The sequence below is a fragment of the Coloeus monedula genome (assembly GCF_965178545.1).
Source record: "Coloeus monedula genome assembly, chromosome: 15".
Classification (NCBI taxonomy): Eukaryota; Metazoa; Chordata; class Aves; order Passeriformes; family Corvidae; genus Coloeus; species Coloeus monedula.
The window spans coordinates 9,735,212-9,859,541 of NC_138795.1; the positions used below are offsets into that span (position 1 = coordinate 9,735,212).

Here is a 124,330-nt window from a genome sequence, read left to right on the forward strand (position 1 = left end):
TGGGAATAGAAATTAAGATTTTGCTTGAAAATGGAAGAAAAGAAGTTTTAAACAGGTAGTTCTTGTCAAATTATCAAAATCAGGAAAAATGTGTGCTCAGTACATGGTCTATGAGTGAATTTGGGTTTTTTCAGATGGGTAAAGTTAGTAATAATTCTGTCTCATTTTTGCTCAACTTCTGTTCATGGTTGTATGGAAAAAAATCCTCTATCTGGAAAACTCTTTGAACATGGAGAAAATTGTATTTCCTTTGTTGCAATTCTAAAATAAGATGGAAGAATGTGATCTTACAGGTGACTGATGCGTCCTTAGAATCCAGCTATGCTCTAGGATTGGCCCTGTTGGTGGGACTATGGAGTGAAGATTGCCACTGAGTTCAAACTTATCAAACTGAGTGCAGCCCACAGGGAAGTGTGTTAACCTACTGTTAGAGAATTTTTTTCCAACCCTAAGCATACGTTCCCCTTGGTTTACATTTTTCAATTTATTTTTTACTTGTCTGCTTTTGAATTAGAATTTAAAATTTGGTGAGCAGATATGGTAAAATAAGAATTAAAAAAAGATACCCCTTGTTTTTCTTATGACCCTGTTTCTTACAGCACATGTTGCATCATAGTAAGAAATCTTACAGTAGTATTTTGGAGCCTTTGATGCCTTTCATTTCAGGGCCTCAGAGCTTTCAATCTGCTAATGCTGCCTCAACATCCTTGTGAGTTGAAGGGCTCTTGTCCTTGTTTTACCTCTGATGATGGTAAGGGCTGGAGAGATTAGGTCATGCTTGGTCTCTGCCTGAACAAGAAGAGCTCTCAGAGAAGCCTCGAAGAAAGTGGTGCCTCTTTAATGTGGGCACCGTTTGCCCATGTCCTTAGCAGGATGACAGAAGCCTCTCTCACATAGAAGCTGCTGGAGATGCTTCACAAACCTTGTGAAAATTAGTGGCATTTTGGGTCCTGTCCTCGGCAATCACAGCACAACAGCCACTCTGTGTGCTGTTCCCTGTGTTGCACCCAACAAGATTCAGTGGATAACAGGGTTAAAGAATGTCAGAAAAACTTGCAATGTGTACACTACAAAGCTTGGATTTACTTAAAATGTCTGATTCTCCTTCCTGAATCTAAATAAGTTCTCATAAAAGGAGAACATAAAGGCATACTTTCACTATTGGGTACAATGCCTGGGTTTGGCACAGGCAAGTAAGAGTTTATATTGTTTGGTTAGGTATTTCCCCCACAAAGTGGTACTTTACTGTCAGAGCAGTTTGATGAACTCCCAGGAGCAGCACTTGCTGGAACAAACCCTTGGCAGTAGCTTGGGGCAGGGATGAGCTGTTGGAGACCTGATCTTGGCCACTTGGTGATACTTGAGTACCCGACCCAGGGGCGGTACAGCGGCTTTGGGGACAAGGGCTGAGGTGTGACAAGCGGCTGGGCTGGGCTGGGCTGGGACTGGTGCTGCAGCAGCCTCTGGTGAAGCTGAGCTGAGGAGACCTAGAGCTTACCCTGGCGAGAGGCTCTGGAGTAGCTCAGCTTTTGTAGCACATGGGGATTCTGAGCAAAAGGATTTGGTTTTCAATGTCAATGTGGCTCTTGAGAGGAAGGGCAGAACTTAAGTTCGAGTTTGTTCAAATTGTGGTGAAAGCTGAAAGCTTTGCTAGTGGGCATTGAGCAGGCTGGAGGAGGGGTCAGTGAAGGGGGCGTGGGGCAGGGGCTGGTCGTGTGAGCATCTCTAGGAAATACTTGACCAAGTTCCCCCTGTGCAATGGAGGAAGGGAAGAATTAGTTGGGTTGAAAAATGTCCTTTTGCCAGTGAGGTTAGAGGGAGAGCAATTATGGACAGGGCTCCTAATGCTACCCTGCCACAGCTCATGTGTGGGCTGACCACAGGGCGGGTGTTTGGAAACGCTGGTGCTTGTGAAAGCAAAAGGGAGAGAGAACTTAGGGGAGTGACAGGAGCTGTATTTCAGTCAGTCTGTGCATGCTGTGGTGACAGCATTTGTCAGGTTATTTCAAAATCTATCCAGTATCCTACAAGTAAGCTGGGGTTTACTAAGTCACTGAAAACTGCTGCTTCTTGGGCCACTGTTCCCCAAAAATAAAGCTGAGGTTTAACTTGTTTAACGCACTGAACTTGTGACCAGATAAAAGCACAAGCTGCAAATCAAACCCTCTCATGGCCCATTGGCACTCAGAGAGGATTTTGAGTTCAGCCCAGGCTCTGGGTTCCAGCCCCAGTACCCAAAGGCCATGTCCTCTCTGATCTCTTAGAGCAGGACTTTGGTTTAGGGTCAAGTAAATTGAAACTGTAAAAGGAAGACCCCTGCACATGCCACTTAACTCCTTGCTTTGTATGTATTATATCTATAATAAGTATGTATATATGTATACATATATATACACACACAAGAGATTTAATACAAACCTGTGCAAAATATTTTTTACTGAGATGCATTAGCATGAAGTTGCAGAGGACATTTACTACAAGTTTGCACTTATAGTAGGTTTTAATGGGTAAAAGAAAATCAGGAGTCTGCAGGAGAGAAAATTAAGAGCTTTTGCTTTACTGGCAAATAAATAATTACAGGAGGTAGTGTGGGAGAAATTGAGATGGGCAGCTATGGTAGGGAGAGCAGCTGGAGCTCTGAGTGCTGCCAGGAGAAACAGTGGTTAGACAGAGCTACAATGTAGTTTTCCCATTTTCAGAGCTTATGTTTTGTTGCTGACATCAGAGAAGCTTCTAGCATTGGTATAAAGAAGTATGGGTGTTCCTTCAAAATGAGAGGTTTACTCGAGCATGTTTTTAGGAAGTGTGTCCTATCCACTTGCTCTAACTCACTGCCCTGTCGGTGACAGCTGTCTCTGGGGAGCTCTGATGAACATCCCCAAAAGAAGGTTATGATGATTTGACACTTGGACCTGAAGATTTGTTTGCAAAGAGAACTTCTTTTTGATTTATAGTATTTTTTGAGTTCCCCTCTAGTCCTCCTATCTGCTATTACCACTTCTGTAATAGCCTTTTGTTTCCTGATCTGTAATTTAAATTGCCTCCCAACTTAAAAAAACCAGCATGATTCTTTTTCTCCCAGGCTGTTTTGGGGGGGAGCTTTTTTCCAACACTTGAATGCTTAAAAATCCTGGGAAAGAAATTTGTGAAGAGACCTCTATCAAAGAAGAAATTGTGTTTTCAGAGTCATTGTCAGGCAGAATGCAAGAGAGAATCAGCATGATGTTTATACGTGTTGTTTGCCATTATTATTTTGTGAGAAATGAGGAAAACCCAAAAAGTTGCAGTCTCTGTGGTTAGTTGAAGTTAACAGAGCTGCTGCGAGTCTGACTGCAGTGGAGAATGTGTAACAGATCCTCACACGTGACTGTGGGATGAGTCTATTTATGTCTCTGTAAACATGAAATTATGAAATGCACACCGTGGAGATGGGGCTGGTGAAGTCCTTGGCTGACCTGGTCAACTCTCATTCCGCTTGCACCTCTCTGGGGGTACAAAGCAAATTTAAACTTCCTGCAGAACATTGTTCTGCTGGAAGATACTTAGTGAAAGGGAAGTAGGTTCATGCAATAAAGCAAAGAAACCACCATGTGTGTTACCAGATAAGAGGGAAAGCAATGTGAGTTTCTGTAATAATATCTTAGACACCTTGTGGGCATAAGAGCACTTCACAAAGACAGCATCTAGAAAAAAATCACCAAAAAATTTTTTTTCTTTTGTACATTCCACATCTGAAATAAACAGATGTGTGGCTGAGACTTGGATCCTTTCTGCAAAATATAAAAAACGTGCAAATCTCAAGATTGCAAAAGAAGGAAAAAAAGACGTGAGAGAAATGGGCCATGGAGACTTTGCTTTTTACACTCATTAGATGGTACCGATGGTGACCTGCACAGTACAAGGCTGTGGTGGGGAAGGAGCTGGTCCTACCTTGAATCCTTGTCTGGAGCCTTCTGGGATCCAGCCCATTGCCAGGGGTGTGAGTGGGAGGGTGGCACTGGGCAGGAGCTTGCTGGGACAAGCAGCAGCCTGCCTGTGCAGGCACAGGAGTCCTGGCAGGTGGGAGGAGACCCAAAGCCTGCCCTGGGAACTGGGTGAAAAAGTCATGCAAGGAGGGAGAGCAAAACCCCATCCAACCTGGCCTTGAACAGGGCAGCCAGAGCTTCTCTGGGCAACCTGTGCCAGGGCTTCCCCACCCTCACAGGGAAGAATTTCTCCCTAATACCTGCCCTCTGTCAGTGTGAAGCCGTTCCCCCTTATCCTGTCACTCCTTGTCCAAAGCCCCTCTCCAGCTCTCTTGGAACCCCTTTAGGCACTGGAAGTGGCTGTAAGTTCTCCCTGGAGCCTTCTTCGCTCCAGAATGAACAACCCCAGCTCTCAGCCTGTCTCCAGAGCAGAGATGCTCTAGCTCTCAGAGCATCTTTGTGGCCTCCCCTGGACTTGCTCCAAAAAATCTGTGTCCTTTTTATTTACTTAAATTCTGATTTTTCTCACTCTGCAGAAGAGGCAATCGAACTCCCACCTCATTTTCAGCAAATGCTTGAGCACAGTCCTTTTAGAAACAGATGGTGCCCCTCCATTCACACACAACATCCCCCAAACTCCTGGAGCAGCATGTGCCTTCATCTCCCTTCTGTGTAATGCAGCCTATAAGGCATGTGTTGCAACCCTGCATCTGACCTCAGCAGCCTATGCTTCTGAATCCCCCTGGGGAATAATCTGTTCCCAGCCCTGACCTTTAGAAAGTTTGTGGGTTTTTTGAGCTAAGAGTGAAAAATCAGGTGGAGTGCAAAGAGCAAGCCTTCTAGCCCACAAGCCTTCTACAGTACTGGAAAGGTCCTCAGTGGAAAGCTGATGGGGAGGATTCAGTGAGGAGCCCAGTTTGGCATGTTACTGCTTTACAAGAGCCAAAGAAAACCCTAAATCCCCAAAATTCAGCTCATTCCCCCCTGCAAATGCAGTTATACCCCATATTGCCTGGCTGGGCAGCTCTGCCAGCAGTGAAGTGTTGGTGATTACTGCAGAAATTTTGAGTAGAAATTACTTTTAAATGGTCTTCCTATGAGCTTTCTAAATGTGTACAAAGGACAGCATAGAAAAGTAGGAAGGCAAGAAAAATACTGTGTTAAAATTTCACGTCAGCTGGCTACTTGCTGTTAGGGAAAACCAGAAATTTATGCTCCAGTTTAAGCTTATCACGGTGTGCAACCCTCTTTTGGGGTACTTAGCAGAAATCATCCTAGTCGTAGTTGGGACATTCATTTTATTCCCACTGGCTTTCAAGTTAGTTCTTGTACTTTTCTTTGCCTTGGACACACAGAGTCACAGAACTGTTTAGGCTGGAAAAGCCCTCTAAAGGTCAAGTCCAGCTATTCACACAAGTATTAATGTAAAGGCTGCTCTGTGCCCTGTGCATTCCTCCTGCCCTTGAGATGAATCCCAGCCCAACTGGACCATGGCAAGAGTTTGCTGGAGCACTCAACACTACAGCTGCAGGAGGTGTGAGCCATGATTTGATTTATGTCCCACTGGGAAGTGCAGCATCAGATATTTAGGATAAGGTGCTGAATATAATTGGATCTTGACAACTATGGGGTTAGAAGGACAAATGCTGCCAAAAGGCTTAGTTTCTTTTCTTTATTGGTACTTATTCAGTCACAGAAGGACAGGAGGAGAATGATTCAGGTCTTGGTGCATAGGAAAAGCAGGATCTAGCCTTTCATTTTGCACCTTTAAACTCTCAAGGCTTGGTTTTGCTCATGCAGAATTTGTTCATCCCTTGCATGCTGCTCGTGCTGCATTTGCTGGTCAGGGGTGATGTATCTCTGAGTGACAGAGGGAATTCTAGCTTCAAAAGAGCTCCTTTGACTCAGATTTCAAGAAGATATAGTCAGGATCTGTGTAAGAGCTTCCATGAAGTGGATAATTTGGATGGCGGCCTCCTTTCCCCCATGAATTCTTGTAATTAGAGGTGTCTCATTAACCAACAGTTGTGTTTTCCACCTCATGGCAGTTTCTGGAAACTTGATATTTCCAGGTATTTCAGCTCTATCGTTTAGATACGTGTCTCTCCTTGCAGGGATTTGTATTTGAACAGTAGACAGCTTGTCAGTGAGATGTGGTTCACGTGAATGCTCCTCATAAAAACGATTACAAAAGCAAACAGAACGATCACTCCGGGTTCACCGAGGAATAGGAACAAACGAAGGCTTAACCAGCAATGAGTCAATGCAGAAATGAAGTGCCTATTTATTGGTAAATAAAGGCTGACTGCCATTCCCTGCTTTGAAGCCCACATGCCCCTGAGGGGTTTGGAAAGTGGTGATGCAAACTGATGAGTCACAGTTTAGAACAATAGTTTCTTCATGTCAAATGACTCAGGATAAAAGAAAACCGGGTTTTTCAAGAAGCTGATGAAATTACAAAAAAATTAAAAATAGTAAAACAATAGGACATCTTTAACCCTGTGCTGAAAATATTGTATCTGTTTCTAAAGGGTAAGGTGGTAGGTGCCTGAGATCAGGTGATCAGGTTGTACCTTCTTTCAGCTCATTTTCTACTTCCAGAGCATGCATGGGGATAACCAGAGCAAAGAACAATGAATACCATGTGTATGAGCATCATGTGTATAACAACATCTCACACAGCACTGAACTGTGGTCGTTTGTCTGCACCACACTTCCTACCCTCTCCTCTTTGCCTAGTGTGAGGTAAAGGTTTGTCCTGCTGGGCAGAGGGCAGCATTGACTCCCTGTGAGGTCTGGCGGGATTCTCTGGAAGATGGGAGGTATCCCCTGCCATGGACAAAAGAGCCTCTTCATGAACTAAGGGCTCTGCTAGGGACAGTGCTATAAAAATAACATCTATATTATAGATGTGTTGTTATCTACAGCATTATCTATATTAGATATATCCCTGTTTCCTCCAGTGAAGATGGAATATGCTGCTCTGTAGTTTTCATGGCCCCACAAATAATCCATTTCAGGTGTTTTGTAGAGTATTATTGCAGAAATTATCACCTTAGAAATCTGAATGCAAATATGTACATTTTTTTAATGATTTAATTACAACAGAAAAAATAGGTAAAGGGGAAGGCAAGCTACAATCTGTCAATGAAAACACCATCATCAGATTATCCAGCAAACCAAAAACCAGGCTTATTGCCCCTCCATATTACACGTATCACATGATGGGTAGCAAATTTCCCAATACTTTTCCTCAGTCCTTTGTGTCATGCACCTTGTTGGGTTTGTCTGAAGAAGGAGAAAGCTCGTGTCTTTCTGGGCCGCTGGCATCTCCCCACTGCCAAGGGTTTCATCCACAGCTCAGCTCTCCTTCCAGTCAGGCGTGCTCCCGGGAGGATTCCTGCTGTCACTGCTCTCCTTCCATCCATAGGTGGCAGCAGGCTTTAAAATCTTTAACCTCTCAACACTGATGTTTTTAAAGAGCTCAGGGAGTTGTGCAACGATCTCCAGAGCTACTGTGCACAGAGCTGGTGTAAGAGGAACGGATTATTTTCAAGGAATGAAACATCCTTTGCAGCTGTTTGCTGAATTGCTGAATTGTGAAAACAAACAGCACAAAGTCAAACTCGGGAGCAAGACGGGGCAAACAGGCACCTATTTGGGGCCAGCATACCCTTGCAAAGGGCAGCAATTTCATCAGATCAGCAGCTCAGGAAGAATAATGTGGTTAACAGCTTTCCCCTGCAAAAGTACGTGGATGCAAAAAGCTGTGATGTGGATTTTAGCAGCTCTGCTCTAATTTGCTTCTGTGTGCCTCTGCCTGCAGCTGGGGATCTCTCCTCTCTGCTGTGGTGCTGCCTGACTGCTGTTTGGGTCGGCTGCAGGTGGCAGGGCCAGCTCTGCGTGCTGGGGACACGGGGACAGCAAGGGGCAGACTGGCTGCTCCTGCTCCAGCAGCACATGGAGTACGATCAGCTCCATGGTGATGTTAACTCCAGCTCCAAAGGCTGCTCAGGATCTCCAGGGCCTGGGGTCTCCACTCTGATGCCTCCACCTGCCACAGCATCTCACTGGCTGCCCTGGGCTGGGCAGTGCTGTGAGCCAGCCCTCCTCCAGCCTCTGCACCCCAGCCGCCTCTGAGGATGGAGCAGATGGAGGAAGAAGGTCAGCATCACTGTCTCTACTCACATTAATTTTAGGTTGTGGGTCCCTGTGCTCAGCACACCCTGGGGACCGTGGTGCCACGTGCCAAGCACACTCCAGTAGCTGACTGTGGTTTGCCTTTTATTTCCATGCGTGTCGTGCCAGGCTCACACAAACACATCAGCTCATGTTGACAAGGACCAGCCAAAAGCCATGTGGGCTGGAGGCAGGGCTGGGAGGTCAGAGGGCTCCTTGGGAGGCAGAATGAGGCACAACTTGCTTGGAGGAGGCAATGAGTCACGGCCGCCTCCCAGGGTGATTAATTGGGAAGTTGTTAAAACATGGAGGAAGAAAAGCTCATCAGCAGGTGCACTGGCCAAGGGTGAGGGAAACCCTCCACAGAAGTCTTCTGCAAAAGACTACTTCTGCAAAAATTAATCACTGCTTTAATTGAAGGAGATACTCTTTTCCACCTGCCCAGTAGCTGATGGGGTGTTGCTGGAACAGTGGTAATGACTCACTTGGAAACCACAAAGGTGACAGGAATTTTGACAGACAATCCTAAATAAAACCTTGCAAGCTTTACGTGGTGCTTGTAAGATTAAATAATAATAAAATGGTAGTTACTGTAGTGCCTTTATGCACAGGGAGCTCTGTGACTTGGCCTGGAGGGGAGGCATCCGAAAGGGAAGAAGAAAGCCTGGGTTTGTGGGTGGATGTCTTGGGACTGTGAGGGAGTAGGATCAGGCCTGGTGAGCAGAGGGGCTGGGAGGGGACATGGTTCCCTTGCTGCCTCCTCCAGCAGAGACAGGGCCCATCCAGCTCTCTGCTTGTGCTGGAGTGGGTACTCTGCTCAGCTGAACCTCAGGGAAAGGCATCTTCCCCACATTTCTATCCTCAGCCTCATTTTCTGATCCTGTAGGGAAAAGTACATGCCGACTTAGGCTTAACTTTTCCCAATAACATGATTAAATACATGTTTTACACAGCTGGCTCACACAAGGCAAGGAGGTGATTTCATGTGGGGGTGCAATGCTGATACCAGTGCTGGGATGTGGGGACTGAGGCTGCCACATTCCCTGGACAATCATTACCCCACACCACTGGCAAGGGGATGCCCACAGCCCCTGCTCCACTGCAGAGCTCTGAAGAGAAGCACGACCGCTTGTTTACAGCCACGAGCTGGCTCTGCAGGCAAAATTACCCCTATTTTGACACCTCTCAGAAGCACTGAGTGATGGCTCTTGGAGAGGAACAGCAGCTCTGCTCAGGCTGCCATTGACAGTTCCAGATGACAGGAATATGAAGGCTTAATTATGATATAATTAAGTTGAAGTGATCATCTCATGTCTGTTTAGTGTCTAACATAAAATGATCTGGTGATCTCGGTCTAGTTTGCAGTGGCCTTTGGTTAGAAACCAGTAGCGTGGGGGGTGGGAGTGGGTGCTGAAATCCTGGGGGGAAAAGGGGGTCAGGGAGAAGGGTCCTGCCTGGGCAGTGGAGGCTGCTCAGGAAACTGGGCTTCTGCAGTGTTCTGCCTGTATTTGGGTGGCTTTTTATTTTCCCTGCTTCAGGAACTTCCCAAAGAATGATTTCTGTGTCAGACAGCTGTGAGAACAGCAGTTCTTCATCTGCGGTAGTATAAAATGCACATTTGTGCATAACACAGGCAGTGGCTGTCCTGTGCCTGACCTGGGGTGGGAAAGGGGCAAGCCCTCAGCCTGTATCACCCTTGCTGGTCCTGAGCACCCATCTGCCATGCTCCCAGTACCCAGGAACACCAGAAAAAAGAAAAATATTTTCAAGAAAACTACTATTCAAACCACCAATGTATACAACAGCTTCTTGGTAGCTGCAAATATCATATTTCCTTGGAAGCAAAGTTCAGAGGATGGATCCTATCTAGGATGAGCACCTGCCACAGGACTGCAGGGAACCCCCTGTGCTGTGAGCACCCCAGGACTGAGCCTTGGTGGTGGCTGGTGCCACACAGAATAACACAGGATCAGAGAATATTCTGAGTTGGAAGAGACCCACACATATCATCAAGTACAGCTCAGGACATGAGTAAACACTTCTCTCTCTTCCCATGTGGAATTGGATTTTTCAACCTTAAATTCTAGGAATATAGTTTTTCATCTATAGATATTCAAGGTACCTTGACTATGTGTAGAAGAAAAACTATATTTATAGAGCTATCTATCTATATAGATTTTTGTATATAGGTATCTCAACATATTCATTATAGATGTGCCTGTAATATACTTTTATAAGACTAAAAGCCTTTTTAATTCCAGGCGAATGTGGATGATGGCATTGGTGGATTGCTCAGCTGTAATGCCTGAGTAGCTTCTGAGCCCCAGGGTGGGGGCTGAGTAAGGAGATGCTCCTTAAAACCCAACAGCTTCAGCACAGATTTGCTCTTTGGTGGTTGCTGGTGCCATTCAGCCTGGTTTGGTTGTTCTTCTCTCAGCACAAACAGGGTACGAAATATTAGGACAGGTGTTAGGCCATGTTTGTGTTTTAAAGGCATTTCATGCTGGGGTTCACCTCTGCCTTGGGAAAACCCAGAGAGAAATTGCAGATGTGTGGGGAACATTTACAGTTTAAACATCACACTCAATAGGAGCCCGTCCTGCTCAGGCTAGGCTCTGATCTAATATTCCCAGCCTCCATCTGTCCTGTTGCTCTGACACACCAAGGGCCTGCAATTCCAGAAGAAGTCCAGCCATTTCCCTCTGGCTCAAATGGTCCATGCCTTTATCCAAAAAGGATCTCCAAGTGCTTTTTGATTCTGAGCTGGGGATGCAGCAGCTTCTGGGCAGCTGAAAGGGGGGGCTCTGTCTCCATTAGGTGGATTCGGGTCCATCACTAAAAGCAAATGTAGCTTTTATTTATTTTCACAATTTCTTTGCATTAACCACATGTGTACAGCCAAGCAGTATTTGTACCTGACAAGAGCCCACGAATTTCAGCTTCTCTCCACCCTTCCCCTGTGGCTTTGCTGCAATGTTTGCTGCACTAGTGGTTCATGGGGAGCTCACTGAAAGTGCCAAAGCTGGGAGCCGTGGCAGAGTTGTCCTTCCATGGGCACAGCAAGTGCCACTGCAGGCAGTAGGACGGTTTCCTCAGCTGCTCCTAGGCTATCCCAGGGGATGAAATCACTCTGCAGGCACTCAGTGTGATCCACGTGGCAGTTCAAACCAGCCCAGTGGCACTGCACTCCCAAAAGTGCTTTCCCCAGCACTGGGATGCCTGCCCGCAGTCAGCAGTGTCCAGACTGGAGCATGCACAACTGGGGTGTTCATCATCAGGATTTTGGCAGTGGCCTTGTTGGGGCCTCATATTCCTGCAGAAAAGAGCATTTCCCACATGCTGCTACCACAAAAGCTGCTCCTCTGTGCACAGCCCTGTGTAACTCTGGGTCCCTGTTCCAGAGGCTGCTCTGGGAGAGTTGGAGCGGGCTGGGGAAAACCCTGTCTGCAGCAGGCTGAGTGTTGCTCCTTTATGAAGTTTTCATTTATTTATGGATTTATTTTGCCAGGTCCAGCCTAGCTCCCACCCACCAGCTTGCTGGGTGGTGAGCCACCAGGACAGGCACACGGGGACAGCTCAGTGTCATTTGAAGGAGCAGTGATGGCTCTGGTGTGTTCTGCAGCATAGTCACCTGCCCATGGGGCTGGAGTGCCAATTTGCCATCAAAATAGACTTGAAAAGTCATAAAATTATTGTGGTTACATCTTCTCACTGTTTACATCACTAAGTGCACACAGTGCATAAGGAAGCTGGTGATCCTCAGGCTGCAGTAGTGCTGAACATCCTGGCATGCCTCGGGGTCCATGTCCTTATCCCTGTCCCTGTTCCCCTCCCTGTCCCTGTCCCCGCTGCTGGGGTGGGAAGGTGCTCAGCAGGGCTGTGCTGCCAGTGCAGCAGTGAGGGGAAGCTCTCCTGGAGCAAAGCCCCTCTCCACTGCAGCAGACCCAACACAAACTGCTTGGAGAGCTGCGTCAGGGAGGGGGACATCAGCCCTGGTTTGTCTTCCTGAAGCCAGCTGGCCCAGATCGACCGCAAAAAACCCCCAGCGTTCCGAAAAGCAGCATCGTCTCGAGCAGAGCTGGTGGCTGTGAGGCGGCGGCGGGGGGAGGAAGGAAGGAAGAAGGGGCCGGGCGCTGCCGGGAAGCCAAATGCGCTGGGTTTGGCCGGCTCTCCCCGGCAGCCTGTGGGATCCTGCGGCTCAGGCTGACACCGGCTGCTGCTGCGGAGATGACTCATGTGTTTCGCAGCGAAGATGATGCTCTCGGTGCTGCCGAGTGATGCCTTCGCTTTCCTTCCCTCCCCAGGTGAAGGTGCCAAAAACCTTCCAGTACCTAAAGGGGCTGCAAGAATTCTGGAGAGGGACTTTTTACAAGGGCAGGGAGTGACAGGAGAAATGGGAATGGCTTTAAGCTGAAGAAGGGTAGATTTATATTAGATATTAAAAGGAAATTCTTCCCTGTGAGGGTGGTGGGGCACTGGCACAGTTTTCCCATAGAAGCTTTATCTTCCCCATCCCTGGAAGTGTTCAAGGCCAGTTTGGATGGGGCTTGGAGCAACCTGGGGTAGTGAAAGGTGTCCCTGCCCATGGCAGGAGGTTGTAAATGAACTTTAAGGTTCCTTCCAACCCAGTCCAAACTGGACTGAGGGCAGACGATGGCTATGGGGGATGGCAAAGCAGGGGTTGAGCCCTGCATGGGACCAGCAGCGCCACAGCTCCTCTTCTTCTTAGTCAGGAGAAATTAGGAAATTAGGAGGGAGGTATGTTCCCTGCTTTGATAATTTGGGGACATAATTACACATGCTGGAGTGGGAACTGGGCATCCCCCAGTGCTGCTGAGCTGCACTGAGCTGCGCCAGTGCTCAGCTGTGTGGGGCACTCGGGGAGTGGGATCAAAGCCAGCATATGAGCTGGGGCCAGTGACGAGAGGAACAGAGCTGGGGCTGGGTCGGGGGCAGAGGTGTTTCAGTCCAGGCTTTTCTTTCAGTTTATGTTTGATCGTGAAACAAATTCGTCTGTGGAGGATCTGAGCCTGTCAGTCCTCTTGCTCCTATCGGGGCTAAGAGCACCCTAAAAGGGGCTGCAGCACCCATGGGAGGCCAGGCTTGGAAGCCGAGGTCTGACGGTCAGAGGTGCCAGGCAGCGAACCAGTGTCAGCCTGCCCACTGCCTTTGGCTCCCGGTGCGGGTACAAGCCTCCCCGGCTTTCGGTGTTTCGCGTGTCGTTCGTTCCCCCACACCAAGAGTTCAGGGTTCTGGCTTTCAGTCTGGGGTGAGTCAAACTCTCAGAGCAAAATGTAACTGAAATTGCTGCCTGTGGCTGGCTTTCCACTTGGACCAGATCGCGGGAGCATCCTCAGGGGGGACAGCCCTGCTCTGTCATGTCCTACAAGGGGACACAGTCACAGCCCCACCCTCTGGGAAAGACAAAGAGGCACAAAATGAAGAGAAGGGAACGGGGATATTTTGTCAACAAAACCCCTGCTCCTGCTGCTTCCCTTCTGAGGGCTGCAGATGCTCATTCCAGCTGGGTTTAGCCTACGGCTGAGTCTGAAAGATGTTTCAGTTGCTGCAGCAAACAGACTCCTGGTTCTTTCCAGTCATTCAGCACTGAGCCAATTCCTTCCTTATTTGCCCCATCAGTACAGCCCTTCAGGTCCACAAACCTTTCCCCCAAATACCTCCTTTCCAACAAACTTCTTTCATTGATACATTCACAGAAACCAAAAGGCAAAATGAGTTTGTATATGCATGACAATTTCAATTCTGCCAGCCCCCAGCATCACAGCTCTCCAGCAGCCAGCAAACACCACCCTCAGACTGGAAAATCAGCTGAAATGTGATTTTTGTGAGGGCCCCAGTGTGGTTCCTCTCGCTATCAGGCAGCACTGCCCTCAGCTTGGCCATCCCTGCCTTAGTGTAAGGTGATTCTGTTTGCTGAAGCAGCTGTTGTCCACTTAATTGTCAGGAGGTGGGAACCCTTAGCCAAAGACTTTATGAAACTATAAAAAAAAAAACCAGTGAGCAGTCTCAGAAGCCAGTAATGGCATCCTATGTTCCCCCATTAGGAAGCAGAGAGTTATACTGAGTTTCAAATCTCAGGTCATGTTTTCCAACAGGCAGCTGAGAGCCAGGAGCAGCAGTGACATCTCCCTTGGTGCCAGGTGGGGCTGTTACTTCATCATCACTGAATATCCTCTAATGCTTGGGATGGAAAACACTGCAGATCCCTCTCAGGGGGGCTAGTGGGATGGTGGGAGGGAGCTGTGGTTGCTGGTGGAGTGAGGTCTGCACGGCAACTCTCAGCATACTCTCAGCTCTGGTTGTGTCAGCGCCACACCATGCCCTCGCCGCTCTCAGCCTGTGCCCCTGGAGCTCAGCTATTTATACTCCTTTATTTATACTCCTCCTTCCTCCTTGTGTGTTTGTATGAGCCAGTTTTGGACCTGTTGTGCACCACACACAGAGGACTGGGGAGATGCTCACAGGCTTCAGATCAGAGCAGTGACCTATGTCCTCACAGCTCAGCAGACATCTGGCTCTTGCTCTGCCAATAAATGTGCCTTGTGGCTGACTGTGCCTTGGCATCCTTGTGATTCAGCCTAAAATATCAGCCATGGGTCCTTTTGCTACTAGAGGAGAGCTGGTGCCAAGCAGGTGATGCTGGTGACACAGGGATGTGTGTCCCTAACTTGCCTCTGGCCATACAGTGACACTGCTTGGCCCTGTGCTGCTCTGGAGCTGCTCCCTGTGTGGTGGATTTAAAAACCTGATTGGAACCAGCTCATTCCCGATGGCTCTCCAAAACATCCCTTCAGAGGGAGGCTGGACTGTGCCAGGTCTGTGTGCTGGTCTCTCTGTGTGTCAAGGACTCCTGTGTCCCCCAGCATGGCACCTGGCTCAAGCTGGCTTTGGGAATGCATGGCACAAGGGCTTGCATCCCTGCTGCTGTGCTTTATCCCCCAAACTTACTCATTTTAAAGCTGGAGCTTCAAAAATTGCTGATTTCCCTCTTTTAGAAATGCTTTATTTATCCTGCTTTCTTATTAAGGGCAGGAATTCATCCCCCGCCTGCCGGTCGCTCCGTGGAGTGTCAGTGTTATTTGTGGTATCCCATACAACAAACACCTATTTATAGCTGAGCATTCTTGGAAGGGGTTTTGGTACCTTGTTTTCTGCAGGGAATTTTCTCTCTTGCAGGGTACTGCATTCCAGCCTGCACAGGGAGATGTCTGGATGAAGGCAGAGCACGTGGCAGGTCCATTCCCACATGGATGGCTGGTGTCCTCAGCATATCTCTCCTGAGAATAATCTTCCCAGGAATTATGGCTGCAGATGTATTATTTTGCTTTCTTGACCTGCTGTTTTTTTCCCTGGAAAGATTCCATTTCATTGATCCGACCATTTGGAGCTCATTGCAGGGCTGCTAATGACCAGGTGTAACAGCAGTATTTTAACCTCTGCATTTTCTCTTCATGCTCAGTGTCAGCATTATAAAGTACCACTAAAAATATAAGCACAGGCAGTCAATTACATTAATCTTTATTACATCTGAATGTACAGCAGCTACTCCTGAAGAAAAACACTGTGTCTGGTACTCAGCAGAGTGGGTTTAGCTGGGAAACACCATCCCAGCAGTTCAGGAAATGCCAAAATCCCACCACCTTGGGAAACTGCATCCCACCACTGCACAGACCAGCGGAGCTCAGACTCCCCAGGGCTCGTTTCTCAGGGCACCCACAGCACAAACAACACCTCCAGCACCTGACTTCTGATTTTGGAAAGGAGTTGCATTCCTCTCACCTCCTATTTCCCCTATAACCTCTGCTGTTTGAATGATTTCTACCCGATGGCAGACAAGGTCCAGGATCTGTACCCAGAGCACCCTCCCATGGATGAGGGATGATATGGGCAAAGCTGTGGGCTCACCCTGTCCCCCCAAAACTTGGCCAGGGACTAAACACCTCTCCACCATGACTTAATGGTGGATCTCCAGTATATTTGGCCATCTCAGGAGAAGGAAGAGCTGCCTGCAACCAATACCAGTCCCAACTTATCCCCAAGCTAAGTTGCCATGGGAAAACGTACCTGATTAAACCCTCCATGAAAAAATGCCTGGTTAGACCCTCCACAAGTCTATTTTTCACTTGTGCATTAAATGAACAGGGAATGAGTTTGTCAGATAGAGTTTGGGATGGGCAAGATGGCAGAGGCAGCACTTGTGAAACCCTCTGAATCAGCCAGGGTCGACACTGGCTGCCGTGGGACTTTTCCCTTGTTTTGTGGGTTAGTCATAGGTTTGTTTATTTCTTTAGAGATTTTTTTTCTTATTCATCTGTTGCAATCACAGCAGACACATCATTTCACAGCCCTACATGGAAATCTGAGACCAAGGAACTATTTTTAGAGCACAAAATGTCTCCCCTAAATGTATTAACTTTGGAAGAGTAAATATTAAATATGGCCTCATCACATTAGAGGCATTTATGCAGAAGTACAGCACCAGCAGTTTTAATGGTTAGGGGAAATTATGTTATACCACCAGCACTTAATCAAACACAATAAAACAAGGTCTTACTGCAATTCTTTCAGGATAAGCTGAAGGAAAATTAATTCCTTTCCACATCCATTGCTAATGATTTACTGACACTGGGGCATATTTGACCCATTAGTATTTATGGTGGCACTTGCAATACTTATGCAAAACATACAGGGACTAGCCTAACATTTATTTTGCAATTAAATTGAAATGATTCTTTGGCTACTCACTCCAAACCGAGGCATTCAGCACCATCTGTGATGAGGATACTATAAGCAAACCCTGAGTGAGCACCCTAGGGAAGCCCTATGTGCTCTAACTGCCTACGAATAGATATTTTTAATAATAGCTTTTTAGTAAGTTTATTGGGGAATAATTTCTCAGGATGGGCTCTAGGACAGTGTGGAGCTGCTGGTGGAGCCCCAGTACCCCAGGTCTGTCTGTCCCTGCTCTGTTGAGTGCCTGGAAAACCAGCAGTGCCCTTGTGGCTGGTGGCTCCCCCCTGGTGATGGTGATGGGCAGCGGAGTGGCTGCCTGGGTTCGGTACCCAGGGTTTGGGTCCTGGCCTTGTGGAACTCCCTCCTGCACCTCTCTCCTTCAAAAGCCAGCTTGGGGTTTAGAAGGTGTCTGTCTAAACAGAAAAATGTCAGATGTGAGCTGCAGAGCTGTTCTTGGTGAGTTGGTTTTGTTGTCAGCTTGGTTATTTTATCTCCTGTGAAATGGGCTCAGTGGGAGGGGACGCAACATACAGAGGTGATGTAGTCTTTTTAGCAGCCCAAAATTCTCTCTATGTGCAGGCATTTTTGTTCCATTGCCCATTTCCACGATACATCCAACTAGACCATCCCAACCATCTTGTCTAATGCAGGTGCCAAAAGGCAGGGATGCATCTCCCCAGGAATTTGGCTAGCTCTCTCTTCCATGAGCCTTAAATATTTTGGAGACAAAATTGTTGCCAGTTTGTGAAGATGATGCCTCATGTTCTCCAGCATCAGATCTCTGAGATCCATCTGGGCTTGGCATTACCCCCTTGGACATTTTGAGGCTGGGAAGGGGGTTGCTGTTTGGGGTTAAACTGCAACACGCAGGCTGGCCTTGCTCCCTGCTTTATGGAATTGAACTCCTGAATATCTCCCTGCCTAGAACAGGTGAAAAACTTAATAGAGAAGGCTACTCTTTAACTGGCTTTTTGACAGGTTCATGAGTGTTGCTGTGGGCATCACACCTGCACCGAGGGGCTCTTGGGACCAGACAGGAGTCTGGGGTGCCTGGAGAGCTGTGAGTAAGAGCACAGCCCAGTAACCAAATTCGTAGTTTGCAATAAACCAATCTATTGCCTTTTCACTGAAGAGCTACATGTAAGGCCATGGTAGTTGTCTCCACCCCCCAGAAGACCCATCTCAGATGAATAGTTTTGCTCCCTCTTCACTGTGCACCATGACCTGCCTGATTAATCAGTTCACTAACAAATTTACTGAAGTATGTCTAATAAACAGCTCATTTTCCTTCAGCAGCTTGAGCACTTTCACAGAAGAAAAATGTGCCAGTAAAAGCCAAAGAAGGTAGAAGAGCCATTCCTTGATGACTCGAGTATTTGCTGAAGCAAGGCAGCACCCTTACATGTGGCCTCCAAACCAGCCAAGCATGCACAGGAAGATGTGGATCCCACTCAAGTTTTTAAAGCTGTGTGATGAACCCTGTGCTCCCACCACACTCCACAGGTGGAGGGTCAGGCCCTAAACCACAGCCCGTACCAGCAGAATCACAGAATGGTTTGGGCTGGAAGGGACTTTGGAGATCATACAGTTCCAATCCCCTTCCATGGACAGGGATGCCACTCACTAGATCAGGTTGCTGGTTGGTATCAGCAGGCTACAAGGAATGTCTTACAAACAGGAACACATTGCTGGAGTATTTTGGATTTCACAGCTTGCTTTTGCTCCCATGAATAGCAAATCTAGCAGTGTGTTTCCCTGCCTGTTACACTAGCTCCTGGTGCAAGAAGCTGTTCCTCTGAGCATCCTGTCTTGCAGCAGGACTTCCCCTGCAGGCTTTGCTCCAAGTCTTCAAAACAAGACATAAATATCCACAAGAAAGGTGGCTACCTTGAATTATAGAAACTTTCAAGCATGGGAAACCTTGTGAACATTCTCTTGCTTGGGTTTGCCCTTCCAGCTGTGACAAATGTCTCCAGCTGTGTTTCCCAAGAGGTGGCTGAGATTTGGCAATGGAAATGTCAATGGAAATGCAATGGAAGTTCAAAAATTTGCTACTTACAGGCAGAGTGGCTGCATCAGCAGGGCTGGATTAGCCCTGCATCCCCACAGAGCTCATCCCTGGGATGAGTTTGCTCCGTGTGACCACGCTCACACCGACACGAGGTACACAGAAAACACTGCTTTATTGACTGCATTTGCCAACACACTGAGGAATGCAAAGGGGTTTTTTTTCATAAGCAATGGGCCATGGTCCCAATGTGTATTAAAGCATACACTGTATCTAAACAGGATGAAAATAATGGCAGACAGAGCTATTCCAAGGCAACACAAATAGCATGCATAATACAGTCTCACACAGAACAAGTTTGATAACATTATATTGCTTTAAGGATTAACTAACATGGAAAATGTACAAAAAGGAGAAATAGGTTTTTGCATTAATGAAAAATACATTTTTTCTCTACAAAGGAATTTCTAATACAAGAAAATAAATATTGCAACATAAGCCAAAAATAATTTAAAATTGCTCTTTTCAATATATTTTCAATATTTCTCTTTTGTATTAACAAATGGCACATCACGTTCTTTGAAACAAAGAAAACAGAAGGGTTTCTCCTCCTGCGACATTCATATCGTTTCCTGTAACTGATGTGAAGTGGGTTGTTTTGAATGTGGAATGGTGCAAACTGCAGGGGATTTCCTTAAAGAACAACCAAACCTCATGTTCTGCCCTGTAGCAGCATCCTCCTGCATCCTGCATCCCTCTTGGCTCTGTTCTGCATCCGACCTTGGGGCAAGCTCCATGGGACAGCAGGCATCCTAACTCCATAAAATAGGTGCAAGCAAAAAAAAAACAAAAAAAAACCCCAAAAACCAAACCAAAACAAAAAAAGATGGGTGTGGGTAAAATGGGAGTGTGGAATGGGAGCTGTCCTGTGGAAACTCTCTCAAACATCGGGGTTGGGGCTGGTGTGGGGCTGTGCTCCACCAGGGAATGATGCTTTCTGCATCCTCATCTCGACAGCAGCTGCTTCTCCAAGGAAACAGGTGCTCTTACAGTGCAAATGTTGATTCCTGCAGTTTATACATCTTAAAAGATAACATTTCTGTACTAAAATAAACCTTTTTTTTTCTTCTCTTTCTATTCATTTCAAAATACATTTACATTAACATCAAAAATATTTTCCTTGTGCATTTTCTCTCCAGAACACCAGACTCCCCTGCTCCGAGGACACTCCAGGCAGGGGATGCTCTGGGGTGGCTGCAGCCATCCTGCCATGGTCCAGCCCTTGCTCAGCCCCGCAGCTCACCAGAGCCCTTTTCCTCCTGTCTATTCCCTCCATCCCATTCTTCTCCCTGTGCCCCACCAGCTCCCTTAGCTTTCCTCCCCCCCATCTCCTGATGGCAAAACACGATGCCTGATGTTTTGGGAGTGTTTCAAACTGTGTTACTGCCCAATGCTGGAGGTGCCAGGTCGGTTGTTCTTTAAAGTTTCCCCCTTTTTGCTTTCCTGTACTGAGAAGACAAGTAGTGCAGAAGCTGATGAATGGAACTGTGTACAGTGAAATTTGTGGATTGCTTTTTTTTTTAACCATAATTGAGTGAAGCACACTGAAGCAAGATTCATTAAAAGGCAGCATATTGATTATTGTTATGACTTGTATACTAAGATACTGGAGCTAAAGCTAGCAAGCCTGGTAAGATAAACTAAGTCCTATTTACTGTATTTAACATTATCTGAACATACTGAGCCTTAATTAATGAGCGGATTTTCATTTCCAACCTCAATGGATTATGCTAATTTATAACAAAGGTGGCTCCTGTTTTGTTGGTATTTTGCTGTTTTTTTGTTTTCTTTTTTTTTCCACTAATAACTTGTGTCACATTTTTCCCATCTGAGGAAGATTCCTTCCCAGGCACGGTCAGTCTCAGCCAGGTGAGTGTTGGGCTTAGGCAGGGCTGGGCATCCCACCCGAAGCCCCCACCACTTGCCGTGTCTGGGATCAGCTGGGCTGTCATCGCTGATCTTTGCTGCAATTTTATCAATAATAAGGACTTTGGAAGGCTGATAAAGATGATGATCTACTCTAAAACATCAATTGAAATAGTCTCAGTTTCAAAAAGAAAGCTCACAGTGAAATGAGCAAAAAGCATCGGAAACCAAAACGGCAGGATGCGGTCTCGGAGCAGCAGCATCCCTCGGAGCAAGCTTGGAACCTAACGCCGCAGCAGTGTGGTATGAGCGTGTCTTTAGTCCTTGGTTGCTAAATAACTTCCAATTGTTTTTCATAATGACAAGTTTCCGGTTTCTGGCTGTGCTGCTTGACTGTCAAAATATTTCTTTGGCATCCACAAAATTCTTTGACTGATTGGTTTGACAATTGCAAGGTTTTTTGTTTAGTGATGGGTTTAACCGGTTGCAGAAGTGTCCCAGGTTTGGGTTGGTTGGTTTTTTTTTTGTGTTTTTTTTTGTTTTTTTTTTAAACATTTTTTATTTTTAAAAAACAACAACAACAAAAGTTTCAGTGAATTCCTTTTTTTTTTTTTTGTTCCCTGAGCTCACACTGGGGTCACTCCAATAAAACACGTAGCATGACTTAACTGTGACCTTTGAAGCCAAAACCGAAGTAATGGTGCAATTAAGTGCAAACATGGAAATTCGCCTGACTTATAGGTAACATGGGCTTTTAAACAACATTTAAGGCTTATTGGGGACATTTTATGCATTAAATTATTGTAATATTTATAATGTCAGCTTCTGTGAATCACCCCTCCACAACGAGTCAACAGCTTGTAACCAGGATTTAAGGTAAAAAAAACCAAACCAAAACAAAGGATGGAGAGGAATAAATTCACCATTTCCATTGTAGCATTTAGTAGGAAAACACAATGGTGGTGGCAAGGGTTGTCATTTCCCCTCAGTGACAGCAAATTTGGCCTTGGGGCCATGGTTTTGGTGTGCAAGGGGGATTTCAAATGTGCTGCTCTGGCATGGTGAGACCACGGCAGCACTGGAGAGAAGCACGGGCAGAAAAAAATCGCTCAACCTCCCAGGTTACACCAACCCTGACTCTCCACGGTGGTTTTAAAGGATGCGGTCCTCCTCCATCCTGCCCCACATTTCCATTTTCCACTTGCTGATCCATTCACCTGAGTAAAACACTTCAGTGTTTCTAACAACCTCAACAGGGGCAAGGACAGGGAGGAATTTTGCATCCTGGCCCCTGGACGGATCCCAACCAGATGGAAAAGTGAAGGGAAAAATAATGACCAAGGGTTTTTTTTCCCTAAAAATAGAAATATAACATTGCTCTCTTCCACCCCAAGCGTTTTCCTCCAACAAGCTTTTTGTGCTTTAGTCATTATTTATTTTAGAATCACTTATTTTGCTTCCTTGTCTCCACACACACAGGTGGGAATTTCCCCTCCCACAGCTGGCCACTGCCGGACCCTCTTACTCGCTCCCTGCTCTGAGGGCAACCGTCCCAGGCAGAAATCTGCCCCTCATTAAATAATGCCCATTAATTGAACTGTCATCCCTGCAGAAAGCACAGGTACCGGCACCTTCCACCCTCTCAGCACCCTCGGCATCGGTCCTGGGGGGTGCCGGCTTGCGTTCCCGGGAAGTGAGGTCCGGCAGGGAGCCTGGGAGGGATCACTGCTGTCACAGTCATTGATGTCGGTGAAGCTGAAGCTGTATCTCAAGCATATCGAGAAGAGAAAGACAACAGTGCCGAATTTCCAACTATATACACATATTAAAAACCCCCCTCGCTGTGATACCAGGCAGAAATTGGACATGGCAGTTGGAACTGGGTTGAGGCCTCATCGAGCCGGTGTGGTTGGATGAGTTAGGATGCCAGGATGCTCATCCTGACGATGTCCTCACCGGCTGCATCCAGCTGGCCCCGCTGCGCCCGGCCACTGCGGGACTCCCCGTCTGAGTCGCTCATCTCGGCGTCGGAGAAGTATCCGTCCGTGTCGGCGTCGAAGCGACGCAAGGGAGCTCCGCCAGCGCCGTCCGCCTTGGGGGGCTGCGACCGCCGCGCCCCCCGGCTCTCCTTTGGTAATTTGAACCGCACGATGGTTTTGGGGCTACCTACGGAGTCAGGCACTTTGGCCGCAGGGCCGGGCTCTGTCTGAGCGCAGCGCGGCGTCTCCTCCTCCTCCTCCTCCTCCTCCTCCTTGCTGACGCAGCCCCGTGTCCCAGCAGGGGGGTGAGGCTCGCTGGTTTTCTGGAGAGAGCCCTTCTTGGCCGCCTTTTTGGCCTCGCCCGTCCCTTTGCGGTCGGTGGGAAGCTTTGCTGCCCCTTTTTCCGACTTGCTTGGTCTGGAATCCAGAGCGAAGGGCTTGGCAGGATCATCCGACAAGTTGCTGGCATCGTTAGTCCAGGGCTCTGAGCCCTCCGGGTGGCCCCCACCCACTGCAGAGGGGCTGCTCCTCGGCAGCTTTTTCTTAGTGTTCGTTCTCGTTCTGCTTTTCACTTTCTTTGTGGTCTCACTCTGCCTGAATGGGGACCTGAGGGAATGGTCCATCATGAAGCTCAGCAAGGTTTCCTCATCCTGGAGGAGCTCCTCGGAGAGGCCAGGGGTGCTGTCCTCATGGTGGGCATTGTTGAGTGACCACTCGCTCATTGCCATGTTCTCCGCAGTGATCTGCACTGACTGTGCCAACCAGCTGTTGAAGAAGGTCCCATCGATGGGGAAGGAGGTTGACAAGCCTGGGAAAAACAAGAGTGGAAGATTGCCTCAGAAGCCAGAAACATTCATGTTGCCCTCTGTCATCATCACCTACTCCACCTAAACTCCCTGGCACTGGAGAAACACTCAAGAGATCAACTATAATGCACCACATCCAGACACAGAGGAGGGTTTACTCCAGCACCAGTGCTGAATTTGGGGTTCACTGACGTCGCAGCACAACAACCCAAGCAGTCCCTCACATCCAACTCTCCAGGAACCTTCCTGAATCCAAACCAAGCATCTTCCTTCAGCAAAGATGACAAGCAATGACACATCCCAGCACAGGTGGAAACATTCTTGTGCAAAAGTGGAAGACAAACAATTCAAGTGTAAGTTGAAAAATGTGGTGACAGAGCAGGACTTGTGCCCAGGCAAGGGGTGACAGGTTCCCCAAGAAGCAGCTGCTGCCAGGCCACCACCAGAGCCAAGCAGCCGGTGTGGTGATGGGACCACTGCTACATCTGCACGTCTGAGAACATCTCAAAAGATGTGGAAACTGAAGAAGAGGAGCAGAGATGAAGGCTGGAATGGAAAAAACAGAAAAACTTCCTGATAATGATCATTGAGAGCAAGAGTGAGCACTGTGGGCGGGGCTAATTGGGTCCGATTAGCAATGGGAAAGGTGCACACCTACACAGGCACAGGCAGTTTTAATCTCTGAAACAGAAACCCATGGGTTCAGCATCTGAGTTGGTTTTATGGAAGGAGGAAAAATGAAGTTTGATTTTGGATTTCAGGAAGAGCTTTCCTTTGAAACAGCCAGTCTAGCAACAGAGAGGGAAAGAGCAGTGGCCTGGGTGGAGTGACTCATACCTGCAATGTTTGCTGGTAGCAGTGACAGCTTTGCATCACCCTCACCTGTGAGCAGCAACACAGGCTGTGACCCTGCAACTCCTGCAACTCATCATGGCCCTTCTGGAGAAGACAGCACCCCACCCTGACACCAGCCCAAGGCAGGGAAGGTGAAGCAGGAGCAGGGATGAACTTAGGGTATTGCGTGGTACCCAAACACCAAAGAGCCCAAGTTTTGTGGGCAAGGGCACTGCCCAGCTCACCTTCCCCAGCTCTTCTGGGGAACAGATGACAGCAGCCCCAAGGGATGCTTGAAACCCTTCACAAAATTCAGGGGGTGACAAGACCTTGGTGAAGCTTTGGGTCAGCTGCCTGGTTTCCCAACCTCATAGCCATGCAGCTTTCCTCTGAGATTCTCCAGCCTTCCATTGTTTCCTGGAATTTGCCCCAGAAAATCCAAAACTTCTTTAGCAAAGAACAGAGCAGAGATAGAAAGAGTGCAAAAGCCCCATTTCCAAAGGTCCTAAAACCCAACTGCTCTGAGATGACCAGAAAGCAGCATAGTCAGGTGAGCAATGTGCAAAGCAGAGCAACACAGGGTGGTCCAGACCACCAAACCTCCCACAGAAACTCTCTGTACCCCTTGGAGGGTTTTATAGCATCTCCAGGCTGTGTGAGAGCCCCACAGGAGACCAGTGCTCCCCTGTGTCCCTGCGGGGCAACTGGGCACACATGAGCTCATCACCTTCTCCCTCTGCTGGTGGAGGTGGCAGCACCAGAGGACATCAAGCAACAACCCAATTTCATGTAAAAACCACATGCAGTTGTCAAGGACCTTGTCTGAAACAACCTTTTTGTTCTGTTTCTTTTTCTTCCCCCAGCCCTTGCCTGCTGCTGTAGCCAATAGGGACAAGCTGGAGGTGGTTGAAGCATCTGTGGGGCCAAGCTCCTCACCCCCTGAGCAAATTCAAGAGATGGATGCACCTTGTGCCTGGCTCCTGCATGTTCCTGCACCACTGGCACAACCAGCATGACCATATATGCCATGGACAGTACATGAAAACTCACAGCCCACGTGCTGTACTTGCTGTCACTGCACAGCACAGAGGACATGGGGGAGCAGCCCTACCATGGGGTGGGTAAGTCTGATTTTATCACCTGAAAGTGAAATCCTGCTCCAGCAGCATATCACAGGTTTTGCAACACATTCTCCCAATCCCGGAGCTACCGGGGGGAATTTTAAATCCCCTGCCCCGCCAGTGAGCATGTTTCTGACCCAGTCTCTCTAGTAGGACCTGGATAATTCAGGCTGATTCCCACAAAGAAGAGATGGAAGGTGTAACTCTACCGTGTACATGCAGGAGGGATGAGGGGCTGGGACTCTTAACCCTGCTCCCCAAAATAGGGAGCCTCCAGCATCGCAGGTCAGTTCTGCACCATAAAATCAGACTTACCCAGTTGTCCCAAAACAGTTTCGTTGACCGATTTTCTTTTCTCTGTCTTCTCAGGACTATTTTTTCTACCATCTCTTCCTTTCCTTCTTGGGTCACTTTTCTTACCCTTTGTCTTCTTCCCAGTTTGTTCTGGCATTTTTTAGAAAAAAAGGAAAACGCCGTGTGAGACGAGGCATCAGGGATGCTGCGGTGAGCAAGTTCCCCTGGGCCACCCCTGCAGTGGAGACCTGGAGCAGACCTGCAAACAACTCCAAGCCAAGGGCCATTCTTTGGCCAGCTGTAGGCTAAGGTCTCTACATGTTAAGAAAATCTGAATCCTGTAGGTTATACAAAAAAGAGATTTTAGCCTTGGAGAAGAACTTAGGACTGGCCACAGGAGCAGCCCCACTGAAGGCAGGGGACTTGCTGGAGACTGCAGCCACGGACCTGGACCAGGACTTTGGGGTGAGGACCCACAAGGGAGTAACCCCAAATCCTGCTCAGACACCTTCCAGGAGCCATGGTGACCTATGAACCTGGTGCTGTGTCACCCATCATCAACAGGAGCATCTCCAGGAAGGGATTCAGCTGCACAGCCAGACTGACAGAGCAAAGGTACCAACAGTTTTACAGCCAACCTTGTTTTGACCTTTTGGCAAAACTGCAGGAGTGAAAAAACCCCAAAGTGATATAGGTACATGAAATAGGAAAGATGATGAGGATTGCCTATGGAAAGGTAGGAATCTAACTCTTAGCTATACATTCAGCTAAAAATTAGCATTTCCTAAATGGCTTTGAACTTCTACTGGATTTATTCTTGGATAAACAGGACAAATACCCTATAAAAGTACAACTTTTATTGCCAAGTAAAATACTTCCAACAGTTTTTACTTACTCTGTAAGTCATTATCCCCCAGAAGTCTATGCTAAAACTTCTATTAATTTTCAGAGAGGGAAGGATATTAAACCTTAAACCAAAATGTGAGTGGCTCATGGAAATCGAGGCGGGACAGGCAGTTTTTCAGAGTCTGGCCCATAGGCTAAACAATGATCTCAAGGAAGAAATCAGTTTATTGTGTTAGCCAGCAGCAAATCCTCAGCAGAAAGGCCATGGGGTGGATGGGTCAGAGGGAATAACCTCGGCTCTTCCCCTGCTGCAGCAGTGGAAATGTACTGGGTGAGCAGGGGAGGGAATTTGCATTTCACCTGCCTGAGTCTGAATTAACAGAGGATTTACAGTCTTGGAGTTGCCAGCCAGGAACCCCTCCTTACTAAAGGACTTACAGAAAGAAAGAAATGCAAAAGCAGATTTGGTATTTGCTACGTTCCTGCCAAGTAATGGGAGGAAGGCAGACACATTTTTCACTTCGCTTACAAAATCAAAATCTAACTTTGTTTAGACAGCACAACGGGGCTAAAGAGAAACCCGAGCAGCACTTTTTGAAGAGGAACCTGTCAAAATAGTAGCCGTGTTTCAAAGCCAGACAGTGTTTACTTTCCACTCTGTGCAAGAAAAATACAGGGAAGAGAGGAGGGTTCATTTTACACGGGCAGTTCTCACTGATTTTATTAAGAATCTCCTGCTTAAATGATCATTTGACAGTGGGAAAAATAAACCCCTCCTGTTCTGAGTTTTGTGTGGGAGCCAGTCCAAAAAAACCTCTGTGCCAAAACCATCTTTGGAACAACCCCAACAGATCTCGGTCGACGGCTACTGTAACAGCAGTTAAAAACAGGCCTTGTCCTGGTGAAATAATGGGGACTTCTTCCTTTCTCTTAGGAACCCCAGGTATGGAGAGCATCCTGGTCTGGAGCTGTGGGGGAGGATGCTAATGGAACTATCCCCTACCTCCAAACCAGTAAGTGCTTTGCAATGCTGGAAAATGTAGCAGTGAGTTATCCAAAGCCTTGGTTCCACTGGATGCTGAGTATCTGCTGCTCCTGGTATGGTCACTTGGCAAGGGAACTCCTCGTGAGCTCAGCACACTCTATAGACTGGTGCCAAAACGCACTCGGATCCCTCATGTCACCCTGGCATGGGAAGGACCGAGATGCCCAAACCACCTGGAGATCCCAGGATCAAATTCCTGGAGCTGGGCTGTTTCCCTGGCAGCAGGGACTCAAAAGGGCTGGGTCCCAGAGGGAGCAGTCAGTCCTTGCTCAGGCCCAACCAATAAGTCCATTCCGGGAGAGACAAGCAGCTCAGCTCGGTCAGTTCAGAGCAGAAAAGGAAAGCGCAAACACCAGCCAGGTGGGGCAGGAGAGAAGAGCAGCTGCATCACAAGGTCTGAAGTGATCCCTGCACACCAATCCCCACCAGAGCCATCCTCCCACTGCGGGTTTGTCTCTGATCACTCACCTCTAGCAGAACAAACACCAAGGGAACAGCAGCCATGCTTTTCTCAAGTACACTCATAACATTTTTGGGAAGGACAATCACACAGCACCAGCACTGGGCAATGAAGACAACCCTGAAACACCACCAGCAGAGCCCCAACAGAGCTCCTCATCATTGGCTGGCATCTGGACCCTACTGGTGAGGCTCCCAGCTCACCTAATCCAGCTCTCCCCGGGAGGAACTGCCAGCTCAAAACCCACTGCTGCATCAGAGAGAGGCTTGGACATTAGCCCCAAGGCATTTTGGGGAACACAGGTCCCCAAAGGCATTTCCAGCTATCTAACACCTTGTTTGCAAGACAGGTGAGCTTAAAAACCCTTCCTGGCAAACTACCCTGTGCCTATCTCCTTCTGAGAGCTGCAAATGCTGGACTGGGTTTGCCCAGCTGAACTGAAGAGCATCCTGAAGTCCCCCCTGTGATGCCTCCACAACCCAGAGAGTCTGGCAGTGAGAGCACATGGCAGGTGGTACTCCTGGGGCAGTGAGGTGGGGGTCCAGCTCAGGAATAATGTGTGCACAATACCCTGGGTGCCAGGGAATGGATGTCCAATGTAGGGTCTCCAGTTGGCGGGAACACCATTTGTGTGTGTTCAGGCTGGTGACCTGTACCTCTGGTCCAGTGAGGACATGCAGAGCAACACAGAGTATGACAGGGACTGGGATTTACAGGACCCACATCACCCCAGAGCACACCCTGGGGTCCCAGCCACTCCTGTCCCCCCATTGCTGCCGGGCTTTGGGTATCAAGAGGAATTTGCATGGGCCTGAGTCACAGACATCTCAATATACACATTCCTCAGCCTCCAACTTCAGTCAAAGGAGACTTTTGTCAAGGAAAGCTCAGCCCAGACAGTTCCTGAAGAAACCCCAACCATGTGATGGCTTCAAACACAACTCCAAAGCCACAAACACAACAACCGTCGGAAGCGGCTGCCAAAGCACCAGATGCTGCTGCTGGAAAAACTGTTCTGCAGCCACGGGGTCTGGTCTGCCCTGCCACCGGAGGCAAAGGAGGAGGGAGCAGGAGCTGTGGGCTTCAGCACTGCTTGTGCAAAAGGAAAAGAAGAAGTAGGACAAAAGGAAACCAACTTTATTTCGGCTCCTTAATAAAAGTTGGCAGAAGCTTTGCATACAGCAGCATGATCTCCACTAATGGGTATGTGAAGTGGGGAGCTGCAGCTGACCAGAGTTAAGGGAGCTGGTCTCCTGGAGCAACAGACCCCCCACCAGCAGCTTAACCCTTGATTCTTGACAGAATGCTCAAAGGCATCTGCAGAGCCTGAAGCAGGGCTTCCACCCTGTGCCAGGGAGCCAGCTGCAGAGCAGCCCTGTGCCCAGGATGTGCCATCTCCTCCCAAGGAGTCCCAGCTCACAAAAGTCACCAAATACTGTCTTAGCATCCCCACCTAAGCAAACGCTTGGTACTTCTGACTGATTTCCAGGAAGGGGAGGATCAAGAGGGATCTGCGAAAACAAATAGCTCCAGCACTCCAGTCACCCAACATCCGGCTTTATTTAGTGTTTCTGAGTCAATGTATGAACCATGCCAAAATAACACATCAGGGGAGGGGGCAGCTCTGGCTTCCCTGGTGCAGGGAGCTGGGGCACACAACTTGGCTTCAGAGGACAGTGGGGACCAGTGTCTAAGAATGAGCTCTGGGAAGTGGTACTGACCTGGGTAAAGATCTTTCTCAATAAGCTTCATCTGGAGATGGAAGATCTGCTCCTGCAGTTTACAAATGGTGTGTTTCATTTTCTCCCGTCTCGTCACCATGTAACAGAGATTTCTAACCTACAGAAACACAAGAAAGAGCATCTGGTTTAGCCATGGTCAAAGCAGGTCCCCTCAAGTTGTGTTGCTGCTCCTGCTGCCCAGGGCAATGCCCACTCCCTGGGATTCCACCCTTTTCACCTCACCATCATTGGTGCTGCACTCCTCCCAAGGCCCTTTGGGTGAGCCAGGGCGAGCAGTGAAGGCTCTTGATCCAAACTGTGATAAATATGGGAAAAATCATGCAGTGAATAATTCCAAGCCTAAATGTCTCTGTCCTGGCTCCAACAGCCAGGACCCCACAGTGGGCAAGGAAGGCTGGCTGGCTTCTCCAGCATGGGCACTGGGAAGTCTCAGAAGGGAAGATGCTGTAGAAGGGGCATTATAACACAGTTATGCAAAGGTCCAGCTCCAGCCACCGAGCATTGTGCTGAGTCCTTGGCCCTGCAGCTGCATCATGCACATGTCCTGCTCACACCTGACATAGCCACCTGCACAAAAAAATGCCAAATTCTATGAAGCACCTTGGTGCCCTGAGTCAATGCACCAGTTCTCATCCACAAATTGCACCTTTTGCAGGGAGGGATAAACCCTCTTCCCACAGCCAGTGCAGGGAAGGGGCTCAGCTGGGATGGGGATGTCAGAGCCTCACAGAACTGCCCTAAAGCAGATACCAGGAAAAAGCATAGAAAACACAGCAAAATACCCTGGTGATGCTGGTCCAGGTCAGCAGCTGGAGCAGCTCCCTACCTCAAATCTGGCCCCTCCAGATGGTTATTCACAGTTGCTCCACATCTACCTACAAATCACTGGTGCATTTTGTCCTAATTTAAGAACTTTCATTAACCATGGCAGTGGAGTTGGAACAAGATGATCTTTAAGGTCCCTTCCAACCCAACCCAACCCAACCCAGCCCAACTCAACTTATTCTATGATTATCTGAAACGCTAAACACAAACAGCAAAGCACAAAATATAACTGTTCACATGAGCCAGTGCAGCAGCAGCAGCTAAACCCGGGTCATCACACGGGGCTGCTGATAAACACTCCCAGTAGTATAAGATGACAGAGCTACTGCTGGTAACTCCTGGCACCTGGCACTTCATGAGTTTCAGTGCCATGCTTTTGCCAGCCCCATGTAAGGGTGGCTGGAGAGCCAGGCTCTGGCACTGCTGCCACAGTGGACATCAAGGCTTTTGGAGCAAGCAGAGGCTTTCAGCTGCAGAGCAGAAAATGCTAATGGCAGCTAACAGGATTTGACAGCATTTACCCAGCTTTCTATGCTCTGAAAGAGCAGAGCTGCTTGTAATAAGGTAAGGAGGAGGTGGCCTGAATAGAGGAACATGCACACGGGTACATCCGCACTCACATGTGACCCTGACATCTTCGACTCCTTCCCTTCCTCATGCTCACACCTTCCTCTGCAGGGAGTATTTCCAGGCTTGGGGGACTGTCCCAATGTGGCCAGGAGCCTTTGTGCCTCTCACAGTGACAGAGCAAGCCAGGACATCGTCCCATACTTACCTCATATCTGCCACCAAAGGCTGTGAGGGCAGCAGGACAACTGCAGCCAACAACTAATACTGTCTCACTTAAGGACAAATTGGGAATGTTTAGAATAAAAGGAGAAAAAGCTGCTCTTTTTTGCTGTTGTTGTTGAATCCCCTAGCTGTAAATACAAGGCAGGGAGTTATATAGTGTATTTTACTATGTTCTCTTTTTTCTTTCTGGATTGGAGAAAACACGAAGCTATTTCTTTATGGAGAAAATAACTGCTTCTGGCAACCTGAATCTCCAAGTGTTTGGCGGTCTCTCTTCTCTATGATTTGATATTCCTGGAAGAAAACATTACTTTAGCTTTGCTTAGAGACTGCTGGTATTTACCCACACTTACACAGCTCAACACCACCCAGTGCTGTTTCCCCAAGCCAAGTTTAGATGCTGGTGTGAAAGCCTGGAAACCACAGCTTCTTGTTACAGCTAATTTAAATAATTTCCAGTCCTTGGAAAAAGCTTTAATAAAAAGGCAAAGAGGGTTAAAAAAGGCCAAAACTAAAATGGGAGGACTGTATTAGGATTCCCAGCTTTAATTTGCTGACACTGTGAAGTGCAGAAATGACAGGGGTTAAGAAATGACAGCGGGAACCACCATCACTCTGGCTGTCCCCATGTCATCTGCTCTCTGCTTCTGCCTCCCCAACTCCTGGATCCTGATACCATTATCAGCCCCAAAATCACTTCTGCCAGATTAACTGCTGAAATTGCTAAAATCCAACGTGATGTCCTGTGGACACCCTCTGAAAGCCTTCAGAACCTTCCAGGCTGCTCATCTCTGATCCCAATTTGATGTGATTCCTCACTATTTGCAGGTGAAACAGGGTGGCTGTGACCTGCCAGCTGCTGCCAGGCAGGATCAGATACCTGGGATGCACTGGCAACAATTGGATTTAAACCCCTATCACCCATCTGAGCACTGGACTTTGACCTGGCTGGTGTTTATTGTTCCACTCTTGGAAGCAGAACAGACTAACAGCTCTTCCAGGGCCAGGCAGCGAAACCTGGCAAGCAGTTGCTAAGCAGAGGCTGAATGCTGATGGGCGCACCCCACAAAGGCTGGAGGCAACTCTGGAAAATGAGAAATCTGGTAAAACACGTAGTTTTGACACAAATCAAAGAGAAGCTGCTGTGAGCAAAGCATGGTACCCAGGGATGCACAGTGGTTCAGTGCAGCTGGAAAAGCCAGGCTGGGAACAAGAGGAAGCAGCAGGAGGCAAAGCAACCTGATTTAGATTTACAATATAGAGCAGATGAGGGGAAAAAATGAGTTGAGCTCGTCACCCTCAGATCAGGCAGATGCAGCCTGTTGCTAGAGACCTACTAACGGTGGCACCAGCCCAGCCCAACACAGAGATGGAAATGTGATGCAGTAAAGGCAGGAACAAAGGGGGGAAAGACTGGCAGAGGGATGGCAGTGATGACCACAGGGATGAAGGCCCACAGGATCACAGAAAAGAGACCAATAGCTTCAAAGCCAACTGTTTTTACACAGAAGAAGGCTCTCAGGACCCAGGATCCACACATGAGGTGGGTGCAGCAAGGGACCACAGCAGGCTGGTCCAAAGCTGAACCCCACCTGGACATAAACACAGTGTTCATCCACACTGCCTTTCTCCCCATAGGTTCAATTACGCCACAGCAGCTTGAAGAGAGAGTTCAGGGACACGCAGGGGCAGCATCCCCACCACCTTCACCTCCCAGGGAGCAACATGTCACCTACAGCACCCTCAGCCCCTAGTCAGGGAACCACAGCACCACATCCACCAAGTCAGAGCAATGCTACTTTCAGCTGTCCTTCTTCCTTGCTCCTAGAGACTCCCTGAGCCCTTCCATGGCTTTTGCACGCTGGGTGGGTGGTCAAACAGGGACCTGGGCAAGGGCCATGGATTCACTCCTCTGGCAGGAACACGAGAGAGGGGACCAGGCAGGGCTTGGGTCTTAAGCAAAGGAGAAGCAGCAGCTTGGGCTGTGCATGACAGGCGCAGCATCCCTGCACTGCCTGTCCCTGTCCCGCTGCTGCCCTGTGCTATGCCCATGTGCCTCCCCAGCAGCAGCACTACTGCACCCGTCCCCTCTCTGCCATCTCACCCCAGGTTCTGTGTGTGCTTCTTCCCCTCTACTTCTTTCTCTCGCTGCTTCTTGCCTTCACTGCTGCTCCTCCTCTCCAGCCTCTGCCCCATCCCTGCTCCTGCCCTCCATGCAGCCATGACAGCCAAATCCACAAGCAGCTGCATGGTGTGGCAGCAAGCCCAGCCCAGGGAGCTCTGGCACCACTTGGGGACTGCTGCTCCACCACTGCTCCCTCTCACCCAAAAGCTGCCGTGGAGGCTGCTGCTCCTTCTGCTGTGGATGGGAGGATTCAAGGATGTCCTACACCACTGGGAGCTGCCGGTGCCTGCATCCTCTGTCTGCATCCTCTGGCCCAGCTCTGCCTCTGCCAGCAGCTCCCCCAGGAGCTGACCCACTTTTGGCTGCAGCAGGGCAGGGGATGCCCAGTCCCTGCTCTTGCTCTGCCTTTCACTCATCTTTGATGTTTAATGTAAGTGAATAATGAGATGTTCCCAAGCCTTGCTGCTGGAAAGCATCTGAGGGGCAACACAGGATAATTTTGTGGTTTGAAACTATTTAGGTATAGTGGACATAAGCTGCAGCATCATCTGCCTCCCATCCACACAGCCCTGCCAAGGCACCTCTCCCTGCAGACATTTGTTCTTTTGAACCCCTGGCTGAGACCAATACTAACTTATTCCATCAATGTCAGTGCTTTGGCAGTGATGATGTACACACACCGAGCACTGTTATGCTTCTGAATGAAGATGAAAGAACAAAATTGTCAGGGGAGTCAAACTGAGTCAGGGGAACAGGGCTTGTGCTGTCTGTGGGTGCCAGCACACATTACAGCAGCCCTGATGGAGCAAATGGGTACCCCACTGAAGGAGAAGCTGTACTCACCCTCTCCAGGTCTTGCCTGAGGTGCATGAAGAGCTTTAAGCGTCGGTAGAGAACATCCTGCTCTTGCTGAGCCAGGTTGTCCACTTCATCTGTTTTTGGTGTCAGCAGCGGTTTGTTGGAGTTTGCTTTCCTCTTCAGCTTCCAGTACTGGTAGACAAAATCCACCAGTGATTCACTTAAGTCAAGGTTCTCTGCCACCTCTGAAGGCTTCACGAGCTCATAGAAGTCCTCCTCCAGCTGCTGGAGCTTCTGCTTCCGCAGCGTGACCTTCTCCAAGTCCAGCTGGGCTTGGTCAGGCTCTGTCCGTGCCTCCTCGGGCAACTTGGTTGCCCCAGTGCTGTGCTCAAGGCAGAAGGACTTGAACTTCACTTCATCGTTGTCTGCAAGGATAGTCCGCATGTCGAGGTTGTGGTCGAAGGCGCAGGTGACGTGGAACGCGGTGACACAGGCGGGCATGGAGCACTGCGGGAGAAGGACAGGGCTCAGGGCCAGGGCCAGGCACCCATCGCTGAGGGGACACTCACCAACGCAACAGGGGCATACCATAAACCCAGGGAGACCATCAGGGTGACACTTGCCATGAAGTGATGGATGCTCCACAACAGGAATTCCTGATGGAGGAACACCTATACTGCGCCAGTCGTAGAGACCTGAGGGCCCAACACCACAAACCCGAGCAGAAGAATCCCAGGGTTCAAGAGGTGGCATTTTCCCACCTTACCTTTTTTAATCCACCTCTGTAATGGGCCCTGCTCATCTCTCACCTATCAGGAGCTTCCAGTGGTTCTTCCAACAACACATGTCAAAAGCCAAAGAACAGCATGGGCCAATGGGATGCTTCAAGACTGTCAACGGATTTCTCTCCTGATGGAGAAATGCTCACCTGTATTTTACCCTCAAGCTACTCCCCCTCTATTACCACATCTAAAGCCAATATGCCACTTTTATTGGAAGCATACAGAACATGGCAAGGTTTAGGAATGAACATGGGATCTAAGAAGCAGCCAATGCTCCTGAATGCCTTCCTTCTCTAGAAATTACACAGCCTCTAACTAGCTCAATTTAAAAAAGAAAGCAAAAGGCAACTGGAGCAAAACATCACAAAATTAATGTTTTAGAGCTTGTACAGTGGCTACAATGTTGTCAGAGTTCCTTCAGACCAATTTTTAAATGTTTTTCCAACTTACCTCAGGCTAAATTACTTTGGATCCCACAGGCAACAAATCTCAGCCTGGTGTCCCACAGAGGAACTCCCACCAGCCAGTGCTATGCCTGTGTCCATGTCAGCAGCTTCTCCCCCTCTACTCATTAACTGTAGAGTGTCAAGTAATTATTTCAACCATAACCCATAAGAAATCAGTCTATTCCAGATGCTAATGACCAGTTAAACTGCAATAATGAGGCATCTTAAGTGGGCTATTACTGTAGGCACTAGTTTGGCATTAATAGAAGAATTGTTCTTGTGGGGGATGAAGATGCACTTGTGGCCTGAAGGACCAGGTGGAGGCATGTGAAATTTCCTGAATGTTGATGACAAACCATTTGGTTTTACTGAGGCTCTGCTGCACCTTGATTCTCAAAAAGAAAAATATATTCTGATAGTAGTTGAGGAACAGAAGTTTTATAGCTTTTTATCATCATCCTATCCATCAGCCCTGAATCATGCTCAGGCACCCAGGGGTGAACTTTTGATGTTGCTGCTTTTAGGTATTTTTCTTTGACTTTTTAAATGAGTCTGCTGGTGCTCAAGCAGCTGCCAGGACCAAGAAAAGCACAGGCAAGAACTGTCCAAATCCTTCACTTACAGAGCACTCAAGGCCCTGCTCCAAAGCCTCAGGGAGCAGTGGGAAGAGCTGGATGCATCTCTGGCTGTACGAGCACAGCTCTAGGCAGCAATGATGGGCACTAACTCCCGCAGGCATCACAAGCAAGCAGATTATGAACTCTTGACACCGTGTTTATCCTCTTTAAAAATGGCCATTTGGTCCTAATTTCAGTCTGAAATTGTTCATGGAAAATAGCTGGTAACTTGCAAACCTCGACTCCCTCTGCTAGGCTTGCTGGCACTCTCTTGGTGCCATTGTGAGGGGCCCACTGACGCTCCCTGTGCCAGCCCAGGGCACTCACCACCACAGTGGGCAAAGGGTGCCTGCCTTGCCACCCTGGCCATCCCCTGGGACAAGCCCTGTCACAGCCACCCACGCAGCTGAAGCACCGGCTCCGTGCTCAAGTATTTATTTTTGGCAACGAATGAGGGACAGAGGGAACCCAGCCTGACTTGAAGCTTCCAGATTTACTCAGGGCAGTCAGTATATCACACACTGGCTTTTAAAGCACACACAGTGGTGTCCCTTCCCTTCTGTTTCTGCCATCAGTGCTAAAAACAGCATTAAAAATACTCCCATGTCTTCTGCCAGGACAGTGTCCTGCTAACAGGAATGACCATCACTCCACCTTAGGAATAAAGCAAATCCAATGACATTCATCCTGGATCTCTCTACTCCAACAGATGGCAAGCAGCACTTGTCAGAAACCGTGCCCAAAATGCAAACAGAAAATAATTAGGCAGCTCAGCTGACAGGGCAACAAAGAAAGATACCTGGTTGGCCGGAGCCACTGAGGGACCCTGGATAAACTAACAATAAAAACATATTGATCCATCCCGGAATGGCGTTGGAATGAAGCCACTTGTGGCGGGAGGGAGTGATCTGCCACACAGAATAAACCAGGCTCAAAAGAATAGAGCAGCCCCTGCTTTGTTATCGACTGTGCTTCATTATCTTACAGTACCTTTCATTCAAGGATTTCAGCACACTTTGCTTATCCAGGCAAATCCATTCCCAAACAAAATTCTGAGAGAGAGAGGGTAAAACTGCCCCAGAGATTTAATGTGGGTTCTTAATTAGTCCTCAAATCACTCTTACTGGGAAGAAACAGAGATGATTTTAGTTGCCAAGGACGTTCGAACAGAAGTTTAGCAGCTTGCAGTGGTGCTCTGCTGCAGTTTGGGGCTGGAGGGGCAGGAAGCAGCTCCTCCAACAGACCTGCGAGGGGAGCTCAGGAAGGAAAAATTAATTACCGGTGCTGAACACTGGCCAAGCCATCAGACACAACACTTCTGCATCCTTAAAAAACTACCATGTGATTTTTTGTGACCACAGATGGTCTGGAGCCTGGTAGAACTTCTCAGCTGAAAAAGGCAATTTCAGCCTCACAGACTCCTCGGAGGATGCAGGGCAGAGGATGGCTGGGACTGGGGCACCATGGGCAACACACTCTGCTCTCATCCCTGATGCCACGCACTGCCTTTTCAGGACTACAGGCAGAAGACAGCTTTGGGAACCACCAATTATCCCAGTGGATAACTGCTTGCTCAATGGGAGAGGGCGGCAGTGGGCAGAGAAGTGATGATGAATGGGGGAGTGATGGAGAACATTTCCAAGGGCTCTTTCTCCAAAAAATGACAACAAATAGAAAGCTGGAAGATGATGACAGCAGAAGATTGTGCCCTCTGGAGAAGCTTGCCAGCGACCAAGAGAGCCCTGGCATTCTGTGCTGCCTCAGTGAGCTCTTCCAGACGCTCTGACAAGAGAGGAGGAGGGAGCAGAGTCCCAAAAAAGCATGGTCAGGACTCAGGCTGCACCAGAGCCTAGCTCCTGGCACTCTCTTTTCCATCTCAGAAATGCAAACAATTCCTCCTGCATTCTGAGCTCTCTGGCATCTCCTGATGTCTGACCACAAGAACCACCATGAAGTAATGCCTTCCTCTTAACAGGAGTCAGGCAAAGGGTGTCTTCAGAGCTGCATCCCTGCACCGCAGTATTTTTGGCTCGGTTACGGTCACACTGAGTTACACTGGGCTCACAGCTCTGTACCAGAAAGCAGGGGTTGAGTTACATGCAGCAGCAAGGGCAGAGGCACAGACAGCAGTGCAGAGCCCTTCCTCAGGCTTCGAGTTTCTTTCCCTTTTGATAGTCAAATTCGGATAGGGAAAAACACCTCCACACACAGAGGTCCCTACAAAGATTTCTTGTGTTTGTCTCTGCAAATGTGGCTGAGGTGGGTGTTTTCTCAAGCTGCAGTGCTGCCTCTGAGATGCCCTGCTGGGATGACAGTCTTCTACTCCTCCAGCCTGCCTCCCAGATTTCACCTTCATAAAACCCACTTAGCCACTTGGAAATCCCCTCCTGGAAGCAACTTCCTTCTTTCCCCAGACCTGCCCACCTGCAGCACCTGATTGCTGCTGCCAGAAACAAACACCCAGTGCTTTTGCAGAAAACAAACTCCTCCTTTCAGAGCTGGGTCACAAACCCGAAATGCTGACGAAGGTAGATCCCACCTGTATAAACAGGCACTAGCAAAAATATGCTCCATAAAATATGCTCCACAAAATATGCTCCATAAACATGAGCTTTCAAAACAGAGCTCTTTACCACTGATGAGTACAGAGCATATTTACTTACCTGTGGATGTTAATTTACCCCATAAATCCTTAAATAAAGGCACTGCCTGCTTTTTTTTCACTTCTCCCCCTTTTCCTTGAAGTAAAACCATCCCGCACACAACAGGATGGCCTCAGCAAATGCTCCAGTGACAATCTCATGAAGACTTATAAACCATGAGCTGCCAGCACATGAGGCAGCAAGGCTCCTGTTCCATCTCAGGTGACCTTTAATGCAAATCCACTCAGTCCCCGGGATCTCACAGCTCCCATGTCATGATGGCACTAAGAGGATGAAGCCTGAGAGACACTGAATTCTTTTTGATGCTGCCAAGCTTGTTTGCTTCCTTCCCTGCCCCTCTGTTCTTTGAAAGCAGTTGCCATTCTGACACAGTATCTCCATCTGGCAGGGTGAATAAGCACCCAGAGCCATCAAAAAAATGAGTCAGTGCGACAGATTTAAAGAAGTATTGTGAGATTTCATTTCAAACTATGGGGATTACTTTTAAATAGCTCCCTTTAAAGAATTAAACCCAAGATGACAGCACAAACACAGCAGAGCCTGCAGAGCTCCATCCCTGCTGTCCTTCTGCCACCAGCCAGCAGCTCCTGATCCATCTGAAAAGAGAATGTCTGTCCCTCCTGTTGTGGGGAAGGTGGGCAATCAGGTATCCGCAGTGGTTTGATTAGGTGTAGCAAAACAGAGAATGTGGAAATGTAATACATGGTAAGTACTTTATTTTCCAAGCCAGCAGGCCAATGAGGACTATCCAACCCTGGTGCACCCTGATATCCCCCCAGCTGAAAGGCTGACCCCCTGAGGTTTGTGAAATACTTGGGTTATGTATCCCATGAGCATCTCACTTTCCTGGCAGCCTCACAAAGCCCATCTCCTGGAGGTTTCTGATCCGAACCAAGGTCACTTGCAGTCCCAGTAATTAGTGTCACTACAGCAACACTGCTGTGTTATGCAAAGAAAGTTAATCTAGATTTCTACCACTCAGTGCATTAAATGATTGCAAACAACATCTGATGATGCCTCACAAGCTCTTGTTATTAAGTTTACTCAGAACAGAAATAAGCCTCATTCAGACCCTGTCCTTCAGCATCTCAAGACTCTCCAGTGGCTAATACAGGTACAGCCCCAGAGGTCTGAGTTTCTTCAGTGCCAAGTTACTTACCTGAATGCATGTCCCAGTGCACTCCTTGCAGAGGCTGCAGGACAAAGCCCATCTGCTTGCTGGGATATGTGAGATCTTCGTAATGGGTTCCATTTTTTCAGGACATCCAATGCTAACCTGACCACAAGATAGAAGACAGGTTGTAAATACTGGCTGCAGTCCCAAATCTCCTACAAGGGGCAGTCTGAATGAGGGATGGATTCTATTTCTTACTCTTCAATGTCACTTGTAATTTGGAAAAAAAACCCCAAACCCCCAAAACCAGAAACAAATCTGGATGAATGCTGGTTTTTCCTCTGCATAAATTCCTCATCTGAGGTGTATCTCCGACAGGCTTATAAAATTAGCTTTACTCTGTTCAGAGGTATGCCCCCCAACCCTGTGGCCTTGCACCCTAATTCTCTGCCCTCCCTTAATAGGGTGCCCCTTGGCTGCTCATTAAACACACAGCCTGATAACTGCCTGGCATTGTGTCTCTGGCACAGCTTGACGAGCCAAACTGCATTTGATATCTACACCATTAATGAACACCCTGGGTCAAGACCTGAAACCAGGACTGTGCCCACCCATGTATCAGGAGGAGGCTGGAAAACATCTCACTTCAGGTATCCATAAGGCACAGCTAACGTGGACCCATTTCGTCCCGCTCCGGGTGGGTTTCAGCGCCCCGCCCCTCTTGGGGCACAGCAGACACTTGGGCTGAACACCGAGGGCACAGGTCCGGCACAGCCAGCTCCCGATGGGGACCTTCAGGATGCCATAGCACGCCTGTGGAGACACGAGGGACGAGGGTTAATCCCAGCAGCCCAGGATGAACATCCTCCCAGACCTCCTCTGTCACTCCCACCTTTCTCACTGCCACTGCATCCCAATAAACAGCAGACTCAACGCAGCGCCAAAGCCACAGACAGTGAGCTGAAGTTCTCCCTTACTACCTTCCCTGCTTTCACATGGATGCTCATGGCAGATCAGTGTGTCCTGGATTTTAATTAAAAGCTAAGTATAAAAACGTGCCATGTATCATGGCAAGCACCTGCCTGGCTCCAGGCTGGGCATGGGCAGAGCCCCCACCAGCAGCAGCTCTGCGGTGCACTCATCTGCCTGCTCATGTCCTGCCCATTCCTGACCCATGATGACTTGGAAAAGTAAGAAATGCTGTGTAAGAAATCTTCTGAGGTCACAGAGGGCTGAAAAGCCACAAGCCCATGATTGAGAAAGTTGACCACACTGGTTACAGACACCGCACAGCCCAAAGGGGAAGCAAAAATAACTATGGAAAGGTAAAAAGGGGAAGCCAATAGTCATGAATGTAAATGAGACAGGAGCAACCAAAAAGGATAATAATTCTTAAGGATGACACATCTAAAGGGGGCACAGACAAGTCTCCAGCCAAGAGAGTGAGAACTGAAAGACTCGGGATGCCCATGGAGCTCCCTGACCTGCTGTGGTAACGCAGGACACCGAGCAGCCAAAGTGTTTCATAAATATTTCTCTTCCGTACTTGGGGAAGAGCCAAATGATAAGCTGTATCCCATAATGAAAAAATACCTTCCACTTTGACCATAATTTATGACTTTATTAAACAGCTACTACTAAAGCTAGACAGTTTTTAACTGGCAGGTCCTGATAACTCACACTTAAAGGGTTTTCAGAGGGCAACACACACTGCCTGGGGCACTAACACAGGGCTGTGTCACTATTTAAAGCGAGGAAATGTAATTAATCCTACATCTGGCTGCTCTGACATCCCTGCAGAGGGCAAGCAGCCAGCGTTGACAAGGACCCCCAGCACGGGTGGCTTCAAACTGAGCCCAGGCATTCATCAGCTCCATTTCTTGAAGTTTACCCCCAAAAAGAATCACTTTTCCTCCTGCTGCTGCAGGTCATTGATACTCCAAGTGCCAGTGCTGCAGGTGGGGACAGGAAGAGAGGGGGCACACAGAGATGTGTGAGTGTGGGAAAAGCACATCTTCAGTCTTTACTGGCCAAGAACAGACTATAACACGGCTTTTGGTTGCCCCAAATCACAAATTGACTCTTACAGTGATTTCCAAGGGGAAAAAGCCAGTTTGTGAACAGATTATTGGAATAACAAGGAATTAAGAAAGGAAATACTATTGCTGTGAGTCTACACAGTTTAAAGAGACTTAACTGTGTGTTTCACAGTGTCTCCAAATCTGACAGATCAGTAATTTCTGGAACACAGTTGTATAAAACATGTGATTTAGTGCCAGTCAAGAATCAGCCCGATACATACTACCAGCAGAATGAACTGGCAGACTGATCTCAAAATCCAGGGGAAAGCAGGAATTATGACCAGGTGCCCATCACTAGCAGATTCTTGGATCTTGGTTATTTATTTCTAGTGATTTTAGTGCAGCTGAAGGTGCAGTTCTGCTCCTGAGAAGCAAATACAGGGCTTCTGTCCCAGACAAGGAGCGGCTCTACAAACAAGGTGCATTATCAACTAAACACACTCTTCCAAGTCCAGCACCAGGCAGAAGGTGCTCTAGAACCATGAAGCCAGAGGAATGCTGAATATGAGCAGAGCAGCTATTTTTATTGCTGCATCTCTCTGGGGTGTAACATCACTGAGAACAAGATGCCAAAAAACCAAGGAGGACGCCAAGCCATAGACAAGCTTGGTGTGGTCCACGGAACAGAAGGCAGGTTCAGCCACGTGCCCACACCAGGGAAAGGGAATTCAGTGATGACAGGCCCATGGCATGGTGGCTGGAAACTGGAGGTGGATCATTCCCATGCTAAACAGAAGTGTGATGCTGTCACTGTGAGAGCAATGAACTGTGATTTAGCAGCGGGGGGCACAGTTCCACCTCGCTGACAATCTGAAAAGGATGACTGCATGTGCTTTCTAAAAGCTTCACTCCATAGGAATTAATTAATAGCAAGCCTCATGGGCTTGTGATACGCAGATGAGTACAACAGTATCTCCTGGCACTGTAACCCACCACCATGTCTTGGGCCCCTTCCCGATGGGATGCAGGAGGACACAGCATGGCTCTGGTGAAGCCCATGGGACCAGCACCCATATGCCTGCAGGAAAGCCTCATTCCCAGCAGGTTTTGGATGTGGTGCTGGCAAAGGCACGGTGCGGGTTAGATAACTGTGATGCCACACAACACCCTGCACTGTGGCTCTGGACTTTGCGGCTTAGGGTGTAAATCGAGGTACAGATTAAATCACGAGCAGCTTATGGGCTGGCAAAGGGCTTAGGGCTGGACTTTGCTCCCTGAAAACAACTGAAAATCCCTCTTTTCTTCCAACAGCCTTAAAATCCAGGCTGCTGTGTCCCCTTCTGCAGCACTGGGGCTGCTGCTTGAAGTGGAGCCCACAGGGTGCCACAGCTCCCCGAGTCCCTGCTGTGGCTCGCAGCCTGACATTGTCACTTGCTTGATAAAAAAGAACCCAAGACAAAAAAAATACCCCGAACCCAACCCTGAATCATTCTGGTATTTTGTGGAATCTGATTCACTGATGGAAACCATTCAAAACACCCACCTCCGGCAACTATAGATATCTCCAGTGCTCTCCCACCTCCAGGAAGCACTGATGGAAAAGCTGCCCAAAAGATGAGCAAATGGCTCTCTTTAGAACTAAAACACCCAAAACGGTTCACACAGAGGGTGAAGCCCAGGTGTTGCTGCTGCCATCCCAGCACCACATAGTGCTTCCCCTCAAAGCACAACCAGTAAAACCTCCCTGGGTCCATGAGGGACCCAGGAGACACTCACGTGGCTGCCTTCCCCTTGTCAAGGTTTCCCCAAAAGCAGGAGCCCACAGACCCCTCCCAGCAAGGGCTTGAAGCATTTGCACTCAATTCTAAAAATAAAATTATTTTCCTCCCAGCAGCAAAATAAAATGAAATCCCACGCTCACACAGTGGGGAAGCTGGGACAGAAACCCTGCAATGTGAGACAGCACTAGTGGAGCTGGAAGGTCCAACCACCCCCCAGATAAAGCAGAGGAAGAGAACGCTAGGGGGTCTGTGCAAGCCCACCCCTCTGGTGAGCACAGGACTGCAGACCCACATCCCACCCAGCCACTAGCCAAGTCCTGCACACAGTGCTAGTCACCCCAGGGTGCTAAAGATCCCACCAGGGAGCAAAAAAATGGGGCAAAGAAGAATAAGCACATTAAAGAATGAGGAGACATAAAATATCACAGAGACCAGAGAATAAGGAGGAAGGGGCAATTCAACTTCTGGCTGTGTGTTTCTGTGGGCACTTATAAATGGTTGGGACTAAGAAAGTAAGAAAAACAAATTTGCTATCAGCCAGCTATCCCAGACCCCACTGCTATCCCCACTCCACCGGAGCCACACTGGGGATTCAGGAAGGAAGGAGTTTACAGCAGCCCAGGGGAGCGGCTGGGTGGGGATGGGAGGAACCCGGAGGAGGAGGGTACCAGAGCGTGATGAGCAGAGCCAAGCGCTGCCACCCGCCCTGCAGCCGGGGCTCACCTGGTGCACACAGACATTGCACTTGTCACAGAACACCATCTCATTGCCGTCCTCCCCCTCTGGTGAGCGGCACACGTCACACACCACGTCCTCATCGTACTCGATGCCCAAACCCTCCTCAGTCTCGATGGCGATGTTCATGTTCTCGTAGCACATGGTCTCCAGCTCCTCCAGCACTCGCTCCAGGGTGATCTCGTCCAGCTCAGGCTTTTCTGCAATGCAGAAGGCAGAGCATGAAGGCAAAGCCACTGATGCAGCTCCGGCACAGGCGCCCACCCGCTTTTGGGGAGCGTTTTGCCAGGGGCTGAGCATTTCAGATGGCAACTCAAGAGGCAAATCCACAGCGACGGTAAAAGCAGCGATTCGGAAAACGGCTACTCCTAACTCGGGATGCAGTTTTTATTTCATAGACAGTAACAAAATATTGCTGCTGGCTGAGAGGAAGGAAACCCATTCAGCTGAAGCAATGCGGATAATTGGGGCTGACAGTTTAAATGTTCAAGGAGACAAGTTTTGCAAAGATGCTTTCTGCAGCGAGGGCTCAGACAAGCTTTGGCAACACAAAGTCAGTGCTTTAATTGTTAAGACTGAAAATCGAGCATTTTAAGGCCAATTAAATGGAAGAGTAAAACCAAAGCCAAAGGCAGAAATTAAGGATAAACGAGGGGGGGTTTTGTGTTTGGGTTTAGTGAAATCAGGAGGTCAGACCCAGGTGGGTCTTTTGCTACTCCCATACCAGGACCTTTAATGGAGAGAGGTGGCAGAGATGCTTTACCAGAGCTTTCTCCACAGAGACAACCAGGAATATAAGGTCAATAACCAAGAGAGTTTTTTTAGCGCAGAAATCCCTAGCAGTGGTATACCCAGCTGCCTTCAGATGGGGCATGCTGCTGCCAGGAGCTCAGCAGCCCCAAAATGGTGCCATACTGAAGGCTGGTCCCTGAAGTGCTTCCTCCCACCTACACACAAAGATCCTGGTGCCACAAACGCAATGTGAGGTCACTCCAGGCAAGGAAAAAAATCTGTCATCAGCAGCAGTAAGGTTCTCTGTGAAGGGTTAGAGGCAGAGTTAAGCCCCCACCACACCCTGTCTCCCAATGAGCACTATCTCATCACAGGAGAAGGCACGGAGACAACAACAGAAGTACCAGCAGGATGCAATACAAAACAATCAGACTTTGCAGTTAGTTAGCGTGAATTATCCACAACTGGCCAGACAGTAAAGGAACACGACCCAAACTGTTGTCCACCCTCCTTGATGCAAAGCAATGGGAGAAAATACCTCATTTATGAGCAGAGACGGAGAAAAAAAGGCTTGAGGAAGAACCCATAAGGAGCAGTTATTAATTAAATATTCTGAGAAAAATTTGGCATCCTGGGCATCTCTCAAGCCACAGTGTGATGCCCCTGTCCTGGGCTGAACTCTGGGCTGCTGAAAAGCCCCCAGGGATGGGGTTGCAGGGGTCCCAGCACCTCTGGCTGGATGGGGCTGGCAGAGGCTGCATCTTTTCCCCCATAGCCACTGACCAACTGAAAAAACTCTGTCAAGGGGGAAAGCAACACACAGGCGGGCTCAGCAAGCAAACATGCCATTGTCTGCCTTTTTAAGCTCTTCCCCAATGTTTCACTGGCACGGTTTCCCTTGGCTTGACAAGTCTCTGCAAACATCCAGCCTGGCATTTTACACGTCTATGTCAAGTCTGAGATACCATCTAAGACAGACACCACTGTTCCCTATCACAGCCCTTTCAAGAGCTTGGGCTGCTGTGCTGCAACATGCCAAGGAACCTGCTGATACCTGTTTGATTCCGGAGCAGCCCCGGCGATAGGTGCAGGATCTCAGCCCCAGGCTGGCACAGGCTGCCTGGGACCTCTGGAACTCAGCAATGCAAAGCATCCTGCACTTGCACAGCGAGTTCTGAGCACCAGGGCTGGGATGGAGCCACCATCTTGCTCTTGGCATAGTGCCGGTTGGAGGCGGCAGGTCAGGAAGCACAAAATCATGGAAACGTGGAACGGTTTGGGCTGGAAGGGACCTTGAAGATCTTCTTGTTCCAACACCCCTCCATAGGGAGGGACAACTTCCACTATCCCAGGTTGCTCCAAGCCCTGTCCAACCTGAACTTGAACACTTCCAGGGATGGGGCATTCACAGCTTCTCTGGGCAACCTGTGCCAGAGCCTCATCACCCTCACAAGGAAAAATTTCTTCCCCATATCTAATCTAAATCGATCAATCCTCTTTCAACTCAAAGCCATTCCCCCTTGTCCCATCATTGCCTGCATGTTACAGAGAAAGCCAGACATTATTTTTGCCTTAATGGAGTCCCTTTATAAACACACCACCTGAGGTGCACTTGCTCAACATGACTTTATATGAGTATTAAACCAGTCCAGCAAGAATATCCTCCTCTTGGTCAGGGTTTCAACTCCCCATCTGTGACTATAAGCCTGGGCACCAGAGTGTCAGTCTGGAGTAACTCCATTCCTGCCAACCTGTCAGGCTCTGCTCTTCTAGAAAGCAAAATGACCATCAAGGTGTTCCCAGTGCTTTTCCCCATACACTTTCCAGAGCTGCCCTGTGCTCATGGGAGAGGGCTGGCAGCTGCAGGCAGCATGAGGAAGGAAAGGAAGGGGGTTTTCCACAGGAATCATGAACCCAACCTTGCCCAGGGTCAGGGTCATGCTGGTATTGCCACTGTCCCACTTCATCTCAAGTGGAAAGAATCAGCACCCATCCTACCTCCTGAATTTTCCATCATCACCTGGTTAACCCTGGGAAGAAAGTTCATGCTTTCTCAAAACTCCTGCACCAGAGACTCCTTCACCAGAGGAAGACCAGAGCCAGAGGGAGACCAGCGCCTCAGTGGGGTTCCCTTATCAGCCTCTGTGCCGTGCAGCTGTTACACCATTACCTGGGGAAATACGGATCAGTCCCTCCTGCGCACACACACGCAGGCGCTCTCACACTCCATTGAGATGTAATTACATTAGGAATGCGTTTGCCAAGCATCATCCCAAATACCTCAGAGCTTATTGAATTGACAATTGCACTTGATGGGGATGAAGCGATTAATCGTTTATGAAACACTAAACAATGGGGCCTGGGGGTGAAGTGCTTTTTCCATTTGTGCTCCATTTATCTCCTTCTGTATCACATGAAGTTTGTGCTACTGAACTCCATTCATAAAATTGTCATCTTTTTGGTTGCAAAAACTCTCTCCTTATTGATCGTGGCCAGCTAAACAGCAAACAGAAAAATTCTCCACCAAAACACTCCCTGTGTACATGCTCAAGTGACACTGTTATTGTCCCCAGAGAAGGAAAGTAAAGACACAGACACTGATCTTGGTTACAATGCACAAATCCAGCAATGACCACATTTGGGACCATCACCAGGTCAGTGGACTCCACCTGCTGACCAAGAGAATGGTATTTTCACCTGGTTAAGGTGTGCCAAGGTCTCAGGCGAGAAAACAAAGCTTTTCTGAGCCTCCACAGAGAAGGGCAGTGATAGGCATAAACTTCTTCAGTTTCTGTCTGGACGGACACAGGCAGAGGTAAGACTTCAATCTCATGCCAATATCACTGGCGATTTGAAGCCATGTTCAAAACACTGACACAGGAGGAGTATGTCCCATCACCCCTTCCAGGAGACCCCTCACACCCTTTTCCCATTAACACTGAGAGCATTAACAATGATGGGTTTTGATGTGGCCACCCAGCCTCCCTGGAATACCCTGGTATTGCCCCACAGCGGGAAGGGCTGTAATCCAGGGAATGACGCCTCCCATGGCATCTCAGACGAGAAAAACTGTCCCCTTTTTGCACAGGGCAAGATGCTGGGCAGTAGCACCTTCCCAAATAAAGGAAGCATCAGAATATGGGACTTGCTTAAGAAATGGAAGAGAAGAGGTGACAGATGATGATGCACTACAGGAGGTCTCCAGATCTTATTCATGAAAGGAAACCCTGAAGGAACTTTTCTCCAAACAAAATCTCTTCCCTGTGTGTCTGCGTCAGGGTCTGCCATGATCCCTGCAGCTCCACAGCCACCCAGCATCCCCCTTATCCCTTGGGAGGGGCCCAGCCCAACTCCACAAAGCTCAGCCCTTCCAACTGCCTGTACAGCACCTGGAACACAGAATTTAAACACTTTATCCCAAAGGAGCTGGGATTACTGGGCTGGCACCGCAGCCACAGCGCCACGCCTGGAAGAAGTACCAGGCACGTCCCTTTACACAACGCCGCCCTCCGTTATAATTATTTCTGTAATATTGTAATTTATGTGGCATGAAGGAGCAATATTCTTCTGCTAAATGAATTCTCAGCTACTCCTTGTCGTGATGTGAGCCAACTCACTGCGAGGGGAGGAAAAAAATAGCTGGAGAGCCACCTTTCACAAAATAGAGACCTATTTCTGACTGAACTATACTCCACTAATATCAATTTACGGAAACAATAAATCCTTTCCCCCTGTGGAGAATACCTGGAGATAGAAACAGCTCATGAACAAACAGCTATAAGGACTGCAGGCTGTGCCATTCGCTGATTCACAGACTATAAACCTGGGAGTCTACTTTTCAGGAAAAAAAAAATATATACAAAAACAAGCAAAATCACTGCTTTTAAAAATAATAGTAAGAAAAAGAAAGCACTTGTGAGATGATGTAGGCTTGTCTCTGACTATCTTTCAAAACCTTAGAGTGAAAGAATGACAGGTCCCTGATGGGATGGGGTGTTCACACATGGCACACAGACCACAGACTTCAGAGATCTCCCTCCAGCTCACTGTCCCTCCAGCTTGCCCCAGGCAAGGCACTTCAAACATGCCTGCTTTGGCATTTGTGGGGACACCAGCCACCCTGCCCCGGGCTGAGTGCCCCCCTGGGCACCCCAGGTCCTGTCCCAAGCATCCTTCTGGGACATCAGAGGATGACAGCCAACCACCTGAACACCACACCAGACCACCTGGGACTCCCACAGCTACTTCCAGCCCACCACCTGTAGACACACAGCCCTTGGAAGATGAAGCAATTGTACATTAATCTTTTATCAATGTTATTTATAAACAGACCCTGCATGTAAAGTGTGACCAACACACAAACAGTGAACTGAGCATCCACAGTGAAACTTACAGACATTTTGTTGCAAACACAGCCTGCTAATGCACTTAAAAGATTTACAGGAACCAATTATCACCCTTTCTGCCACCCACTGACATCAATTATTGCTCAAATTTAAGATGATGACAAAATGTTTCACAAGCCACTTTATAAGCTGCTGCCTCTCTGCAGCGATGCTTGGCTCTGACAGGGCTGTCCTAGAACACTCCTGATGAAAGCCTCCTCACCCCATCAGCAGCAAAGCTGGAGTACTGCTGGAAACTACCGCAATTACTGCCAGGAATTTATGGAAACAGCAAAACAGCAACTTGATGTAAAAACTGATTGTACTGAAAATGTGGAGGCAAAATGTCTGAAGAGTCTCCCACTGATCTCCAACCCTGATAATCTATACATTACTACATCACGTGCAAACAATTAATACATTCACTTACACGTGGTATCGATTTTCTGTATCTCTAAGGGGCTAAATAAGCTCAGCTCCAGAGGCTTGTGGTGTTTTATAGAGGGGAATAGCTTCAAACTGACAGAGGGCAGGGTGAGATTGGATATTAGGGAGAAATTCTTCCCTGTGACGGTGGGGAGGCCCTGGCACAGGTTGCCCAGAAAAGCTGTGGGTGCCCCATCCCCAGAAGTGTTCAAGGCCAGGTTGGATGGGGCTTGGAGCAACCTGGGATAGTGGAAGGCGTCCCGGCCCAAGGCAGGGGACTTGGAACGGGATGAGCTTAAGGTTCCTTCCAAACCAACCCATTCTATGATTCTGTACTGGGGTGGTCCTGCACAGTGGGACATAGACACACGTTGGTGGGCGGCAGCTGCTTGGAGACAGGCTCTGCCTAGGGAGTGCCAACTTGCTGCCTCAGGGTGAAAAAGGGACTCCCAGAATCCCAAAAGGATGCAGTGGGATGGGAGCAGCCTCAAAGTGTGACACCCAGGACCGCCAGGGAGGGAAGCAGCCACTCTCTGAGGAGCAGGACTGACAGCAGCCTCTGCTCCACTGAGCACATCTTCCCCGGGGTACTCCACCGACTCCAGCTTATTTCACATCTATTTGACCAATCTCACCTCCGCTGAGGGAGGTATCATCTCATTAGTACACAGACATATCTCAAGTATGCAGCGATGAATTCCCCCTGGAGCTTCAAAAGCAATCCATGTGACCTTTGCATGTTCCTGCCATAAAATACCAGGAACACCTCCAGCTCCCAAGATAGAAGCCGTGGTGGGCATATGTGAGCAGAATACACCATATGGATTAAGTCAAGGGAATACTTAGAAACTTCGACTCTGCCTTCAGCAAAATTGATTCTGACAACAATTTTAGCAATTTCTTGAGGATTTTCCGTGTGTTTATGAAGTGCTGATCACTGCAAAAGGATCTTTCAGCCTTGGTCTTTGAAGTCTCTCTAGCTCCACTCTTACAATACCTTTGGATTTACTGAAGATCACAAAATACAACATAAAATGTTAATATAAAAACGAAGACTTACGGCATGGCTCCTGTCTAAAAGGAAAGGCCTGTACTGCCTGGAGTGGCACGGACATTAAGCTGGCTCAGGGCTTCATTTAGCCTTCTTCAGATCCACTTTTTTTACTATCTCATATTTCAGCAGCAACAAATAAAACACTTAGGCATGCCTAAATACTGACTTCATCTCTAGCACGCAAAGGTTCTTTAAACAGCACATTTCCATCGAGTACAGCAACAGCTACTGAGGCATCTTACTGGGGGGTTTAAAACTATTTAAAGCTGTTTTATGTTTAAAACTTTTGCTTTTCATGTAAAACCTTTGCTTTCCACAGCAATTCCACTTAATTGGGAGAGGAGTCAGCAGGCAGAATGCAGAGAGCTGGAGCTATCTGGAGGTTTATCTGATCTTGGTGATAAAATTCCATCCCTGGGGTGACCTAAAAAGGACTGGAAAAGGCATGTGCTATGTGCTACATGGATCCACGAAAGGCGAGCTGGATGATCTCATAGGTGTTTTCCAGCTCTCCTCCCGCACATCCTCAGGAGCCAGTCAGAGATCAGGATACTTCTTTGCCATTAAATATTTTGGGAATGACATATTGTGCCCCTGGACAGCCCAGTGACAACAGTTCAGCCAAACACCCATGAGGAATTTAAACTTCTGCCTATCTTTTAAATTAATGCTCAGAGATAACTCCTGTCTCCTCTGAATGGGAGGAGAGGCTGCAGTTCTCTAGTTAAGTCATGTTAATGATCTTGGAGATTAGCAAAGCGGGTTTGGAAATCTCAGCAAGTCATTAATGGTGTCATTAATGTCAAGGGCTTCCGGGAGAAAGCACTATTTATGGACTGCCTTTGCACCAACCCAGGCAGCCACAATCCTCTTCTGCCTTGGGTGGTGAAGAGCACCCAAATCCCACCCTGGCTTTTCCCATCTGGGAAGCAGAGGGAGCAAAGTCCCTGCTCTGGCACAGCCTAGGAGCCGAGCAGCAACAGACTCACTGTAACAGCTTTCCTCTATGAGCACCCAAACCCCATCACTTCCACAGGCAGGAAAATACATCCCCTCAAAGCAGCCTGATGACGTTCAGCCTCTATGGTGGGCACAGCTGCCATGGGTGATGTGACCATGGTCCTGCAGCCAGGAGCACCAGCTCCCATCCTGCTTCCCACCTGCCAAACCCCCAGCTCCCCACAGTGCCAGGGACGTGTTATTAATCAGTGCCACATCTTTTCCTTTCCAAGTCACTGGAAAAAATGTACTAGCCCTTGCACTGCTACAGAAGTTGGGAGGACTGAGGGAGGGGGCAAGGTACCAGAATCCATTGGGCTGAAGCTTCACATGCCAAACACTGGTTTTGAGAGCTACTCTCCCCCCAACATATTTAAGGCTCAGCCAGTAATGACAGTGTTCCCTCAGCAACAGGAATGGGCTGGAGAAGCAGGTGATGGGCAGTGACGTTCTCTGCATGACCGCTGCTGAGATCCCCTTCGTCCTTATCACCATCTAGAGTTGGTGAAGGCAGGAAGGCTCAAAGGGCTTCCTCAGATTCTATGGTTTCATCCAGCCCAGCCCTGGACAAACACCTCCTAAGGACAGTCCTTGGAAAAGGTGACTGGCTGATAAATGACGAGATGGAGTCACAAAAATGCAGCCTGCTCAGAATGGCCGAGGGTCAGCAGCAAAGCACTGCCTGTGTCCTGACTTGCGATGCATTGGGATGCTGAGGTGCCAGCCCACCCACATGCCTGCACAGAGCAGGGGTATGGCTGGGATGAAGCTCAAGCTCGCCTCCTAAACTCTACTCATTCCCAAGGCAGTGCTGCTGGAGAAGCCGCCTCTTTCCCCCAGCACTCGTGGGTTTGGCACATGCCAGCCCCAAGGTGACATGGGGACAACCAGCAGCCATCTGGCCTGGGGCAGGGACCTTCCAGTTATCTCAATCTTCCATCACCACGGGAGCTCCACATCTGGACACTGCATTTGAAACCTAATACTTTGAAGAAATAATAAAGCAGGGCAAATTTAACCCAGCTGAGCTGGAGAAGCCAAATCTCTGCCCACTTAATTTCTAGAGAGTTATGAAATACACACAAGGGGAAGCAGAAATAGAGACAACCCTTCTCTGGAGCCCAGACACACTTCTGATGGCCATGCAGCTGTGAAGATGGCAAGGGAAATATAGTAGGGGATACAGTGAAGGCACAGTGAGGTCAGAATGATGCCCAGGGTGGTAGAAGCTGAGTTCCTGATGCAGCAACAGCAGCTGTGCAGGGTTAGGAAGGGTGGATCCTCTGCAAGGTACATGAGCAGGACTGAGGCACTTGGCTCTATCCAGCAGCACCCTCTGCTCTGCCCAAGGACTTCACGGTAGCTGCCAGTGCCTCAAAAGCTGGGTGTGCTAATGACAGAGCTGAGGCTGCTACTATAGGAGCAGCTAATGAGGGCAAAACTGACTTGTGATTTCTCTATGATGCTACAGGCTCAAGAACATTGAGATTATGGGAAATCCAATACACAGGATACCTATACCAGATAACCACACAAACTGTGAAAGCAGCCTCTACAACTTTCTCAAGATCATGGTAACAAACTTTCATTGTAAATCATGAGTACACCAGAAGGCCAGATCTTCCAAAACCAATGTCATGCCCAACTTCTGAGCTCACTTATGCTCCATGCAAGCTCACTGAACTGCATCTTTCTGCCCTCACCCTGAATCCTGTTGCAGCCCTCAGCCAGCTGCCTGTGAGAGCCAGCACAACCTTCCTGCTCCACAGTGCACGATCCCATCTGCTCAAGCACTTGGTAAAATTCTTTTTCCCATCCTTGAAAGACCTTTGCCACCAGGAGTAACTCTTCACGTAACCATGCCTGAGCCTTCACTGACCTCACAAGGTGAATGTTTTGTTGAGGTGTTACTCTTACCTGCAGAGCAGTAGACACAGCACAGCCACCCTTCCCCAACAAGGACTGGAAAATCCCTCCACAGTCTGGCAGGACTACACACCCATGGGTCTGTGCCAACAAATCTGCCCACCAGACCATGCTAAGCACTAGTGCCAATGGTCAAATTCCAAGCTCAGGTACTTCGACTCAACCAAAATCCACTAAAGGATTTGAAGAATGTGCAGTGATATAACAGCAGTGATGCAGGCAATGTTATGCTGTGATATCTAGAGATGCCTGGGACAGGAAACAATCAGGACCAGCATTTCCGACATTTCTTCTTCAAGGCCTTTAGTTCCACATGCTTACCCAAAAAGCCTGAATGCCCAATGTGGGACACCCAGGCCAGTAAAAAACAGCAAAGCAATACTCACCCATCTCCTTGAGCTCCATGTTAACAAGTTCCAACCAGCAGGCATCGAGCTCGTCCAGGTCATAGCGGCTCATTCCTTGCAAGTAAGTCCTTGTAGCTTCTGAAATCTCAGAGCCAGGCAGGCTGCTCGGTGAAACCTGTGAAAGTGAGTTCTCCAGCTGGGGGATGATCCTGGAAGAAAAGAAGGGGAGGTTGAGGAAGGGCTACAACTCACAAAAACATTCTGTTTCTTGCCATGGAGGGTGAGACCACACCAGGTACCTGACTCTGTGAAGGAAAGCAAAACCACAGCACCCGAAGTCAGCCCATGGGCCGGCTCTGACAGACGGCCCCAGCACAGCAACTACAGCAAGAGTGTTCCCATTCATCTACAGAAAATAACTCTCTACATGAGAAAAATGAGGTGCAATGGTGATGATGATCCAAGTACCAACAGCAAGCCCCCCAGCCATTAACTCCCCCATGAACACCTCCAGTGTGCTGTACCACTGCAGTGCCACATCCACACCGTGCTGGGCAGCACTTTGGCACACTTGGCACTGGAGAACATCCCATGGTGGCCTGTGAGATTTGTTCTGAGTGCTCTCCAATCACAACCACAGGGATGGGGAGAGGAGCTGCCTCATCTGCTGCAAACTCCCTGCACAGAGAGAGACCAGGCGCTGGCTGTCAGCTCTTCTGCCTTTCCTCGGCAACTCTGCAGCAGTATGCATGATACTTGCCATGCACATGTCAACAGTGTCATGCCTAATGACATGCAAGCAGAGGACAAGCTGGAAATGAGAAGCGGCCTGTGGTGCCAGCTGACAGATCTCGGCGAAGTTGGGGATTGGAGCTTGCTGCAGTATTTGCACAGCTCACATTTCCTCCCCTGAAATCCACCTCCTGGCACAGATACAACGCCAGAAAGATGCTGCAAAGAAACAGCAACCAAACATCAACTTGCTGCAGCATGTCAGCCCCTTCCAAACAGCTTCTCCCCATGCAAAGCTGGAGGACCCAGCCCTGCTCTTGCACCAGTGCCAGCTGGGAATGCTGCTGATCCCTGGAAGACCTTTATCTGCCTTTTGTCCCGCTATGTAAGCTCACGTCAGAGCATCAAGTGCCTTGTGCTCTGTGATGTGTCTGGGGCAAAGCCAGGGCATCCATCATATAACCAGATGAACTGTGGTACCAGATGGTCCAAGGTCTGTATGTGCCAAGGTGAGACACTTGGGCCCAGCTGTCCTTGGGAATGGGACCCTACCTGCCTTGCCCAAGGTCAGGAAGGAAATCTGTGGCAGGGCAGGAAAATGAACCTGGAGTTTCTACAGACACAGACATGTAGTTTAATTGCTGTTTTCTGTGGTCACAAACACCAGAAGTATTTCCAGAGATGCCAGCAGGAGAAGCAATGATTTATGGCTCAGAGAGGGAAACATCAAGAAATGGGTTCTTATCATCTCTTTTGCTTTACTTTCCCCCCCAGTAAACTGAAAATAAAGATGTGACCCAATGTCCTGAGTACATCTCCAAATTTAAGTTCAAGAACTAAACAGAGCCACATGGATGGACAGCTCTTAGTCCCCACATTTTAAAACAATCTCACTGTAATCTAGGACAAGACTTGGGGATTCACTGACACTTCTATTTAATGCAGACAGCAGTAATAACACTGAAACTAGGCATGCTCCAGCCACAGCTTCAGGATTGGCATTGAAGGAGCTCCCAAACCCCTAAAACCAGAGAATCACAGAATGGATGGGGTTGGAGGGAACCTTAAAGATTATCCAGTTCCAACCCTCCCTGCCGTGGGCAGGGACAACTTCCACTATCCCAGGTTGCTCCAAGCCCCATCCAGCTTGGCTTTGGACACTTCCAGAGATGGAGCAGTCACAGCTTCTCCGGGCAACCTGTGCCAGGGCCTTACCACCCTCACAGGGAAGAATTTCTTCCTAATCTCTAATCTAAATTTGCCCTCTGTCAGTTCAAAGCTATTCCCCCCTGTCTAGTCACAACATATCCATCTAAAAAGTCCCTTTCCAGCCTTTCTTGTAGCCCCTTTAGCCTCTGGAAGATGCTAATAACAAAAAAATAAAGCAGGAGCTGCTGGTGCAACACGCATTGGTTCACATCAGACTGAACCTCTCCTTCCCATGAGCCCAAGTCCAGGTCATCCCTGCACAGAAACAGGTGGGGGAGCAGCCAGGCTGGGCACCACCTTGCTACAGGAGAAACCTCAAAGCTGTTGAGAAAAAAACAGTCCTCCACCTGCAATGAACATTTCTGTTGGGAAGAGCTGCCTGAGCAGGCACGAGGTCAGGGCCCTAAGCCTTCATTAAGCCGAGTTACACAAGCTGCTCACACAACAGCCCCTGCAACAGGTGATGCTCTGACACCGAGCCAGCCACGGATGCTCGGGATGGCAGGAGGAAAGAGCTGCTATTTTTACCCTGACATAAAACTGCAAAGATTAATGCTCTGTGTACATATCAAAGGAGTATCCTGAACAGGTCATTTACTGTATTGACAGCACTGAAATGCACTCGGTGTGATAAGGATGCTGACGTGACTGGAGCAATCCCTTGGGGTTATCTCACACAGCGCATACTGCCTGCCATGAGCCGTGTGTGGGACACAGCACCTGCCTGAGCCTGGGCACGTCCACTCCCACCTGGGCACGCAGCCTCTACCTCCTGTCTGCAGATATCTCACAGAGAAGTTTTGCTGAACCTGATGATCAGAGACAGGAGACAAGTGACTCTCCCCTAGAGTCATGCACCCACCTCCCCAACGCTCCCAACCCCCCCAAAACCTGGATGCATGTTTAGACTCTCAGGCTTTGCACAGTCCCTGGTGATGCAGAGATCACAGGGAGCTCAGGGGCTCACTGATGATAACAGCACCACCAGCAATGTCCAGCTTTTTGTGACACTGTAATTAAATGCAGTTTGCTTTGGTTTAATGGGAACTGGCACTTACAGAGTGACATTTTGCTTCTCATCACGTCACTGATGATGAGGATCAAGGTAATGAAGATACAAACATCTAACAAGCTCACCAGCACTCTGTTAAAAGGTTTGAAACGTGCCAGTGCAGCAATGGCAGGTGCCTCTCCCTGTCTGGGAACACAGGGATCAGGGAGGGATGATCAGGTGCTGCAGCACTCAGCAGATGCTTTCCTACAAGGAGTAAGTATTAATATGAAAACTATCTTCTTAAGAGGACCACTAAATTTTACTTTTGAAGTTTCTTCCCCATGACTCCATGCTGATCTGGCAGCATGGGCTGGGATCCCCTGGAGTTAATTCAGGCTTGGGGATGCAGGGACATGTTCATGCCATATTGTCACCATTTCAAATATCAGCAAACTGAGAAGGTCAGAAATTAAGAAACTGAAATAGCTGCTAAATTATTTTTTATACAATGAGCAGCTTGTATAACCCTATGAAGACCTGCTGGAAGCCTGGTCCAGACCAACTCCCTGACTCATCTGCAGCACTCAGTTAAATACAAGAGTTTTATGGTTTGCAAACAATTCAGCAAACCCTGAGAGGCTATGCCTGTTCCCATGAACATTCCTCCCACCCCGAGGGGAGCTGGAGGCTGCCAGATGCTGAGGCTCACATGGGGCATCCCAAGCCTCTGGGAAGACCAAGCAGGATGCAATGCTCAGAGGTGCACAGCCTCCCACTGATTCCTGGATTTGCTTCGGTGGATAAAATCCCATTCCTAAAAAGCAGCCCACTCCTTCCTGACACATGCTAAAGCACCTGCAAAGGGCTTTTTGGTGTTGAGATATAAAGATCAATGACTGCAGTGACACTGCCTTGGGCTAGGTGGAACACTGGAAGGAGAGATCCTACAGTTTAATACAAGAGGGCAATCATTTGGGAAAGACCATGCCCTGCCTCACAGCAACACAGAAAACAGACCCAGCCAGGCACCCTTCCTCATCTCCAATAGCTTCAAGAAACTGGAGCCCAAAAAGCTGCAAGCTTTGTGCTGTCAAAACACTGCAGCAGAGACATAGCAAGAAAAAGGGAACAAAGCACAGAGGCTGCCCTCACCAGTGTCTGTCCATCTCCTGCTGAGCACCAAGAGCTGGGGATGTCATCAGGGCTCCCCTTTTGTGCAGGGACAAGACTTAATCCATTTGGAAACCATGTTTCCAAATAGCTGCTTGGTGGACAAAGAAACACTCAGGCTGGGTGATGAGGAGTCTGCGCGTGTGCCACCAACCCACCCAAATTCCCTGCACCATCATGGCAAAGAATCACAGAGGCAAAGCCTCCACCAAGAGCCAAACCATTCACAGAAGCTCAATTACACTGGAGGAGCATTTACTCCTTTATTTATCCAGCCAGCCAGAGACACAGCATTTTAAAAAAATCCTGTATCAATCAAAGGCTCATTTAAACGAAGGGTTGAAAATTGGGATCAGCCTGAAAAGCACAACAAACCTGAGGCCATTAGTCTGAAAGTGGGTCTCAAGGGCACTTGAGGAAAAGGAGTAAGTGGACCCCAATACTCTTGAGGATCACATCTATCCCTGGAGAAGATTACACTGTAATAAAATATATTCAGCAAATTCCCATGGTTAATCATCTCTGTAAACTGAATGCTTCACTTGGCTGAAGGGAGAAGGCATTTTTTTCTATATGCTCCCTTTTAATACATCAGATAGAAATAATTAATCCTGCATAGTGTTTCTCATCTAAAAATACCTAATTTTATTACAGCGAAGGCTTTAGTCAGTCATCTTTTCTTTACCTCCATTCCAGTCTAGATTAGTCTTGTCCAATGTCCATAAATAAATCAGCTTAGGAAAGATAGCTCTGCCAGCAACCTTCAGTGGATGCTGATACTGTTCCTACTGTCAGCTCTGCTTATGGGGGAATTTTCCTGTAGCACATGACAGCTTCAAAAGGGCAATTTAAAGGGATGGTTTTCACCTTCTGTTTACTAAAATAGTATCTAGTAGGCCACTTGGACTGGATACCCCATCTTCTTACGAACTTAGGCTAACAGATTTTATAGAGGCTATTGCCTCTCAACAGCAGAGCAGAATTTAAGACGTTAGAAGAAGAGCCTGGGGATGTAAGGAAGAAGGATGGGGTTGGAGATGGTGGTGGACGGTCACAATAGAGCCACAACCCACACACAAGGGTTTATGACCCTCAGCATACCCACACCCAGATTTACTGACCATGTTACTCCTACTTCTTGAATTTTATGGCTTCTAGTGAAGGCTATAAAACCATGAGCCAAAAACTATACTCCCAAAGCTGGGTTCAAAGAAGAAAGGGAACGCCAAGAAGATATTAAATAGTTACGTTTTAAATTAACTGGCCTGATGTTCAGACCTGCATGCAAGCTGGCTGGACCGGCTGGATGAGCCTAAAAGCATCTTTAGGACCCAGGTCTTGGTGCTAACAGGTACCTGTGCACTTCACCCCTCCCCCCTTGGCTGAAGATACTCCAGGTAACATCTGGAGCACCCTGGTCACCAGCACAGAGAGCTCAGGGCCCTAGGGGCACCCTGCTGTCTCCCCTGGCATAAGCCACCTGACAACAGAGCCCCTGGACCCCACAGGAGGGAGCACAGGTACCCAGAATCTGCCACATCCTCCTGTGGATGGAGGAGAGAGAGGGCTGGAGGTAGCTGGTCCCAGGGAGGAGAGAGGTGACACAGTGTATATCAACAGGCCACTGTCACCAAACCCTTTTATTTTAAAACAAACAAGAACCTGAGCAGAATGAGATGGCACCGCTGGGACCACTTTGCGCAGAAAAGAAACGATTTGTAGTATTTCCTTATTGGCTGCTCGAGCCAAAAGCCCCTCAAGATCTGGCAACAGCCTCTGAAAATCCATGAAAATTCATTATACGTACATCAACAGAGCAGCCACAGGAAGGGAAACCTGTGGTGGCTGATGGCCCTGTCTGCCACCCATTTTGCACCATTTGTAGGTTATCATCATGGCAGGGGCTGTAACAGGCACATTCCTAGCAAAAAAAGTTGATGGACAGAACTTCACATCAACCCTTCCCGTGTACATCCGTGCTTGAGCAAACAGCCCGGTGCTACCGTGCAGTTTGTCCCCACTGCTGTTCATGGGCACAGAGGGTGGCTGGGCTGGCACTGCCCTTTGCTATAACCTCAACCTTCTTTTAAGTACTTGTCCCAAAAACCTACAGAGCCAGTTACACGCATGGTTCAGCCATGAAGCTCCACTCGGCTTTTGCTGCTGTTCTGAGAGAACAAAGCAGCTGAATTTGTCCCCAGGAGGATTCACCAAGCTCTGGTAACAGGAACAGCTGTGCTCAAAATGCACCCCCTGACTGCACAGACATCGGTGGCCAATGCTCAGGTCTGTGAAGGTCCCTTTGTGTTACCCAAGCAGCACTGAGGACGTTCAGGAAGGGGTTAATGCTGCTTGCAGCAGCGTCCTGCCCTCCGGGTACCAGCAGCCAGTGAGTGCAGCTCCAGGTGACGTAATGCCTGGGTGGCTGTGCAGGCTGCACTCCCCATCCCTGCACTCCCCATCCCTCCTGCGCTGGAGATGCGTCAGGGACCACAGGATGCCTGACCCCAGCATGTCTCAGGGACCCTGCTGTCCTCTGCCAGGCGGGGACCAGCCCAGGACAGCGCGGTGCAGCTACGCCCACCGTCCCTTTAGCTGCCGCCGTTGTCTTTCCCAGATGAAATCCGACACTCGGTGCTATCCAGTGAATATTAGAAATTTTCATTATCAGCTTTTAAAACATCCCCAGCCATCAGGAGCATCTGATCCGTGACCAGCACAGCACAGCTCCACAGGGCACAGCCTCAGCACAGCCTCGCCACCCGCAGCTGCTGGCACAGAGAATTCCTTTCGGCTCCGGGACCATTCAAGGGCTCACTCCTTGGGCTTGAAAAACCCCCTGTGACAATCCCATTTCTTTGCAGAACGTTAAGGACGGGGTAGGGTACATGGGGTAGCCCCTCCTGAGCTGCTGGCAAGTTTAGGATTTACATAGGCAGGTTCTGGAAGTTTTACAGAAATGCTCGTGAAGCTTCCAATTACAATTAACAGATGCAGTAAGAAAAATGCTTTCTTTTTTCCCTCCCCATCTGAAATCTCCTTCTGTAATAGCCTGTAACTATAGTGGGTCCTTCCAGGCCTCTGGAATAACATAATCCTCTAAGGAGAAAGTGATTCACTCTTCTTTGATGTGATAAAAAGAGGAAAACAAGTGAACAGGAGGCACTAAACAGCCATCTTGTGAAACCCAGACAGCTTTTCCAATTCCATTTCTGAGCTGTTTATCACCACATAAAAAGCCTGATACCCAGCAGACTAGAGAAAGACCAGTGTTGATGTCCCTGCCTTTCTGACGTTTATATTCCAGCCTAAATCTCACTGAGGTTTAGCTCAACAAATGAATTATTTAAGTTGCAACTCTCATTCAGTGCCCAGAGAACCATTCTGATGTAGATGGGAGTAGGGACCTGGTACAGAAGCATTCAGGTGCAGAGCAGTGTCTGCTTTCCCAAGGCAGAGGAGAGCACCATAGCACAGCTGGGTTCATCTCCACAACTTCTGTCAGAGGAAAACCACGGCTGCAGGGACACAGCAATGGCTGGGCAGTGGTTTGCTGGTGGGCTGGTTGGAACAACAAAACGCAGATGTTTTTCTGGTTGACTAGACAAAAGCAGCGTCTGGGCTGAGAGCAAAATACACACATAATTTCTGACGCTGTGCAAGGATCTTCTCCATATTCCCTTCCCCCTTTTCTCTCAGTGCCATTCAGCTCTAACAGTGTTGAAAGCAGCAGGAGGGGACTGTGCCCTGCTGCTGGGAGGGGACACATCCTATGCTGCTCTTCTGGCTCTGAGACCCAGCAAAACCCAGCAGCCTGCAGTTCCAGGGCAGCTGCAGAGGATGTTCACACAGCACCTTCTCCCCCGCAGGCAAGCAGGGCAGAGCCAGGCCCAGCACCCATGGGTGCTGCTCTCCCCTTTCTCCCAGAGCATCACTGACCTACCTGGTGGCCCTTCAAGGACCCATGTCACACAGCAACCTTCTCCAAACCCAGCCTGCAGGCTGCCAGTATTCTGCTCATTTCCATTTAAGCAATACATATCTTGGAATTGCTCCTAGAGAAGCCAGGGACACTTGAGTGTGTGTTTTCTGGATATAAAAAGACAAAAAGATGTTGCTTCTCTATGTAACTTAAGCCAAGCTACTAACATTAAAGCATCTGGAATTAATTATCCCAGCCAGATAATGTTTCCACAATTACTTCAGCAATGCAAACAGCTCCACTTGCCTTTGTATCCACCTACTAATGGAGACCAGAAACAGAAGACATGAGCAACGGTAGCAGCTCTGCACCTGCCATGGTCTGAGCATGAGCCATGGCAGATCAGGAACTGGACAAATCCCCCTGACACTGTTACTCACAGAGCTGAGTATGGGAAAGCTCAAAATACAGACACAGGCACAAGATGACAACTCCCATCCATCAGCACGGTGTCATCACGTGGGTCTCCTTAAAGAAACCCAGCCCAGTGAAAGCAAGGCTTTGAGGAATTTGAAAAGGCAGCATCCAGACTCTTTTAATGTGTTCTGGATCACTGAACTAATGCTGAACCCTGAAACACATGAGAACTGCTCTGACGCTGAGTCACTCGAAGCAGCACACAGCCCATCCCAGAAAACAAGGAGGCATCCACCTGCCTCTTCCACCATCCACGTGCAGCTACGCTTGTCTGGGTGCACTTCATGAAACCCCAGAATGGTTTGAATTGGAAAGCACCATTAAAGATCACCTAACCCAAGCCCCATACCATGAGCAGGGACACCTTCAACTAGATCAGATTTTCCAAATCTTCTTCAAGTACACTGAAAGAAACCACCTACCAGCTCTCCTCCACCTCCCCAGGGTCCTGGGAACATAGTGAAGCTCACTTTCCAGCAATACTTCACCTAAATTGAACAGGATTATCCACAGCAGCACCAAGAACTGAGCAGCTATTTCTGCTGCTGGGCTATCCCACTCCTCCCGTCACTCTGGAGAGCACTTAAAAGTAATAGTTCCTTGCATTGTTCAAAGGGGACCCAAGGTGCACTAAATCACTAAGAGGTGATTTCATTAGTGCTGCGGTTGCAAGCCCAGCAATCACAGCTGCTGGGGTTTGCCTGGCTACACACTAAATCCATGGTTCTGGATGGAGAGCAGAGGCAATGGAGTGAGATGTGGAGGCTCTCAAGGCTGTACCAAACCAGAGTCGGTCCCAAGAGCTGTAAACCTTGTTACAGAGCAGCAGGAAATCAAGCTCACTCATTCTATACATTTGCTGCTGAAGTACACTTGACTTTCTGTGTGCTTGATCCAGTATAAACCACAGGCATCCACCACTGGGAGGATTAGCAAACATTCAAAATAAAAGTCCAAGTGGCTCAGAATGAGGTAAGAACAGGCTGGATTAACACATTTCCCATAGCAAACTAATAAAGGTGAGGACTTGCTGAAAGCCCACACAAGAACTTGTCAAGCAGAGAGTAAACCAGAAATGATGACAAGTAACAGGCAGAGTAAATCACACATACTCCGTTGCAAAGCACTCACAGGCACTGGGCGTGAGCCAACAACCTCCTGCAGCACCAGTATCACCCTCTGCAGCACCAGTACCACCCTCTGCAGCATCAGTACCACCTTCTACATGGCCCAGACCCTCTGAACTGCTGCTGCCCTGGGTGTGATTCATCCCATCCTAAACCACCAGGTACCTGGAACACTGGCAGGACAGACCACCCTGTGTGCAGCCCATCCCTCCCCACTGCCTGCAGGGACAAGGGTTGCCTGAGCAGATCTGACTGGAAACCTCCCTTTCCTAGTGGCAGAGCTGGAGATGAAACTCACTGATGTTACATCACTAGGATTATTCTGCTGTCCTGGATCAGTGCCACTGCCCAGCCCATCCTCACCACAGCCAGTTGTCGCTGTGGGGGTCCCCAGGAATGGACAGGCAAGGAGCTTTCTTCTCCCCACACACGTCCCAGGGCTTGTGATCAAAACATTTAGGCCTAGGGCAGTTGGGATTTTCATTTCTTTTAATCAGAGCACAGTCTCAGAGGGAAGTGTACATGTATTTCTGGAGCATACCAGAACCCAGGCATATTTAAGGGCAGGCAGCCACGGAATGGGGATAACCAACCCAAGAAATAGCCCTTTGTAAAATCGCCAGCATGCCATCTGCAAGCTCCAAACTCACACATTTTTCATGATGAGCTGGAGGGAAGGGAAAAAAAAACAGGAAAAAAAAAAGGATTATGTTAAAAAAAAAAAGCTCTGCTCCAAAAGCTACTCAAACTGCTGCAGAATCTTGCCTGCCCCTTCTGCAGCAAAGCCCAAGGGAAGCTGCTGATGAGTCAACAGCCAGGCTGCGTCGCCGACCGAGGAAAGGAAGTCCAATCTCACCACTCAAGAACAAAGTGTGCTGGTTCATCGAGTACACACTGAGAACACAGCCTCAGGAAGCCCTCCCTGGGCTGGGAGCTGCAAGGATACAGCCTGGCTGCCAGCCAGCACTCCTGAGGGACGGGGAGAGGTGACGTCCACACATAGCTGGGACATCTGCTTCGTGCCACCCTGCTGCTGGCCACTGCTCCTCAGGCTACCATGCTCCACAATGCAGCAGAGACTGCTCGTGGAGGGATTTTCTCCCTTTGCTGGAATCGCTCCCTCGCAGCGCTGGGTGTTCTGGATGCAGCACCCAGCCCTGCGAGGAGGAGCTGAGGTGTCTGTTCACTGCCAGATGGGGGGCAGGGATGTGTCCCAGTCCTACACCCACTACTGGTGCACCAGTTCATTCTTCTCCCCACCTCAGTACACTCATCTCCAGCACTGCTTCCCACAAACCTGCTCCGCATGCCTCCTCTTCCACTGACACTGGTACCGCAAAACCACAACCTGCCAGCAACTACATACCCTTGTAAAGAGCTGCTGGAACTCCTGAAGATGTGGGGGCAACTCCTTATTGGAGTTCAGTAAAGAACAACACAGCTCAGAGGACATGAACACTGACCAGGCAGCCCCACACCATCATGATCCAGCCAGCCCTGCACCAGCTGGATGTGATCCCATGAGCACAGCAAGGAGCTGCCTGACCTGTGCACGTAGCCATTAGAGAAGGACAGAGGGGACTGAGGGAGGAGGACAGGACAGGGACACAGACACCGGCCAACGCAGCAGACGGCATTTGTGCTGGTGCCGCCGCCATCGCTGAGCTGGTACTCGCCGAGGTTGTGCCTTCCTGTTGCCACAGCACTTTCTGTTTTCTGTTAAAACAGGGCCACAGCGACGATGCAAGTATAGATCTGCAATGCCAAGAATATCTGGGAAGCCTGCCAGCAAGAAACAGTCTTCCTGCTCATCCTCCCGCTGTGTGCAAATTCACAGGAAACAGAATCTACAGCACATACTAATGTGGCTTAATGCGAGATCCAAGAGTCACCTCGAGATCCTGCCTGCATCCCTGTCAGCCTGGGGAAGGAGCCGCATGCCAAGAACATTAAATCATTAAATAAAGAAGGAAATAAAACCTGTACAGGTGCATTAAATCCCATGTAGGTGCCGCTGCTTTATGAAGTGATGCTCTGCTGTGCAAGCTCAACACGCTGCCAGCATCGCCACCAGTAGCAAGCCCAGGTCAGGCCCTGGCACATCCGCTGCTCAAAAATGGCTTCCAAGTCTCCTATGAGCACCCATATCAAATCAGCAAAGTCCACATCCTTTGGGGTTTACTGTGGTGTGACTCTGGGAATACAAAGCTCATATGAAACATCTCATTTACAACAGGAGAGGTACCCAAAGCCCTGATGCTTCCAAACTGCTGATAACTCCTACCCTTACTTTACCTTGTTTAATCCTTAAGCTGTGCTGAGATGAGCCACTTTGCATCCAACACCCAACTGCACCCCACACCAGACCGGGACCTTGTACCTGGCTCTACTCATGTTGGAAATCTCTGTGCCTCTGTTTATACAACTGTAAAATAACTGCAGACCTCACACAGGGGCTGTAAAGCTCAGCTCTGGTTCAAGAAAGCCAGTGGAGATCCTTTGACTACGGGCTCTAGCAGAGGTGGAATACACAGTACCACTGGGATGTAGTGTCACCACCACCCAAATCCCAGGTGGACGACCAGGCACATGGGCACGGGATGCCAGCCTGCCTGCTGGAGGGGAAAGTTGCCCTGACTACTCATTCCTGATAGCTCCCATCTGACTGAAAGTGGCTTTTATCACCACACAGGAGCCCTTCAAGCTCCAGGCAATTCTCAGGCATGTCACAATACAAAATAAAACTCTTTTGAGTAGCCATGAGCCAGAAGTGATCACGGAGAGGAAACAGCTGATCTCCTGTGCTGCCTCTGATGACCCTGGCTGCCAGCAGCATCCTCCTGGAACAACAAGCTAAGATATGCTGCACCTCTTCCCTCCCTGCTTTCCTCACAACTGCACTGCAATTTGTGCTAACCTAGAAAGGACCCTCGAGTTTAAGGTGGCTCTTAGCAGAGGCATTTTCAGACAGCTGCTTTCTGGGGAAAGCATTCCTTAAAATACAGCTCTTGCCTTCTGCCTCACCCCCAGCTTTTGACATTTTACAGCTCCAGTAAAACAAAATGTTTTAAAAATCTAATTTTCAGCTTTGGAGGCACAAAACCTAGAGGCAGGGCGCAGGCAGGGAGAGCCAGTTTCCAAGCAGCCAGGCAGGAGATGAAAAGAGCAGCAGCGGCTGCGCGCACGGCACCTTTCGGAGGGCAAGACCCACCTCTGGAGCAGGAAGCGACTCCCGCACACTCCACGGCACAACCCACTGGCTGCCAGTGGCTCAGCCCAGGAACCAACCCCTGGGCACCAGCATGATGGGCTTGGGATTATTCTGCAAGCTTGTGTGCTCACCAGCTCCCAGGGCTCCAGCATCTTCTCCCCAGCCCCCCCACCTCCCTCTAGGAATTTCACATGGAAGTGGCTGTCAGAAGTGACAACATCAGGACTGGATTAGCACAGGCACCCCTCCCTAAGGGCAGGATGCTCTGTTACACCTCTGAGATGGGGGAAAGCAGAGCACTGACAGTGAGGAAGAGCATCAGCTGCTGGGCTCCACATTTCCAGTCTACAAAAAACATCAATGCAGGGACTTTTTTCAGCAGATTAAAGGAATTTGGATTGTTCATATCCGACACAGAGAGGATGTTTGGTTTAGATGAATTTTTTTGCTTGAGATGGGAAAACTGAAAGTTTGGAAGCAAAGGAGGAAAGTAATGCAGAGGCCACAGGGCAGCAGCCACAGGGTGGGAGCAAAAGCAGCAGCTCAGGTAGGACCAGCAAGGTACCTGTTCCTGGGATGGATACTGGGGTGAATTATAGCAATTAAATGGGAAAGGTAAATGGAATTGTAAGGCCTTTTAAGGCTGTGCTCTGAAAGCAGATGAAATAGTCATCTCTTGCAAAAAAGCATCTGACATTCCTCCGAAACACGGCAAGATGCAAGAGGGAGTTGTCTAACCCTGGAGACAGCAAAATGACTGCAGTCTGCACTGTCCATGGCAGTCCAACACTGCCCTTTCCATCTCCCATGCTGCCCTCCCCACCTCCCATTCTCATATCAGTGGCCCAAGTGGGAAAACCTTGAGGGCAGGGATGCTTTGGGAGGAAGAGCTGCTTAGCAGAAGCACTACATCTCTGCTATGGCTTCTGGTGTGCATGTGGAGAGATGCTGTCCTGATTAAAAAAAATCTGGCAATGTCACTGCCTCTCCCCCTGGGATGTGCATTATGGCTACAAACCAGGTGCAACCATTAACACTGCTGTAAAATGAGCTCTTCATTCTATTCCCATCACACTGGGGAAGGCAAAATATCCCAAACAGGCATCTGTCTGAGGACAAAGCCCTTCAGGCCATGCTTGCTGTCCTGCCAGCAAAGAGAGATGGTTCATGCAGTTGAGACACAGTGCAAGACAGACAGAGCAACAGGAGAAGAAAGAAGAGGAAGCTGAAGCTGTGGGCAAGCAGCACAATCTCCAAGTAGCCCAGGAGCAGCCTGGGATGAGCAGGGCATGACACAAACTAGAGGAGCTGCAGAAATCCACCTGAGATTAGCTAGGAGTGATGGAGCCAGCAATGAGCATCTTTGAGAGGTCACAGAGAATGAGTCAGATTTCAGAATTACAGAATGGGTTGGGTTGAAAAGGACCTTAAAGGGGTCATCTAGTTCCAGCTCACTGCCATGGGCAGGGACACCTTTCACTAGACCAGGTTGCTCAAAGTCCTGTCCAGCATGGCCTTGGGCACTTCCAGAGATGCAGCCACAGCTTCTCTGGGCAACCTGTGCCAGCACCTCATCACCATCACAGGGAAGAAGTTCTGCCTAATATCTGTTGCTTTAAAAATAAAACAAACTCTTCGTAGAGCAAGTCTTGAACTCAAAACAATGTTGAGGTACTGAAGAAAGAGCTGGAACTATTTCAGGAGGCAATTCATCAAGGATTGTGGCGAAGTGCCAATTTTGAGAGTAATCAAACAAGCAAAATAATCCCAAGAATTAGAAATTCTTCAAAGGATAACCTGACACTGGAAGTGAAACTTCACACTCAAGGTGAGTGGGCAGCACCTCCAGAAGCCAAGGGCGCACCATTGTGGTGACGGGGGTGTCAGACCAGGACAGACTGGGATGGGGACCTGGGAGGAATGACCTGTGCCAGGCGTCGCTCTAAGAATACCCATGTAGGAAAACATGCAGCAGAGCTGCTCCAGGACCCCCAAATCCAAGGGCCTGGAGACAAGCAGAGAGCCATTATCTGCAGCCTGTCCTGCACCCCAGAAGCCCCTGACTGTGAGGTCTGGGATGCCAAATCCCACTGCTGGGAAGCAGCACTCCCGGCTCTACATGGGCACTGCCAGCCCAGGCAGTGCCAAGCTACCACTTTTCTTCTGGAAATAGCCCCAGCACGAGCCCTCAGCTGGGAAGCAGAGCACTGGTGAGGCCAGACTGTGGTTAGCTATCAAAGACAACTAAAAAAAGATATTTCACACACCGGCTTTTTTTTTCCCTTCTCTTTTTTTTTGGTTGCATTTTTTTTTTCCAAGGATTAAATCAACTCAACAGCCCCCTTTACAACTTCCCTTTTGATGTGTTCAGACTCATTAAAGTTTCATTTCTTTCTCTGTTTTCCCCAGGGGAGGAAGGGGAGCGTACACAAAAGTTTATTTCAGAAGCGGGGTAGGCAGCTGCAGCAGGAGCAGCTGCTGTTGCTGTGGGACAAGTGGAGCCTCCACCAGCCTCTGCTCTGTGTCCAAATCCCTTGGCAAAACACATCCCCCTGCAGCCACCCTGTTCCCATGAGCAGCCCTGGCATCACCCTGGCACGATGCTTCATGAGTGTTTCTGCAGGATGCACACACGGTGTCACACATCACGAAGGGAAACACGAGAGATGCAAAGCTCCTGCAAACCCTGTGGGGAGTTTTGGGTCTGATCCTGCAAGTTTTCAGATCTGACCCTGCAAGTTCTGGGGTCCCTTCCCAGCCTGTTCAGTTCCCCCCACTGGCAGCACCAGCCTTTCCCCCACAGCTTTGGCCACTGCCCTGGGATAATCCCCCACACACATCAAGGGAGTAGCAGCTCCCCCATGTTTCCTTCTTGCCTGAGCAGCTGTTTAAGTGTCTATTTTAAAACTCAAGTTCCCTATTTTAAAATAGCTAATGAGCCCCCGATCTCTGCTGACAGACGTCGTCTCTACAAGGTCTGGGAGATGCTTCTCTGTTTGCTGGGCTCCTTTTCCCAAGCCTTGAATCTCAGCATGCCCAGCACGTCTCCAATCCACACAAACACGGTAAAGAGGGAAGTTTTTAATTTAAGGGCCAACTCCTGCTTCCCTGCCACGAAATACCAGCAGTACAACCACGTACTCCTAGACAGAGATGCATCAAGAAGCCAGGCAGAGGCTGGCATTCTGCACAGTTTTCTGTTGCTATTTTTTTATCGTCCCTTCCATTTTATCAGATCTTTTTTAAAATTTCCTGACCAAGAGCAAACAAGGAGCTGTCCCAGCTGGCCACTGCCCAAAAAAAGCCACACACACAAGAGGGACTTTTCAGGATGCGGTGGGAGGTCCCCGTGCATCCCTCTGCAAGCCCAGGATCCCAAGCGCCACCTTTATGTGCTCTCTGTACACTCCACCAAGGCAGAGGGAACCCCACACAGAGGACCAGGTAGAGGGGGCCCCGTGGACAGAACCAGATGGAGGGGACCCTGCCCACTTACCTGACCACAGGCTCTGGGATGGCTTCAGCACTTGCTGGCACTTGGACGCCCTTCTCCCACTCCTGTCTCCAAGGATCAGCCAGAACGTAGTACTCGTCAGGGCTCAGCTGGAAGGAGTCAGGGATCTTCATGGCTGTTATCAGATCCGTCCGAAAAACCTGCACCAGAAAAAACCCCATCCTGAGTGCAGAGGTCTAGCAGAGGCTGGGGGTGCACGTGCCCGGGAAGGGCGTCCTGGGGAAACTGCCCCCGAGGGACAGCACAGTGGGTGTCTGCATCACCAATGGTGTGGCTTCAGGGTGTCACTTTAGGTCCCTTCAGGGTGAGCTTTGGGCAGGGGAACATGGCAACAGGCAGGGACTCCCCTCCAGCCAGGCAGCGCCAAGAGCCCAAGCCCTGCAGCTGCAACCCCTCCAAGGTCCCCCATACTGGGCAGTCAGGAAATCCAGCCACTGGGTGTGAGCTTGGACAAGATGCAGACTGAAAATTAGTATTAAACTAAAGAAACAGGCTGCTTTATCTTAGGGGACTGATGGCTTCAGTGCAGCCACACGAATCCACTCCAAATGCTAAGGGACGTACGGCAAGTGAGCTTCTCCACATGTGGCCTTCACAGGGAAAATTATGTTCTTGACATGAATGAAGATGTGGGAAACACAGAGCCACTTTGTCCCAAGCACCTTCATGTCCTCCTCATGTCACCTCACCATTCTGAGCACCTTTGTGTTCCCTTCAGGTCACCTCCCTGCCCCAAGCACAGCACCTTCATGTCTCCATCACAACACCTCGTTGTCCTGAACAGGGACGGACAAAAGCTGAAGGTAAAAAATATCCAGCTAAAAGATTATCTAGGTGCTGCTTACACATCCACAAACACAGATTTTTCCTGACTCAGTAAACCCCTTGTCCTCCCCGTAGGAAAATCCTCCAGTCCTTCAGTCAGTGAATGGACTTATTCTCCATCTCACTCCTGGCCCTGAAGCATCTTCTCCCAATATACAAGGATGAAAAAATCATTCTAAAAATATGCCTCACTGTAAGTAAGGTTTTCCTTCCAGAGGGTTGCCTGACAGCAATGACTCGTGCAATCCTGCCTCTTGCAGCATAAAAATAAATTGTAAATGAAAATGGATGATTTCTCCTCTCTACCATCTGCTATTAGTTGGAATAATAACTGCCAGTGCCAGCAATCCTGCCTGGACACCATCTCGCTCCATCCCTGCTACTTCTGCATTCCTTCCACAAGGCTGGGATGGATCGGATGTTTTCTTTGGAAATTGTTTAATCTCTTCACAGTCTGTTCTCCAAATGAGAATTGCCTTGTCAGAATCACAAGAAATAATACTACATAGTTTTACCTTTTTTGATACAAAGATAACACACTTTGGAGAGTATTTGAGAACCCAAATCAGCTGAAACACAGGAAACTAGACGTTAACTAAGACCACTGAGACCAGTATTTAGGTCAGTTTGCTTAATCCTCAGAGTCTCAGCTGCTAACCCAATTAGAGTTAAATACAATATATAAACAACCTTTGCTATGTTGGGACCTCTGAATTTTACTGGTACTTTCCTCCTGATGCAGCTGTTTGGAGACATTTTTGACTACGTCTATATAAACCTCATTTGAGCTGGTCAGACACAGTCCTGGCACAACACCCTTCAACAAACATAATTAATAGCCTATATATTACAATCAGCTCAGTTTGGGAAAGATCAGGGTCCTTTAAGTCTCTGTGTACTACAAACACATGGTTATAGACACCACAGTAACCTTTCAACACACTGCCAGTGTGGGGAATTAAAAAAAATATTACGACAGGCATTAATTGAACGTGAGAAGGGATATGTGAGGTATCATAGTCCCTCCAGCACTGTGGGTCTGTGTATCCAAACAAGCACAGGAATCCCACTGAAGTGTGTTTTCTAAAATACAGGGCAGAAATACACCCTGTTCTTGACAGCCCTGTGCTGACAGGTCACAGCCTGGGTCAAGAACATCTCCTTAACCCAGTTTCAGTGCCCAGCTCCAATGAGGACAACGTGAACGTGAGTAATCCCTCACTCCTCAGAGCTCTCAGCTTGGGTGGATGAGATGCTCCTGTCCTGTGCCTGGACCACACAGGGCTGAGGCCACCATGGGGGTCAGTGCCACCTCCCTGCTCTGGCCACCAGTACCATTCAGTAATTGAATCACAGAATCATTAAGGTTGGAAAAGCCCTACATGATCATCAAGTCCTACTGTCAAGCCAGCACTGCCAAGCCCAGCACTAAACCATGTCCCCAAGAGCCACATCCACACGTCTTTTTAATTCCCTGCAGGGATGGTGATTCCACCACTGCCCTGGGCAGCTGATGCCAGTGCTTAACCACCCTTTCAGTGAAGAAGTTTTTCCTAATCTAACCTTCCCCTGGCAACAGCACAATACTGTTACAGAAAATACTGTTTGGGAGACACATGCCCTGAGGAGTTGTGGTCAAAGCCCACAATGGGATGGTTTTCAAAGGTGCAGGGCACCCAAAAGCTTTTCTAAACAAACTGAACTGGACCCTACCAACATGTGAGTACCCTCCTTCTCCCTCATTGCCAGCTCAGTTGCCTCCTGAGGACACCTCCTCTGATGCTGCAGGGTGCAGGAGCATTACATCCCTCTTTCATGCAGACAAATACACCCAATTCCCCCAGGAAGCTGCTCAGGGCAGTGCTGGCAGTGCAAGGCAGGATGGCAGCATGCTCCTGCTTCCCCCTCAGTGGACAGACCTGGCAGCCAGCTCCAGAGCAGTGGAGAACATGGGACTGCCCTTTCTAGGACAACCAACCATTGAGAGGGTCCAGCCGTATTATTACCCTGCCCTGAGGTCTCCCCAGGAACCCACAGCAGCTGTGGCCTTCCCAGAGCCTTACCCCAAGCAAGGATCCCCATTCTCTTTTGCTAGGTCAGCACGAGGTTAACCTAGGCGAGGTGAGAGGCCCTGTCCCTTTGGGGTAATACCAGGGCTGGGCACCCATGGCACAGTATCAAAATCCCAGCCCATCACCCTCCTCCTACTGATGAAGAGGGAGGTGGAGGAGCCTGCACCGCAATGGGACCAGCCCCTGGTATAATTTCTCCCCTCTGCATGGTGCAGATCCCAGGCTTGTGTTTTCCTGCATTAAGTCCTCCCCAAATTCATCCCTTCTGGCTTTTCAGCTCGCATCAGCACAGAAGCTTAGTTTTAATTTTAAGCCAAATAAGCACGATTGTATCTATTTCCCTGAAGATAAGGCGCATCGCAGGCTGGATTTGCAATCTCGCTATTTCATTTATTTAGTCCTTCTTGGAAAACAGATAAGCTCACCCATCCGATGGCAGCACGCGCGCCCGCACTTTATCACAGCGACGCCTCTGTCTTTTCATGAAGAACTGGATATGCTCAAATTATTAACTATCAAAGCAGAACACTTTAGAAATGATAGAACAGCACAGAAATTGTAAAGGAAAGCAGATCAGTTGGCTGGAAATCTCCCAACAGCTAATACGCTCAAATTGTAATCTAAATGTCTTTTTGTTTTGAATTGTCTGGGATTAGGGTTGGGAAAAGACTCAATTATTCTACTCAAACTCTTCTGAATTATTTATGAAAACCAAATAAAGGACAAATTGGGCACTGATGAACCGAGGACCTGGTGATGAAGAGAAAGTTGGGTACCAGAAAACAAGCAATTTTCCCTCAATAGGAGTGTTTACTGTTTTTCCCCGGCCGTGGGAGCCGACAAATTGTCTGCTGCCCTGCACCCGCTCCCCCTGCCACTACCACAACAGCCCTGGCCAGGCTCCGTCCTTCCCTTTCAGCCCTGAATGGGATCTGGTTATTGTCTATCGATCTGCCAGCAATGGGAAACAAACCAAGATGTTCCTTTATTACCTCTGCTTGCTCAGGAACCTCGCGGAGGTTTAGTGATGCTCAGAGATGCATCACACCAGTGCCCAGGGCCAGCCTCTTCCTTTGCTACTGTCAGCTTTAAAGATGGGGAAAAAGAATATGAAATTTCAAAATCCCAAGACATTTTTGCCTCTGTATTTCCAAAAGAAATGGACATGGAGTCCAGGTTGGTGTGGTTGTACAGCCTCAGGTTGTACAGGCAAAGAAAGGCATGTGGAGAAAACCTTCATCTCCCTTGTATCTCACAGGTCAGGTGAGCCTGAACTACCCACCTCTACTACTTCCCCATCCTTTCAGCCCACCAGTTTCTGGTGTTGGACCAACTCACCAGTAGAGCCAGTCCTGGCAGTCCAGTAAAATTAGAAGTCACTGGGACGCCATAGCCATGGTGTTCCAACAATGTTCCCGAACAATACATCGGTATTTTTGTAATTTCTGTAATTTGCTATTTTGAAGCAGAAGCTGCATTGCTTTTACCTCTCAAAAATATAAAAAACCCCTGAGCTAATTAAATGTAACATCCTCTGATGTTCACATCCCACTGCGACACTTGGATCCAGCCTAGCATTCGAAGGATGCTCATGTGGGTATGGCAGAAACCTGCAAGGCAGGGGTTGGATTTGGCTCCTCCTTGAGCCCCTGGCACCTTGTACATCAGCTGCTCCACCTTGGTGAGGATCTGCTGCTTCTCCCACCGGACACAGCCCTGCAGCCTCTCCCTGTGCCCTGTGACAGCTGTGAGGCATCTCTGGGAGCCCTCCATGGACCAGCATCAATTTGTCCAACACTTGGACAACCTCAGAGAAAAACACCTACCCCTGGGAGATGCCAAAGCACACAGCGCCTTGCCACAGCAGGAAGGATGATGGACACACCATGAAGCATCAGAAGTGCTGCTCCCCATCCCTCCCTTAGCTAAGGACTCCCAGGCTGTGCTGCTTTCCAGCATTCTCCTCCTTCTCTGCCTCTCCCCCATCACCATCCAGCCCCTCAGAGAGCCTCTCCACCACCTTTCCATGCAATTCTTTCATCAATTTCCAGGCTCTGTGAATCACTCACAAACCCCTCTTAATGAAGTGGCCGGCAATCTCCCTGCCATTCAGCTCCCACACCACGTGTGCTCTGTCAAGGACTTGGCTTTTCCAGTGACTGTACTGTAGGTCTAAGCCTGCCAATTATCCCCTTTGCCCCAGATAACCCACCCAAAACCACCAAACTCCAAACGTGGTAATGACTTTCCACTTGTACGAAACCAGCTCTGGGGTGAGAGCCAAAGAGCCGGATCTGTTTTGGGCTTTAAATCGAAATGAAAAGAAACACTCGTCTAGCACTGGGTTTAATTAGCTTTAAAGCAGCAGCCAGCCCAGGGACTGCTGTGCCGGATCCGGCGCAGCCGATTGCGCCCAGCGAGGCGGCACGGCCTCGGCATCCCCCAGCACGGGTACCTGGCTCCAGGCGCCTGCTGCAAACCAGCCTGGGAGAAACTAGCTCCAGAGGGACCAGGCAGCTCAGCCCAACACAGATGGGTTCCAGCAGGCCAGGTCCCTGCACACCAGGCCTCCTGAGCTGGCGGGAATTCTGTTACACATTTTCCCCCACATCTGCACCCAGCTGACTTCGGAGCTTTCAGACCTCGCTCTTGGGTCAGACGAATAAGCTCGGTCCCTCCTTCAAGTGCAAGGATGGGATGTCAGTATTTAATACACAATAACATCTCTGTCCCTAAAAGGTTTTAGTGAAAAGAACTCTTTCCAAAGCACTCCAGACTGCAAAGCAGTGGTACAAAACGTAGGAGGAGAGAAGCCCGAAATGAAGTGCATGCAGAAAACACAGCACCCACTAGGGTGAGGGCAGGCAGGAGAGGTGAGAAGGGATAGTCACAGCCTGCATCCGAGATCTCACCTTTGAATCCACTCCCTCCATCACCCAACAGATCTGCAATCCTCCCCAATGCCCTCACACCCACAGCAGCCACACAGGATCTCACAGTGGTGATCTTCACACCCACAGCACCACATGGGATCTCACAGTGATGACCCCTCCACAGCAAGCAGGGGTGATGGGTGCTCCGAGCGTTGCTCCCAAGCAGGGGCAGCAGCAGGTCACTGCAGGCAGGGTGTGGGAGTGCTTCCTGACACTGAGATAACAGGTTTTCTTCAGGTTTTGGCTCAACACTCTTTTTTTCCCTCCATGACTGCAGTCCTGGCAGCTGTGTCCTGCACATCCCCCAGCCATAACCACCTTCCTCCATCCACACTGGGACGAGGGAAGTCTCCAGCTGCCTCATTCGCAGGACTCCCTCCTCATTTCCAGCCAGCTCCATTAGCCCTTCACTCTCTCAAGCATAAAATTGTTTGTTATAGCTCATGAGTCACAAGGATTTTTAGAGAAAGAGAAAACAACAGGAACAATGGGAGTCCTGGGAATAGTTTTTGGTTGTATGAACTGTCTTGATATCAGCTTGAGATGGCACCTAGGTGGGTGCAGCCCTGGCTGCCCTGCCCCACTCCCCTATGGACCTCCCAGTCCTACATCCCTGCTGTTCTATCACATTTTTCCAGCCCTTTCCAAAATGAGAGGGACATTGATACGCAGTAGCAACGTTTTGAAATGCAGCAATGCCAGGAGTGTGTGTGCAACCAGATATTACGCGCCTGTGGGGGAAGAAATCCTGAACTCCCAGGTCCATTTGGGAGCCAGCCTCCTATCTCTTCATCTAGTCTTGTTTCCTCTTGAAATTCTGAATGTTAAAGCTTCAATGAACAACAGAACTCAAAATAGGAACAAGAAGCATTTTTGTCCAGCCCTCCTCAGCATTCAGAAGACAATGGTTTTAATCTGTTATCCCAGCGCTGGCATGGGAAAACTGACAAAGCCAAACTGCAGTCAAACCTTTCAACAGAGACCGATTTCCTCCCCATCCAGCCCCATAAAAGCATGCCCAGTCTTGCTTGGCCACATGCATTAAAGCTCTTCTCCAAGCATGGAAGAGTACAGCAACTGCATTCACACTGCACTGGGTGACTATATACCTAATGCAGGAGGAAAAAACCATGATCCAATGCAGTAAGAATTACTTTTTAGAAGGGAAACAATGACAATGTTTATTAAGAGTTAAATCCTTGTAAAGAGATATAAAAAAGCGCCTTTCAAAACACGGAAGTAGTATCTAAACAAGGCAAGCAAAAAATAATGTAAATTGTATAAATTTGTGGTTTCCCCTTCATCCTGAGCCCTGCCTGCAGCTGCAGTCCCCTCGCCTCCCAAAGGTCCAGAGTGAGGGAGAAGGGCAATGAGGACGTCCGGTGGGATGAGCTGCACCTGCACAGAAGAGCCGAGACTGTGCAGGGCTCTTCAGCTGAGAAAGGACGGCTGGAGGGCTGGCAGGCAGGTGTTCTGCACAAGAAAACCAGGCTTTTGTCCCTCCAAAATATATTCCAGCAGTGCAGGTGAGCACTTCGGATCTCAAATAGCTCTGGAGCTAATGACTATCACAGCAGCTAAGGCAGTGACTCAGAGGCAGCATCCGAGGGAGTCCCCAGGCTGCTGATGGCTGGGAGATAGAACCAGCAACTATCATTACACACTTGCCTTGTTCTTAGATTCTCTCCTTAGACACTGACAACTGTTCCCTGTCAGGAACAGGAGAGCAGCTTGATGACTGCAGTCAAACCAGCGAGGCTCGTGCTCACATCCCCAGCAGCTCTACAGCCAGGGGCAGGATTGCACTAATGTGCCACTAACAGAAGCAGAAATCCGTCCTTCAGGCATGTCTTATTCCCTGCTGCAGATTCAGATCCACGGCTGGGATAACCTGAGCAAGCATTCCCTCCTTCCAGCTCCCAGAGTGGGGAGCATGACCAGCACGTCCTTGAAGGGACCCAGGGAGATGGGTACCAACCACCACGCTCCGTTTGCAGACATGTTAAGATACAAACAAGCACTAATGAGATTAATTAAAATCACCAGATTGGTACTGCTATCACTGCAGATGCAAGAAGCTGTTGGCAGCTGCCCACATCCATCCTCTGCCTTCAGGCAAAGCAGTGCAGCAGAGCCATGCCCAGGGCACCATCAGCATCAGGTTTTAGCCCCGAAGGCTCTGCTGCCCAGGCAAGGGATAGGGGAGGATGACTGTCACCTCTGTGAGGGAGAGAGCCAAGACAGAGGCCTGATGCCTGGGACAGTCAGGAAAGAGCCCGGGCAGAGCCCCGTGACAGGCACAGATAAATATAATCACCCTCCCTGGCAATGGCCCCTTCGCGGATGTTTACAAACAGCTCAGTACTTTTCCATGTTAAGAAGCTTGTTTTTCCAGATGCCTTGTATTGGGTCGTTTTTAATGTGTATAGTTAATCCCTTCTCACAGTCTTTCATAATAAACATCACCCCCTGACCTGACTAATAACTATGTAACACTAGTGCTTTTGATTTTTTTATCTCCTGCCCGGGTTGTCAGGGAGAACGCATGTTTCTCTGGGACAGCAGCTCCCAGAGAAATGGGGACACAGCTTGGAGAAGGGCAGGACAGGTTGGTGAGTTCGCACACACACATAAATCCCCTGTTCCCTCAGCCCATCCTCCAGCATGGCCATCCCTCAGGACATACCTGCACCCCCTGCAGCTCTTGATAAAGCTGTAAGCCATGTGTAAACCTGGAGTTTGAGTTACTGTTAGAAAAGATGTGTCCAGCCCCAAAACGGCGAGGGGTTCAGTACATGCTAACACATTCATCCTGCTCTCCCTATTACTCTCCTGTGGTTTCCATCCTCAGCAGGATGGACAAGAGAAAAAGGGATTCACTATTTCATGTGAAGTAGTTTGACCGTGGTGTCATTTATGTTTTACATTTCTCAGTACTTGCTCCAACAGGACATGATGCCCATCCCAGTCTATGCCTGAAATCCCCCAGTGTTCTTGGAAGGATGTGCCAAACCCTGCAGTGTTTCACATATGACAAGCAGCAGATCCCACACATGGACCAGACAGGTTCATGGGTGCTCACAGGAAAAAGCAGAAGTTGGGTTACACATGGAAAAGTTTGGAAGATGCTGTTGGAGAGGAAATTCATACTGGAGTGACTTCCAAATCATCTCCCTGCACTGCTGCAGGTCTTGGAGTGATTGGAGTGATACTATATCCAACCTCAGACAATCTCCTGACCCCTGGTTTCAGCTGGCGCTGATTTCCAGCAGACCTGGACACCAGCAAGTGCAGGGGCGATGCACAGTGAGGGGAGCACAGCTGAGATCTGGACTGTTCCATCTGCCTGTGTACCCACCATCTTTCTGTAAAAGATGGTTTGTCAGCTTAAGCATCCTGGCCAAACTCCAGCTGGAGTAATCACACATCGCCTCCCCAAATTCCCCTGGAGTTTCAGTTCAGATAAGCCACAGAGGTTTGCTTTCTGTTCCAACTGCTGCTAAGCTGGGCACCATTCAGCTTTTGCTCCACTTTATTTGTTCCACAGCTACATTTCACTGAGAACCGTCCTGAGGGGATAATGCAGCATGAAGCAGAGGGACGAGCCCTCTGCAGACATCTGCCATGCACTGAGATCTAGTTTTCACTCCAGCTGTTGTAGAGCAGCAACTTGGATCCAGGTCTTACCATCCTTCATCAAGCCCAAAAGCATCTTCACTTGGAATCTTGGACTTATATTCAGTAGCAGCCAGGTAAATTCCTAGATGGCTGATTAAACTAACTCATATTGAAGACAAAAATGTGTCTGCATCAGTGAGGCAGAAAGATGTCCCAGCTCTTGAAGGAGGATTTTACTGGGCAGCAGCAGGATGGCACCCATGACACTGCCATGACACATGAGCCACATCCTCTCACATCTAACATGGGGCATCTCTGTGGCAGGGACTCCTGACAGCACTTAAAGGGCTCATCCAAGGCCTTTATGAACACATCAGGCACAGGGATGGGCAGTTATTTCAGAGAGGGGTAACGGTGCCACAGGAGGAGGAGGAGGAGATGCCCTAAATGCTTCACTTTCCAAGAGAGGATTCAGCTCACAGAAATCTCCCCGATACCCACACTAAGAGACACATCTATAACCAAAACCCAAACAAAAACCAAAACAGTGCTAATACTCAATTTTCCAACAGCCTTGTCAGCAGTCAGTGACATCTACACCCCTGGTTCTTGCTCTCTGGAGTGTTTCCTACTAACTCAGCTGGTAGTAACAGCTTTGCAGTCCTTCTCTTTACCCAAGGCACAAATAACTTGGACTTTTTCAGTCTGTGTCCTTTGCAAACCGAGATATATCAATGTAAACCTGTCAGAGCAGTAAGAACCAAATGCAGCTGTAATTCAGGCAGTGACCACAGGAAAACCTCAAAATCTCTACTCAGCTTGATGCAAAGGGAGGATGTTACAGAGGTTTGTGCTCACCAGGCCACAGCATCAGGAGAGGTGAGACGCGGAGGACTTGGGGAGTTCACATGAGCCATGCCAGCTTCATCTGCTTCTAAACTTAGCACTGTTTGACTCCAGACCCCAGTCCAGAGGGAAGGGAATGTGAGAACAATGTCCCTCTGGCTTTGCTCACGCTGCTGCTGAAATGAAGATGACCACTGCCAAACACTGCAGTTGCTACAACAGCAGCTCATGCCTGGTATAGTTTCCATGGCTAGTAGAAATGTATCCGAGGCACATAAGGAAAACAGGACACAGCACCACCCCTTCCAGCACAGTCCTGGGGACAAACAGCTCCTCCCACCCAAGGCCCAGACCCTGCACTACAGAGCCAGCAGGTGAACCTGGGCAGTATCCCCAGAATGGGCAGTACCGCCCATACCAGCTAGGGAAAACCCTGCGGCAAGGTCAGGCACTGATGGCCTCAGCTTACTGCCCTTGAGCCCCATGACAGGGGGGAAACCAACACAACACAACACAATCTGCAACTCAGCTGTGCTGTCTCTCATTTCACCACCCTCCATGCCTCCCCCTTGTCCACGGGGAGGAGTCTCCACATCACCCTCCCCAGTGCTGTGATCTGTGCCATTAATGAAAGAGCACCCAGGCAGGCAGTCAAACCAGGGAACCTTGGCATGCAGACACCCCAGTACTGTAGGACCTCTCAGTCCCACCAAACTTAACTTCTCTTTACTTCCATCAATAGGGATGGAGTGGACACAAGGACCCCAGTGGTTTTGGGCACAAGGACCCCCACCCTTCACCAGAGATGCTCATCACATATCCCCATCAGCTCCCTCCCCAGGAGAGCTGGGATTGACACGGCTGTTGGGAGTTGTGGCTCTGCAACACGGGCTCTGGCTTCTTGGAGATGCCTTATCCTGACACCTATTGCCCATAGACAGCCACGGGCATGCTGGCTGCCACATCTGGGCAAGCACAGTCCCATGGGAAAACTCTCCTTTGGGAAAAGCCTAAAAGCCCACATACCTCAGAGGGCTTCTTCTCCTTCTGCCGTGACCAGGGGGATTTGGTATTCGGAATTTTGGAGCATCTGGAGGTGGATGTGGTGTGACCTGCAACAAGGCAACAGAGACAGGTTACCCGGGAAAGAGTCAAAGTTTTTTCCATACTTTTGTCACCAGCCCCACTGCTACAGCCTCAACCGATACTTTGGGTCAGCACTAAGAGGAAGTAACACCTTGACATGACCTTTTTTTTGCGCACTATCATCACTCCTGCTACCAACTCCGAAAGGGAATGGTGGCTAAGGCCTCAAATGTGATGGCATCACTACATTCGTGATCTTTATTTCCAACCCATTTGTGTCATTATCACTTAAATATAAGACTGTATTTGTTAGTAATAAATAACAAACTGACTATTGGAATTTCTGCAAAATAATGATGACAGTTCAGTCTTCTCTATTACGAGGACCCCTCCATATTCCACTATATAAAAATGTTTCTGTGAAGCTGCAACAAAGTAACTATCAATAGGCCTATTTAACACTGACTTTATCCTTGGAGAGCTAAATAGGAGGAAACAACGCCATGCACATAAGCAACACCCAAACACGATGGAGCCATGTACATGAGGACCTCGGGAAGGGCTCTGGCCAGGAGCTGAGCTGACTCAGGGATCAGGCTGTGGTACCACTGTGGTGGGAAATGTCTGTTCTTCCACCAGCTCAGGCAGCTGAGCCCAGGTAAATCTCACATGCCTATTTTTGCTGGCAGGGGAAGAGGCACCAGCTCACCCTGTATTTTTTACTTGCACTACTTTGCAGTGCACTTTCTTGTACTTCATAAAATGAAGACCAAATGTGGGGACATCACTTGCTTCCAAAAGACAGCTTGTTTTTTGAAGTGTCAGGCTAGATGTCATTAAAGAGGGTGCCATAAATATGAAATTCTTTATAATATTTCAGAGCATAACAGGACAAAGCCCAGAGCAAACATCCCTGCGCTGCAGCCACATGGACACACTGCTTTACTCAGCGAGCAGCTCCAAGGAGTGCAGCAGCAGCAGCTCCACAGCTTTCATCAAGAGATCAGCCACTAATTTCTACCTTGCCCCCTCCTCAAGCTAAAGTCTGATGCTACAGCTATACAGGCTTGGATAACACACCACAACTACCCTTTCCTGACAGAGGCATGAAAAAGAAGGTCACCACTCTGTTTACAACTATCCTGCAGGAGAGCATTTGTCAACAGCTTAGATATCACCTGCAGCATAAATATCCAAGCCCAACAGAGATAAGGCCATGTTGTTTAATACCATGATTAAAGATGCCTTACCCCCGAAAGGCGGCAAAGCCAGCGAGCACAGCTCGGCTCCATAAGCCTTTGAGCATCTGGGGATTAGGAGACGGGAAGTTTGGAGCACGGCTTCCAAAACAAACCCCTTTCTGAGATAGAGATGCTTCATTTTACTCTGTGTTGACAGAGCCTGAAACACCTTCTGTAGGCACAACTCAGCCTCCAGGCCCCCCAGGGCCCCAGCAGGATGGGAGTCCCCGCCGGCAGCCAAACAGCAGGCTCCTGTCGGCAGTTGTGGTGCAAACTCCACTCACACTGACAATTTTTTAGGCTAAAGCTGTGGGAACAGCAGCCAAACCCAGCAAGATCAGCCTTTCCATAACCCCCTGTAATCTCTCCATCATCCTGTTAGGAAAAGGCCCAGAAGTTTAGTGTCTTTAGTAAAGTCCCTTTCGCACTCAGATATCCAGCAGGCAGATCCTGTAAAGTGTGGAGTGCAAATTACCAGCACAGCCCAGATGAAGTTACTGTGACATTTTTAAGAAAACAAGAGCAACTAGTAAGAAACTCTGGAGTCCAGACAACGGATTAGGCTGGTGCCTCAAGGGTACTGAACACCCAAGGCACTGTGGTATGTCTGCAGTGCGTGAAACCCTGGGATAGGTGGGAGAGGAAAGTGCTCTATTTATAGCCAAAATTCAGCACATTTGCACGTTTATTGCTGAACACATGCTTCTGTGCCTTCCTGAATGAGGATGGAGTGAGGTAGATGTTGAAAAGCAAGCGTGGGCTTGCAAGTTTTGCTGGCTTGAGCCTTACCCTTTTCCCACATCCCTCTTCAGTTTGCAAGAAGGGAACAATGTGGCTCCAGTTTTACTCTGACTCCAACAAAAACTTCCCTTTCCCCCAGTACAACCCAAATCAAGAGCAAGCTAGTCTCAGGCTGCCACTCACAGGAAAGGACAACTCATCTACAAAGGGTGTTTGCTGCTTTGTTAGCAGATCTGCAATCAGCAGCTCTCCTCACCCAGACTCCTCACACAAGGGAGACACTCTCATCAGTTAAGAGGAGCCACAGCCAAGTGTTTAAAGAAATTGATATCAGCTTGTTGCTGCATTTCTGACAAACCCAGCCCTGCACACAATTCATTGTGCAGACACTTCCCAGTAAATGCAGTTTCCTCCACTCTTTGTAAAGTAATTATTCAAGCATTTTGACTGCTGGAGGTGAATCTTGTTCAAAGCTTTAAATTAAAGGCCTTACTGTCAGTGGTGTCTGAATTATCACTGCTGATGGAGTACTTGCGTCGTTTTTCTTCCATCTGTAACAAAAGAAATTGAGCATTACACTTGATGTCCAGAAAACTCATCTCAGCACCAAAGCACTGCAATCTGAGTACCTGCACACCCTCTCACCCCAGCACCAGTCAGTCCTCACCCTCAGGACAGGTAACTACCCAGAGGCTGAAAAAAAGGGAAGAAAACAACTATCACTGATTTTTTTTTTTTTTATTTTAATTGTCTCTCTACTACCTGTTTCCACTCCCAGGAGTTACAGTGGGTGCATTTGGATCACTCAGCTTTGCATGGAAATTAGTCTATGCAGGATTTGCCTCCAAAAGTCTCTTCCTCTGCAAGAGCACTGCCAAGGGAGGAAGCTCCACCACGGACCAGAAGATGCCTTACCAGGGACCGTGGTGCTGTTGGACAGGAGAAAAGATGTCCTGGGAACCACTTGTCTGAGCTGCAAAGTTGAGAAGTGCGAAGACAGAAGAATGGAAACTGCATGCTCTCGGTATGTCTGCAGGGGGAAGTACAAGCATCCCAGAGCTGAAGAGGACCCCTCTGTACCACAAGCCTGGGGTTTTACCCTCTGACTCATCTTCCCATTTAGCCGGTATCTACTTTTCAGACTTCGGGAGTATGTGTCACACAGCCCAGCCCGGAGCACTTCCCATCACTGCGCACTGCTCTGCCAGAGCTCCCCCCCGGCAGCACTGCCAGCACCAGAGCTCCCGGGGGTGAGCAAGTGGCTTCTGCACAGCTGCTGTGATTTCTCCATCCTCTCAGAGCTAAAATCACAGCAGCGGGCACCACTGCACTGATGAGGAGACCTGTTTCAAGCTCAGCTGATTTGCTTTGAGACTCTGAACAAGCCACAGGAGTGCTTGAAATCAGCAGGTTCTCCTGAACTCACCCCGTGGGAACCAAGCTCTCGGAACTCAAAGTCGAAGTAGGTGCTCCAGGAAAAAAAAAGAAGCTATTTCACCTTTTGAAGATCCAAAGTTGACCAATGTGGCTGATCAACATGGCCCCCCATACAGGGCTGGGATGGAAAGGGCTACCCATGGACCAGACAACTATCCAACAGGCTGTGAGAGCCAAAATACATCCACAGAAAACAATCTTAACCTCATGGAAATCTTCCTAGTACTTTCTGAGATATTTTCGAAAATTCTGAATGTGTTGATACATCATACCGACTATTGCTTCCACAAATGGTAAGTGGGAATGATAATGAAACACTGGCTTTGTGTGGTTTGGTTGCAGCAGGTACAAGCAGTGCACAGACTGGGATAACATGCTAGAGCACGACATTGCCCCCCAAACATCAGGAAATGTTCCACATAAGCATATAAAACCCTTGCAATAGCCGTATTTTACAACAGATGTGCTATCATAGCATTATAAGGGAAAATACTACAAAGTATCCTAAACATTTTAACTATCAGTGTTGTGGTAAGGCATTGACCTGTCAAAACATGACTTAAAACACTCCCTAAGAATATGGCAATATCAATACTTTTCCCCTGGTGATTCAAGGAGAAACAGATGTTATTAAACCAGCCTTGTTCCAAGTAGCCATTAGATTTTGCTTGGGGAAAATGAAATTGAAGATAGCTCTAACTGCAGCTTACTTACTTCTAGTGAAAATCCTACCTGAACCTTTTAAACTGGTTCCTACTGGTCTGAAGTGGCAGACAGACATCTGGAGCCCAAAGAGCAATGCTTTTACTGATTCTGGACATCCTAATCACAGAGATTAAATAAGCCAAAGCCAAGAGGGGAAAAAAACCACCTGAGCTGAAGTAAAGGAATTCTACTGATAGCCAGTGGGATTTCCCAGGTTTCCCATCTTTGCTTTTACAGCAAGACAGCATCACCGACATCACTCCCCTTGCAAGGCAGGGAAAAAGGTTTACAATCAATGCTCAGCACAGGTAGCAGGAGGCTGGCACTGATACTGGCTCTGATATATATGAGGAGATGCACTGATCGTCCCTTTAACTGAACATGGTCCCTGCACCCTGCTTCTGTCCTACACCTGCCTACAGAATTAACACACTCACTACATACCAGGATGAATTGATATTCAATACAGAAGTGGTTCATATTGCAGGTAAAAATAGTGTACTTCAGTAAATCATTTTGCCACTGTTTGGCAGGATCCAATACAGCATCCTCCAAACCAAACTGCATTAAAATTTCTGAATGGAATTCTGGCTTGAGCAAAGTACGGACATCTCTGAACAGCAGCACTGAAAGGCTGGGTAGGGGATGGCACACAAGGTACTGCATGCCTGAAGGGAGCAAAAGTTTTGGCCAAAACCAGACCATTGCAGAAAATGGCTGTGTTCCAGGCAGGGCTACGAGGATGCTGTTTCCTGAGGGACTCATCTTGAGCAGCCAAACAGTAGTAAAATACACAGCACTTAACAGAGGAACTTACTGTCGAAGGGTAATTCGGCCATTTCCCCATCTGTATCCCAGAGTTATAAAGTCTGATGGTGGCTGAGCTCCCACCACCCTTTTGGCACCCGAGGTGGCGCACGGGGGGACCCACTGCCCACATCCCTCCCAGGGCTGGAGCTCCAGCCCCCACAAGCTCTCAGGAGCAATTCAGTTGGTGGATTACTGAGCAACTTAAGTCCCCACAAAATATGGTCTCTGCTCCAAAATTAATCTTTTGTTTACATTAGAAGTTAATTTCACCTTTAACTGACCCATTCCCCACATGGCATCATTATTAAAGTCATAAACAAATACCAAAAAAATTTGTAATACTTTGAAAAGGTCACTGTTAGGTCAAACTTGGCCCAAAATCTAGGTTTTACAGAGCCAGAAACCAAGTGAAAGGTTTCTGTGTAGGCTTGCTTAAAAAATTCAAACAGAAACAGATGTGGGTTTCTTTTGTAAACAAATGAACATCCCCCTGAAGTGTCTGCAACTCAAATCCACAGGCATAGCCCTGGCTAATGCCTGGAAACCAAAAAACTGAACTGCTTGCAAACCAACACATGTTTAGCATCGCCTTTGTTCAAGCTGAGAAAGGCAGATAAATGCTAAACCAAGGAAGATGATGGCCCTTCATCAGCCTAAACAAATGTAAATCACTATGTCCTTGGACAAATTAGCACCAGGATTGGTGTTAAAATGGAGATGATGGCCTGAGGCTGGCTGGTCCTGCCTCACAGCAGGGGAAGGTTGGAAAGGAGCTCTTGGGAATGCAATTTTGCCCAGCCCATGCAACCTGGGAGAGGTAAAGGCAACAGTACTCCTGGCACACAGCGATGCCTGTGCCCAGATCCTGAGCTCAACTGGGCACACTGCCAGGGACAGACACCCGCTCCCATCCACACTAAACCAAAATGCCTCATCCAGCCTTCAGCCAGCACAGAAATCTTCCTCTGCGGACCCCTCCACCAGCCCTGTGCTCTGGGGAACCCCCTGGTGTTTCCCAGCTCCCTGCAAACTCTTCTGCACATCAAGTCCACGTGGGATTTGGAGATTTTAGTGGCATCCCAGCACCCTGTGCAGGGGCTGTTTCCAAGAATAAACCATTCTGAATTGTGGGAAGCAAATAGAGAAATTCATACATGCCTGTACTCCCCACTTCCACAGGGAACAGGCACAGAAACCTGCATAAGTTGCAGCAAAAAAAAAAAAAAAAAAAAAAAAAAAAGGAAAAGTATTGGGTCATCACCTCTTCCCAGCCTCCCCGCAGGTTGAGGGATGCGCCGTGCTCGGTCCCCGCGCCGTCACCTCTGACGCTGTGAGCAACCCCGGCTGAATGATGCGCTCTGTTTGTGAGCTGCAATGAGACTGCAGAAAAACCACTTCCCTGTTTGTTCTGCCAGCCCAGAAATAGGAACACAAACAGAACATAGTGCCCCCAGCGGCATGCACACGGCTCCGGCCACCGACCCCGAGCCGGGGACCCCTGTCCCGGACCACTCCCGGTGCCCGTGCCCGCAGGATGACACCGAGCCATGGGGCTGCTCCCAACGCATCCCCTCAGCGCTTCCCCTCTGCCTTAAATGTGTTTTTCCCTCTGTCTAGGAACACCAGCCAGTTGTTAGAAAGTGTAATAAGAAGGGTGGAGGGCTGGAACATCCCAGTCTGTACACCGTGGGAGGATTGTCCTCGTCCCATTGCCTTTTCCCATGAACAAATTCTGGAGCCAAGTGCTGCTACAGGAGGCTCTGAGAGAGCAGCAGCATCCCCCAAATTGGCACAGTCCCAGTGTCACAGTAACAGAAGAACAAACTTTTGGACCAAGGGATGCACAGCAGCAGTGCCCACATGACCCTCAGCAAATCATGGTGCTCAGCCCCCACATCTGGGAGGAAGCTTTTTTTAACCTCCCTGGTAGCCCTGCAAAGTGTAAGTGCTAAAGGGCATGATCCTGGTACCCAGAACAACCATTTCTGGGGCAGCAGAAGCCTGCCCCTGCCTGCCAAGGCTCGTATGTCCCTCACCTCCTCTACAGGCTGCTGCCAGCCCCAGCTTTCCAGCAAAAACTCAGGTGCCCTGGTGAGGAGCAAGCGATCCCTCCTCTCCTCCACACCAGCTCTGCTGTCTTGGCTCCCTGGGGCAAAATTTAACCTCATTTCAATTTAAAACAAAACAAGCCCTCACTTACTTCCTGTGCTTTGCCTTTCTCCACATTACAAGGGGACTTTTTTGTCTTTACTACTCACGTTTATAACTTTACTTGCCTCTTCTGACTCGTTACCTTCTAATTATCTATTTTTCTTTAGCAAGCCCAGACAGAGCACAGGTAATCAGAAAGGTTACTGAGGGCACTGGGGCCACCCCTGCCTTCGGAGGGGAAGGTGCAGGCAGGGACACAGGGCACGAGGAGGGATATCGGGCACAGCTTCAATGCCCACGGATATCGGGCACAGCTTCATGCCCACAGTCGGCTGCCCCATCCTGCAGGTCTCTAGAGCATCAAAAACTCAGAGGAAATCAACAGGAGCTACAAGCACTCCAGGATTCGTAAGAAAACCCTCAGAAAAGTAAAGACCTGATCTGAAGGACCACCCACCCACCAACTTTCACAACTTGGGTGTCAAACACTACCAGCAGCTATCAATACTTTAAAGGAATTGCATCTCCTTGCCTACAGACCCCTTAACGTGTACCCTCCTTCCTTTGCTCCAAGCCTACATTTTTGAACATCAGCCTCAATTTTCCTAAGAAAAGCAAATTTAACCTTCGATTTAACCTTTCTGCAAGCTATTTTTACTTTATCTCAAGCTTATTTTAACCCCAGTAGCCAATAAATGCTTAAAGGTCAAACACCATTCCTAAAAGCCGGGCGCCTTACCCCTGGGGAGAAGGTTGAGATCACTTAATTTTTTTTCCCCCAAGGAAAATCTCCTCTTAAAAATGTCCCAGCGGTCGGAGGGTCCTGGCTCAAGCCCTTCAAAACAATTTTCATTGTGGGGGCTGAGAAGGCACTGAGAATTTTCCCTGTGAATGCCATAGCCTCCTTCTCTTCCCACTCAAAAAGCGCTCGAAATGTACAGGTACGGAGAGAGCGGACTTTTTTCCCCCCTAACTGCAGTCGAGGTTGACAATTCAGCAGCCTCCCGCCTTTGCAGCGCTTTCCAACTTCCAGCTCGCTGCTCCCACCCCGGGCGCGGGGCAGCCGGGGGGGCGCTCCCAGCCCCGCATCCCGACTGGGAAGCGGCTCGGCAGGTGGGGAAGGGGCAGCAGCGCGGCGGGGGCAGCGCGGGCACCGCCGGCTTCCCTGAAGGATGCGAGAGGGAGCCTGGGGAGGGGGCAGGTGGCCGGGGAGAGAAGGGGGGGCAGCCCGGGGGGACAACGGCGCGGGGGGACGCGGGATGTTTTCCGGCGCGGGTGATGCCGTGGGGGAAAGCGGCGGCGCCTCCGGGCCCGGCAGCCCCGGGACCCAGCGGCGCGGTGCGGCGGGGGAAGGCGGCGGGGAAAGCCCCGCGGTGGGGAGGGAAGGGGGGAGGAAGGGGAGGGCAGGCGGGAGCCGGCAGCCGCCACGCCCCCGGGCACCGCCATCCCGGCCCCGCGCAGTGCTCCGCGCCCGCGGCCCCGCCGCTCCCGACCGCGCTGCCCGGCCCCGCGCTGCCGCCCGCCGAGCCCCCGCTGCCCGCCCGAGCCCCGCGGGGCGCCGGGGCGTCCCCTCCTCTCCCGGCGGGCAGGGCAGGGCGCGGGGCCGCTGCCGCAGTCATTAATTCGGGGAATAAAGAGGTGAAGCGGCGAATCGAGCCTTGAAAAGTTCTTGTTTACGTCCCCGCCGCCTCCCTCCCGCACTTCCAAAGGAGAGTGACCACCGTGCGCCATCCGCCCCGGGAATGCTGCACATCCCCCGCCCGGCAGCCGGGGGAGGGAGGGAAAAAAATAAATAAAAAAAAGGACAGAAATACAGCAAAAGCAGGGGGAGCTGCAAAATAACCATCCGCTGCAAACCCAGCCCGCTCCCGCCGCCACCCCGCCGAGCCTTTACCTTGGCCAGGAGTGTCCGCCTGGAGTTGCGCCGGTCTCTGGGGTGACGGGCGGGAGGAGGCGGGGACGGGGGATGCTCCCGCAGTCCCCGGCCGGGAGAGCCCCCTCGGCGGCTCAATCCGGTGTCATTGCCGGGGCCGCGCCGCCCGGGCCCTCCTTAGGAGCGTCCGCCCGGTAACTCCATGGATGCGGCCCCGCTCCCAGCCGAGATGGCCGCTCCGCCGCGGCCGGGCGAGCCCTGCCCGCCTGTTTCTCTTTCTTTTTCACCCCGCACTTCCTCCGGCGCTCCGCGCCCCGCCGCCGCCCGGGCTCCGGCTCCGGCTTCGGCTTCGGCAGGGAGGCGGGGAAGCGACTTTCGGAGCGGGGACGGATAATGGTGGCGGTGCTTCCACCCCCCCCACCCACCCCCCCCCGCCTCGGCCGCCCCAAATCTTCAATTTCTTTGCCTTCTCCCCTCCCCGGGCGCCGCGGCAGGGCCAGGTGCGGGCAGCGCGGGTCCCATCGCGGGCCGCGCCGCCGCCGCCGCCGCCCGCCCCGCGTCACCCCCCCGCCGGCCGCCGGGGCCCCATGGCGCTGCCCGGAGCCCCAGCGCCGCTCGCCCGCAGCCCCGGCGCCCCGCAGCCGTCCCGCCGCCCGGCCCTGCACACGCACTCACACTCGCACACACTCACGCTCTCCTCCCCCCCGCCCGCTCCCCCTCTCCGCGCTGTGCACACGCGTACACGGGGCCGCTTCGCCAACCTTAAAAAAAAAAAAAAAAAAAAAAAAAGCTTATACTTAAAAAAAAAAAAAAAAAAAAAAAAAGGCTTTTGGCGCCATATTAATGACGTACTTAAAATTTGCCATTTCTCCTGCGTCAAAAAGACGGCTCTTGCCCACCGCGGGGCGGGCGGGGGCCGCTGTGCGGAGCTGCTCCCTCCCTTCCGCACCCGCGTAGCAAAGTTCCACGGCCGCGGGGCGTGGGAACCGCCGGGGCGGGGGGGTACGCGGAGCCTCCGCGGCGGCACCGCGGCCGCTCCGGAGGGGCGAGGAGCGGCGGGGCTGGGGATGCGGTTGCAGCAGAAGAGCCCCTCCGACTCGTGCATGTGTGTGTATATGTGTGTTCCCCCAAAAAAACTTAGCAGAGTTTCCGCGGAGAGGTGCGGAGCGGCGCGGTTGCCGCCTGCCTCCGCGCAGGGTGACCCTGCTGTGCGCTCCCCAGACGAGTGTTTTGGGCTCTGGGTGGTTCAGGACTGCCTGTTGCCAGCTGCTTTCCGCAGGATTAAAAACAATGACAGCAGTGTCGTCGGGATAGAAACGGTTTCTTAAATTAAAATAATAAAAATAATAATAATTGGAGATAGAGCATACATCTTCCCCAATTCCCAGGGGCCCTACAGAAGTTGGCTTGCACTGTTTTAAACCCTTGCTGCAGAAGATTAAAATTCAAGTTATTGACTCTTTCAGTGACAATCTGCCATCATCTCTTAGGATTCGTTAAGCTGGTCAACTCTAAAACTGTGAATTCCAATTCTAAGCCAGTAGGAACTGGAGCTACCATAGCCAGATGCTCCCCACCGTACGACTCTGTAGTGGCTCCTTATAAATTACCAAACTTGAGTTAATTAGGCTGCATCTTTCTGCCTTGGCAGCCTGTGCTGGATGTTTTCTGAATGTTCCAAGTACTTTGGCACTTCCAAGGATGAAAACAGTAGGAGGAGAGCATCACTTTGGTCATTCTTGGGCTTGCTGTGGTTCTTAGGACTAACACTGGAAATAGGGTCTTGAAATTTGGTATGAAGTAATCTTTTATGGCCTTTTAGATAAACCCACCCAAATAACTCATGTTACTGGGTTTTGAAGTGCAGCTCACTACACAGTAATAAACATGCCCAGTTCTGGCAGCTGAAATCTCTCAAGATGCTGCTCTTGGGGGCACCTGCTGCTTCAGGTGCTCAGAGCCTTCTCAGCAGCCTCCCAGGGAACAGGAAACATCAGCTCCTGGCTAAAAAGCCTTTCCTGGGATTACAGGAGCAACGGGATTCATGAGCACAGCCCCTGTCTTTAAGTCCCTGACAGGACTTCACCTTCACCTACAGATCCTACCTCATCTACAGCACAGGCTGCCTTAAGGGATATTGTGAAGGTCACTGTGTTACCTGGTCCGGACATCAGAAGTGTCCAAAGTCAGGCATTCCATACCAATTTCTGTAGATTTTCTTGTGCACACATACTCTAATGCACTTCTTAGTTACACTGTCACATTCTGATCTCTCTGTGACACCTGCACATTGCAGATCTGCTCTGTAAGTCAAAAAGGAAACCAATTTTAGCCAGATCCTCATCTTATCTGCATAACCAAAGACTGCCTAAGGAGCGATGCAAGGGCTGCAAGACACAGGCTGTGACAAAAGGATAAAACTCTCCCAAAGAAACAGGTTCTTTCCGTGCCCTTGCCACAGGCTGTGTAACACTAACAAGTCATTAACCCAAACTTTTGGCTTCTGATAGCTGTATTGCCCACACTGCGGGTGCATAGCTGGAAACCTTTAGCCTGAATTGCTGACACCCATCTTTGTGCAGCTGGAAGCAGTGGGTGCTGTGCTTGCATGTATGAAGTGCTGTATCATGTTAAATACTCTGAAAACGCAGACGTTATGCTTTTCAGATGGAGTACCCTGAATTAGTCAAAACTGACCTTAATCCATCCACGTCTCACTCTCACCCATCTTTAGAATGAGTGTTTGGGGAGGATTAATGAAGGTGCTGAAGCACTGAGGCAGTGTAGTGGAAAGTGCTATAGAAAAAGCCGTGAGGAAATTAATAATTCTGTCTTTCGAGGAACCTGCAGGTCCCTGCTCTGGTCCTGTACAGCATGCTACAGCCTTACCCCCCTCTGGGCCATTTCTCCAGGATTTCTGGAGTACACTTCTAAAGAAAGTCACAGCATGGCATGGTAGGTCCATGGCATGCCTAGTTGCAACCTCAGTACATTTTTACCATCCAGAACATGAGCACCTTGCTCTGCTTTGAAAACTGCACGGAGAAATACTGGTGCTGTATTTTCTATTGCTGTGAAATCCAAAAGTGGTCAGACATGTGAATAATGTGCTGAATAATGTGCTCTGCCTAGGCTCATGTGCTGAACAATAGGCATTGCTGAGCCCCTCGCTGACCATCTCACTGCACACACACCAACGCAGAAGGAGAAGAGTATCTGAACATGCAATTAAAGTCGTGTTCTGCTTTGACAAAAGGATGTAGATGAAGTTGCACTGACAAGAGTTCGGACATTTCTGTTTTTGTGTACTCCCCTTAATAGATTTTTGGCTACCATATATGCACTCTTAAACACAGCTTGTGTACAAATGCATAAACGTGACACACACAGAGACAGCACTTGATGGATGGTTCTCCAGAAAGGTCATGTATATGTTACATACAACACTCAGTTTACATAGTATGACATTTATGTAACACTTACGAAGAGCTTTGACAGGCTGTTGTCAGTTGGCATTTGCTAAGAGAGGAAATAAATCTAATAATAAAAACAAAAAAAAAGCATTTTGGAAGAAACAATACTGCACAAATCCTTTAAAAGGACAGAATTGTCTGCACAACAAAGGCTTGGCTGATTGATGCTAAAATAAGCAGTTATGCAACAAGTAAGAAATACGATCTCCAGGGAAGAAACCAGCAACATTTCTCTTTCATCTTCATTCACCAGTGCTTATTTTCGCAAACCTGAAAGGAAAAATATAGGCAGTCTTTCGATGATGAGCACTCAAGTAGAATTAACAGATGTTTTGAAGTGAAGGACAGTCTCTGTGAGTTTTGTATGAGTTCTGCAGAGTTAAATCCCATTACTAACCCTGAGTTCCCCAAAATGCTGCAGAGCTGTCACCTCAAGGCTGCTTTCCCACCTTGGGGGAGCATTGTGCTGGAGTGATTAGGTGTGAATACCTGGATTTTAGGGGTGAATTGGCTCACCTTAGAGCTACAAAAGTGTTAAAGCAACTTCAGGAGAACAAGCATATGAAATAGTTCATCTTCAACACTTTGGTTTAAAAAAACCTCTCAGTAAGAGTTGAGACCAGTGAAAATCTCAGTGCAGGAAAGAGAGAAGGAGGAAAGCCCAGTTGCCACGTTGGCATCAAATTTGATTACCATAGTACAGGAGCACCAGACGGATGGGACAGGTCCATGGGAGTGCAAGTAGTCCCCAAAGAGAGCAAAAATCCACTGTCATTTTGAAGGCAAATAGAAACATTCTATTTTCTGACATTAGCTAGTGAAAAAAACACGAGGGAAGCTCAGCTCCCTTAGCCCATTCCTACTGCAACACCCATCCAGCCCTGGTGCTGGGTGTGGGAGGACCACCATGGAGTAGGGAGCTGCTCCAGTGACAGAGAGCTCCTGGAGATCCCTCAGAAACATCACACTGCTTGAAAACAGCACAGGAGACACATAGCTGCTATTTTCCTGCCTTAGATGCCTTCTTTTGAGGCCTCTGGTTGCCAGAAGTCATCAAAATAACCTCATGGCTACTTTAATTCCTTTCAAGGACGAGGGCAGTGCACAGTCATTCCAGGAGGGGAACAAAAGGTGATAAAAATCTTGCTCCATCCATATTCCAGCTGGGATCATCCAATATCCCAGCTATAGTCAAGATATTTAGTTTTTATTAAAATATGTATTAATTTGGAGAGGAGTAAGCAGATGCAGCAGAAGGAAAATGAACAAGCTCTGTTCTAAATTACAATAATAATCATTCCCATCTTCGAGAATGAACTACGACAGATCAAGGGAGAGATGGCTGCTATGGTCATTATATAAACTAATCCCTTTTCTTTCTTATTCATTCCGCATAATTCTTTTCCTCTCTGAAGCTAAGGAAAAACACTATACTTACAGGAGAAAAAATTTGATTTGGCAGATCAGTCGATAGTGAGATTTTGTTTGCTGTCTCAATTGCCTTCAGTAGCTGGAAAACTGGTATCAAAATAAACTATAAATTAAAAAAAAAAGTAGATATAGCCCTACAAATGTCCATCCCTTGACAGATAGCTCAGTAATTCTCTCTGTTCTAGCAACAGCTGCTTTAATATCTTTCAAAGAAATGGCAGCCTCACTCTGTCTGAAGGGATTACCTTTAAGGAATGCATCCATAAGTGGCTTTGTGCAAAGATACGTTCTTGTGGGGTTTGCACTGCATTTTTTCTGCCAAATTTCAAGATTCCTTTTTCGTTGTTGTTGCTGTTGATTTTCCTGTTTTCTATAAGTTTGCTGCTATTGCTTAATGCATCTAATACATCCCACATTTCATGCATTCCCCAGACTGGAAGAGCTGGGGCTTTTAGAGGGCTTTTAAGGGTAGATTGGGGAAAATGAGGACCATCAGTGGTCAGGCGAACAGCTTCCTGTGACAGGAGAGCTGCTGTAGCTCCTCCTGTGTCAGGGGGATCCTGGGGCATCTCAGCAGACCACTGCACCTCCCTTCTTGGCTTTCTTTCCTTTGCTGCCTTTTTGCTGCCTTTTCACACTTCCCACACACGATGCGGTGAGGGGATAATGCAGCTCCTTGGACCACGTAGGACTTCATGTGAAGACATTTGACTGCTACAGGCAAAACTCTGGTTCTGGGTGATGGGTGGTGAAAACAGAAGTAGATTTAGAATAATTCAGTTGGAGGGGACCTACAAGGAACATCAGCTTGGGTTCAGCTGCCTCAGTAGGTCTGCTCTCCCTCGTGAAAGGCTATCCCACAGGCAGGACATGCCATTGCAAGCCCTTGTCCCGCCCATTCCCACCCCACAACCTAGGAAAGATCCACCGAGGTGTAAATGCCATCGTGTTGTACTCCCTGAGCAGGCCAGCAGAGCTTTCCTCCTCCTGCAGGTGTCCTGGCTTGGGAGGGAGGTTCACAGTCCAGTGCAAGCGCGTGTCTTCCTACCTGCAAATCCCACCACAGAACATGCAATTATTCTCCCAGTTCAAAAAAAAATGAGAGACATTAATGATCCCAGTCACAATTCAATGCACCATTTGAGTGAAGGGTACATATGCTAAACAATACATGCATCAGGACTGCATTAATCCACATTTTATATGGATTCCCTCTAGACATTCAGTTTATAACCAAGCTGGCTATTTCCCTGTATTTCTCTGGAGTTGGAGGGTGTGAAAAAGACATTTCCATTTCATTGACTAAGTTCCCAAGGGGAGAGTTTATGAAAGTGCAAGTGCATAATTTACTGCCTGACAGGATGAAGATGGTATCTGATTTTCAAAAAATAGTGTACCCTGAAAAACAAAATTGCTAGAACAGACATTTGTTTTCCTTAAGTACCATATTTTAGGAGCATTTAATTTAGCTTAGAAGCACCGTTAAAAATATATGCATTGTAAATTGCAGCTGTATAACACGATATTTATCAGATAATGTCACTGAATAGTCTCCTGTTGCAATATAAATGCCAAGGCATTTATAGAAAATAAATGTTGAAGTAGTGAGCTTTCTTTTCAAAGTGGAAAACCATTATCTCATCTGAAAGTCATAAATAAAATTATGAGGGTTTGCTTACAGGGTTGGTTTTAAGCATAGGGGGGCTGACATGGACACACCAAGTTCATCCATCCATCCATCCATCCATCCATCCATCCATCCATCCATCCATCCATCCCATCTCCCAGTCAGAGGAGCAACACACCTGGCATGGCTCAACTGGTACATGAACACAAAAAATATGTGTCTAAAATAACTTTTACATACAAGAAGTGGCTGGATGGATGGACAGCTGATTCACTGACACGTCAGCAGGACACACCACACAACAGCACCCAGGTTTCTGGGCCACATTCAGGAGAAAATACGTCAATCCTGGTAGCTCCTTGCGGAGGAGATCCCACACTGAGCATTTCCCCTCTGTGAGCACTGAGGACCTCTAGGCTGTGCGCCATATTAGTGAAATGTCACAGCAACAAGAGCATGGAGACATGTTAGATCACCCATTCTGTCGTCTCCTGGGGTAGGGTTACAGCCATTCTGCAGAGGATGTACCAGCTACTGATTTGAATTTACCTTTTCCCTTTGAAAGTAGCCACTCTTCACTAGCCGTTCCAGACTGCTGAGCAGCCCCACATCTGTCTGAGCTCCATGGATGAGCTTTGGTGAGCTCCACAGATGACAGGCAACCATTGAAACAACAATTCTTGCATGCCAGGACTTTAACACATTGTATATGCAATGCATACCCCCTTACAGTGGTTATAATCTTCAAATCAATCCTACCTGGCAGTGGAAGTTTAACATTAATGACTTTCTTATTATGGATGGAAAAACCTTTCAGAGCTAATGAGCAGAAACAAGATCACTTGCTCCTAGCTGAGGAGGTGACTCCGCGGTCACGACCAACACTTGGAGCAGAGCTGTAAGTGCTTGCTTTAGCACAGCCCGAAGAGTTGGTCTGGCAGGTTACACTGCCTCTGCCTTTGGAACTGAGACCTGGGTTCAGAGAATGCTTTAAGGTTCTCAGCTCCTTAAAATAAAGATACCAGGAAAAGGTTCTTCACCCAGAGGGTGGTTGGGCACTGGAACAGGCTCCCCAGGGAGGAGGTCACAGCACCAAGCCTGATAGAGCTCAAGGAGCATTTGGACAACACCCTCAGGTACATGGTAGGATTTCTGGGGTTGTCCTGTGCGGGAGTTGGACTCGATGAAGTATGGGTCTCTTCCAACTCAGGGCATTCTATGAACACTATCAGCAGGGAGGAGGCAGCCACCCATCACCCTTCCCTGCAACAGGAGCTGGGGCTGTGGTCCCAGGGGAAGCCTTGCTCTCCCCAGCCAGGGACAGCTGCCGAGGTGTGAAATTGGGGGGGTTCAGTTTAATTTTATCTTGACAGCCAGGAGAAAACAGGACTCGACCAGTTACACATTTAATTTCCAAGCTGGTCCCGAAGGGCAGGAGGAGCGGTTGAGCCAGCGAGGGTGAGCTCCTGGCCCAAGCGTGCCAGGCATCCCGCAGTGCCCTGGGGTGGTGGCATCTGCCCTGGCATACCTCAGGGAGCAGCAGCCGCAAGCCTGGCTGCTGGAGGAAAAATAAACAACTACAGTGAGTCACAAAGGCAAGCAGCATATGACGGGGACAGGTACTTATGCAAATAAACTGTTAACACCCAGCCAGACAGAGCTGATAAGCCTCCTAGGCCAGCTGGAGGCTTCTTCATCCTGCTGCGGGGAGGCGGAGGAAAACAGCTCTAGGACAACAATAGAAACCGAAAAGCAAGAGCAAGGCAGCTCTGGAAAGGCTGCACGGGGATGCCTGGTTTGGGTACCAATCTGCTGCACCCTGCCATGCCAGTGTGTCCCTGGGCTGCTCTGCTTCCAGAAGCATCCTGCCGTGCCAGCGTGGGTTAGTCTGTGCCGTGGTGCTCGTCACTGAGATCTCCTGGGGGTGCTGGGTGCCTGCCAGGACACGTTTCCCCCCATGCCCACGGCAGCAAGGTACTCCATTCTGAGCAAAGTTTGAGATTTGTGAGGTTGTGGAACAGGGGGTGGTGCATGGGGAGCTGCCTTCCCGTTTGGAATACTCCTGTAATTCTTCCCCCTGCCCTCTCAGCTGACCAACCCCCTCAGAAGCATGAATGAGTGGCAAATTATCCTTCTGCAACACTGCTGGGGATCCCCCCGGAAGCTTCATATCTGGCCTGGCTGGGCTGCTGATAATCAGATAGAGGGGTTTAAAATAATGAAGCCTAAGCAGCTGAAATCCAAACTGGAATAGGTAATGGGGTCAGAAAACAAACACTGCAGCCCGGGCACAGGCGGGGGCTCTGCAGGGCACCACACACTCCAGGTGGGCTGAGTTGGGAGCTGTGTTGCTTCCTCAGGATGCTGCCCAAAAACCAGTGTCCCAAGCCCTGCACTTCTCTGGTAGTGGGAAAGCTGTGCAAAAGACCCCAAATGTTTCACAGGGAGTCTTGAGAGCCTTCTCCCCCCATTGCAGCCATCACCAAAAGCCTGAGTTGTAGATGAAAGGATTTTGCTGCCCCAGAGCTCCAATAGTCCCAGTCCCAGCAGTGCCAGCAGCTCAGAAGATGTGGGACACCTCCGTGCTCCTGCAGCATCATCACCCACTCCTGGTTCACGGGTCCCCATCCCAAGCTGGCTCTGCCAACACCTCCACCTGCCTTGTCTGTGGGCAGGGAAGAGGGGGCAGAAGCACCAAGGAAAGGGAGAATTATAAGTTTAGGGAATTTGTTTTGCCCGCTGCTCAGATTTCCAGCTTGTTTTAATGACGTAATGCTCCAATGGTGAGAAGCCAAAGTTTGCCCTTCCTGTGGCTGTCCCTTAGGAAAAGCATATTACTGCAATGTGAAACTGAAAATTGAAACAGGCTGGTGCTTCACCAGAGAAAAGGCCTCTCCCTTTTCCCTATTCAGTGAGGCAGGGATGAATGTTGTGAGGTTGAAAGAAAAACTGAAAAAGCCTTTAATTAATCCCTGGAGGCTAAACCCTGCCAGATATGGACAGGATTTCTCCTCTGCCTCCTTTTCAGAGCAAGAACATGAAGCTGCCTTCCTGCTGCAGCTCTTTCCGGGGGATTCTCAGGTCTCAGAGGAGGATCCAAAGCATTTTCCAGAGCTTTTTTTGTGGAGAGAATGGCTGCCAGGGAAGCCTCATTGCTGTCCCAGGACAGTGAGGAGACAGGGAGCCCCTGCTCAGACTTTTGGAAGCTTTCACCTGCTGGGAGGAAACTTTCTGAGTTCAAGGTCAGGTCTGTTTGTCTTCCCTCCTGACAGACGTAAACTGTTATGCAATATTCAGGAAGTCACTTTTATCAGACTCAATTCAATTTCTAAGATTAAGAGCACGGAAAAACAAATACTAGTGCTGGATGGAAAGTGCTGGCACTAACCAGTCCAACACTGTTTGGACAAGGATTGCTAATAGGGTATCTCTTATTTCCACAAGTCAGTAGAGGCAGGTTACAAAATATGCTGCTTTTTATGGGAGGCTGATGATGAGGAGGAGGAAAATTAACTGTTGCTTAGAGGGCAGAAACCATAGCGAAGTTTTTTTGGAGAGCAACTTCTGTGTTTGCTACTGCAGCATGTGGGAGCATCCCAGGGTGTAAATTCGGGGCTCAGCCCCTGGCAGAGGGCAGAGGACTGCACTGTTAACAGTACCAGTGCTGGACACCTTTGCTTGGCTACAGCTGCCCTGGTGCCTGGCAGGGGTATGGCTGCAGGACAGGTAAAGGCTTTGCTCACAAAAAACTCAATGTGCAAGGGAACAGACAAAATATAGAGCATGTGCAGTTTTCACAGGGATCATCAGCTGGCACAGCACAACAACTTCATTCAGAAAATGTACTGGGAGAAGGCACTGGAGAAAAGGAATCTTAACTTGCAGAGGGAAAACTGTCCTAAGCAAGACCCAAGCTGATCCGATGATCCAGAAGTCCTAGGGTCCTTAAAGAAAAACAGAAGGAACTGCAATGGAGGAGGATGGATCATTTGATCTGTGGAGCTCCATGCCAGGGATCACACCAGCCCCAGCCCAGAAGACATACCTGCTTTCATGACACTTTTTGCAAACAAGGCCCTTATAAAGTTTCAATCATCACCCCTATTGAGACTAGTTCAGTGCTTTCTGTTGGTATAGGAAAAAATGTTGAAATTTAGCTTCCAGCACTGTAAACTCCCTTAATTCAGTACTGTGTATATAGATATTATACACAGAGAAAGTTAAAATGTAGAAATAAGGAGCTCGGGAGTTTGGTAAAAGCTAAAGGAGAACCTGAGGTTTGAAAGAAAACCATTAGCAATAGCAGATTTGTGAGTTCAGCTGTGGGAAGGACCACAAAATCCTAGCACATGCTATATATCTTCTTTTTATTGACTGCTTTGTGGGAAGCTGCATTTCTTGTTGGAGTTGGGAGCTACAGCTTGCACTCTGTGTTGATTTTGATTATAGAGTGGTGGTAATTAAACCTCTGGAGCATTAAGTTACCATTTTAACCAAATGCCTGCATTTTATCTTGATGGGAAATTGGGAGTGAGACTCAGATTTTCACAGTAAATAAAAACTGTTGGCTGTTTCACAGATAATCCTTTTCCTCAGCTTATGTATGAGAAAATCCTCCTTGGTACAGTTTCTTCCAGCCTTTTGCAAAGGCACACACTCCTTGAAGAAGCTCAGCAGCAGCACTGCCAGGTTCTGCACACTGTTCATCTTGTAAAATAATAATTATAATCATAATGTGCCTCCTTAATGACACTTTTAATCCAGAGACCAGTATTCTTATCTCCATGTAAGCAAACAGAAGCATGCAGAATTTTGCTCCAGTGATATAAGTGGCCAAGGTCAAAGTCAGGAGTTACCCAGCACCCAGGTTCAGTCTATCAGCAATATCCACTGCCTGGCTCTGAGGTGACGCTCTTATCTACAGACAGATAGGGAAGGTGCAAATCTGGTTAATTCTTAGACAGTTCTGTGTTGACAGGCACAGGTCTGCCTTGCTGCGCACCTGTAGCTTAGGAATTGGCCATTACAGCCATTTCAGGTTGTTACTTTCACTGAGTACGTGGACAAGTGACTGAACCAGGTGAATCCCTTAAATCCACTATTTTATTGCAATTAACAGCAATATTGCTGAAGTAAGACTGAGATGCTCAGCAAAAGGCTGTGAGGCCGCAGTGTGCACTGGCTGCCTTCCGTGCAGGCAGGGGCATTAAGTGCTCTGGAGATCAGTGATTCTGATAATAAACAGTTGCTTGTGCAGAGGATTGGGCTCAGCCCTTTCAAAGCGCAGCCGTTGCCACAGAATCTTTCATCCTCTGCTTTCGGAGTAAAGTGCATCCTCCCTGCCCAGAGCAGCAGCAGGTTTACCACGAAATGCTTGCAGGGTTTGCCGTCTGCAGAGGCAGGTATTACTCACCCAGTGGCTCCTCATGCAAATGAGCTGCTGTCACTGGGATAGCAGAGCCAGGAGCTGGAATTGAGGCTGCTAGAGATGCCCGTCTGTGCGTGCCACCTGAGACCAGGGACAGCCACAGGATTCCTTTGGGACCATGTTTCTCAGCAGACAGTGTTCCTGCAGATCTGCAGGTTCACTGGTCACACTGGAGCCCCGGGAGCTGCATCTTTTGGTGGGGACCAGAGCCTGAGACTGCATCACTTCACCTTCACTATCACTCCCCCTCCAGCCATTTGTTGAGAGGAAATGTCTGTCACAGCACATGGGGGCAGGTACAGAGACTCCTGCACACCTCAGGAGAGCTCCTGGCTGCGCAGCTCCCTCAGGGAGAGCTCTCAGGAGGAGATGCCTCAAGCACACAGAGCTGCTCCCTCCTCAGCAAGGTCACATGAACTCAGGCATGGTCTGTGTCACCTGCCAGAGATCAGGAGCAGCACTGCTCCTCAGCGTCCCACCCCATCTTCATGAGGAGTTTGGGATCTCCTGGTGGAAACCCAAGCAAACCCTGAAACAAAGTTGTGATGGAGGCTTCTCTAGATAGAAACACAGTTGCTGCTGATGTGGTTGGGAACTCAAATAGAGTAGGGCAGCTTCCAATTCGAAGAGGATCACAAAGAAGTCACTTATTTTGGAGAAACCTTGAAGGAGTACAAATTATTCTATTCTTATCTAATAAAAGTAATGAAAACTGAAGGAAGTATTGCTACTGATGCTACTGGATCCAGGATTTCACACCTTCTTCCTATCATACCATGCTGAGATATGATGCCCTCCAAGTGTAACTGATAAATCCCTCAACCAATTTCCAACTGTTCTATATCCTGGTTTTATACTCTAACACAAACAAAACAAAACAAATCAATATAAACCCCTCATTTTTTTCCAAACCAAGCAAACTAAGGAAGGAAAACAGATCTACTTAATGTTTCTAGATGTAAATATTTAGGGTAAGAGAAAGAAAAAGCTGATTATCTTCTCCATTTGACAGGACAAATATAAAAGCATCTTCTTTGAAAGATTCATCTAAGCATTATTCTGCATCCTGACATTAAGGGAAATGTTGCCTGCTTGCATCTTTTCCCAGGAATGGTAAACCGCTCTGGTGGTTTGGAAAAACTTAAGTAAGAATCTATTTTTCAATTATTTTTCTTTTTTTCCAGAGACCACTGCCATTCTTTATTTGAGTGATGGCCAGAGTTATAAAGGATAAGCCACCACAAGACAAAATTTTCTCAGAATATTTTTCTGCTATGAACTTCTGGAAACAGCGAAAGAAACCAAGTTTGTGTGAAGCTGGTGTCCCATCAGGAAGAACCAGGCTGGATACACCCACAGTCACCAACATTATGTGACACCAGGTAAGTTACCAGAATCAGTAATGATATAAAAAACAATCCATTAATCAAAAAATAAATTGGGGAAATACCCAAATAACTCAAAAAGACTGCAAGAGCTCTACAGAGCAGCTCAGTCACTGTTTTCTACCCGCCACACCCCCAATCAGTCAGGAATAGGTTGTTTTCTGCCATCCTCCTTCTTTTCCCCATTTTCTTTTCACCCAAGTGATACCACACTGGATTTCTCTGGAATTATGTCTCAAATTTGCTCTTTTTATCATGTCTAAAACATTTTTTTTTAAATAATCTCCTCCAAACCTCCCTCTTCTTGCATCTGTTATTACAAACTTCAATTTTAGCAGCTACCCTCAAGGCCACATCAATTCACTCCACAACCATACCAGTCCTTCAGTTACATAATTTACGAGCTTCTTGCCTTCTACTCTTTATTCCTGTTACCTTTGCACATCTCCTCTTACCTGGCTGAACAGCCTACCTACATACAGCCAGCCCACAACCTTTACCCCACCAGGCTCTATAATCCTTCTGTCAGCTCCTTCCCAAAGCACAGACTCACATTCTGCCCAGCTTTCTTTTAAGCCTGGGAAAACCTTCCCGATAAAATCTGAACAGCCACTCCTTTCTCCTCCTTCAAAACTATCCTTACATCTCACTTCTGCCAAAAAAACAGCCAAACTCAGCTTCAGCTGTGGCTGGGCAACATGAACCAGGATTTTCTTCCCTCCTTTCCTTGCTCCCTACCTCTGCTCTCAGCTAAGCATTAGCCTAACCAAATTATGCTACCAAAGAAATGTCGTTGCCACACACACACATATATATATGTATATATACACACATATATTTTGTATGTGTGCATGTGCTGTATCTCCTTGGTTCCTAGTGCCTGCAGCACATAAGACACTCAGATTGCCTTTTTCCCTCTGCTTTTGCAGAGCACGTCACAGAGCCATGGTTCAATTCCTGTACATGCTCCCAGAATATAAACATGTGCTGATAACAGAACAGTCCCTGGAGGAGAGGTACAGCAGAGCTGGGAACCAGCAGTGAACTGCAACTATCACTGGTGCAGAGCAGAGGGGGAAAGGAGATCAGACTGATCAGATAAGGGCCTGGAGTGTCAGGACAAGGGGGAATGGCTTCAGACTGTCAGAGGTTGGTTATTACAAGAAATTCTTCCCTGTGAGGGTGGTGAGGCCCTGGCACAGGTTGCCCAGAAAAGCTGTGGCTGCCCCATCCCTGGAAGTGTTCAAGGACAACTTGAATGGGGCTTGGAGCAACCTGGTCTAGTAGAAGTTGTCCCTGCCCATGGCAGGGTATTGAAACTGTGCTTTAAGGTCCCTTCCAACCCAAACCATTCTATCATGATTCATTGATGAATAATAAATCAAGATTACAGTTAAAATATCCTTTATGTAGTAAAACACTTGAATTAATTAAGTACAGAGGAATAAGATAGAAATCTCTCGCATATATTTCCAGTGACTCCAGCACATGATGAATCTGAGAAATGCAGCTGAGGCATGAGGACACAACCAATGTTATTGTACCAAGGTGGGTCTGTACTGCCCAAATGTCCCTTTTCCTGTTGTCATGATGTGGGACAAACAGCAGGTCTCACATAACACAGGACCAGGTGTGTTCCCAGAAAAGCTGAAGCCATGGCCAAGTAAGAGGCTTGGAGTATGTTCCAGAGTGGATGTTGCTGTGGTTCCAGGTAAAATATTGTGTATAAAATATTATACGTGGGGAGCTGAGTGTATCACTTGGCTGGAGAGGATGACACGCTTACAAAAATCCTATTAGGATGTCTTCAGTGTCCAGGTACCCTTAAAAAAGCTGTTTCTAAATTGTTGATATAAATTGCAGGTTTTTTGTAAGTACAAACTATGTAGTTTCTGTGTTCTTTGTAGATTTCTGTGACAAGAGTGAAATACAGGAGCAGAGAGCACTGAAACTGGTGGTATCAGGTGTGAGAGCAAGTGACCACCAGCATGCTCAGAAGCTCCTGTATTTCCCTGGTCCAGCCCACCACGAAGCTTACACGCAGTTAGAAGCATCCCAGATTCCCTGTACTTAAACTAAACTTTGTTTCCAGCAAAAAACTCCCAGAGTTTTCAGCCTTAACTCCTAAGCCAAACCCCATATTACAACAGCTAAAATGTCAGAGCTAATTAAGAGGAGGAAGCCATGCAGAAACCAGCCAAGATGTGCGTCTGCCACCAAGGAGAAACCCCATTCCTGCAGTGTGTGCCAGGACCCGGCGTGCACACCACGTCCTCCCAGAGGCAGAGAGCTGGCTGGCAATTTGGTCAACCCTGAATGACATGCTGGAGTGCTGACTTCCCTTGTGGTTTAAAAAAAAAAATTAGCTTTAAACCCATGATTTTAAGTGATGCCCAGGGGTATGTTTAAGGAACAGCCAGCCAAATTCCACCCTGCCTGCTGGAGCACCGTTGGGCTCCGATGGGGTTGCGCAGTAGATAAGAGACCACAGTGTTTGGGCAATTAGTTTTAACCATTATTATATAATATTGATGTCATATTGACTACACATATATATGCTGGCACGGGGACTGGAATTACATTGATTTATTAAGTTGATAGCATGCACTGGTGCCAAGCTACCAGGTCATTGATCAGCTGCCTGGGCTGAACTTCAGCGTGTAATTTCCAGCACAATGTGACTGATCAGCAATACCATAATTGGTTGCAAATGTCCTTCCTTCTATTTGTTTTGTTAAGTGGCTTTTTCATTAACGCAGCAGAGCCAAGAGAATAAATATGACTTTACTGTTGGACTGCAGGCAGAGAATAGCTGAGAACTGGATGCGGACTGGGACAGGACTGCAATATTGTCAAGCCAGCACTCTTCACTCCTTTTTTTGTTACAAATTTTCTATTTTCCTTCATTTAGGGCCCTGATTGCTTCAGAAGAGATGGCCTTTGGCTAGAAGGGACTTGGCTGACACTATGTTCAGTAAAACACAAGTTTATTGAATTCATGCCCCCAAATGCTCTAATTTAATAGGTTTATTATTCAGCAAAGCCATGATGTCTCTACTTAGAATACGGCCCTCAGATGTCCCTGTTAAGAGAGGAAACTAAGTCCAGTCCTTGGGAACAGGCTCTCTGCTCCTTACGGTAACACCCAGGCATCTGAACGAGCTGGAACACTCAGAATTAGGCACAGAGACTTCAGGGGAGGTGGCACCTCCCTCCTGAACACCAAACCCAAGGCTGAACCAAGCAGTGGGTCCCTTCTCCAGAGCCTCATCCCAGCTCAGCCCTGCTTCTGCAACACAGCCCTGGACATCTGCAGAATCACATGAAGTGAGCCTTGTTCTTTGAGAGAGCAAAAAGTGCCAGATACGCTCTGGGCCTAAGTGAGTTGCAAAGTTCCTGAAAATACTGACTCAAGCATTGTATCTGTGAGCAAGTGCAAATATTTGAACAGGAGAAAGACAGAAGTGAGCCGCTGTGGCACCAACTATCCCATGAAATAGCTCTGTACATGACCCAGATTATTGCATGCCCTTTCTGATTTCCAACAGATAAATAAATCATTGTTTTCTGGGTGTGTGACTCCTCAGTACCTGCTTTTAAATGCTCTTTCCACCTGTTATTTTACACTGTTCTATCAATGTCAGCCCATTTCTGGCTATATTCTAAACATACCTAATTGCGTAGGACCAGAGCAGGAGTAGTGGTTATCCGGTGACTTCACAGCAATGAAACATTATTACAGACCTTGAGTCACCACAATGCGTTAGAGGAGCAAAGGCAATAAAAAAAATAAATGTCAAAAAGAATAAAGGTATTGAGTCAGGAGAGAAGAACCAATCCATTATTTTTCACTGTTTTCAGCTGTTTAGGACTTTATACTTTGATAATTTTCATCTGCTGGACTCTGCCAAATAGAGCCATTGTTTCTCTCCTGTTAGCTCCCTGAAAATATCTGGCAATGGTTTACTCCAGCATGAATAAAACTAAAGACTAAGCTACTTAACCAATGTGTGTTCTTTGAAGTATTGGATTTAAATCTCCAGGATGCCAGCATGTTGCAAACAGGCACACTTCATTAGTGATGCTGAAACATTTCCTCAAAAGAAATCAGAATGGAAGTGTTTGATATCTATTGTTTTGTTTTCTGTTCAATTCAGTTGCAGGTTTCAAAGGGCTCTGGAGGGCCAGACCTGCAGGGCTGCTGGAGCACCAGCACTGGGGATGATGCAATTTGACTGAAGCAATGGTGAACAAGGCATCATTCCCTACCTGTTCAGGGCATACTGGGCTGAGGACTCTGATTTTGTCCACATTTTATAAAGAGCTCAGCATAGTCATTACTCAACAAATAACTAAAAGAAACAGGTTTGTAATTTGGTTTGTTCAGAGGGTTGTAAATTATTAGCATTTACTATGCCCTGGTGCGTGTACAACCCAGGGAAAACATCCTTCATGTAAGGGCCTGTCCTGCAACTTCTGCTCAGAGCGTTTGCTCCTTGAGTGGGGTCACAGAACCCATCATCCTCATTAATGTGATGAAGCAGCAGGCACCCTCCCCCTATATTTAATTTTGAATGTGCTCTTCAGTGCTCCAGTGCCTGGACCTGCTGAGCCCCCCCACCTCCCATCCCAACTTGGCTCCTTCCCACATTACTGACTACTTCTGTACCATCAGAAGACTACTGCTCCTTCCAAAGCCTAAATCCCAATTTCACAGGAGCTCTACCCCCCCAAAATCCAGAGCAGTGCTCCCAGCAACGTGCACAGCAAACCAGAAGGTCGTTTTTCATGTAAAGGGCAACATAAACGTGCCCAAAACAACTGGAGGGATGCATTAATTGAGCCCTGAGTTTTTTCACCCCTGCTCTTGGTAGGGAAGGTTTGCAGCTATTCCAGAAGTTTTACATGAGAGGGAAACACTCACCAGCTCTCAATGATCTGTCAAGGGCAGTGTCTGCTTCTTGGCAGGAGCCTCTGCTGAAACACCAGCAAGCATCTCTCCCGCTCCCAGCACAGCACTGCTGCCAGTGACTAAGCAGTTTCTATAAATCAAGCTGCAGCAGAGTTCAGAAGCCTAATAATAATCTGCAAATGTACAGTAATAATAATATGGTGGTTTTAATGGTAAGAAGGTCACAGATAAGTATAATAGGCATTCTGATGTTGAGACTTGTAGCTTGGTTTCGAATAATTTTAACTTTCTATTTGATGTCTAGTCTTAGAGCAGAAGAAACTGGAATTAAACAATGCAATTAAAACACAGCAAAGCTGTAATCTGATTTTATGTCCTACTTCTAGCCTTGCTGCTTCACCTTTTCCTCTGAGCCCTTCGTCTCTCCCACGATGAAGTATTTGTCATTGCCTGTTTGGGGGTTGGAACCGGCCTGCCTGCTGGGATGCCAGCAGTGCTGCTGTTCCCCATCCTGCTCTACTTAGCAGCAGAGACCACCACAGCAGGTGGATGTTTGTGGCTTGGCTGTGAATGTCCTCCCCAGTGGCACAAACACCCAAGGCTTTGCATCCCAAATGCTTGACAGCACCCCTGCAGCTGGCACAGGACAAGTGCTGCTCATTCTATTTACTGTAACTGTCTCTTTAATACTTTGTTTATATTGGTACAACTTAATCCAGCTAATTGCCATCATGAACCAGCAGCACATTAAGGCCCTGGCTATAAAGGACTACTGTGCTGCACCAAACATAATCCCTCTTAAAATCTCCTGTGTTGGTACCTGCCAGTTTTCCAAGATTCCATCTGTGTAACACACTGACACAAAGGTTTTGCAGACCTTTGATGTCCGTGTGCCACGGCAAACATCTCCAAAGCAGGCACAGCTTTGCACTGCCAGCTCTTTTGGGGCAGGAATGGTTTGTTCACGTGTGTTCGGTACTGAGCAGTACCAGACACCGTGGCTGGAAGTAATAGACATTCCCAGAGCAAGGTTAATGAAAACCTTATGAACAGCCATCTTCATATCGTTTTATTGGGAGAAGTAATTTTCCTGGAGTTTCCTCATGTAGTCTCAAGTGCACTGTGGTTCAGGACAATGCAAGCTCTCTTCAACAGAGCTGAAGGTTCAGCTTTGGATGTTTTTTCTGAGAAGGATGGGGACTGATGCTGAGCACCTGCTGATCCAGCTCAGCCCAGTGCCATTCATTAGACCATTCACCTGGTCTAGCGTAAGTCTCCCAGCCCAGTACAGGGGTGTTGGAACTAGATGATCTTTAAGATTCCCTCCTACCCAAACCATTCTGTGACTATTCTATGATTAGCCAGAGTTGTTCCTGATGGCACAAACAAAGCAGGGACTTTGGTGATGCCCAAGCTTTGTGGTGGCCTGCTGTGCTGAGAAAAGGAAGGAAACATCTCTGGATGCATAAAACCATCACACAGCAGCAGTTTATCCATCACCTTAGGGAAAGATTCCTGTATCAACACCAGCCCTTTGCCCAACAGTCATTCTTCACTGCCTGCATGCACAGTGCATTCCAAAGCTGCTCCATCGTTAGGGAATAAAGAACTTAATCCATAATGTGTCATCACCATATTACCTTGCAAAACAACATCGTGCTTATCAAATATCCAAAGGTCCAGCCCCTACCTCATACTCTTGTCACATAGTCAAATACTTGAAACTCAAACTGGAAAATAATTCAGCTGTATGTCACTTCAGTGTGGTGGTTAACTATTACCATGCATAATTTGTGGTTGGGGAAACTGAGGCATGGAGAGAGAGCAGTGTGTTAGGGATCCTGCAGATCCTGCAGCCTCATCAGGCCAGGGGGAAGAGCCATGCTGCTCCATCCCATGATCCCATGTGTACCCACACAGCTCCTGGCGAGCCCTGCTCTCCACTTCTGCCCTGATTCACAGGGCCTGGCTCTGGCTCCTTTGCAGCTCGGTTCCTGATTGAGACCAAGGGTAGCTGTAAGAATTAATCAAACCCTCCACCTCCTGTTAATCCCCTGCTCTGCCAGCAAGTATACCACCCGTATTTAAGCAACTAAACCCCAGCCTAATTTTCTGAGTTCCTGGATGTCTGCATTGAGTCCAGAGACATCTGAGGTTCCTCAGAACTGCCGAAAATCAGGGCATTGCTCTAGAATTAGTATTTATGTCTCTTTATATAATCTTAAATGAAGAGAATAGCGGAAGCCCACAATATCCTACCTGAGCTGAAACTCTGATGAAGGTGGTGTTATAGTCAAGGCACTGCAGTGGGTTATAGGAAATCCTGCAGAAATCACTTAATTTCCGTGTGCCCTATTTCCACATCTGTGAAATGGGGATAACAAGACATCATGTTGCGAGGTGCCGAGCCACGAAGAGTTATTATGGGAGCTGCAGAAGTTGCTATAAATACCTGAAGAACGAGGGCATTCGGTGTTACACTAATAGAATACAAAGTATATAAAAGCCTTTGCATTTTAGAGATGAAGATTTGAGATAACTACAGGAAGCTAAAAAAAAATCCTCCCAGAGCTTCATCCAGAGGCACTGATGTTCCCCTGCAGAGTGGGGCGGTGGGAAGGCAGAGTTTATTCTTTACAGGGATAGGGATCTAAGAGCTTTCAAGCTGGTGACTGCTTGAACTTCACTTACACGAGGAGAAGGTTGTAGTTTCAAATGTAAGCAGCAGGGCTTTGGAGCTCACTTTCAAGTTCAAATCAGGGCAGATTCGGAGACCACAGACATTCTACCACCATTGGGCTGGTCTCTTGGATTTCTTATGAAGTCAGGTTATGTCAAGTCCTCTTCACATCACCCAAATGGTACAAAAAAGCTTTAGAAGAAATCCATCCCAGGCTTCCCACAGCACTTCTAGCCCTTTCCTAAATTAAAAAGGTGCTCAACTCCTGCATAGCTGTGACCTCCCACTCCTCGGACTTAGAGAGACTCTCCTGCCAGATCTGGCAGATGTAGACAAAACAAATGGGTGAATTCTAAGGAGAGGGGAGGAGAAAGACCTGCCCCTGCACAGGTGGTGCAGCAAGGCTTGTCTGGAATCACAAACCTCCCTTTAGGTTAAAGAGCCTGTTTCTGTGGGCAGCCACAGCTGGCAAGTCTGTGCAGCACAGCCCCGAGCCGGGAGGCAGGAGTAAGCAGGCTCAGACAGGGGCACAGCTCCACCTGGTTGTACCTCCGTTCCCGAGGGGGGATCAGCAGCCTCTCCAGCTTAGAAGCCCCCAGTATTTCCCCTAAGGGACTGCAGTAGATTGGCTTTCCTTGGTAACCCTTCCCAGACCTTTGGAAAGAGCCCACGGACCCCTCTCCACTTACTGCAAGTGAAAAATGTCTCTAGAGGAATCTCAAGACTCCGGCAGAACTGAGGATCAGAAGGATTTTGAAGGGCTAATCCCCTTCCTCCTCCACGGCAATCAACCCTGTGTAGGTTAATTTAGCAGAAAGGCAGCAAAGGAGCTTCCCATTGAGGGTTTTCTCCCCATGCTGTGCTGGTGGCTGTGATGAGAGGCAGAGAAGAAAGAAGAGGGGAAAGCTGTCAATAATCCCATCTCACCACTATTACCATCATCCCTCCTGTATATTATATTGGCAGCAAAAGGGAGGTGCCTCAGGCAGAAAAATACCATGAAAAGTATTTTGCTACCCCCGACCTTGTCAAACAATATTTGTTCCTGGTGAAATGTTTCATTTCTCCAGTTCAGCTGTTTTCCCAACAAATGGATCTACACCTTTCACTGGGTGCTTCTGCAGGTTAAAAATTGACAGAACACACCAATTTCATGAGCCCTCTGGAGCTCCAGCAGCTCCATCAAAGCTGCAATCAAATGTATTTATTGAGCAATATATGTGAGAGAGATTAAGATGAATTGTAAGTCTCTCCCTGTTAATTGCAGGGTATGCCTGATCATCCTGCGTGTGCCAGTCAGTGGGGAAAGAGAAATGGATTTACTTCTAGAGCATCAATGGTTAAAATGTGCTAGACAAGGTCAGTTTGAAGTGCTACTCTGGCAGAGTAGCTCCCATTCACATGGGAAATGTTCAGTAGAAGGGGATGAGAACTCAGATCAGTGCGTGCTGGAGCCACTGGAAAAATATGTGAAAGATTCCTATTTAATTCCTCTGGGCTTAATTCTTATTAATTTGAATATATTACTACATAAAGGATAATTTAACTGTAATATTGTTTAATTAATCATGATAGAATGGTTTAAGCTAGAAAGGACCTTAGAGCCTGTCTCATAACAACCCCCCTGCACACTTTCTTCTAGACCAGGTTGCTCCAGCGTGGCCTTGGACACTTCCAGAGATGGGGCAGCCACAGCTTCTCTGGGAAGCCTGTTCCAGCACCTCACCACCCTCACAGGGAAGAATTTCTTCCTAGTATCTAATCTAGTGGTCAATTAATGTTCATTAAGGTGAAGAAGCAAACTCAAAACTGATAAAGTTAGATGATGCTGTTAGATCTGCCAGAAGAGATCCTGGAGGCTCATAGATCAGCAACAACCAAGGAGAGCCCCAAGTCCTGGGTTGGTAAATATATCTGTATATCCAGAGCCACAGCCTGGGAAAAGATCAAGTTTTGAGGCAGTTTTCTCCCCCATATTTGGGGGAGAAAAAAGCTCCTGAGGAACAGGCTTTTGTGCACATGCCTGCTGCCACATCTCCTGGATTACCTTGGGCAGCCTCTGAGACAGGGTGAGACTGAGCCTGCTGGAGACAGGGTAAGGAGCCAGCTGGACCCCAGCATGGTACAGTCTGAGACCTTACACACTTGACAGAAGCCAATCTCGATCACATGCCTGTAGTTAGGAAGGAACCAGCTTTTAGAGATTTTGACTGCAGAGTTCAGTTACAGCAGAAAAAACAGACCTCAGAAAGAGTCCCAGCCTCTCTCCTGCACTTGGGAAGAATTCAAGGCAGAGAGGATGCAAGGGGCAGCCTCACATCCTGAGATGGAGCAAATGAAGAATTTGGATCTGAAAGCCCCCAGACTCTGGGGGAGTTCAGGTCCAAATCTGTGCTTTCCAACTTCACACTTCTCCCTTGTTGTGGTATCTTGTTTCACTTTGCTCTCCAGCTGTGTTTTTCAAGACGCAGCCGTGGAAACGTATTGGTTTCAGTTCTGTCTGATATTCTGGGAAATGGCTCAGTAAGCTGGAATTTGACCAAGAGTTGTGTCTAAGCTCCACTGGACCCTTCAGGCACCACTGTTAGCATTCTAATAATAATAAAGTTTCACCATGTCAGAGCCATGGATCCAAATCTCACCCTTTAAGAGTTGCTTATCACAATGAGGTACTGCATGGTGCTGCTCTTATCAAGGCACCTCTCCTCTAAAGAAGCATCCATTTCCACCAATTTACGGAAACTGCCAGTTTATTGTTACAAACCCAAAGCAGAATCAGTCACATCTGGTGCCTGCAGTTCCAGTGTTCTGATAATGCTCCTTGAAACCTGTGTGGGGCTCAGGGTGACTTTGAGGCCGCTCCAACTTCTCCTGGCCCCCCATGTCCAATCCAGCCCTTCCTCATGCACCTTAAGCAAGGCTCCCGCTATCCAAAATCCTAAAGCAGTTTATTTAAATGCATTTTTAAACTTCCAGCACATGCATGTTTCCTGTTATTTCATCAAAGACTTGGATTTCTTTTCGGTGACATAATTTGTCAACATATGCAGTTCATAACAGAAAAAAAGTTGATCAAAGAATAGCAGGTAAGCCTTATTTACTGCCTGATAACAAGCTAAATTGCTGCTATAGCTTTGTATTAGCAAGCTCCACATTTAGTGCTTTTATCAGCATTTCAGCTGCAACACACTCTTCAACTTCGGATAGACAATTTAGTAATCAGAAAATAGGTTTTTTTCCCTGCTGTCAGAGCTCAGTGCCAAGGTTAGGATGCAGTAGACTGTAACTTACAGCTAGTGATTAATCCAGACAAAATACTGGGTGTGTACCAGGTGCAGAAAGATGGGAGCAATGCTCAACTGACTAACCACGAGACAACAGTGCAGGTCTGCAGTGCTCACAGAGAAATCCTTGACTTGGGAGGGGAGCAAAGGCAGCAGAAATGGTTTAGAGTATAAAAGCAAGCCGTGGGTGGCAGTAACTGTCAGAATTTAGATTCACCTTCAATTTGGGATAAACCCTCAGTTATTTGGATTGATCAGTTCAATTATACGGCAGAATAAAATGCATCAGTTCCATATCATGTAGCCTTCTTTAGGAAAATGTCAGACATTTGAAGACTGCTTCACAGGTGTTACTGACTCTGCCTCCATCCCTGGGTTTCAGTCTTGGGTAGGATGCCAGGGGGTCAGGCAACATCTTCCAGACTGACAAAGTAGACACACAGTACCTGTGTTTTTAATCATTCATATCACCTATAAATATAATTTTTATCTTTTTTAAAATTCATAATACTTCAGGAATACAGGACTTTAAGGGCATGTGGTGGCCCTGTGTCAGCTGGAGTCTGTGGGGACATCTGAACACTCCACATCCCTTTGAACATCCTATTGCCCTCCTGCACCCAAAAAAGGGCATGTCACACCCCACACTGCAGTAGTAAACCTGATCCGCCTACCCCAAAAATAAAATTTTCATTTACCAGCTAGAAGGTGGCCCTGGACAACATCATCTCCCCAGCACAAGCCCTGTAGTCCTGGGGAAGAGTCATATTTTGCTGAGTTCTTCAGCCTCTGCCATGAGTTATTTTATCAAACTCAATTTTAAACAAAGATATTTAAGGTTTAAAAGTGCTTAGAGGGATGGAAGGAGGGAGCCCAGCCTGGTAACACACCCAGCAAAGCCCTCAGTACCTGAGCAAGGGGAGCAGAGCAGACCCACAGGTCACAGCCAGGCTCAAGCAAGAGCCCTCATGATCAGGCAAGTTCATGGAGATGGGTCAGCTCAAAGGACACGCCACAGGTCAAGGTGAGATCCAGTGAAGGTAATCCAGGTCAGACACCATCCAGCAATTCCCAAGCAGGTCCATCAGGGCAGAAGGCCCATAGATGTGAGCCTGAGGGAGGGGGTGTGGCTGAGCTGGAGCCCAGCACCTCCCTGACATAGCTCAGGGAGAGATGGAGGGTCCTGGGCTGAGCTTAAATTGGCTCCTGGGCAGAGGGTGAGCGGTGTCCCCAGCTGCTCAGGGTCATTAATGTCTGTTAGTGCCCACACCTGACCCTGCAGCCTGTCACAGCGAGAACATTCACTTTCCTGAAAAGTGAAGAATATGTGATAATACCTATACCTGCATCTATACCATGCTTCAGATGTTACTAAATCCAGCCTGGGAAGGGCTAGAAATGTATTGTAAGACTCTGCTTCTAGTTTTCTACATGAACTGTAAATAATGCCCAACAGTCAAGCTATCTGTGAAGGAAACACACTGTGAGACAAGGCCAGCTCCTCGCTTACGGCTACATCAAAGGCAAAGCTGCTCCCTTCAAAGGCAGACAGGAGACTTTTTTTTTGAGAAATCCACACCCTGACTCCTAGGCATATGTGCAAGGGAGGGTTTTCTACTTGTGACTTGTGACTTGAAACAAATCAGATGTTGAACCATATGGGTTTGGGACTTTTTGAAAAGACTGTAAAATTTTTTCATTACAGATTAAGGTAATGATGAGGCAGCTGTGTGCTCCAGAGCTGCAGGCCAAGAGGGATGAGGACAGACAGGTGGAGTGGGATGGAGGATGATGCCATAAAAATATATAGGGAGATAAAATTGCAAAAGGTGATAGTGTGCTGCTGGGTCTGGCATGACAGCAGGATGTCATATAAAGGCTGAAGGGAGCACAGTGCTGGCTGAACAGCAGTCTTAGGGCAATACCTGAGGTCTGAAGGAGACAACAAACCACTCTTGCTCTTGGCTTCAGTTCAGCTGAGCAGTCCAGAGAGGTTAGAGGGCTCAGACCACACATTATGCCTGGTGCAAGTGCCCATTACTCACTCTGTACAGCTCCAGAGGGCCATATTTTGGCTTGTAAGCTGTGCAGTGGTCATTTATCTTTCTGCTTACTGCTGACTATTTTTACTGTGCTCATCTTTGCTTCCCCCGCACTATTGCATTGTGCTTATTTCCAAAACAAGATGATTGTTCATTCTCTGCACTCTCACCCCTTTTCCATTCCCTATTTCCAGTGGTGTCCATTAGGTAAGTTTTTAACAGAGCAGTTGAGAACAGCAGACTTACAGAAAAAAAAAAAGAAGAAAAGAAACAAAACCCCCAAACAAACAAAAAAAACCAAAAAAAAAACTAACCAAACAAAAAAACAACAACCAAACGCCCACACCAGAAAAAAAGAGAAAAGAGGGTGTCTGTGTCTCCTTACCCAAAGTGAACCTTGCAACGAGAAGACATCTCATTCTTCACATCTTTCCTTGTGTTCATGGATGACACAGACACAAACAACTCGTCACCTAAGAGGGGTGTGAGCCCCCATAAGAGTTCTTGAGAGGTGTGGGGAAGTTTGTCCTGGCACCCTTCACAAATTCTAATGTTTATCCTCTGTTTTATACATTATATTGAATTGTTAAACGTAAAAGGGTCTTTAAATTGCTGAATATTAGATTTTCATTTTCCTCTAGATTATTTTTTAAAGAAATTATATAAGGGAAATTCTGCAAGGGTCAAAAAGCAGAACACCATCAGTGTGTCAAAAGCCTTACTGAAGTCAATATATTTGATATCTCCTCTTTTTTTTCTATCCCCATGGCCTTTTACTCTTTACAATTAAATTAGAGCACTGTGACAGGATTTGTTACTGGCAAATCTTTATTGTATGATGCTCATATTCTTATTTTCCAGGTATGTGTCTATTTGCTCCAGCATTTTTCTGGATTTTGAGAGTAAGCTGACTGTTGTACAATTCTCCTGTTCTTTTTTCTCTCGCCTCTCCCACCTTTTAAAGATAGCCAATACATCAGTCTTCTGGTATCACCACAGCCCATCCATGAATTCAGAGATACCATTAATAGTTCTGAGATTACAGTTTTTCAAGGACTGCTAGATTAAGTCAGCCCCAGCCAATTTCAAAATCTCTAACTTATCTAAACATTATTTAACCCAATTTTACCCTAATCTGTGCTGAAATATTTCTTTTTATTAGTATTAATTTTGTAAACTCTTATTCACTATTTACTTTTTACGGAATACTGGTGAAATAGACATTAATTCACAGAATCATAGAAGCATAGAATCACAGAATGTTAAGGGGTTGGAATGGACCTTAAAGATCATTTAGTCCAAATCCCTCAGCAGGGCAAACCTTTCATTTGCTCTTCCTCACATTATTAATGGTCTTAAGGACTATTTCTTGTTGTCCCTGATGTTTCCTTGCTGGCTGCATTTGGCTTTCTACCTTTTTAATTTGAATTTTCCCTAATGTATTTGAGCTATTCCTTTGCGATAATTTTCAGTAATCTTAAAATTATAGTTCTTTCTTCTGATGTCAATAAAGAATTTATGATTTAGTAAATAAATTGCATTTCTTGTGCTCTTTCTAGGATAGTGCATTTCTGCCTTTTCTCTCCAATGAAAATCTGTCCATTCTCTGATTTTACTGAAGTTTGAATGTAGGGTTTTTGAGTGGGTTTTTTTGGTTATAGTTGGTTGGGGGTTATTTTTGTGTTTTGTTTTGTTACCAGCTTCTTTTATAGCAAACAGCTCATGAAAGTCTTGGCCATGAGAGTCAGACCTCTGTTGGCAGTATCCCCCAAAGAGCTGAGGGTTTATGGCCTTGCTGTGGGGCTTATGAAGCTGCAGAGACAGGCAGAAGTGGCCACACAGTACTTTGCATTGCTCTGCAGCTGGGGTTGCTAGAAGAGCCTGTGGTACCAGGTAAGGGTTTTTAGACTGTGCTGTCTGCCCAACTGGCCAAGACTTGTATAAAGTGTTCATGTTGCCAGAATTCAGTCTGAATTTTCAATTCCCTGGCTATTCATCATTTTTTCCAAGGGTCATGAAGAAGATACCATTGAGCTGGCAGTGCTGAGCCTAGGATGCATCAGGGAGTTCACTATACCAGGAACTCAGCTGTAAGTCTGCTTTACACATCTGGAGCAATGGAAATGGCCTTAATTGAGGCTATAAACTAGCTCATGATGACATTTCCTGCCAGTTCTGTGTATCATAGAGGATATGCATGCACTGAAAAGTCTTAAATCATTTCTGAGCAGGAACAGAAAATCGATCTATTTAAATATGTTGTTAAGAGTAAAAGGTTCATTGAAAACTGCCTTGTACTTTCAGGAGTAGAGAGTCAATGGTGTGTATAGAAATATCCTTCACAAAGTTTCTTCCCACAAGTTTTGTTTGAGATGCTTCTGGGGCAAGTTGTGAGTGGCCAGTTCCCCTCACTGCATCATTTTCTAGACTTACATCAGCAGCAGGTTTCAGTCAGGCTAAAGATCAAAGGCTTTGATCTCCAGTCATCTCAGCATAACTAAAGGAAGCCACATCTGGAGAGTTTATCTAATTCTGCAAGCTATAAATACGTATGGTTTTGGTACTATGCAATTAATCAAAAGGCTGAAAGAGAATATGTGTGCCAACCTGCAAAATTTGGATTGTACTGTAGGACCTGATGAAATACCTTCTGATGCCTATTTCTGTGACTAAGTAAACTGCTCAGTGGTTTAGCACTTTTTTATGGTGAACTCAGTGCTGAGGACACAAGCCTTCCAGAGTCCTTAAGAATTAAGTCACTTATTTCTAAACAAATGTAAGTTTACTGCAGGGGAATAGCCCAGAGACTTTCCTTGCAAGATTTTGAATCAGTCCACTCTGAAGACAGGGGCCACAGGATAAAACTTGGATCTAGGTCTGAGTCCTGAACTTTTCATTCTCAAAATCTGGATCAGCTTAAAGTGCCTGGATTGCATCTCTGATTTTTCCCATTTGCTCAAAATCAGCCATAAACAGCACCAAGTTTAATTTAATCAGGCAGCACTTAAGATACGTAATCAGGCTCCAGTGGTGACTCCCTGCTTCAGCCTCTGAAATACAACTGATTTGTGCCCAGAAACGCCGAGACAATCCGAACTCCTGATTAGCTGAATACGCCACTTGTGTGATTATTTTTAAGCTTATGTACTTTTGCTGCAGGTTTTTCAAGAGTGTGTAGCTGCTTTATTTGGAGGCTGCACCTAAATGCTCATGGTAGATCTACAGATATTGGAGTAGCTGAAGGATGTGTTTGCAGGTCAATGGCTGAGAAATGGAGGGGTTTGCAGATACCATACCTGATTGGGAACCAACCCCAAAATTTCTGAAGACAAAATGGAAAAATGAGTAATGAGAATCCCGCAAAAATACTCCCAAACAAACAAGCATCGTGCCCTACACCCACCCGTTCTGCTGCTGTTTTTCCTTGCAGGGCCCCAGTGCTAAGGAATCTCCATGTGTTTTACCTGAGAGACTGAAGACCTAACTGCAAAAAATACTAAAGCTCAGAGAAAGACTTTTCTTTGTAGTCATCTTCATGTCTCTCCTTTAAAACTCCTTTCCCACAAGTAGCGGGGAAAGATCTGTAATGAAAGGTAAATATTGAGGAGCAACCCAGGACAGCTCTCAGTTTCCCAGCAACACAGCCACACTGATCATGACTATTATGATTTCACCTTTTAAAGAATCTCCTGTCTATGGCTAATTTTACATAATGGACTTTATTAATATTAATTATGTCTCAAACTCATGTGTTGTGTAGCTAAGACATACAATTTTGAGGCAAACCCCAGAAAAGTTACAATTGTGAAAGGCATGAAGATTGTAGTGAAGTCAGAAGTACTCCCCTTTCCTGACACCCTCATCTTTGAGATCAAACCTAACCCTGCCTCCTCTCCAGCTGCAAGGATGGCTGCTTGTGTTTTCCCAAGGAATGATTATGCTCTGTAGCCTCTCACAGCATCCTTCACCTGGCACAACCAACCATCCAAAGCTGAGAAGTACCTCCAAATCAGAAGGAATGGAAGAAATAGTATCGTGCTGTAAAATACAGCATGAAAAGTCATGTCTGGGAGACAGTCTCACCATACTTTCAAGCTTCTCCATGTTTTATTGAACAATTTCAGAGCAGGACTGACTCATTTACAAAGGAAACCACTTCTCTCTTCAGAAGCACTTGAGAGAGGCTTGTTTCACTGATCTTGTTCCTGGCAAATACTTGCTACAGTGAAATACTGAGAACCACGCTTACTCATCAGAGGACGATCCTCTTGGGAAAATGTCTCCTTACTTTCCCATATTTAAAGCAGGATACTCACAGATCTCTAACTGGAATTCTGTTGACTTAAGTATTTTTCTTGACCGCTCATGCCCATCACTGGGTAATGGAAATTTGATTACTGATGGTTTGCACCAGAAGAAAATAAATTTAGTGCTTTCAACTGGTATGTGTACACGGACTCTGTCCATACCACTTTTTTCATTACCTGGTTTGGAATAATTAATTATTATTAAACCTTGTGTGCTGAGTTTGGGCAACTACTTCCAGCAGAAGACAATTCTGGATGGTGAAAATGCCGTTTAAAACCTGGTATCCAGGGTTCATTTCACCAGATTTTTGCATGCTCAACTGACCAATTTTGCAATGTGAAACCGAGGGGCAACACAGAAAGTTCAGTTTTGCACTGGTTTTGGAAAAAAGGAAATAAATCTTAATACCCTCAAATTTATCCCCAGGGTTGCAAAGAAGAGAGTACTTTAATTGTAATGAGGGTTCAATAATTAGTAATGTGAACCACTGGAGAATCATTCCAGCAGTAGCAGTTAAATATTTTCTACAGAGGAAAGTGAACATGATGAAAAGGCTGCAACTACAGACATACCTCCCTAAATGCACTTCCTTTGCAGGACAGAGTCACCAGACCGAAGACAAAAGAAAGCCACAAAGCAGCCAAAAATAAAGAAAACTGGCCCGTGTGTGGATGTGTTGGTGAACAGCGTCACACAACCTGCTGTTCTCCAGCCTAGGTGTGTAAATCCCCACTGTAAACCCTGGAGGGTAAAGGAAAACCATCCTTTCACTGAATATAACCTGAAAGGCAGCTTTTATGGATACCTCTGTATTGGTGTCTTATTGAGGCCAGACGTAATGTGAGCTCTGAGGCTATGGGCAGCTCTGGCTCCTGATGGGTATGGAGAGGTCAGTGTCCCAGCTCCTGCATCCCAGGAAGATCTCCCACCCGAGATGCCTGTGCTGACTTATACAATCTTAATTGGTTGGAAATGGCCAAAGGAGGCCTCTGCTCTTGGAATGTTCTGACTTCACATGGTTGCTTCTCATAAAGGGTGAAGTCTTTCTTCTTACTTCTCATAAAGTGTGAAGTGTCTGCTCTGATCCCTGTGCCTATTGCCAGCAAAACCTGACCAGCGTGAAACACCAGCCAGAGGGATTTTGGTAGAATTTAGAAGCTCTGAGCTGGGGTCAGTATTTTATTTGTGTGTGCTCATCCATCATGGTTCATTCCTCAAGCAGCTCTACAGTCTGCAAGTGCCAAGATATTGCTCCCAGGAAGCAAAAAATTCTCACAGTGCTGAAACACTAAATGTCTATTTTATTTAGTATTTAAAGACCACTTTTCCTTTTATGCAGGTTAGTACCCTCAAAACCCCTCTGATCAATACTGGAGGGCTTATGACCAACATAAACCCGGGAGCTGCTGTAAATGGGTCTCTGCCGACACGGTTTCTGTGCACGGGTATTACTGCTCAGGAATGAGACTCCACATTCCAGCTGCTGTAAGACTGCTCGATACTCAAAACCACCCTCACTTGAGCTCTGAGTCAAGGGTACTTGAGTTTCTAGTTTAACCCTTGAGGAATAAAGCCTGAGCAGGCGCGCTGCACACAGGGCTCTTGGAGGACGGCGGAAGGGATCACGAGGCATTTACTCACCCACAGGCTGAGTGTGCACACAGATTTAAGTGGCATATTCGACATCTCCAGGCGATTCTGAGCCTTTCAGAACCCCCATCATCACTTGGCTTCTGCTTTAATTTTGTCATTTGCCTCTTGGCCTCCCGGGGCATGGGCTGCTTCATGATTCCTGCCCGCAATGTGTTTGTGACCACTCCTCCCATCACCAGATATGTCCCCTCTTCATAGCCCTTAAGTACACATCTGCCTTTACTCCTTTCTTCTGGGACTTTTTCACTGCTGTCAGTCACTTGCAGAGCCCAGATTTCCTCTGCCTTCTGCCCAGGTCAGCATCCTCACCTCCCTCCAGCAGATCATTGCAGTAAGTGACACTGGGTTGTTTCTCTCAAAACTCTCTAAGCTCAGACCTGAAGCAGACAACATAAATTTTGAAACAAAGCTCTGAGTCTTTATACAGCAAGGCATTAAATAATACAGCAGCCTCATGAATTCAGGCAGAATTCATGACTTTGATACAGCTGAAATGTCCTAAGCCTTCACTTTATATTTCCATGCCTTGATGCCATAGGAAGCTGATGACTCTCCGAGGGCTTTGCTGCAGAAGAAAGTTGTATTACTGCAGAACTTAACGTGAATCCATAAACTGATACAGTTCGACTGGAGCAAGGACTGTGCCGACACTGATTTCCATATAAAGTGGCTTATTATGAGTTAGTCAAATGTAGTCCCAACCAAACCAGGAAAAATTGGTATTAACTTGTATTGATTGAAATTCAGAGATTAGTTGTAGCAGGTGGCTTTCTCCTGTAGATGATCTCTGAGCTGTGTGGCTGAGGACAGCACAGCGAGGTGACAGCACAGCGAGGTGCCAGCACAGGGAGCTCCATCTCCGTGTTCTCTACCATCCCTGCAGTGC

General features: G+C 48.1%; 1 protein-coding gene across 4 annotated transcripts; it reads right to left on the reverse strand.

The window, feature by feature from the left end:
- Nucleotides 1–19,062: 19,062 nt before the first annotated feature.
- On the reverse strand, nucleotides 19,063–91,618 carry JADE2 (jade family PHD finger 2). Of its 4 annotated transcripts, none has more exons than XM_082291639.1 (13): nucleotides 91,243–91,618; nucleotides 88,459–88,577; nucleotides 84,739–84,796; nucleotides 82,204–82,289; nucleotides 70,866–71,023; nucleotides 54,567–54,736; nucleotides 44,647–44,858; nucleotides 40,767–40,934; nucleotides 40,167–40,283; nucleotides 34,545–35,006; nucleotides 29,939–30,056; nucleotides 25,888–26,016; nucleotides 19,063–23,619 (listed from the first exon to the last, which is right to left on the reverse strand). In XM_082291639.1, exons 3-13 carry the CDS (start codon nucleotides 84,794–84,796, stop codon nucleotides 22,751–22,753), a joined length of 2,547 nt encoding a protein of 848 aa, XP_082147765.1. In that variant the 5' UTR covers nucleotides 88,459–88,577; nucleotides 91,243–91,618; the 3' UTR covers nucleotides 19,063–22,750. The 4 variants fall into 4 exon arrangements, with proteins under 4 accessions (XP_082147765.1, XP_082147768.1, XP_082147766.1 ...); XM_082291642.1 differs by lacking the exon at nucleotides 91,243–91,618 and adding an exon at nucleotides 90,088–90,252; XM_082291640.1 differs by lacking the exon at nucleotides 88,459–88,577.
- Nucleotides 91,619–124,330: the final 32,712 nt, after the last annotated feature.

Coding starts and splice junctions, on each gene's coding strand:
- JADE2 (XM_082291640.1), bottom strand. CDS start 84,796: ATGGAAGAAAAACGACGCAAGTACTCCATCAGCAGTGATAATTCAGAC. Junction 54,737..70,865: donor ATCCCAGAGCCTGTGGTCAG/GTAAGTGGGCAG, acceptor CTTTTCTTCCAG/GATCATCCCCCAGCTGGAGA. Junction 40,284..40,766: donor GTGCCTTATGGATACCTGAA/GTGAGATGTTTT, acceptor TCTTGTGGTCAG/GTTAGCATTGGATGTCCTGA.